The 144,179-nt window shown below is 41.9% G+C and overlaps 12 protein-coding genes across 18 annotated transcripts; 7 read left to right on the top strand and 5 right to left on the bottom strand.

The window, feature by feature from the left end:
• Positions 1–5,076: 5,076 nt before the first annotated feature.
• cep57l1 (centrosomal protein 57, like 1) lies at positions 5,077–9,492 on the top strand (the record flags this gene model as incomplete). Its single annotated transcript, XM_080744968.1, has 11 exons — positions 5,077–5,192; positions 5,595–5,766; positions 6,184–6,366; positions 6,599–6,720; positions 7,026–7,142; positions 7,230–7,307; positions 7,396–7,491; positions 7,591–7,674; positions 8,044–8,306; positions 8,433–8,577; positions 9,298–9,492. Exons 1-11 carry the CDS (start codon positions 5,172–5,174, stop codon positions 9,490–9,492), a joined length of 1,476 nt encoding a protein of 491 aa, XP_080601094.1. The 5' UTR covers positions 5,077–5,171.
• A 2,277-nt stretch (positions 9,493–11,769) lies between these two features.
• LOC308301069 (general transcription factor IIF subunit 2-like) lies at positions 11,770–12,483 on the bottom strand (the record flags this gene model as incomplete). The annotated part of the gene is made up of 1 exon (XM_080744967.1): positions 11,770–12,483. One exon carries the CDS (start codon positions 12,481–12,483, stop codon positions 11,770–11,772), a length of 714 nt encoding a protein of 237 aa, XP_080601093.1.
• Positions 12,484–16,368: 3,885 nt separating this feature from the next.
• Positions 16,369–33,413, bottom strand: cd164 (CD164 molecule, sialomucin). Its single transcript, XM_080745125.1, has 6 exons — positions 33,204–33,413; positions 32,413–32,484; positions 22,893–22,964; positions 22,096–22,263; positions 21,365–21,454; positions 16,369–19,944 (listed from the first exon to the last, which is right to left on the bottom strand). Exons 1-6 carry the CDS (start codon positions 33,271–33,273, stop codon positions 19,769–19,771), a joined length of 648 nt encoding a protein of 215 aa, XP_080601251.1. The 5' UTR covers positions 33,274–33,413; the 3' UTR covers positions 16,369–19,768.
• A 722-nt stretch (positions 33,414–34,135) lies between these two features.
• Positions 34,136–36,432, bottom strand: ppil6 (peptidylprolyl isomerase (cyclophilin)-like 6; the record flags this gene model as incomplete). Its single annotated transcript, XM_080745124.1, has 8 exons — positions 34,136–34,243; positions 34,361–34,500; positions 34,635–34,694; positions 34,812–34,959; positions 35,131–35,193; positions 35,619–35,807; positions 36,168–36,263; positions 36,355–36,432. The coding sequence occupies 8 exons, from the start codon at positions 36,430–36,432 to the stop codon at positions 34,136–34,138; spliced, it is 882 nt and encodes a 293-aa protein (XP_080601250.1).
• Positions 36,433–37,609: 1,177 nt separating this feature from the next.
• Positions 37,610–46,231, top strand: gen1 (GEN1 Holliday junction 5' flap endonuclease; the record flags this gene model as incomplete). The annotated part of the gene is made up of 14 exons (XM_080744966.1): positions 37,610–37,770; positions 37,898–38,099; positions 38,266–38,442; positions 39,095–39,205; positions 39,304–39,383; positions 39,766–39,854; positions 40,453–40,603; positions 40,694–40,730; positions 41,232–41,312; positions 41,396–41,526; positions 41,642–41,703; positions 43,341–43,493; positions 44,463–45,613; positions 45,758–46,231. 14 exons carry the CDS (start codon positions 37,610–37,612, stop codon positions 46,229–46,231), a joined length of 3,060 nt encoding a protein of 1,019 aa, XP_080601092.1.
• A 2,592-nt stretch (positions 46,232–48,823) lies between these two features.
• On the top strand, positions 48,824–49,336 carry msgn1 (mesogenin 1; the record flags this gene model as incomplete). Its single annotated transcript, XM_080744965.1, has 1 exon — positions 48,824–49,336. One exon carries the CDS (start codon positions 48,824–48,826, stop codon positions 49,334–49,336), a length of 513 nt encoding a protein of 170 aa, XP_080601091.1.
• Positions 49,337–51,436: 2,100 nt separating this feature from the next.
• LOC308301225 (uncharacterized protein) lies at positions 51,437–59,327 on the top strand. Of its 2 annotated transcripts, XM_080745126.1 has the most exons (6): positions 51,437–51,619; positions 53,730–53,818; positions 54,807–54,962; positions 55,316–55,462; positions 55,766–55,894; positions 59,032–59,327. In XM_080745126.1, exons 2-6 carry the CDS (start codon positions 53,730–53,732, stop codon positions 59,138–59,140), a joined length of 630 nt encoding a protein of 209 aa, XP_080601252.1. In that variant the 5' UTR covers positions 51,437–51,619; the 3' UTR covers positions 59,141–59,327. The 2 variants fall into 2 exon arrangements, with proteins under 2 accessions (XP_080601252.1, XP_080601253.1); XM_080745127.1 differs by lacking the exon at positions 59,032–59,327 and adding an exon at positions 56,486–58,400 and having other exon boundaries at positions 51,438–51,619; positions 53,730–54,962.
• Positions 59,328–59,722: 395 nt separating this feature from the next.
• mrps10 (mitochondrial ribosomal protein S10) lies at positions 59,723–68,738 on the bottom strand (the record flags this gene model as incomplete). The annotated part of the gene is made up of 7 exons (XM_080744964.1): positions 59,723–60,421; positions 60,961–61,050; positions 61,491–61,599; positions 61,719–61,858; positions 62,115–62,187; positions 68,420–68,472; positions 68,667–68,738. 7 exons carry the CDS (start codon positions 68,736–68,738, stop codon positions 60,332–60,334), a joined length of 627 nt encoding a protein of 208 aa, XP_080601090.1. The 3' UTR covers positions 59,723–60,331.
• An 834-nt stretch (positions 68,739–69,572) lies between these two features.
• tulp4a (TUB like protein 4a) lies at positions 69,573–116,011 on the top strand. 5 transcript variants are annotated; one of them, XM_080745116.1, is made up of 16 exons: positions 69,573–69,613; positions 71,739–72,520; positions 73,532–73,653; positions 74,891–75,032; positions 90,639–90,767; positions 91,813–91,974; positions 93,326–93,506; positions 104,717–104,824; positions 105,005–105,171; positions 106,027–106,251; positions 107,368–107,602; positions 109,808–109,952; positions 110,982–111,126; positions 111,269–111,362; positions 111,502–115,001; positions 115,137–116,011. In XM_080745116.1, the coding sequence occupies exons 3-16, from the start codon at positions 73,544–73,546 to the stop codon at positions 115,251–115,253; spliced, it is 5,460 nt and encodes a 1,819-aa protein (XP_080601242.1). In that variant the 5' UTR covers positions 69,573–69,613; positions 71,739–72,520; positions 73,532–73,543; the 3' UTR covers positions 115,254–116,011. The 5 variants fall into 5 exon arrangements, with proteins under 5 accessions (XP_080601242.1, XP_080601240.1, XP_080601241.1 ...); XM_080745114.1 differs by having other exon boundaries at positions 110,955–111,126; XM_080745115.1 differs by having other exon boundaries at positions 74,879–75,032.
• A 6,117-nt stretch (positions 116,012–122,128) lies between these two features.
• Positions 122,129–131,567, top strand: tmem181 (transmembrane protein 181). 2 transcript variants are annotated; one of them, XM_080745123.1, is made up of 17 exons: positions 122,129–122,239; positions 122,583–122,686; positions 123,331–123,398; positions 123,775–123,865; positions 124,035–124,165; positions 124,595–124,711; positions 124,881–124,961; positions 126,045–126,144; positions 126,811–126,941; positions 127,078–127,169; positions 127,529–127,586; positions 128,241–128,343; positions 128,435–128,486; positions 128,603–128,685; positions 128,840–128,929; positions 129,026–129,092; positions 129,613–131,567. In XM_080745123.1, exons 1-17 carry the CDS (start codon positions 122,232–122,234, stop codon positions 129,695–129,697), a joined length of 1,461 nt encoding a protein of 486 aa, XP_080601249.1. In that variant the 5' UTR covers positions 122,129–122,231; the 3' UTR covers positions 129,698–131,567. The 2 variants fall into 2 exon arrangements, with proteins under 2 accessions (XP_080601249.1, XP_080601248.1); XM_080745122.1 differs by having other exon boundaries at positions 124,035–124,171.
• A 102-nt stretch (positions 131,568–131,669) lies between these two features.
• On the bottom strand, positions 131,670–132,852 carry dynlt1b (dynein light chain Tctex-type 1b). Its single transcript, XM_080745129.1, has 5 exons — positions 132,792–132,852; positions 132,599–132,640; positions 132,204–132,327; positions 131,973–132,050; positions 131,670–131,835 (listed from the first exon to the last, which is right to left on the bottom strand). Exons 1-5 carry the CDS (start codon positions 132,816–132,818, stop codon positions 131,765–131,767), a joined length of 342 nt encoding a protein of 113 aa, XP_080601255.1. The 5' UTR covers positions 132,819–132,852; the 3' UTR covers positions 131,670–131,764.
• A 2,562-nt stretch (positions 132,853–135,414) lies between these two features.
• Positions 135,415–136,611, top strand: LOC308301065 (GPI mannosyltransferase 1-like; the record flags this gene model as incomplete). The annotated part of the gene is made up of 1 exon (XM_080744963.1): positions 135,415–136,611. One exon carries the CDS (start codon positions 135,415–135,417, stop codon positions 136,609–136,611), a length of 1,197 nt encoding a protein of 398 aa, XP_080601089.1.
• Positions 136,612–144,179: the final 7,568 nt, after the last annotated feature.

Genomic DNA, 144,179 nt, shown 5'->3' with positions numbered 1-144,179 from the left:
GTTCTAAAGCAGTGGTTCTCAACAGGGGTCCCCAAATTATTTTGGGGGGTCCAAAGATATTTAAATTAGTGTGCAACATTGTTTTCTCACTCAACAGTAAACCAACCAACATACAGTTTAAGGTCATAGACATAGAGAAAATAGCAGATCTACATGCTCACAACGTGAGCATGTGAATTTGCTATTAGATCATGTAGATCTGCTATTTTCACAATAGAACCGTGTTATACAAAATGTAATGCCTCAACTCTAAGTGCTCGTCAGGGTGGTGGGGGTCCCCAGTTAAAATATGATTATTTTGGGGGTTCCGGCCTGAACCCCTGTTCTAAAGGATGGCCTACCTGGACAGCTTGCAGAAGCCACACGAAGCGCTCCCTGACGTCCTCAAAGGGACACCGCTTGGAGAGCATGAGGAGGCGAGCCAAGATGTCATTCAGATCGCTGTTGGCGGGGCTTGACGCCGCAGGGGACGAGGGGGCCGAGGCTGGTATGGGACGGATGTCCTCCACTCTCCTCATCACGTCCTGGCGGATGTGCTCCATGGCTGCTTCTCTGGAGCTCGCATCACGGCTTCCCAGGCCGTCCCAACTCCCCAAGGGTTCCTGGTCCTGTGCATCCATCTCTGCTGTAGGCCTAATTCTTGTGATTTCTTGTGCTGGGCTAAAAAGTCAATAAATAAATAAATAAATAAATAAATAGCCAGAAATTAATGTTCCCAAACACATACATAGCCTGCAATGAATGTTCCCAAACAATTACATTCTACTCAAAACATTTCTCAATTATTAGAGCATCTTTCTTATTCTTACTATGTCGAATAATAGATTCTCAATACGATGTTCAGTGATGTTACTAGGTTTTCAATGTAATGGGTCCCGGGACCCACAGGTGGTCATTCAAATGGGTCCCAGAAAAGTTTTATGAGTCCTCACTATAAAGTTTCCGCGCGCAAAATGGCGTTGGACATCGGTGGAATCAAAACATTGACATTTCTATCGCCTGTTTAAGACTTTCTAAGTGGATTTTATTTGTGTTAACGTAGGGTAAAGTAGGATGCTTTCACCCATGAACAATGGTGGTGTCTGTGGACATTTTTTTTTTTCTTTTACCGCGACGCAGTAAATTATTTTAACATGGACTCCAATGGAGGCGCATCCCCGGGACCCCAGGACCATGACATGAATGAGTCCCTGGGTGACTTGAATGAGTTTTTGATGCGGGATGCGCACGTAATGACATCACTGGATGTTATATTGAGTGCGTGCGTGCGTGCGTGGCTGCGCGTGCGTGTGTCTCATGCATTTCAGCATGTCCTGACATGACACTGCAAGAATTTTGGGGATCTGATTTGGATATCTGGGCGAAAAATGATTGATTCTCAAAAAGATACAGTACGATTTTAGTTCACATTTTTGGTGTGCAATAAACAACTTGTAGAAGAAGGAAAAAAATCTAACAATTCATTTACCAGTGCAATTAAATTGAAGCTAATTATGACCTTTCTGCATTCTGCATGAGCATGCAATGCATTAAAGAGCATAAAATGGACTGGTGTACACTCCTTCAACGAGGCTATAAGCACAGCTGTGTGATTAAAAAATAAAAATACAAATGTGCTGCTAAGCCTGCCTGCACACTTAAACCCAAATGCTCCATTCAATCTCTCTCTCTCTCTCCTTGTTTCTCTCCCAGTCTCGTCTCAAGGCTTTCAGGCTGGTTGTGAAAGACACCGTAAAGAGAAGGGACCACTGCTGCGAATAAAATAATAAAAACCCCAAATAAAAACCTTTCACGACAGGTAAAAATCAAAGAGTGACATAATGAAATACTCACTTTAAACCACATTCTTTGCAGCAGGTCTTCGGGAATAGGACGTCTAGCCTCGGAACTCGTCCCTGGGCAGTGATGATAGGAGGCAACAACTTGTGGTAAAACATTTGATTGGCAGGACGAATACCCAATGACAATGTTCACGAGACATGGGGGGCGGTTCTATGCCGACATCGACGAATGGGTGTTCTTCGGGGCGTGGCAACGCGCCCAGTGGAAGGATTCATGGGATCTGGATTCTTCCGAAAATCCCTTCACAACATAAGTGGGCTTCATATCGAGCCCTTAAAAACTACACCTCCCGTCGCGCATTTCGCTGTTTGTCTGAAATCAGAGAGAGAGAGAGAGAGAGAGAGAGAGAGAGAGAGAGAGAGAGAGAGAGAGAGACACACACACACACACACACACACACACACACACACACACACACACACACACACACACACACACACACACACACACACACACACACACAATTCAATTCAATTCAAAGGAGCTTTATTGGCAGGAGAAAACATACGTTTACACACACACACACACACACACACACACACACACACACACACACACACAGAGGAGAGACAGTCAGAGACAGACAGACAGACAGACAGACAGACAGACAGACAGACAGACAGACAGAGAGAGATAGAGACATATCTACTGCATATACTGTGTTCTATTTGTCTGTCATTCAATGTTATATGAGATACTTCAATGGTTTCCAGTGGAAATAAGCTTAGTCTTCTCGTCTTTTCATGGATCTCCTTTTAGTAGACCTTGTACCAGTGAACTGTACCGTCATGAAACTGTACCTTTTCCTATGCAAACTTCTAATAAAGTCTTCAATCAATCAATCAAAGAGAGAGAGAGAGAGAGAGAGAGAGAGAGAGAGAGAGAGAGAGAGAGAGATGCAGTGCATGTAGGATATTATTATTAGGCTATTTTCTTTTTTCCATTCAGTACATGGTACAACATAGCTTGGCTGGTTGTTTTTATTGACAAACAACTTAATTGATAACGTTATTGGTCTCAATTAAATGGCTTCAATCAGGTTGGTTGGAATGGTTGCCAAAATGCCAAACCAGTAGATTCCACTGATTCTGACGTCTAGAGCAGGTGTGATGTATTATTCCATATTATTATACATACAGACAATGTTGGACAAAGAAGGCTACTAATACTCGACCCAGTAGGCCTACTTGAGTCAAATACTCCCAGTGAACTTCTACAAGTGAAAGTTTTAGTCTAATTTGTCTTTTAAAAGTACTTACTTTTAAAAGTAGCCTACTTACATTTCCTTTTATAATACATGTGCTTGGCTTTATTGAAACGTATAATTTTCAAAGACATCACAATAAGTGAGTGGTGCTATTTCTGAGTTCATTTCATTCCATTTCGTGCTTTGTGCCATCCCAAGATGTAGTAGGCCTGATGTTGCCTGACTGCGCCAGACATCTCACACCACACTACGTGGGGGGAGAGAGTCTGAAATTCCGGGCAGACAATCTATTTCGGCGGGGGGGGGGCTAAAGCCTATTGACGTCACACACACACACACACACACTGCACACACACACACACACACACGCGCGCGACGGCGACGTGGCGTGACATTGCAAAAATACGTTATTTCTCATAACATATTATATGTCTGCATGTTTACGTTAGTGCAAAATGGTATTAAAACGTGAAGAAACGGCACTATTTCATAGTTTATTAAAATAATACGAGTCAAGTCTGACTCCGCCATGACAGTTTTCACGGACCAATCAGAGTCCACTAGACTCTCACGTGGGCAGAGGACACCAATCAGAGTCCACGAGCGAGCTCTGTTTGGAGGGGGCTGGGACCGGAGCAGCCACACGTGCCCCAAGCATACAACCCTGATTGGCCCATTCAATGCGCCCGCTCTTTGGGCGCTTTCGAAATAGATTAAAATGTGTGCAGCTTCAGTCCACACTACAAACCACCCACCAGCAGGGGGGGGTGATGTGCGGACTGAAGTGTCAGGCTAGGCCTGATGTAGGCCAGGATTCAGAGCCCGGACAAAGCCAGATGTTGGAGCGAGCACTGCTCAGAAAATATCGAAATAGAGGATTTACAATCTCACAAAAAACAACACTATTGATTGATTGATTGATTGAATACTTTATTAGCAGTTTGCAACAACAACAGAAAAAAGCACAGGAAAAGTACAGTTCAATACAAGGTCAAGGTCTGCTAAGAGGATTTCAAACCCCAAAAAGCTTATACAGTCAATACAGTAGGTTGTTTCCATTGGGGTCCTTTGTAATGGGCTTGTAGATCTGCTATTTTCCACTATATTTGAAATGGGGCTTAAGTTATCCATCCATCCATCCATCTTCAACCACTTATCCGGAATCGGGTCGGGGGGGTAAATTCCAATTGGGATTTCCACAGTTCCCTATCCTGAGCAACTTCCTCCACTCCTTCCGGGAGTTTACCGAGGCATTCCCAGGCCAGTGCATAAGGCCAGTGTGGAGATATCCTTCCATCTGGTCTTTGGTCTGCCACGGGGTCTCCTCCCAGACAGTGGGACGTGCATCGAGGACCTTCCTAGGAAGGCGCTCGGGAGGCATCCGTATAGATGCCCGAACCACCTAAGCTGAATCCTTTCCAAGTGAAGGTGCAGAATTGAACTTCTCACCCTACCTGCCACCCTTCTGAGAAAACTCATTTTGGCCGTTTGTACCCGAGAGACCTTATACTTTCGATGGTGAGACCGTGACAGTAGGAACGAAGATTGCTCGGTTTTTAATTTATTATATATTGTTTTCCCTCCCTAGAAATGCTGTGGAGTAAAAAGTACAAATATATCTTTTCACTTTTTACATAGGCCTAGAGTAGGCCTTTACTTCAATAGCCTAATGCAAAGTCACATCAAGTATCTAAAACTACATAGTAAAGTAAAGTACAGATACTAAATATGTATTATACTTAATTACTGCGTAATTTTAAATACACAACATGTACCTAGTAGGTAGTAGCCTAACCAGTATCTACTGTAAACACAATATCACAAAACACTTCCAGACATAATTCATTTAGGCTCTTCACGCCCCCTGGTGGTGAGGACTGGAGGAGACGGTGCACAGGCGGAACCAGGAACCAGTGAGCGGTAAAGAACAAGAGGGAGAGGGAAATTCAAAGAGTGAGGACAAGGCAATGACGCGGCCAAGCAACAGAAAAATAAACTGTTGAAAATACGCTTGCAAGTGAAAACAAAAACAAACCAAAGACATCGTCGATCTTAACGAAACTCGGAGACTTGAGATATACTGTTTCGATCGTTTTGTTAAGTGTGCAGTCCGCTGTGCACTATGGAGACCTACCAAGATAAGGTAAAGCCGATAAGATCATGTTTAACCTCTGCTTCTCTCTCCTAATAGATTGTCATATGTTTTTGTTCCACTTTTCCATGTTAAACTGTTATGTGTTGTAAAATCATCCGTATTAAGAGACAAGAAGAATATGTTAGTTTGGCTTGTAGGCAGCTGGAATTTGGGGCCACCGTTTCTTGTTTTGAACGTTGCACTACAGACTACTGACTAGCTAGTGGCTAGTCTCCTAATTTAATGAAACCTGAGATTTTATTTCCTGTTGTAGAGACAGCCAGGGAGACCCGTACACTGTGGCTATGATTACTACCACAATATAAAACTTTAACCTTTTCTAACAAACAAAAAAGCTCAAAATCTCACTAACTGCACCTTCTGTTCTTCTTCTTCTAATTCTACTTGCAGATTTTAGACTCACCCTCTAAGGACAGTTACATTGGGAGTTACTACGATCCGCCCAACAGGATTACATTAACATCAAATGAAGAGGAAGCCCCTGTGTCCCCTTCCATCATCATGAGCCAACAGTGGCCCAGTCCAAGGGTCTCGCAAACTTCAACTGATCTTGACAGTAAAGGTATGGTTTATAGTTTATGTAAAACCTAGCCCTAGAATGGCTGATATTCTAAGTTGAAGCAAATAATTATTGAGCGAGTGAGTCACAGAGAGTGACTCACACACTCAATCATTGGCTAATGTAAAATCAAACTGGATCAGAAAAGAAACTTTGTTCATACCAATAGCTGACAACCTCCATGTTATATTGCTCTACACATGTCTAGCAGTGCAGGTTTGTTTGATTGATTTACCGTAATACTTTATTAACAGTTTGCAAAAAGTACACAGTTACAGTTATATAATGATGCTAAAAAAACACAAAAAGCCCCGAAGGCTTGTTTCCATTGTGGTCCTATAATTCCTAATACTCTCATACTAAATAGCTATTATAATGAGCAGGGTTGTCTTCATCTGGCGTTGTTTTACTCATCATCAGCCGTCATTGAGGCACTGAAGACGCTTCAAGAGAAGATTCGGCGATTGGAGTTGGAGAGGAAACAAGCAGAAATGAACGCCAATACGTTCTCGCTGGCTGCTCGTAATTATGAGCACGGCGCTGCCTCTACCACTACACAGAAGGAAGCTCCCTCGCCTGAGACGGACAACTCCGGCAAGAAAGGTAACATCCAGAATGTGGGTTATTTGATAGAATTGTATAAATTTATTTTTAGAGAGAGATTTTTGTCATTGTCTGGATGAATGTGTACAAAATGTATTCTCTGCAGATAAATATAATATTTTGAGTTTTTGCTTCTGAAGACATAATGCCAAATATGTCTTTAGATTCATGTGTTATGTGTAAACTGGTTGATTCTTTGATCTATATACTCTTTATGGGTGTGTGTGTTCAGAGCTAGACTCTCAGCTGCAGTCTGCAGAGGCTCGCTGTCAGGTCCTTGAGAAGCAGTTGGACTACATGAAGAAGATGGTGGAGAAGGCTGAAAAAGACAAGAATGCCCTAGCAGAGAAACAGGTGAATCATTGCACTGCAAAGCCAGAATTCACCACAAATCTTACTATAGACCTTTTTCTCCAGAGCGCTGCTGTGTTGCTGCGGTGTCGCTGTGCGAAGCGGTGCGGTATGACTGCTATGACTTGAGACTAAATTATTGATATCATATAAATGTTTTAAAATATTTATTAAGCAACATCTCCGTCACACACAACCTGCAATGTTATCAAGACATTGTTTTGAGTGTCGGTGAGCAACCAACCTTGTTAATAAGCCCTCTGTCTGTATATCTCTTCTTATTATGACCAACCCCATCCTCATGCAAGGCGTCACTTCAGAGGCAGCGACTGCTAACCAGCTCCGATATTCAAACACAAAGTGAGAAGCTGGAGAACCTCGAAAAGCAATGCCTGAGACTTAACGAAACTCAGGCTTCGGCAGAGGTAACATGAGAGCGCAGATGAGAATAACCCAAGCGTGTGATATATTTGGAGACATTGAAATCAAAAGTGAGTTCTGTTCTTTTTTAGAGGAAGATAGCTGTTCTGGAGGAGAGACTTCTGAAGGAAGAGCACGAGCGTAAGCTCCTGCAGGGGAAAGCAGATGAGGTTAGCGCATCTACACATACAGTATGAACACTCAGATCAGCACAAACGCTGAGGCTCTACTCTTGACACTAGTGTTGTGTGTTCTCAGCTGCAGAAGGAGTTGAACGTTAACCTTAACCTGCAACTGTGTCCGGATGATACTGAGCTCACGCCCAAGAAGAAAAAACCAACAGCGGCCTCAAGGGTATGTTAGTCCACCTCTGTTTTGAAAGAACAGATAATTAACAGTCCAAGATTATTGTTTGGGTGTAGCAGTGAAAATAACAGCCATCTCCTACCCCAGACTCCAAGTTCCACTAGAAGGCAAGGACCACCACCATCACCGAGTTACACCAAAGGGAACCGAATGCCCTTTGTCGCTGGAACGGTGAGCCAATACTACTTCTACTTGCAATACTATACTATAATACTTGCAATCTCTCGGGTGGCACAGTGGTAAAGTGCTTGCCCATCACCGCAGACTCTGTGGGTTTGAATCCCCTGCTATGTTTCCGGCTTTGTTGAAGCCAATACTACTTCTACTTGCAATACTATACTATAATACTTGCAATCTCTCGGGTGGCAGAGTGGTAAAGTGCCTCCCAATCACCGCAAACTCTGTGGGTTTGAAATCCCCTGCTGTGTTTCCGGCATTGTCGAGAGTCTATACGAATACAATTGGCTTGAGTTTGGCGGGGGGAGAGTGATATTTGTCACATTCTCTAAGCTTTCTCTTATCTTTCCACCGATCGTGTAGTCAACGAGTCCGAGCCATTCGGTCCACGCCAACCTGCAGAGCATCCTCCACATGATGAAGCACCACCAGCCCCAGTTGTGTGAGCAAGTGCAGTCTATGCGCAGGTCTGGCTTCGGAGCCAAGAAAAGCCTCCGCAAGGCCCTGTCTGCCTCCACCTCCGCCCCTCACGAACCTGCACCTGGGACTGAACAAGCAGCTCAGTCCCTGAGCTGTCTGTCCGACCTGCTCTTGGCCCTGCAAGACGAGCTAGGACAGATGAGCTTGTGAGTATGTCTTGTAGAAATAATTTGAAATAATTCATTTCTATGATGAGGTGGTTGTTTTTGCTGCTGGTCACATCCCTGTACAGACTATACTGTATGTGTGTGTGTGTGTGTGTGTGTGTGTAGCGAGCACCAGGAATTAGTGAGTCAGATAGACGTGACAGATCAACGCGTGCACAGAGAGGACCTGGAGAGAGAGCTGGAGGCTTTGGTCAAGAAGATGGAGGAGAAGTCTGCTCAGATCACAAAGCTCCGCAAACACCAGCAGACAGTATGCAGATTTCTATTCAGTGTTCCTCAGAAAACGTTCCTGCGATAAGTATTAGTGATGGCTTTAATTAGTTTATTGCATGAAGAGAATATAAGTTTTTAATTACAGCCAAGACATACAGTATGCCCAAACCTGTAGTGTATATCAGGCATTGACACTAAGGCTTGCCCACCTGCCCCCGCCCCAGCATGTAAATAAATAAAACTCTCGGGCAGGTTTGCTTTCAGGTTGCCCAACCGGGCAAATGCTCATTTGAGAGGGGACACAACTGTCTATAAACACAACACGACATATCTGTCTAAACACCTGAACGTGGCCACAGCACTCTGTCTTCTGGTCTGGGGAATGTAAAATAAGAGCATTGTTTAGCTATAATGTGCTGTTTTCACTGTTGCTACACTTAAAAATATAAAATAACAAGTGTGAACCCATGTCAATCATAGCTAATAGTTATCTAGGTGTTTGGATATAAATTGAGGTATGACATTTTTTATCGCACAGCCCCAGAAATTAAAAACGTGTTAAAAGGAACAGTAATTCAAATTTTACCTATCATTTTATAATGAATTATTTACTTTTCGATCAAGTGGGCTTGACCTTTGGGCAAGTAGAACATGACCTGTACTTGCCCGATGGGCACGTGTCAATGAGACCTTAGTGTTAACCCCTGTATATTTCCAAAAAATGTTTACCCCCTTTTCATCATCTATATTTTCGCAGGTCCAAAAACTGACGCAGAAAACCCAAGACGGTACCAAGAAGGCGAGTGACATCAGAGCACCTCTCCTGTCTCCTGTTAGGGCGAAGCGCCAGGAAAAGAGGGGCAGGGCGACACCCAGTAACCTGCAGCTTCTCAGAGAGACTCAGCAGTTCAACAGCAGGCTGAAACAGTATGACCTTTCCTGGGAGACGTAGGCGCTTTTGAAGGACCCCTCTGTGTGCGCAGGCTTTTATCCCAACACTGGTTGAAGCTACAAAAGACTCCCTATGTTCCCCCCATTCTGTTTCCTTTCCTCTCTCACTGAACAACAAAGGGTCTCAGGGAACAGGCAATTCTTCTTTTATATCTGAATACAGAGAGGCTTTGGGGATTAATCCCAAAGCCTTAATTGTGTGCCAAGGATGCAATCTGCTGACCAAGAGGATGAGTCATTAATTGAACACCTGCATGCACAAACAAACAGTCTTTTGTTACTGTAGGTATGGTGGTTAACCTTTGACTGTCTTGGCTGTGCAATGTTTTGAAAATGAATTTGCTTGCTGTATGGGACTCTGAAATGAGAATCGCTGGTTTGCTTGAATAATGGATTCTATTTTTAATATTTTTTGTGAAATATAAATGTTATTTTTACATGTTTTTGTTTCTTTGGCTCTACACAAAATTAAATTCATCGCATATGGCGATTGCCCATTTTTACTGCTGCTGAGTGAAATGTAAGACAAGAGCATGTCAATTGTCAAGAGTTTGTTTTATTATGTCAACCACTAGGTGGCAATAGAAGGTAATGAAGACAACCAGAGAACGCACATTTACTCATATCAGTGGGGAAGACACAGGCATAACTACAGGCTGCACAGCAAACACATGTATTCATGGATTAATTTTCTCCATTGACTTTATTACAAATTTAACTTTTCCAAAATATGGAGATTAGTGACATCATAGATGGCTGAACAGACCACACGAGACTGTCCATATATGGGCATTCCACGATATGGGCTTAATATTGATGATCAGGGATCTCTATATGGGCATGAAAGTGACAAGGACTGACAGATCTCCATATATGGCCATTCATTTATTGACTTGAATGGGGAAAATTGACGGAATTCATTTGCAAGTGTAACTCGCGTCAGGGTAACCTCACTTGCAATCTCCAACTGTATCGTTCTAATTTTTAAGCATTTTATCCATGTATGGGCATGTTACGTTTGTGACGTCTACCCACCAATTTTACAATGTTTTACAGCACTTTGGTTGTTTTTAAATGTACTTTGTAAATAATACCTTTGGGTGACTTTGACACTAGCCTTGTCTTGCCATTCCAATTTGGGGTTCATTGATGGATGTTGCATTTATGAAATGCGACCTACCACAAATATTTTAAGCCAATTATGAAAACAGTATGGAATGTTAAAACGACCCTGTTTGACGTTCTAATGTAATATTTTTCTGTGACAGTGACATTTGTTGTAGAGAACAAGAACAAACTAGAAAGATGCAATGGGAAATGGCAAGTGTGGTGGCCCTGATGCGAGTCACACTCGCAAATCTTACATTTGAATTTTCCCCATTCAAGTCAGTGGGGAAAATTAATTCACTAATAAATGAATGGCCATATATGGAGATCTTTGTCAGTCCATGTCCCTTTTATGCCCATATATGGAGATCCCTGACATCAATATCAAGCCATTATCTTTGAATGGCCATATATGGACATACTGTGTCAGTCTCATGTGGTCTGTCAGTCATCTCCATAATTGGGAAAATTAATTCAGCAAAACTGTGGGAAGAGTAGCACGGCAGAAAAAGGTTTATCTAGAAAGGTTATCTATGGAATAAAGACCTAGATAAGTACTTAGTCTGATTGCCCTGCAGGGGCAAAAAAATCAAACCTCGGTTCGAAGTGAATTTTTATTCTATGTGTTCTAGAGCTATGACATCTATGTTCTAGATCTATTCATTCTGTGTTCTAGATCTATACTTTCTATGTGCTTTCTTTAGTTCTATATTTTTATGGATTCTGAATGAATGATTGATTTTGTCTGGAGGGTCAAATTGCCATGTGAAGCTTGACCAATTCTCAATTCTGCATGCACGGGACATGTACGGGACAGACAAGGTCACTCCTTAGGAATCTATGGGAATCCTCAAAAAAACATGTACGGGACAGACAAAGCCACTCCTTGGAAGCGGCTTTCACCGCTTCAAAAATGATTTATCAGCTTCATTTTTATAGTGTCCCAGTTCCAACTTTCAACTGTCTGCTCCATTTCTCTCTCTCAGCACTTCTAACTTCACTTGTTTATTCTGTGTCCTGTATGAGTTCTCCTGATTGGATCAAATTGGTATCCCGACCTGAAGATCTATCTAGGGAATTTGACCCGTTACCCGAACAAACACTTTGTTGCCATGGGAATATAGAGCTATTTAACACTTAACAAAACAACAACCACAGCCTACAGCCCATTTTAATGTTTGTACTCTTGCCTGAGCTCCCATGTGTTTTTGTACGTTCCCTTCATATTGTAGATGCATATTTCATGGAGGATTTCCTTCAAGTAGTTCACAGGCTGCTTGGTGATGTCCACCAGGTCTTTGATGTTGTAGTATTGGTGCTTCTCAAAAGCAGAGAACAACATGTCCAACACCTGCTGCTTGTCAGCCCTGGCTCGTTTACCCTCTTCCTTTTTCTTCTTGTCATATTCACGATTGTAGGCGTGGTTGGCAACAGGTTTGTAGTTGTTGGTGACAGCTTTGTCCAACTGCAGAGATAGCCTCACAGGCCTAAAGTCCTCTTCAAGTTGTATCCTCATGTAGTTCTCATTGACGGCTGGTCTGCATTCTGCTCTCTGCAACACCACTCCCTCCAAAGCAATTCTATCGGAGGAAGTCTCAGTGAAGACAGCCAATGTCTGATCTCCCACCGACCGCATGGTGAATGGATGCTCACGAGGTGCAGACATTGAGGTGCTTCCTGTGCCATTAACTAGAGGCAGCTCGTCGGTCAAAGTGAAAGACATATCTGCTTTTCCTTGGTTCTTAACCATTCTGATCTTCCCGACCTCACCTCTCCCTGGCACCTTTGCCCATTGTTGAGCCAAATATTTTGGCACCTTTACAAGCCATACAACAGGTTTCCTTTTGGAAACAGCAGTTAAATCAACATCTAATTTCTCTGACATTTCTCAAATGTCCAGAGGTTAAGTCTCATTCTACAGAGGAGACAAGTCACACACACTTTAAAAGTAAAGTATCTATGATGTCAGTCTTAAGTCATCGATGACGCCAACTTGGGAGAGTTCGGAGATCTTCATATATGGTGTGTGTTTTGAACACACTTTGAAATGGGGAGAGAGCTGGAGAATGACACGTGGCAACGGTCGTCCGGATCGGGAATCGAACCAGCATGTAAAATTGCTACTCCAAAGGGACTGGTTTCTAGGGTTAGGACCCGCCGCAGTGGTGTCCGGTAAGAACTTAACCGAGATGCCTTGAATCGTATGAGAGGCTCTGAAGTCTTGCTGGGAGAACTAGCTGAGTATCTTGAGATGGTTGGAGGTGATGATAAGCTATATATAGGCTTCGGTGATCCTGGCCATAAGGGCTGAGTCGAGGAATGCTTCCCTCCCTGGTGAGAATTGCCCCTTTATATAGGGCTCGTTTGTGTATTGTATGACATCACGCCACATCATCAGCTGTGGACTCTGTGATGTCATCGTATCTCCATATATGGCCATCTCCGTATATGGAGATATAAGTCGTCCATGCCCAAGTATGGGCTGGTGAGGTCAGACTTTGTGTGATGCGTAGGTCATCTCCATATATGGAGATTCAACTTCAATGAGTAACCATAGCAAACTGTCAACTGCCCGTATGACGTGAGAGCAATTGAGAGCCTTCGCAACAGACGCCAATAGGCATCATAGCCTAGTATGTGGTATGCGCCTGGACAAGTAGTAGGCCAGCGGGCGCCCCTCCATCCACTTTCTTGATGCCAGTAGGAACTGCCCCTACTGGCATCTTGGCTCAGGGGTAGAGAACACGGAGGGTTCCCAGTTCGATCCCAGGCTCCCCCAGAGTGTCAGAGTCCTTGAGCAAGACTCTGAACCCCTAGTTGCTCCCGGTGAGGAGGTTTGTGCCTTGCGTGGTTTCCTCCGCCATCGGTGTATGAATGTGTGTGTCAATGGGTGAATGTAATCTCTGTAAAGCGCCTTGGATAAAGGCGCTATATAACTGCACAATTTACTATTTATCCCATCGTGTCACATTACAATATACAAGAAACCCTTGTGACACGACAGAAAATAAATAACGTGCAAAGTTAAGAGCTCTACAGCTGTGTGTGGTCAAATCATGTTGAACCAAAAGGGGAATGTAGAAGTATCGACTTGTATCTATGTATATCCACACCACACAACATTCTGCATCATGGGAGAAAACACCAGCTGAGTGTCATTATTACTCTGGACATACACTGTATCACTTTACTATCTGGCAAACATTGCTTGGCTCTGGTATTTTCACAGTGACTCACCTCTCACTGCATGGTCTAACACACAAGGTGAATGAACTAAGGTAGTGTATGAGAGACTGAATCCATTGCTTTGTCCCCCCTATATTAGATTACAGAGCGTGGCTGGACGCAGCAATCAGGTTAGCTCTGGTAAGTCAAGTAACCCCCCCCCCCCACACACACACATGCACTTCACCTTCACCCTCCTCCCACACACACGCCTCTTCTGTCCTGAACCACTCCATTCCCAACAACCCAGTCTGATTTCCAACATTGTCTCCAGCTCTCCCTGTGACAGTGAACAGCTGTGGTGTTCAGGGAGAAGCCTGGTCATTTCTGAGTGTATGCCAGGCATGTCACTCTGGGTCCCTTTTGTGCTGTGTGGGTATTGAATTGCATTGTAGGATTTCCTATTTCTACGAATAGTTTCACAAATTGATCAACTTATGTTCCGATTGTACTGTGTCATATTTGATTTATTTGAAAGGCAATGTAGATTATCAGTCAGGCTGACCGCAATATTTAGTTGAGGGCACATAAGACTAAAAATAGGACAACGATGCAGTCCATCAACAACTTTAACTGTCAACAGGACAGAGGCTAAATAGAGAGTGGTAGATTGTTTTTAATGGAAAGAGGGAAGGAGAGAGGGTGATTTTGTGGTTGTCTAAAAAGCCTTTTCTGAAATTCCCCTTTTCTGTTTCTGGGAAACCGTGCCCGTTGTGAACTCAAGGCCACTGACTGAACTGAAAGAAATAATAGTCAACACAAACACACACACACACCTCATTCAAGAATGTAGTATACATATACAGCCAACAGCATCATACTTGAGGGGAGTGTGTGTATACACACGCGCGCGCACACACACACACACACACACACACACACACACACACTTCCTCTGGAACCACTATTTTTTTTGCTACATAAGCAGGACTTGCTGTGACCTTGGGAACTTACCATGTATCCTGTTGGAGAGCAGCTTAGCGGGGACATTCTTCTGTATTGAGCCGACCGTCCATGTGCGCACAACACAGTAAAGAATGGTTGGTGGCCACATAACAATTCTTTATGCCATGGGTCTTCAACAGGGGGTCCGGGACCCCTAGGGGGTCCTCAGAGTTACTACAGGGGGTCCTCCATATCATTGAGTGATAGAAAGTTATTTTCTCCTTTTTAGGCTATATTAACCACTTGAACCCTAGTGTCCATATTCTAAGAACTTTAGACAAAAATAGCAGATCTACAAGCTCACACCGCCTCGTGAGCTTATAAATCGGCTATTTTCGTCAAGTTTAATAAGTACTGACGGTTCAACTGGTTAAATATCTGAAAACACAAATTGACATGAATCCAAAATACACTGATGATTGTGCTGTCAAACAATGAAACTATATGGAGGTTGTGGGGGTCCCAGCTTCATCTCTCTCTCAACTAAGGGGTCCTTGGCCTGAAAACGTTGAAGACCCCTGCTTTATGCTCTTTAATTATGACACTATTGCCAATATGATGACATTAAGATCAGGGTCCTGGATGTTTGCCTGTTGCCATGACAGATAATCTGGACTCTGTTTTCTCTTTAGTATCACTATCCTGTTGAGTGATAGTACTACATAGAAAAAAGGAAATGAGCCAAGTAAATCAGAAATGGATATCACCACAGCAGAACACAATAACAGAAGATGCTTTAAAAGTGAAATCCACATCACAATGCAGTGTATTTTTCCACTTGAAAATCTGTTATTTTCGGCAAAAGATTTATAATAAAGCTTCAAATTGACTTTTTCTGCAACTGAGAAAAAGATGATACAGCTTTGTAAATATGCATTATCTGCATACATGTGTGCAAGAAAACCAATCTACGTGTACTAAGAGGTTTTGGTCAAAAGGGCAGAAAATGAACTCCAACCATTGACTGTATTAATACTAAATTGGAACAATATCAGAAATACTTGCCTGGCAGTCTTAAAACATCCATGCCAAAATGCACACCAAAAGGAGATGCATGAGGATAATAACGTAAGTTACTAGGTCCTTTCAGAGGGTACAAAATATACAGAAAACAAAATTAAGTTTATGTTCAAGTTTACACCCATCACTGATGAGGAATCAATGCTCAAATAGCCTTTGATGAACACAAGCAATTACAGAATCATTGATTTAAACACTTAATCTGTGGCTTATTTATTTCCCACCGAGAATCAAACAGCATTAGTACATCAATAAATTAAAACCTATAGTACTGTAGAGGCATGACATGAATGTGATTTGATACCATGTTTGATTTAACACCGGGTAGATGTAAATTAAATAGTCAGCCAAAAGGCCTGTTGACCTGGCATTACACACAGCTACAGTGCAACACAAAGCAGGAATGGAACCCGATATCCTTTGTTGTCTGGGCAACTCATTGTTCAGCCGTAACCATGGGGATTAAGACAGGTGCTTACCTGCATATTATTACCCCAGTTGTGATTTCTCATGTAAATAACAAGCTTCCAGTCAACTATAAAAGTATATACTGAGATCCAGGGTCCAGGTTAATACAATGACTCGTTTAACAATATTCAAACTTTATTGATTCAACATTGTCAAACTAAAGGCAACAGAACACTAGAAAAAATAAGGCAGAAACAAGATTCCAGAGAGGGGAAAAAAAGGACACATAAAACAAGCATAAAACATACTGTAGGCATTGTGGCTTCTGCAAGTGTCTGCATATTACTCTGTGTGTGTGTGTGTGTGTGTGTGTGTGTGTGTGTGTGTGTGTGTGTGTGTGTGTGTGTGTGTGTGTGTGTGTGAGAGAATGTGGGATCAGAGCAGAGCTAAGGAATCATACCGACAAGACTCATGGCCACTAATGCAATAGCCAAAATGATGGCAATGTGTGCCTGTGGTAATACAGCAACAAGGCAAAGAATGGGAATTAAAACTTTTTTCAATTATCTTGGAATTTCATACTGTAAGATGGGAAGCTCCTGCGAGAATTATGGCAATACAAAAAAATACAAAAAACAAAGCAGACAAAACTGGATTGAAAATGTAGAATCCCACTTTGAAATTCACTTGGCTTGAAACAACTGACAAGATGTTTACAAACATAGTACAGGAAATTATAACCCAAGATAAGAGTTGAAGTCTTCATGAGACTGTGGGAGGAAGGAAATGTTGCAGAAGAGTACTACTCTGAGACTGTGGTTCTGGCTATGTCTTTCATCTGTGGTTTGTGAACGCGAGAAGACGGAAAATTAATCTTTAAGATGAAACTGAAAGTGGTGACTTGTCATATCTAATACATGAGAAAAATTGGACTTAAGGTGAACAATGCACCATACATTATTATGGATGTTTAACTGAATAAGGCACTTTTCCTAAAGAGGTGTGAGGAGGAACATGAAGAATAAACTCTGAAGACAGGGAGAAACAATGGCCATCTATCCGTATCTATGGATACCAGTGGTGTTTTGAGACACCGCTACTCCAACGCGTGATGCTGCTGAGTGCTGCAGGAATGCAGCTACCATGGCCAAAGCAGAGAGTCCTCAAACAGGATAGTGACCAACTGCTGAACAGCTCGCCACTCAGCAGTTTGGCAAAACTGAATTATTTCTCTGTCTGGGTGAATCAGAGGGCAATCATGCGCATACAGACACTGGACTAGTGGGTGTAGCTAAGGCGAAACTCTGTTGCCTAATATACCACTCGCCATGGCTGGGTCTTTGGGCTGTAGCCTAATGCCTCCAGATGACTGTAGGTTTAGTCTTAAAAAAGGCGTGATAATGGTATTCAAGAGCAAACACTAAATCCGAGGTCATAGGGGCCAAAATGTCACATGTGCACATATAAATTACATACTGTATGTATATAAAACAATAAGATGATTATTATCTGCTCAATATTAATATTTGACTTCTCATAAGCATTTGGCTGAACCACGAAAGGCAAAATAAGAAAAAAAGAAAAGAAAAACACCTTACAAAAGCTTTGTCAGTGCAATGCTCCATTTTCCATGCCAAAACTGACGACTTTGGCTTTAATGCACACTTTTTCAAGGCATTCTTTAGGCTAGCATACTGGTTAAAAATAATTAATTGAGTGGTTTGTCACGTGTCTAAATCCCGAAGAGTAAATGTTATGGGAAAAAAAATCACAACTCCAAGCATCTGACATGCAATAAGTCAAAACGATAAAGGATTCAACAGAATTCTCAACATCACCAAACTGCAGCAAGCGAAACTACTGAAAAACAGGAAATCCTTCATTTTGCCTCAAGTTGAAAGCTAGAAGGTCAATGAAAGATAGGATAGGTATATGTACAAGAGGGACAAACAAAAAACACACAATTAGCAGCAAGCTATTTAGAGAACTTGCCACACAAGAGCTAATGTGGCTACCACCAAGTTGTTGTTTTTTTCTCTGCATTTCAAATCACCAATTCTCATATCTGCTGCAAGGCTCACATGAGGCAAACAACACAATAACACTACAACGTACTTCAAAGGACTTTTTGACTGAATCTGATCTCTCCAATATTCACCAGGTGTTTCAAATGAAGCCTACTTAACACCATAACCTTCCCTCTTATATGTATTTAAACTAGAGAACCATAGATAGAACGAGACCAAACGTTTCATGCATCGAGGAGAAGAAAGAACACATCTGCCTTCTTGGAAAGCTTCAATCAGATGTAAATAATCAATAACACATCTCCATTCAGTGACCACTGTACTCAAAAAAGATTCAGTCCAGCTGGGATACTCGGGGTTCTCTCTGCTTACCAATATCAGCACCGCGATACCGCTTCTTCAATTAAGTATAACAACACACATTAATAACTACACTCAGGCCTCAGCCAGGAGGAAAATACTTTCCATCTTCCATATCCCCCACTCTGTAAGTCATATTAGACATTTAACATTAAAGGCACTTCACTGCTATCATTGTCCACGTCAAGAAGGTGCATACCATGTTCCTTATCTCCTTAGACTCCATTTTATTTACACTATTTAAAGTAAGGAATTATTTCTATTTCACGTATAAACTACAATCTTTCATCTTGACCCCTCGAGCCTCTGCCCATCATTTGGTATGTTTGTCAGAGAGTGGCCCGGAAGGAGGGGGGTTAATGATGATTTGTAAAAATCATGGGAGTCTGTGAAGATGAGAAAAAGAAATAACTGGGAGTTATTGGCATGGGGATGAAATGTATACATGTTTATTGCACTGAGTTTCTCTATTGGCAATCTGTGTGTGCCTCGAGTACTGGCACTGGGTTAGCCCATACCATAAAAGTAAACTACACAGAATTACTGCCAAGGGAGTTAAAGTCATCCAGGTGGACCTATACTTTTTAGATGCAGCCATCACTTTTATTCCCTTCTGAGATTTCACCAAATGTATTATGTAGTAATTAGATTAATAGGACATTGATGGCATGGGGGGGTGGGAGCTGTCTTCCCATGACTCGAAAAGAGAATAAAATCAATATTGCATCACTAAAGATATCACATTTTCAAGAGTGTGATGGAACTCAGACAGTGTTTCCAAAGCATGACCAATTTGGGAATAAGCGCCTTCTTAAACCGTAAATGATAATGAAAGTTCTTGTAAATGACACGGAGAACATTAAAAGCCATAAATTTAGAAGGTGAATTTACACAAGCAAGCACATACTGTAAACTGTTCTGCACAAGGCTAACAGCATGATGGGGGGACTGGTCTTCATACAGACAGTTGGTATAGCTGCAGCTCGACAATACACTTAACCAATGACGGAAACTGCAACACAGACAGAGGTCTGCTTGGAAACACTGTTTGAGGTGGTCAGTGTGTGAGTGTGTGCGTGCGGTGTGGGGACCCTGGGGGTCTGATCAGGAGGGTCTAGTTGGCACACGAATGGGGGGGGTGGGCAAATGCCATGGATCCAAAAGCTTAGAAACCAAAGGGCCAATTTAGAGAGTGTGGTAGTTGCGGTCCTTGGACTTGCAGAACTTATAGAGGAAGAAGATCACCGCTTGCAGGCCCAGAACCAGCACGATACCGCCGATGAAGCTTGCGGCGTCAAATGTTGAGTCCTTGTGCGGGCCAGGAGATGGTCCCACTGGTGTGGGGGTGGTGTTGGTTCCATCTGTGGATGGGGGCAACAGGAAGGGTCAGCTCACATCTGAAAACATTGTTATCTCATTCTACTGTAGTCTCAGCCAAGGGAAGGGCTGAGGCTGACTTTATAGGATTTATTTTACATAAAAGGTAAATTATGGTTACAAATACATATTCTTTGAAAATGTCATGGATAAAACAATAAATGTGTTAATTCCCAATGTGACCTCTTTCCATGAAAAAGACAAATATAGCCACAGATGACTAATGTGCATGGTACCTTCACAAAAGCAAACATTAAAAACAAATACAATATAAAAATATATATATATACATCCTTCAATATAAAACTACAACTAACAGTCTCCAAATGTATATGTGTACTACACGACCAGTCACTTCCCAAAGCACCTCCACGCCCCCCAAAAAGCTGCTAATCCTATTCTAGAGTATGGCCACTTTATTAGACACATGCAAAAAAAATATCCTCCTAGCACATACACCAAGCCATCACACATACCTACTAACTAGGGATGGGATGGGACGGTACGCGATATTATCGTTTATCGTGATAAAAAACACTCACGATAATCGTATTGTGAAGATTTAATTTATCGTGATATCGTCCTCCATCATGCACTGGGGTCAATTCACCTTTTATTTGCAGAGCTGCATATCCAGTACCACTTAAACCCTCTATAACTGGCAAAAGGTACTTATAATATACATACTTGATTATCTTTTTTCACTCTATATCAAATGTATTTGCCAAAGAATAGCCGATCTACAAGCTCACAACGTGTCACGTTGCGACGCGTTGTGAGCTTGTAGATCGGCTATTTTTTGGCATAATGTTCAGCCCCAGGATAATGGTTTTTGATCATTGCGATAATATTGTAAATCGCGATTTCTTTTGTCGCAATAATTGTGAGATTTTCATATCGTCCCATCCCTACTACTAACTCCTGTCCAAGTCATTCTATCACTCTCATTACGGTCAAATAGGCATTTCCACATGCACGTTTAAACCTATAGCAGGACTGAATTGATTAAATCTTGACTGGAAGTCCATTCACGCTGTCATATACTAAAAGGTATTTTGTGGCACGATGTCTGTGGCCCTGCCTCTATGCTGCCATGTGAGTTCCTAACAAAACTTAAATATAGCCTAAATAACCTAAACATAAACTAGAAGCAGTGCTCTTCCGAGCACAGGGCTCTGCCTGGTCAGGTAGGTTATTGTGGCCTCCTGATGGTGCTTTAATAGGCCAAAGTGAAAAGGGTGGAATTTGTTCCTTGACCTAGTGGGAATGTGGGTGTAAAGTTTAACAGAAATTGCACGCTGCATTGTGCAGATGTGTTTTACACTGGTCATTTCACCCACCCTTTTATAGCTGGTGTAAATGTGTGATGGGACAAGAAAACGATGTGAAATTGAGTTAACTCACTGGTGGTTGTGGCAGAGGCTGTGGAACCGCCTGGAACTGGAGTGGTACCGTTGACTGTAACAGGGCTGGAGGTGGGGTCCGTTCCGTTGGCTGCAGCAGGGAACACACTGGTTAGCCAGTGCACTGTTCAACCTTTAAACCTGAGTTAGATGTAATTGTGCGTGGGTGTTGCACGCAAGGAGCCTTTGTACAACAGTTTTGGGTAAAACGGGTCCCCCCCCAGGCGATGCAGAGAGGCGACGCGTTTTGGCGTAAATGCTGGAAAAAGTTCTAACAATAACAAATGATGTTATAATGAAGTTATTTACCAAAGATTTGTTTCAGTTTGTATTTACGCGCGACCGGCTGCGTGCTGTCTGCAGAGAGGGGCTTGACGGAAGATTTCTCCCTTCGCCTCCCTTCTACATCGCAAGCCTGCTGGTGAAGCAGTGACTGGGGGCGTGAACGTTTTACCCAAACCTGTTGTACAAAGGGCTCCTCGCGTATTCCTCACAAATAGCCAAATTATACACGTTGCATCATGTGTACAAGCACACAAGACGTGTTGCGAGCATTAGGAAATTAAGTATAACTTAGGTGTTACACTCCATCAGGAAGTCTAAAATGAGATCAGATGATTCAAAAGGCCATTTGTACATTTGCACCCCTCACCCTCCCCTACCATTCCCTCTGCACAGTGCATAACCGACTTAGACAGGGAGGCGTAGCGGGGGCATTTGGCGGCTAGTTACCTGTTGTAGTCGGCTCAAGGGTGGTGCCTTTGGTGGTGCCGGCGGAGGTGGTGGGGGGAAGAGGGGCCGTAGTAGGGGCCGTAGAAGGAGAGGCGGTGGGAGGGGGGGGTGTAGCTGTGGTATGGGGGACGGTTGTAGTAGGAGAGTCTGTTGCTAAGGTGTCATTAGCTAGAGGGAAAACCAACACCAGGACAGGGTGGGTAGGGAGGTACGGGGTAGGGGTAGGTTGGGGGGTGGTGGGGTAGGGGTCGAGGAGAAACACCAAGACAACCGTGTTAATGCCAAAGGTCACACACGCTTACGTCCTGTTGGGCGGGCGAGGGTTCAGACGTGCACCTGCCCAAAACCTCTCGGACACCCAAGTGGAAACATACATACAGAAAGACAAAGCAAACAAAAAGCCATTAAGCAACAGTGGCTAGCTACAGACAGGGGAGGAAGGCAGAAGAGGAAAGGACCAAACCAACTCTACAGAGACCCATGAGGTTACACGCTAGAACCACAAACAGACACATTTTTTTCTGTTGCACTTTCGGGCTGAAGATGGGTGTAAAAACGGACTTCTGCTTTTTGTTTCTAAATTGTACTGCCTCAGTTTACTTAGTTATAAAACATGGCCTTCTGTATACAAAATCCATGCCTTAGAACTCTACTACAGTACAGACCTCATTTGGACCTGAATAATCACTAATATTGAGCCTTTAATGGGGGGAATTCACAACAATAATACTAATAATAAAGAAGTGCTTCCATATTTGAGGATTCCTTTACAGGGGCCATGCTGTTATCATTCTTACCTGTGCAGCTAATGTTGGTGCACGTATCGTTGTCTGCCATCATAGAGAAATTGACACAGGAGGATGCATTTACTGTAGGGGGAGAAAAAAAGATGCATGAGATTTGAGACATTTTACACTCTAGTATAGGGGTGGGCGATATAGAAAAATACGATATCACAATATTTTTCCATGCTGTATCACGATACACGATCGTATCACAATTCTTTTTCATGTTGGTTTTTATGGTTATTTTTCAAGTTACTTAACAGTACAACCACCTACAAGGTAACAAAAACTAAAGGAAAAAGGAGTAACAGACCATTTAGACCAGTGGTACCAGTGGGGTCCGCAGGGACTCTCTGGGTTCCTTTTGGGAGGTCTAAATTGACCCTTAAAGTATGTACTGTAACTCTGACAGTATACAAATGAAACAAAATGGACCCTTGGTTTCATTTGTATACTGTCAGAGTTAAGGGACCAAAATGCAGGTTTAAATTAATTCTGCAATGAATCTCTGTTTTAACAATTCAACAGGATTTTTTATAAGGCTCCCTCATTATATCACGATATATATATACAATATCTCTGAAAAGGCATATCATGGAGACAATGTATCGTCTCGACGATATTTATCACCATATCTCCAATTCTTGAATAAGGTAATTAAATGCTTCCCTTTCCTTGTATGCCTTCTTGTCACCTACTTGATAGATGCTAGTTATACTATGCAGATATATGTTGGATACTTGTTTTGTGATTTAGATTTGTTTTTGCTTGCCCAAGAATGATGTTATTTAGACAGATGCTAGGTTTGAGGTATGCTAGCTATCAATTGTTCAACTTTGCACTACATAATAGACCGTTTTACTCTGTTTGTTGACTAGGGTTCATGGCATTTACTCTGATCTCCAGCTCTGGATATAAGAGCAGTGGTGTGTTCTAAACTTTTTTTGAGGGCATACTATAATCTATGATCCGCGGCTAGGGCATAGGCATACGCATTCGTGTGGCCAGGGCAGACGCCAGTGCATAATGCCTATCAAATACGCTACTTTGAAAGGTTCACGAGGGCAGGCGCTATTCATATTTGTATTTCCGACAGCAGACGCAGACGCCATATACGTGCGTTACAGGTAGAACACAGCACTGTATAAGAGCATCTGCCAAATGCCTAAATAGTAAACTGTAATTGCAGTGGTGTAAAGTAACCAAGTACATGTACTCAAGCACTGTACTTAGCTCTTTTTGCGCGACGTATCTGAGGTCCCAAAACCGAACAATTTCAGTTCCTTTAGTAAAATGAATTAAATAATCGGAGGCCTCGACGAAGCCTGACTCAATTTTTTCATCCAGGCTGCCTACAGCGATCTCTTTCCACGGGCCCGTAATCGGGTAACGGCGCCGCACCGCACCGCCGAATCCAATACATTGTCACATCTTTAGAGCAAATTTTCTCTGAACTGTGTTCCTAGGGCAGCGGAAACGTTTTTTTGCGGCTGAATAGCTTCAGATCGGTCTTCTAAAAAATAAAACAGCCGATTGCTAACTGTTAGCTAACTCCCTCCGGTTCACTCTCATAACACTCATTGCAGTGAAAAACAAAGCCAGTTCTGCCTGGATACCCGGATGTGATAGTGAAGGCTTATGGGAGAATGTCTGGCAGTAGCGGCACCTTGTGGCCCCTGGCAGTTATCCAGTTAAGTTAGGGTGACCATATTTCCACTTTTCCAGCCACTCAAACCGGGACACAAAACACTGTTGCCTAAAACTGGGACCCTAAAATCAATGTGGACGTTACCGCGCACGCACGTGCCCATTCTCTAACGTTCGTGCATGCGCACACACGCACCGCAGGGTTGCATACAGGCAGTGAGTGATTGACAAACAGCCTCAGCGTTGAATCTTGAATTCAGACACGCAATGAATTTGTTCCTGTTTTCTGATTGTTTAGGCGAGCATGTTTTCATGAAAAGAACATTACAAATGTCTATGCAACCACTGAAAACAGCTACTATTGTATTATTTTAATTCTGGCGAAAACCGGGACAATTTTGCAGTGAATGTTGAAAAGCAGGACATATCAGTGTTTTAAAGATATTTGTCAGGACACCGGGACACGCAGCTTGAAAACGGGACTGTCCCGGGTAAAACGGGACGTCTGGTCACCCTAAGTTAAGTACAATTTTGAGGTACTTTACTGGAGTATTTCAAAGTCTCAGTACTTCTACTCCACTACATCTCAGAGGCAAATAGTTGTACTTTTACTCCACTACATGCATTTGAAAACTTTAGTTACTTTGTAGAATTTGATTATTATTACAAAACATACATTAACCACTTCTGCCCTATATAGATTTTGGAAAATAGACGATCTACAAGCTCACAATGCATTGCAACGCAACACATTGTCAGCTTGTAGATGTGCTATTTTTTAAGGGTTTTTATACATTTCATACAATTGAAAACTTGTGAAATGGGACATTCTGCATAATGAGTACTTTTACTTTTAGTACATGTTTATACCAATACTTTTGTACTTTTACTCAAGTCGAGTACATTTTGAATTCTAGACTTTTACTTGTAACAGAGTATATCTACATTATGCAGTATTGAAACTGTACTTTTTCCACCACTGTAATTGCAATACGATCTGTACACTACACACACAGTCCAAGCACATTATAAAATCGTAAGTAGTGCAAATGTGAATGATATCTTTTATGTTTCATAATCATATCATTGTGAAACCAGAGCACAGTTCAGTTGCTTTGACAACAAGACTACAAGGGTTACTTAAGTGTAACAAACAACTTAGTGTTCATTTTCTATAGCAATACTGTACTGAATAGAAAACTGAAGCTGGAGCAGTCATAATGACTCTAATGTAGATTACCTACATTGAAACGTCAGTCATAGGGGGCGCCGATGAATGAATGGTTAAATGGTGCCTTTATCCAGAGCGGTTTACAATGTGCATTACATTCATTCATTCACACACCGATGGAACCGATGGCAGAGGAAACCCCGTTAGACACCAACCAACCTGCTCATCGGAAGCAGTTAAGATGTTCAGTGTCGGGGCGCTCGCTGGCCTGGTGGTCAAGGTGCATACCACATACTAGGCTATGATGCCTGCTGGCGTCGCCGGTTTGATTCCCGAACCTCATTTCCTGTCAGTCTACTGTCCTATCGAATAAAGGTATAAAAAAGCCCAAAAACAAATCTTTAAAAAAAAGGATGATCAGTGTCTTGCTCAAGGACACTTCGGCAGTTAACACAGGGGGTGCCTAGCCTAGTAAACGACCAACTTGCCGTTTACGAGGCTAGGGGGAGCCGGAGATTGAACCAGGAACCTTCAGATTCTGTACTGTACTTTTCATCACCTTGTTAATAAGGCATTTAAATAGTCTGAACTGCTCCAGTGCTTTCTTTCTAATGTTTGCTGGTGTGTCTCGCTCTTGTGATGCACTGGACCTGCCTATGACTGGCTGATGCACGGTGGAACTCCTATATTCATAGTTGAATAGAACTCATTGAGGATGTGTTTTTCTTTTTCCTTTATTTAACCAGGGAAAGTTGCTGAGCACAGATGCTCACTTTCAGCAACGCCATGCATGCAGACAGACAGACACACACACACACACAAAAACCTGGGAGCTGACCAGTACAACCACTTATTACCACTGAACAGCTCCACTGGAGCGGTCAGGGGTTTAGAGCCTTGCTCAAGGGCACTACAGCGGTGTTAGGGGGAGGGGTAAGTGGTGGCTATTCACATCAGAGGGTCCAAAAAATAAGACCCGTCCCGAAACGGAACAGAGGATATTTGGATCTGGGTCTGATTAACACCCAGGCCGGGTGCCTAAGCCTATCCCGACTAAAGTCGGTATTTCAAATCTGACCGTCGAGTGCTTTTCCCCGAATTGTGCCATTTTATCATGAACATTAGTGAGGACCAATTAAATGAAGATAGGTTGAAAACTGGTGAAGTTGTCCTTTAAGCTACCGCTGCCCCGGAAGCCTATGGCGGTGAGCATCTACAGGTTTTCCATCAACAACATGAAATAGTGTTGTTCTCTGGATCCTATCATTGCAAGTGACTTGTGCCAAGTTCATAAGATAGGATAAGCCTTTATTGATCCCCAGGGAGAAATGCAGGTGTCATGATTTTAAATTAAAACAACATCATCACTCAAACAACCCTGATGCAGAATCCCTACGTGCCAACTATTAAAAGGTACAGGAATTATTATTATTTTGTCAGGGGAATAATTCACTATAATTCTCAACAAACACATCCTGTGACACATCTGTGACACCGGTCCATTTTCCTGCCTGATGAGTAAACCATACATGTACACAGTTTGTTCCCACTCTAAGCCTGCAACGAAAACTACTGAGTCATGTCTGATCATCTAGGTGTAAGCTTTTACAGTGCATGATCTCTCAGATTACTTATTAACTATGTTAGACAAACTTTGACCATTCAGAGTCTCGCTCTCGCGTGTCTGAAAAACTGCGAATATAAGAATGAGACAAGACAGATTCTTCATAATTACTCCATTCAATAAAGTGACAAACTGTCTGAAATATAATTTTAATAGAATATAAATGACTTTTACCAGATTGGCATTCTAAAATTGCCATTACACTATAAATAGGTAAGCAAAAAAGGTTCTTAAACTCAACTGATGGCCATGCTTGAGGATTATTAGTCCAGACATCAGCAGGTGGTCTTTATGGACATTCTTCACATCCACACAGTGTCCATTTTTGCTTATAACGTGCTGGCGCACTTGTCTTAAATCCACAAATGTAGTTGGCTGACATTAAAAAAAGGCATATAAATCCACATACCCACAAAATATCAAAGAAAGTAGCACCAGTTTGCCTTTTTCCTATGGTTTCTATTCACCGAATTGACCTGGAAACATCATGGTGGATGATGGATAAGTAACAGGTGACGTCACTGTATTCAGAAGAATAATGAATTCAATCAACTGAGTGCATTTGTTAGAAGTTCTCCGTTGATTAATGCAACTTAACTAACATTAGGATATCATCGAGTGTGTAGCAAATCCTTTATTTATCGTGCCTCTCCAGAAAAACACTTTGACCTTTACCACTACCAAGCCTTGGAACATCTGGTCTGTGATAGCACACTCTGCTATCTATGTGCATGATGTCCGGGAAGTTATTTTTTTCCTGATGTCAGGAGGACACAGGGCTGTTATCTCACAAGCAGCTGTGAAAGGTGGAACCCGCTCACACATTCCAAAATGATGGAGACATCATCACCACAAGTCGACTGCTGAGCTACTGTAGCTACAGGTGACAGAGGAAGTTTCAAGAGCCTGGCTTAACAGAGCAAACTGCCTTCAGGTTACTAGGGCTCCAAGGGCTTTGTCACAGACCCGGAGCCTGTAGTTAGAGGTGCACGGAAGCTAGCGTGTGCACATGTGAAAGCTCTGAGGCATCTAAATGTGGTCTGCAGGGAAACGTGCTTCTGACGCCAAAAGCATGTTTACACAAAATCGCTAAACCAAAGATAAATCTGGTAATAACAGAGTGGTAGCTTAGGCGTTAGCTCACTGCAGCAATTCAGCTGCTATGTACTTTAGAGCAACCATCTTCCTCAGCAGCTGCTGCTGCTGACCTTTCTGCTTTGTTCATATCTAATAGGTGATCTGTTGTTGGGCTTGTGAGAAGCATTAGCTCCAGCCCATCTCTGTGTGCGTGTTCCGTGCGTGTGTGTTGAGCCGTTAGTGCTGGTGTTTCTGCCTGTGGCCTGTGACTTGTTAGATCTGGTGGGACGACTGCATCGAGGCAAGTCATTCTGAGCCGCTGTAATGGAAGAGCAGAGCGAATATGGACCACACTCACTGAAGAACACAATAAAATATTTTCCTTCTTGGAAACATATTCCTTCCTCCTTCCGTTGAAACTGCACCCATGTTCATGCTAGCCTTCAGTGACTCATAAGCTGTTTACAGCATTGTCAGTTTAACAAGGGGGAAGAATGGCTGATAAACCATCTAGCCCAAAATGTAAGCAAAGTCTGTACCGAAAACACTTATCATCAAGATGACTGCAATACAAATCCCAGCTCAGGACACACACGACCCACTTGTTTATCTTCTGCTTTTTATGAATTCTTGTTGTTTTTTTACGTAAGGTGCAACAGTAAAACCTTGTCTCAGGAGGAAAACAAATCATTTACACATCTATGACATCCTATAGGCCAGGGCTTTCATAGATAGAGATGAGGTATGGGAGTGCCGTGCAGCTTGTCCTGTTTAACCACCTCCCCTCTTCTGTTATTGTATCCAGCCAGTCCCATTTCAAACTGGGAGACAATAAAGCGAACAGGGTGTGGGATCACCTTTCTCTCACTCTCTGAATGTTTTTCTCGCTACAGGGCATTCTGGGGACAATCAAAGCTTCCTATGGCTGTTTCATGTGAGGTTAAGTATCAGGCCTTATGAAGATAGATAACCAACAGATACAATGGCTAAATGATGGATAATATTATGAATGATGGATAAAAATTATGTTTGACTTCCATTATGGAGCTAATCATTAGTGTAATCAATGGGCTAATTAAAGCTGTACATTTTCCCTTTCCTGACAAATATCCATGTTTCACCCTGTCCCTGATATTTCTGAAAAACAGTATGACGGGTGCAGTAACACTTTTCTAGCAAGATGGAGTCACAGCTCCCCTCTGCTGTGTTTTCTCACAGCCTCCACACACCTCCAGATCAAAACTAAGACATGGTGCACTCACTGCACACATGCAGCTCATCTTCTTCCGCTCAACTCACTTTGCTTTCACTTTACGCACCATTATCCGCCTCTACCTTCTGTTCTGCGTGAGGATATAGCTGACTTCCTGTCACACAACACAAGTGTCCCCTAGTTGTGGGCTCGCCTGGAAGGCGAGCACACGTATGTTATCTTCATTATTTATTTATAGCTATATGTGTATCTCCTCAAAACTTTGGCGCGCTTCATCTCTTAAACGCATACACCTTTCAACACCATTCAAATTTTTATGTGTTCAGCTTACTGAGGACACGTGTGCTTGTATTTTTCGTTTTGAAATGTTTTGTAGAATAATTATAAAAAAATAAAAATGTTTAACTTTAAGCACCCAATGCATTCCCAATGAGTGGAGAGAAGGATAATAGACCCATGTTTATGTTAAGGCGCTGTGGCTGCAGTGTTCACACTTCAGATATGCTATCTATATCATTGCGTTCACACAGGTCTGCTCTCTGATTTGATCCAAATGTCTAAGCTGTGTGATGTATAAAACTATAGTTATAGTTAAAACTATAAATAAATGTCCCTCTCCACTCTACTGATTACACAGCTGTGATCAAGAATCAAGTCCGGGCGATGGGATGTAAATCCCATAGCCATATATCCTAGAGCCCGCAGGGACAGTCAGCCATATTAGTGGTTGTTGTTGGTTGTCAGGGAGATATCAAAACCAATGCATTTCCAAGTCAGATCCACAAACACAATAAAAGCCATGCTCCACTCCTCAGTCTGGAGTGGCCACATAGAAGAACGCCTTGGTTATAGACATAGTGGAGGACAGATGTGATCTGGGATTGTTAGCCTACAGTATATGCACTCAATATACTCCACTACAGTTGGAGTCCATTTGACAGTTGCTGGTTCCCAAACACAGAATCAAAAATGTAGATCTAGAACACATAGAATATGTACAGTACAGTAAGGTTCAGTAGAGTACAGTAAAAGTACAGTAAGGTTCAGTAGAGTACAGTAAAGTACAGTAAGGTACAGAAAGGTACAGTACAGAAAGGTACAGTAGAGTACAGTACAGTAAGGTACAGTAAAGTACAATACAGTACAGTAAGGTACAGTAGAGTACAGTAAAGTACAATAAAGTACAGTAAAGTAGAATAAAGTACAGTAAGGTACAGTGGAGTACAGTAAAGTACAGTAGAGTACAGTAAAGTACAGTATAGTAAGGTACAGTAGAGTACAGTACAGTAAGGTACAGTACGGTACAGTAGAGTACAGTATAGTATAGTACAGTAAGGTACAGTACAGTACAGTAAGGTACAGTAGAGTACAGTACAGTAAGGTACAGTAGAGTACAGTAAAGTACAGTAAGTTACAGTACAGTACAGTACAGTACAGTACAGTACAGTACAGTAAGGTGCAGTACAGTATAGTAAGGTACAGTACAATACTGTAAGGTACTGTACCTTACAGTACCTTAAAGTATCCTATTTGTTGGGTTGGAATCGAGCCCACACTGTTTCGAAGGAACAGTATTTCTAGTTTCCTCTGATGTCCATCTTCATCATGCTAAAGCCAGCGGAGGCATGATGAAGATGGATTTTATTGGAAGAGTCATCGGGATCAAAGTAAACCTAGAGTATGGCCCTGAACGAGCAGTCATGTGATAACTCACAAACCACTGTCACACGCGTGACACACCTGGAACTAAGTACTGCAGGATAAAAACATTACTTCCAATCATCACTGCCTAGCCCATAAAAGCATATGAAGTTCTGTAACCTCAATTCCTGACACTGATAAGATCAACATGCAAACAACAAGCTTCTCCCTTCACAATCTGATAGAACGGTGACCTACTAAGGCTTAGTAACGACTAGTGGACAGCTTGGAAGTGCTTAAGAAACGAAACCGTTTCACTCATAAACGTTTGCTTCTCACTACGATTCTATGGGTGTCTTTGTTGAATTTTTACACCATAAGCAGAAGACTTTAAGTAAATTGAAAAACAATCATCGCTGGATTATTAAAATATGCCAATAAATTCTCACACGGAGTGCACTCATAATCTCATATTGGTATAGAGAGATATTTCATCACACAATTTCCATTATGAAATTGTGTGATGACTGTCCTGTTCTTGCTAAATGTCTAGGACACAATGCTCTATTAGTGGGTGTGAGTAGAAACACACACACAGCAGTAAAACAAAACAATTATGTTGATGTAAAAAATGATTGTGGGACTTTTAAATCAAATATGAGTGTCTTTTGGCCCAGGAAACACTCTTCAAAGGAAAAGGCTTGGTCAACTCGAGGACAGTCTGGAAAGGTTCATGAATATTCTGGGTGCAGATCCAGATAATACGTAAAAATCCTCTCTCTCTGTAGAGGTATTAGGCCGTAAGACCTCTACAGAGAGCGAGCATAGTATCTTCCTTTTTGCTAGGGAACAATCAGTCAGAACCGATTGTAACCCTCAACAAGTTTGCATTTCACTGCATCAACGGACAACCTGTCCAAATCCATCCATCCATACCATAGTACTGCCGAAACTTTCCAAAGATATGGGAACTGCTTTTGGGAAATCGGGACAATGATGTCATCAAATGGCTGCAAAAATACCATACATTCTCTCCATACATTCTCTCCATGGCCGAGAATCATGTCTCATCAGGTCAGCTGTGCAGAGAATTCACGCAACACAAAGACCAACCTATGGCAATTTCCACAACATGCCAAAGATTTAGGAAGATACTCACATGATGTGCAGTTCATCCACAGGCATTGGGAATTCCCTCCACAATGTTCACATGTTGGCAGTGAAGAACAGTCTGCAAAACAAAATTGAATTGTCACAAGTTACATATTTAGTTTGTAGAATTATTAACAACAAAGATAACCGGTTAGGCCAACTGTGGCTCAACAACCAACCATGAGGAGCACATAAGGATGTGATGTAAAAGGTCACATTTGAAAGACATTTTCCTTTTATGATAACACAGTAGTTTAAAGCATGACTGTCTGCCGGGCACATATGCCATATAGGTTATTACATAATAAGCTAGTCTGACCATCTGGATCTGACAACTAGCGTTAACACCAGAACTGTCCCTTGTGAATTCAATACACCGCGCTGACTGTTGCATCATGTCACCTTATTGTACACATAAATTATGTACATTGTCATCTTTAACATAACATCTTCATGGTTTACTTTCAACAAGGTTTCCTGATATGAGGCTAGTGTGCGTTAGCAGACTGGTTCACTGCACTGCCTCTGGCCAACGTGGAAATAAGTTGCCTGCGAGTTACAATATTTTGTATTTTTATATCATTTTTCTTTAAATTTTCAGTCAGTGACAGGCTGGTTGACAGCCCTCAAGCTAAGGAATGAAACTAGTAGGAAAACTAATGTGCTGTGTTGGAGAGTGCCAGACAGACACATTAAACATAATTTTCCCAGAGGAAGGTGGACACACAGACACAGCTAGCTGCTAGCTCAGCAATGACTATGAGCTGCCTGCGTTATTATGAGACGTCTCAAACTTACCTGCGTCTGCTGCTGACGATGCGCCAACCAACGCCAGGACTAACGTGACGAACGCTATTTTGCAGTACATGATGTTGGCAGTCTATTTATTGCTGTGTTCGTCCGATCAACAAAAAGGATAATCGTATATTATGAAACGAATCGTGACGAGATTGGAGATCCTCTGCTTCTTCGTCGTGCGCTGCTGCTGCTGACTAGCTTCTTCTTCCCACTTCCTACTTGACAGGTCACGTGGCACCTTTAACTGAGCTGTGAAAAAAACAGGGTGTCATATGGCTCAACAACATCCAGCTACTGCAGGCCAAACAAGAAATCACTGCTTAGCTTAGAAATAACAACCACACTAAATAATAATAATAAGGTCCTTTCCTGGCATATACTTTACTTTGATCGTGTCCTAGAATGGCTGTGATGTTACATACAGAGATTTAGATGTATGCATAGATGTATATAACATCACAGCCATATTCTAGGGCAACTTTGATCCTAGCCCTAGAATAACTTACTTACATACATTTCATGTGTATGTAATAACCCAGGCATTCTAGAGCTACTTTGATCCCAGGAAAAACAGATTTTTCCATCAACAATCCTCTATCTTATTCTTGGTCTTTCTGGTCATGTGTCCCACGAAAGACACCTTGAAACACACACACACACACACACACACACACACACACACACACACACACACACACACACACACACACACACACACACACACACACACACACACACACACACACACACACACACACACAGTACTCCAATGGCTGCTCATTCTTAACATCTTTGTAAAATAAATGAATAAAACAAATGCCAAACATAATTTCTCTGATTCACGCAGTTGATTTAATTTGATTTTTTCTAAATAACACATTTTTTATACAACATTTTATACGAGAGAGAGAATAAAACTATTCAGTGAAACATTATGGTGCAAATGCTCCACAGTCTGCAATTTTACACTCCTGTTTGGGTCTCTCATTGTAGGTTGGAACCTCTTCTAGTCTCTTCAGTACATCTGTGCCTTCTACCACCTGACTGAAAATAGAAAGAATATACATACACTATGTTTATATTATAAGAATTTACCGTAGTTTATAATACATTGACATTTGACATTAATCGTCACATTTCCTACAAATCACAGGCACAAACCCAAAGGCAACATATTTCGTGTCCATCCACAGAGCTGGCTGCAGAGTGATGTAGAACTGGGATCCGTTACTATGGCGACCCTGGTTGGCCATTCCTAGAATGCCACACTTACTGTGCGAAACAGCAAAGCTTTCATCTAAAGTAAGAGAAAACACAAATGCTTATAAACAATATACATACAGTAAACAATTATATTCATAGAACATAGTAGTACATTGAATTCACAGGGTTGGACAGTCGGACATTTCCAAGCTCTCTTTGCATCAGCACCTTCAAAGATCGGTCCAAAGATTGACTCCCCTCCATTGCCTTTTCCTTCTGCGGAAACATCTATTAAAAGAAAAGAACCAGGTGAACCTGCATATTGAACAAGGGTTCAATACCAAACATTATGTAAATGCAATAATGAAACTTTGTATTTATATGTTTTTGTATCAACACACATACCTCCACCTTGTGCCCATCCACTGGGTACCACACGATGGAACACAGAGCCCTTGTAGCATAGCTTGAGTCCACTCTGCGAGGGATTACACTCTCCTGTGCACAGGGCCTGGAAGTTCTTACATGTCTTTGGACACACATCTGAGAACAGCTGGGGAGAAGCATGGCAATGTGATGAGACACAATTATATTCTGTTATTGTCTAGTTGGTTTTACTTGTTAACATTAATTCACATCTTGATAGAACAGAATGATAGTAACACATTTCAGAATGTTGAATTCATGCAATGAGAAAATCAAAGTAGTATAAATCAGGCGTTACCTCAAACAGCAACCTTCCTACTGGCTCCCCTTGAATCTCAATGTCCATGAAGACAAACTGATGCTGTGATAAAAGAAATATAGTTAGCTGTGATGCTGTCAACTGGAATTTTACTTGATATAAATCTAATACTACAAATATGTGTACATGATATTATTCTGCAGTACATATTCCAAGTTCCAAGTAACTTCAACTAAGGTCAAACACTACTACAAAGATTTATGTTTAGCAATGACGGCTACACATGATTCCAAATATGACCCTTAACAGAGTTGCTTAATAAACATTGTTTGTTAATTGACCTCAAAATGATTAGTACTATTGTGTTTCAATAGCTAACTTGTTTTTACTGTAAATTCTAAATATAATTCATAATATAATATGACCAAACTGCGACAGGGTAAAGGCAGCTTGCCAGTTTTCTTCCAATGCATCTGACTTCCATTTTACTTATTTACGAATGTTGTGTGACAGTTGTGTTGACTTGCCTGTGTCTTGTGGAGATGTTTGACATAATAGTCTTCCGTGAGGGCTGCATAAAATGCATCTGGACGGATGAGAGTGAACTGCAACTCTTCCTCAGCCCAGCTGGCAATGTCCTTCTCATCACCAAGGAGTTGGCCATTCAGAAAGCACACCACTTTGCTGGAAAACTGCCACACTTCCCCCCGAAGCTCCTTGAATAAGAATTTTTAAAAGAAGTATTTGGTTTGGATCAGTATTTCACAAACAACGTCAAATTGCAACACACATCAGCGGAATCTCAAAACGGTATATGCTGCGATATATTTCCTTCTATTATAATCATGACATTAATCATGCATCAGAATGATGGTGTGATCTGAATATCAATCTGGAAAAATAAATTAAAATTAATATTTTTTCGTCTTGAGAGATTATCTGCACAGTAGACTAGAGTATAGAGTTAAGCTTGAGCTTGAATATAAAAAAAATAGAGCAGCTTTAATGTTTCATGCAGTCATGATGATAGTCCAACAATCTGCAGAAAATGCAAACACATAACTTACTGTACCTACCCTTTTCGTATTATACAAATAGACATGCCAATCACTTTCGAACAATGGTTGAATTTTTGGATCCAAAAAGGCATCGGGATATTTTTGTTTTAGTTCCTGTTATTGAGAATGAAGAGGTGAAAAGTTATTGTTTTCCAAGTTGGGTTTGCCAGCTCCTCGTAAATTACATTATGCTTAAGTGCCTTACCTCAGCAAAAGTCTTGGCAATATGAAAATGATGTTCTTTAATCAGGCCAACAATTTCTATTTGCACATTGGATAGCATAACTACTACATTTATGATGGCAACCTTGGGTTCCACATATTGTAAACAAGCATCCAGTATGCGTGATTATGGATCCAACTGGGAAAGATGGATGGAAACGGCAAAGAGCGCTCGTTTTCAGTTATTGTCCACGACATTGCAAGCGGCGCGAAGTCCAGCGGACCTTGGTCCTGCTCTTCGCCCCCGAGCGCCGCAGGCGCGAGTGGCCGCGAAGAGCGGGCCAGGGACAAGCGGCCGTCGGAGCGCCGCGCGAGTTACGAAGCCGTGGTGAATGCAATCGTTATATTTATGCCCAGCCCAGGCCGTAAGGCCTGGGCAAGCGCACGATAAACGCCATGATAATTGGGTTTTGGTGCACCTCGCGCGGTCCAAGTGACTACAACGGAGCGCTCCCTACGTCCGGTTCAGCCAATCACAAGCTTCAAAAATGAGTCCGGGGCGTGGTTATCCATCTTTCCCAGTTGGATCCATAATCACGCATCCAGCGTCCATAGCAACGGCGCACTCAGATGACGTTGCATATGGTTTCCGCTCATTTTAAATTATGTTAATAATATATATATATATATGTATTGTTTTTTGTCTTCTTTACACCGGTATTATACTTTTTTCTTTCTATCTTTAGTGTCAAAAGAAAGTATAACACAGAGAACTTGGGAAGATAATAAAATAACCTAGCCTACCAAGGATTCAACAGTGATGTAATAGCATCGCTATAAAGTAGCAAACAACTAATTATACAAAATCACAAAGCACACCAGGTTTTGTTCACTAAAATACCGTAGTTTTAACTCGCGTGTTGCGTCCACACCTTTTGCAGATGCACAATTCTTTATCCAAAGGGCGATTGTGTGGGCTATTGTTTATGACATCACTATCGTATCCTTGCCTTAGCTTCCCTGCCTCCGGAAGTGGTCATAGAATGTGAACGAACGGCGCTGCAGTTTGAAAATAAAATAGGCTATTGTGTTAGCGATATAGCTTTCGATCTTTATTTCCTTTCCTTGCAACATAACAATCATTAAAACACTCGAATTTAGTTCGTATAATCGTATGCAATTAGTATTAGTTCTGCATTCACGGCGTTGTTTCGCTAGTGTTGAAGAAGACTGACTCTGACTCAGACTGTCTCTGTCCTCCAGTACACTCACTGCTGCGTCGACACATCGGAGCCATAATGGGTGTGCATGATTTGTGGTCTATTCTGGGGCCAGTTTGTGAGTCAGTGCCCTTGTACAGCTTAAGTGGGAAAACTTTAGCTGTGGACCTTAGTTTATGGGTATGTGAGGCCCAACATGTACAAGCAATGATGGGGAAAGTCACAAAACCTCACCTAAGGTAATTGTTTTACAGTGCTGTAAATGTTACAGGCCTACCGAATAGTCTGGCTGTTGTTGATCCCCAGACAAATACAGTATGAGTTCACTTTTGGTCATTATGAACAATGTTCATTTGTGTGTTTCAGGAATTTGTTTTTCAGAGTATCATCGCTCACACTAATGGGAATAAAGCTAGTTTTTGTCATGGAAGGTGATGCCCCCAAACTTAAAGCAGAAACCATGAGCAAGAGGACAGAAGCAAGATTCGGAGGATTCAAAAAGGCTTCCTCCAAACCAGCAACCACAAAAAATACCAGCAGAGGGCGCTTTAAAGCAGTTCTGAGAGAGGTTGGTATTGTCAGCACTCATAAGGGGTCAGACACGGACCATAAGAATTTGACATCTAATAGCTAAGAAGAACTTCACAGACGGCCACTATATGTGACCTATGTTTGCAGGTTAGAAGTATGAGATAGCAAGTGTATCACACAGACCTTCTCACTCCTCCCTGCAGTGTGCAGATATGTTGGACTGTTTGGGGGTGCCCTGGGTGACCGCTGCAGGGGAGGCTGAGGCCATGTGTGCTTACCTGGATTCCAAGGGCCTGGTGGATGGCTGCATCACCAATGATGGAGATGCCTTCCTGTATGGAGCCCGGACTGTATACAGGAACTTCAACCTAAATACAAAGGTAGTAGGATTCTGCAAGGATGTGATTCCCCCCCCCCCCCCACCATTTTTTTTAATCAGGTTTAGTGACACAACATAAATGGCCATAGATGAGATGAGATTACTGTTGTCCTTCAGTCCTACCATATTTACTTGACTTCCCGGTTTCTGAGCACAACCATAACCTGAGATACTGGTAAGCTGGGTAAAACTGTTCAAATTGTCATAGATTCACAGATGCTCTTATCCAGAGCAAAGTGTTAGATCAGTATTTGAACCCAGGCCAGCTGCCGGGCACCCTACACTGTAAATGTACTGTAGGGCCTACAGAAACATAATTATGTTTTTCTATTCTATACATCTTTTTTTTATTCTATTGATATCCATCCACACAAGTCATCTTGAAGTTATTCTTTATTAGGATCCCCCCATTAGCTAATAGCTTCCACAAAGTGGTCGCTAGTCTTCCAGGAGTCCACACAAAAGTCCTGCTAAAAATCCTGCTGATGAAAACGAAAAAAGGCAAAACAGACAAAATATAGTAATGGGAGTATTCACAAAATATGTTGGCAACAAGTGTCACATTAAGGGTCAGAGAGATTTTGGGGAAGAGGGTGCGCTACTACCAAATTTAAACTCAAACCTTTATCATTGCCTTTTTATCTTCCCTCAAGGACCCTCAGGTGGACTGCTACAGCACTGCACGAGTGCAAGCAGAGCTACATCTGTCAAGAGAGAATCTTGTTGGTCTGGCCATCCTTCTCGGCTGTGACTACATTCCTAAGGTAAACAGTTTCAACCTTTATATTGTAAGGTTTGCCTGGCTGTGATGTTCACAATATGTTCAACTTTCTCCTCTATTCTTCTCTGTTACTTTGGTAAGGGTGTACCAGGTGTTGGTAAAGAGCAAGCACTCAGGCTTATCCAAACGGTGAAGGGACACGGACAGTCACTTTTACAGAGGTAGGAACATTCTCTTCCCTGGGAATTCCTGGAAGAGTTCTATACTTAAATGCATTTAACAATAATAATAATAATTTGGTCCCCTCTCCTTTGGGGTATTCTGTCACTATTTGAATATCCGTTGAAATGTGTCCTGCATTTAACCCATCCTAAGTAACAGGAGCAGTGTCAGTCTCGGGAGTTGCGGGGTATCTTTCTCAAGGACACCTCGACACATACTGTTTCCCAGGTTGCCTCTCTACCCATTCAGCTATGGTGTCCCATTTGCTCTCTTTGTCAAGAGTGCACGGTTCTTCAAGTGACTGCGTGTGCGTATGTGTGTGTGAGAGGGAGAGAGAGAGATGTCTTGGAACCTCTTATAACTTGTCTTTGGCCATTGCAGGTTCCACCAGTGGAGGCAGGAGAATGTTGCAGGCATGCCCGAGGCAGCTGTAAAGAAGGTTCCCCACTGCAAAGTATGCCGCCATCCTGGTAAGTTGAGCCTTGCCTGGTCCCGAACTCTGACCTGTTTTAAGAGATTTAAAGCAGTAGGGTGTGTCCCCACAAAACATGTCTCATACCAGCCTGATTCAAAACCTTGTCATGTTTGAGCAAATGTTCTCATTGTCTATAGCAGGGGTTTTCAAAGTGGGTGACGGGGCACCCTGGGGTGCCGTGACTGCAGTCCAGGGGTGCCGCGACGGCCCGCGAGATAATTTGATAATACTTGGAATTTATTTGGACACTTGGACAAAAAGATATTTAGTATAATTTTAAACTTGAAGTAAAAAGTTATTTTCAGTCAGTTCTAACAAAATGTCTATTATCTCAACGTTTTCCTCGCAACATAATCGCTAAAATATGCTATAAATATAAGGTGCTGGGAGTGAAAATTATGGATATGATGTAGGGGTTGCCTCGGATGAAAAACGTATTCATAGGGGTGCCCTGAGCCAAAAAAGTTTGGGAACCCCTGGTCTATAGCACATAAAAATCTAATGTGTATGGGTTTCGAAGGTTTAGGAATTCTATTTTGGGAACAAAGCACAAGATATTCATCATCAGGACCGTGTCTTTTCCTTCCTTTCAGGCTCAGCCAAGGCCCATGAGCGTGGTGGCTGTATGCTGTGTGACAGTAAAAAATTCTGTCAGCCTCAGGATTTTGACTACCAGTGTCCCTGTGACTGGCACCGAAATGAGCACACACGCCAGGCCTCCTCTGCCGAGGCCAGCATTCGGAAGTATGGCCCATATTTTAAATGCACTTTGCCTGATTGGACATTAGTTTGACATGTTTTTTGGTTTAAATGATTGGTTTCCCTTTTCCTCAGGAAAACGCTGATGAGTGAACAGTTCCCGTTTACAGAGGTACAGTTTAAAATCCAGCATGGTCGTATGTACTCTGAGTATTAGGGCTGGGCGATATTGACAAAATCATAACAAATCATAACATTGACCCGATACCCTAATATCTATGAGAGGATATTTTGTGCATGACTAAGATATTCTCACATAATTATGTATATTATGTATGTTCAATCATTGATGTAGATATTGTGACCACACAGGTATAGTAGATGCAGTAGAGGCTAGAACAGTTTAATAAGTAAAATATTGATATTTCATGTTTTTTCTTCTTCTTTTTGTCTTCTTTTTTTTTGCATCATTACAAAATCTGAGCAAAAAGTTCACGTGGAAACATACAATATCAGAAGGAAAAGAGAGAAAACATGCATACCTCTCCACAGAGAACAAAAAAAATACTTTGATTTCATGCAGTCCAGTGAGCTTTTCTCAATATTACGATAACCAAAATCCACTACATAGTGCTATTTCACCTTTTGAACATGTATGATGCATATATTGCAGATCATCAAAGAGTTTCTGGTCTCCAAGGATAAGCACGTGGAACATTTCAGAAAGAGGAAACCAAATATGTTGTTGATGCAGGTAAACTACTTTATTCAAATCCTGTTCATTTTAAAAGAAGCAAGGAGTCTCGTGGATTCACAAGGTGCATTGTGTTTTTCCAGAACTTTGCCCATGATAAAATGGAGTGGCCCAAGAATTACACTTGTGAAAAGGTTCTAGTGTTGATGACGTACACAGAGTTGATGAACAGGAAATGTGGAAGAGAGACGACTTCGCAAATTAAACCCCTGCGGTAGTGTTCCATTTATAGTTACAATAACAGTGCTTGAGATATTATGATCATTTTATTACATAACAGTATACAGTATCATGTATTATTATGTATTATTATATCTTTTTGGAAACAGAATATTGAAACCAAGAGTGAGAAATGCAGTTGCCTGCTTCGAAGTCGTCTGGAGAACACCAGGTCAGTTTTGTCTGAACGATGCTGAAGTAGTGTCCGTAGTGTCCAATGCTTTTACTGTAGCAAGTGTAAACTGAAAATTACAAGTGAACACAATTCATAGTATCTTAGAAACCATAGGTTGGGGTGCGGGGTGCTCGTCACCGTCTCGTCTGTTAGTGACTGACTGTGAGGTGGGGTTCACAGCGGCCAGAGGTGACAGATCAGTCACAACAGTCACTAGGTGCTAAACTGGCTTCCTCCCCAAGCTGGGAAAACTGTCATATCAAAGTCTGCTTCCCTAACAACCAGGTTTGACATGGCATTGTTTTGGGATAGTCTCTCAATCCACTATTTTGAGAGCAGAATATATATTATACAAAAAATAATAATTTAAACTCATATGATGAAGTATACGTATATCCCATTTATTATTACAGAAACTTCAAACTGAAGCAAACCTTATGTAAGGGATTCATAGTTTTACATGGCATCCTCCATCCTTGTTGTAAATATGTTTAACAATTTGGAAATAGTGTTACTGTACCGTGTGGGAAAATCAGGCAAGCACCATCAATAGATCCACCTGCTACCTGGTTTAGAATCAGTTCATAAGGTTATAGTCATTTAAAAATAACTGAGTATTCTATCATGCGTAGAGGAGTCAAGTTTAATTTGCAAATTAAATACATGGTCTCATTGCAAAGAGTATACTTAAATGTGTCCTTGTGGGTACTTTTAACAATGTAGTGCATTGTCTATACAAACAATATCTGCAGCATAATTAGGCCTTGAGCTTATGACACATTGATATCTGTATTTAAATGTCTGTGCAATAGATTTACATAACTTACTCTGACATACTCCTAAATTTAAAGTTTCCTTAATTTGTCTGAGAGCAATGCACAAAGACAAGTCAATTTATTCAAACATACATGATATTCAGATTCAGATTTTCAGACCATAAGGCATTTAAAGAGATTACTGTACACAGAAAAGATAAGTGAAGAAGATACAAAATATGATTTTAATTTATTTATGTAAAAAAAAAACGTCAATTTCACATATAGTAAACAGTCAATAACACAAGTTGTACACATGCATATCTAGGAACAATCCTCCCAAGAGACTCAGACTGCTCATTCGTGTAAGATAAGACTTAATATCGATCCCTGGGGGGATTCAGGTGTCATAACGGCATGAAACACAGGAAGAGGTAACAGTCAAGAACAGCCAATCAAAAATAAAAGGAAGATAAAATAAATTGATTAGACCAGACATGAATGGGGTCTTTGAATGGAACAGACAGTGTATGTAAATATTATGTCTACCAATACATATAAAACAGTCTATAAGAGTGAATATGACAATTAAAATATGTACACTGTCAACAGGCTTGAACAGTATATGATATATACACTTGTACAGTCTGTCTATCGTCAGTGAAATGAGTGAATATATGAATAGACTGGTCTACTACAGCATGTATACAGACTACCAACACCCAAGAATATGAGTGAATATTATAGTGTGTGAGAGAGAAGCTGAAAGGGCTGAGATTTATGTAATTCACAGTACAATCCTCAGTATGCTGAGAGTGTAAAAATGGTTCCATAGGGGTAGTGTTCTGACACTGTGGATGTGATGCACTGTGACGGCAGATCATTACGTGTTTCCTGAGGATCACCCGGCTGTAGAGACTGTGGATGAGGTGAGGACGGTGGAGGAGGAGGCTCTGTTCAGCCTGGCCTACCCAGAGATAGTGGAAACCTACCTGAGAAACAAAGCTCTGGCCGAAGAGAACAAAACCAAGAGTAAGACCATACTTAACTATAACATCTCCATATCCATGTCATGTGCACAAATGTAACAGGTCAATTTGGTTACATTTGTACACACTCAGACTTAAATGAACACTGATTACGTTATTATGCAGTTTGGCAGATGTACATTTATTTTAAAGATTCTTTAACTCTTGGTTTAGTACAAGCACATTCATTTAGCTGTATTTGTCCTAAGAATTGGGGCCTCACCTAAACTTGACAAAGCTCAAAGACTTCCCACACAATCCTAACAGGAGCGTCCTTCATCAAAGGCACCTGGGGCTTTGCGATGTTTTCTAGGCCGTCTCTTACGGCAGCCCTGACACCTGAAAATGCAGAGATTAGCAGTTCCTCTCGCTCACCAAAGGCTTTGATGCACCAGAGGTGTCTCTCTCACAGCACTGGCTGTCATTTTCTACAAGTTGTGTTTTGCTCAACACCATGCTCCTCCGTGTTCCGAGCGCCACTTCCTGATTCCATGCAATCAGGTTGCTAATTGGACGTCGTTTAGTCTGTTAAGCATAGCTCAAATTCATTAAAGGGACACTGTCACAGCCCTATCTATTATTTGTAGAGCTAATGTTCCATTAGAAGCCATAAAACACAGTCTTCTGTGTGTCTCTGAAACACAGACAAAGTTGTGCTGAAAAGCTTACCCCACGCCACTTGGGTAAAATCTGTGAAAGTGAAAATTATAACCCTTTACTCAATGGTTTTTAGCTGCTATCAGACATTATCCTTGTTTGCAGCAAAATAGGGTTTGGGTTACTTCAAAAAGTATGAATCATCTATCTAATGGTGGCCACCGAATATATCGGAGGGTCAGGTGATTACATGTCTGTAAAATGCATCATGAAGGAACGCTTAGAAAAGCAGAAACAGACAGGGGAATTTTGTACCAGTAAGATCTGTGCTGAAAATGTATTCACTTTTAAACACTGACACTCTTCTTTTATTTCTTTTTATCAGAAAGGAAACCAAGGAATAAAAAGGCAACATCACCAGACCCCTGTGATGGTGTTTCTGACCTTCTGGCTCAAATGACCCTCAAGGGTTCCACTTCTGCTGCCGACAACATCCAACCACAGGCACTGCTGCCCAGTATTACAAACCCAGGTGAAAGGAAACTAAGGAATAAAAAGGCAACATCACCAGACCCTAGTGATGGTGTTTCTGACCTTCTGGCTCAAATGAACCTCAATGGTTCCACTTCTGCTGCTGACAGCATCCAACCACAGGCACCGCTGCCCAGTATTACAAACCCAGGTGACCCAGAAGTTGCTGTTCTGAAAACTCCAGTGTCCAATAAGCACTATCTGAATCCCATAAGGGACCAACATGTTCTGGGCGATCGCCCCGTATCTCAGGTCCACGATGTGCTGTCCACCCTGTCTCCCACTGCCTGTGGGACAATGACGGGTTCAGAAGGTGGCGTTTCACCCTGTGTGTCAGCTGTTATAGATGCACTACACCTGAGTGACATAGACTGGGAGTCTTTCACGGCCTCCCCGCCCCCTCAAGCAGCTATACTGTCCATAACAATGCGTACTGCAGAGCTAAAGCCAAGAGACGCAGCGGGTGATTGTGCAAAAGTAGCTGAGGCCGAAGGCCCAAAGCATCAGCCTACTACAACTGAGGGCATAGAAGATGCACTGCACCTGAGTGACATAGACTGGGACACTTTGTCTTTCACATCTTCCCCGCCCCCTCAAGCAGCTACACTGCGTACTGCAGAGCTAAAGGCGAGAGACGCTGCGGGTGATCTTGCAAAGGTAGCAGAAGCGGAAGGCCCAAAGCATCAGCCTACCACAACTGAGGGCCGAGAAGCAGAGTCCAAACCTGCTCCTAAGCTGTGTTATACTGAGTGTCCTCTGAGAGACAGAGTTCTTATGAGGAACATACTCAACGAGGCACGCGACGACGTTGCCACTCAACGATCACATGTTATGGCCTCAATGGAGCCTGTCTCTTTTCATGACAAAGACCCCAAGTCGCGCACAAAGATTGATGGTGTATGTAGTAATGACACAAAACCATCAGGGAAGCATGGCGCCTTCAACGGAAAAGTATCTCTCAATGATAAAATCCAGAGCGTGACCAGTAAGATAAAGGTAGACCCCCCCTATCAAAAATCTAAATGTCTGGAGCCTTTAGCACAAAATCACTGTAGAGCAAATACTAATAATGCTATCCAAAAGCCGCCCCAGAATTATACATTTGTGAAGGGAGTCACTTCTTCATCTGTCCCAACACAGAGGTGCCACTCTGACAGGAAGGTGTCTCAGACCACCAAGAAGAAGAGTGTGTGTTTGAGTGTGGCCTCATCAAGTGAGGACAGCGATGCAGAAAACAAGCGAGTACCAAATCACAGGAAAGCTAAAGTGAAACCCAAAAGCAAGCTATTGACCTGCGGGAACAAAAGATTTCCATTGAAACCTACCAGAGTTCCTTCAACTTCAACCAAACAAACATTGGACACCCATGCTCAATCATCAGAGTCTGCCACACTGACTACTACGGGAGTAGATGTTGATGTATATGGCAGCACTGGTGAATGCAGCTTCTTATCCAACAAGAGAATGGGCCAAGACATTCCACCAGTTACTGTAGACGATAATGTGTTCACCCTCACTTCACCTGTGTCTGTTTTAGATAGTGACGACTCAGTAAATTGTGGCGATAGTCCATTGCCACTGGCAGAGAGGCTGAGGCTGAGATTCCTCAAATGAATGCAATGGCTAAAGAGTGAGATGAACAGTTGAAGTATGCTCTGGGGTGGTGTACATAATGCCATTATTGTTTACTGCATTTTTAAAAAGCCCCAAAACTTGTTTTAATGTTGAAGTGCTCTTAACATCATTTTGTTTACATACAGTACATGTATACCTGCTGTGATTTTATTGTAAAGGACATAAAATATGCATCATTGTGAAAATGTGATGAATAATTTAAATAAATATAAATGCTGTTCTGTTGGATTACTACTGACTGGTACATGGTTTACTACTGATGGGAGACTTGGTTAATATTTACGAATATATTAAATGATGATTATAGATATACCGATATATTCATTCACATAACTGTATTCCCTGTTGATAGACTGTACATACCTGTCCCAGATACTGTTGAAGCCTGTTAGTTAAAGATAGATAGTTGGAAGAAAGAAAATTGATCCTGATAGAACTTCAGTTGTCATAATGGCACTGTTGCACCGCAGCAAGAATGAAACAAGGTTACATGTACTGTACACACTTACTTCAGTGTACAATATTAATGCTGTCAGGGTTGTGTGTTCATTCTCTGCTACTAAGACTACTAGTTATTAGTAACAAATTAGACATTTTTTGATAGCCTGTACAGAGTAATTCAGAGACGGAATGCAGATAAGCCAGTCTTTCAAGTCTATTAAATATATTTACATTTGATATATTTATATATTATAATACATAGATATATTTCTTTCCATCAAACAAACGAATATACAGTACTAATGAACGTTTCACAGAGAATAACTGTTCCTATGTTTCACTGTTAATGTTAATACTGCGAGCCCCCTGGGAATCAATAAAGCTTTGCCTAAATAATTCTGCTCTTAAATTTCGGATAACCCACTTCTCTGTTGGCCAAGGTCAAGCTATATTTAAAGTCATCTGTCAGGCTGGCTGAAAGTCAATATATCTTTAGAACATAAATAATCCTGGGACATGACTGATTGGGCTATATGGTCCAAAACTGATTTATAGTTATCATTATATAGTAATAGTGGAAAGTAATTACACACATTTACATTTACTTTATATTTCTTCACTCAATTTCTGAGGTATAAAGACTGCACATTTTACTCTAATTACTTGACACCTTAAATTACTCTGCAGATTTAGAATACAATAAAACATCAATTAACTGATGAATTATGTGTTATGCTACCCAACAGCACATACAGTAATAAAAGCATCCCCACCTTTAAAGTGATGAACACAATCAATGATATGATTGTGAAATTGGACACTTTGCATAATGAGTAGCTTCTTACTTCCCCATGTTGGTGCCTGACTGCCTATATAGGGTAAAATGCACTTTAACTCTCACCGAGTATTTCTGCATTATGGTAGCCTACTGATTCTTTTATTTCACTTTCTATGCTTCTGGCTTTTGTTCTGTGCTGAGGCATTACATGAGTCATCAGCTGGTGGCCTCAGGTTTACAACTCATCACTGCTGGTCCCCCTTGATCATTAGTGACGCGTTGCACACCTTTTTGAGACATGAAAGAGCTGGCAGCTCGGTGCGTCTAGCACTGTCCCGCTGACAGCTGCATCCTCAGCGCTGCTGTGTATAATGAGTCCATTGCAGGTTGCCACGCCACCTTCAAAAAGTCGGCTGCTACTTTGTCATATAACTTAATCACTGAGGAGATTGTAAAGGAAGTCTTGTTAAACAGGCGTATAGTCTTTTTTGTTGTTGTTATATCTTTAAAAGATGAAATAAGTTTCATCATTCAAGCCCAGTGATGGAAAGTAAGTAGACCTACATCTAGCCTACTTGAGAAGGCTACTGTAGTTTTGAGGTATAGGTCTATGTAGTCTACTTTACTTGAGCATTTCCAATACTTTTACTTCTACTCCAGATCCAAATATTGTAGGCCTACTTTTACTCCACTACATTTAGGCCTATTTGCAAACTTTACTTAGGCCTACTTTCTAGATTGTGATCATTATTAGGCTACAAAACATAGCCTGCATAAACACTTCAGCCCTATATAGGCTATACATAGATAGGCTATTATTTCTACATTTGAAAACTTTACATGGGACATTCTACATGACTACTTTTTCCACCACTGTTCAGACATCATCATTATTACCCTCCTCATGTTTACCTTCCAGACAGAAGACACACGCACGCCTGACTTACCAGAGAGGTGTCAAAATCCCAGGTGTAACTGCATCCTTTCACTCCTTTAGGCAGATCACATCAATAGGCAGATCACATCAAACTGATAATTGTTGTCATGCCGTCTTAAAGACCCATTTCACACCGAGGACAATCTAATTATTTTTCTTTCTATTACACATTATCAGTCTATTTGACCTTATTCGCACCGCAGTGACAACCAACGACGTCCTTCTAGAAGGTCACATTTTGGCACTTGAGTTCTTCTTTGAACTTTCATTTCGCCCAAGCTGTGAACTCATAAACTCCCGGGGATCTTCTTCCTTATAAAAACGGACGGGCAACCAGTCCGTCGATCAGAATTTGCTGCCATCCACCCCGAATACCGTCCTTGCTGCATGAGAACCTGACAGGATTATTTCTAACATGGATTGTGCCATAGATGTCGATTCCGCTTCAGCCAAAATATTGGAGGAGTGGGACTGGAAAACCCAATCAAGTGTGTTCGGAGATGACCAAGACTCACTCCTTGAGCCCGGTGGGTTTAGAGATGACTCACTTCACTCCAACTCGCCACAATCCTCCTTCGACTCGATGTGCTCTTCGCCCGAGACGTCCTCCAACAACTCGTGCGGGCTTCAGAACGCCATGGATTTCTCATTTGGTTTCCCGGGAGGACACCACAGCAGCGCGGCTCTCCGTGCGGCGAGAAGACACCAGAGTCAGGCCAAGCAACAGAAGATGTCGGTCAAAACGCGCGTGAAGGCCAGCGAGAGGGAGAAGATGAGGATGAGGAGTCTCGCAGAAGCGCTGCACCAGCTCCGCGACTACCTGCCGCCGCACTACAGCAAGAAGGGACAACCGCTGACCAAAATACAGACCCTGAAATACACCATTGACTACATCAACACACTTTCGGACATTTTGGACCGCGCGTAATGTGCGTAAAATCGGACCACACAGTGACATTTTACGCATAAGCCGACGCTCGGCATTTGGTGATTTGGTGTGATGATCTTTTGTTTAATATTTGGTTTGTTTCGTTTTGTGATGATGTAACTGTTCAAGGTTAATATTATATTTGTGTTATGTTATGTCGTTATTATGTTTTTCTTATATTTGCCCCTCGTGTAAATATTCTACAGTGGGCACTTGACAATTGTTTTGTAGACTATATGGGACTTTTGATATGGGACATCAAATTGTAGGCCTAGGCCTATATGAACTGATAATTAAATCTATATGCTGGAAATCTCTTCGTTCGTGTTTTATATTGTCAGTCCTAAACACTGTGACCATAATATTTCAGATTGTTGCCAATTCATAGGCTATCCTATAGGCTAGATTCATTGGTTCTCAAAGTGGGGTTCGGGGACCACCAGGGGTCCTTGAGGGAGTTCCAGGGGGTCCCCAGCTAAATGATAGTGAGGAACCAAATGGACACTTATGGGTCTGTAACTCAGAGAGTGCATAGCCTAATGGAATTCATTTGGTTCCATTTGTACACTCTGTCACTCTCAAGAGATAAATTAATTGACATTAATTAAGCAATAAATTGGGGTCCCAGTCTCCCAGAGATAGAAATGCCATTAAATGGGATTCCATAGCCTAGGCCTGTTATGCATGTCAAACTGGGAGTCCCTGAAATTAAAATGGTTAAAAATCACTGCTGGAGCTGTAAAAGTATTCTGTTATGGGTCCCTGGCATATCTTTTCAAATGAACCACTGGGCTAGTAGGCCTGCCTACTCATTAACGATAAACGCGTGAAATGATTTGAACTTGGGCCTTGGGGGTTTATCAATGAACCACTTTAGTCCGGGAAAAAAAGGGTGATTTTTGGCTGAACGTGGATTAGCCTGTAAAAGTTTTTTTCTCAACTGATTCTTGTAGCTTGGGGTCACCTCTTAAGGATTCAAGAGGATGACCAGTGATATCCATTGAGCATTTTTTATTATTAACCCCTTAATGCCTGAAACATGGGCTCCCATTGACTTTCTATACAGGAGGAAAATACCCAGAAAAAGATTATTTTTTGGGGTATTTAAGGAGGATCTGAGGGGTCTAACTAGGGGTTTGTCATGATGCTGAATCCATTGCAGGCATTTGTTTTGCACAAAAAACATTCCGTGGGCTAGAAATAGCCTCAGAAAACAATACACGTATGGGTGAGTATTCATGTTAGTCGGAGGCCTTAGGGTTTTTTTTCTCGTGCTAATCAGTCTAAAAGTGCAAAATTTTGCACAGATGTAGCTCAGGGCATGCTCTAATGATTTAGCTAGGTCGGCGACCTTCAGGGTCACCACAACACCCACAAAACTCTGAAAAGTGATGACTCATCACTTTTCATCACTAAAGTCGATGGGAGCCCAACTTGATTTGGCCGCTGTGGCGACCCCGAATGTCGCAGACTCGGGCGCCCTAGCTAAATCATTAGAGCAAGCCCTGAGCTACATCTGTGCAAAATTTTGCACTTTCAGACTGATTAGCACGAGAAAAAAAACCCCTAAGGCCTCCGACTAACATGAATACTCACCCATACGTGTATTGTTTTCTGAGGCTATTTCTAGCCCACGGAATGTTTTTTGTGCAAAACAAATGCCTGCAATGGATTCAGCATCATGACAAACCCCTAGTTAGACCCCTCAGATCCTCCTTAAATACCCCGAAAAATAATCTTTTTCTGGGTATTTTCCTCCTGTATAGAAAGTCAATGGGAGCCCATGTTTCAGGCATTAAGGGGTTAATAATAAAAAATGCTCAATGGATATCACTGGTCATCCTCTTGAATCCTTAAGAGGTGACCCCAAGCTACAAGAATCAGTTGAGAAAAGAACTTTTACAGGCGAATCCACGTTCACCCCCATTTTTCCCGGACTACTTCAGCAGCCACGTAAAACGGGCAGCCAAGCATCTCGATCAGATGTCGATCTATCCTCCACCAATGGGAATACAGCGAGAGAAATGAGCAGCCAATCAGATTCCGGTGTTTTCCCCGTAGGCGGGACTCTGGTACAATGTATTCCCCACAAAGACATCCCAACCCTGGATGGATTGGGTCTGCAGAAGCCGCCATTTCAAAGCGTGGGAGGAACTAGGAGCTAAGAAGACTATTTTGTACATGAAAAAATACAAAAAATAAAAATCTAAGAATTATTTTTGTTATCACAGAGTGGCTCCGTAGAGTATATTTTTCCGGAACTACCTCGAATCCGCCACGATTGTAAGTAACGACATTCCTGCTGCACAGCAAAGCTTTGTAAATCAAAGAAACGCCCCTTCTTGTATAAGATCAACAGATTTTAGATACTTCTTAGGCTTTTAATGTGCAAGCCTTGTTTTCTTTTTTATTTTCTTTCTCGAAACACGGTGATCGTGTTGTATATAATTAGCGAGTCGCGACCGATTTTGATGCCTCGCAATGGAAAGATGTAATTTCTTTTTTTGCAGGCCTAAAAGGTGATTTGCATTGTAGTTGATTGAGCAAGATGCTTTTAGCCTACCAAGATTGTAGTTGAGCAATAAATAGGATGCTTTTAGCCTACCAAGAGCTCACAATGTTATAAATAGAATACATCCGCTCACATTGTTATAGATAGTGGTGGTAACTGGTAACACACGAAGAAAGGTAACATTTTTACCATCATAGCAGCTCTAAATATGGTTCAGTGAGCTTTTCCTCGGGGAATATTCGCATGGTAGTCCCCAAATCTAAGTGCTCTGTGAATGCTAAAGTGCCCAAATCTAAGTGCTCTGAATGCTAAATTAATAATAATATCTGTGTTACATTAATCTTGGAGTAATTTGGGGGAATATGATCTCACTGTTTTCTTGCTTGTTGTAAATATATAGTATAGCCTATATTATATTAACAGCTGTCACAGGCCTATATTAGTTTGTTTAAACGAGGCTAAGTGCAATCCACATCATATTCCTAAACACAAAGTGACAACAACCAGTTTGACAACCTCTAATACAATGCAACCTCTTAATACAGAATTAACCCAATTATCCTGGAGGTTATCAACACATTCTTCTATGTAGGACGCATGTCCTTGAGGCAAATTCTAAGTCATTACCAAATGCATGTCAGAATGAGCAAGTTGAGACAGTCAGTTGTGTGCCCTAGATAAGTAATAGGTGTTTGTGTCACTCATACTGTTTCCTCCCTGTGTGCAGAAACGATCAAGGTACAAGTCATAATAATAATAGGCTAATAATAACAGTAATTTATGTATGTCTCTTTTAAAAACCCAAAGTTACATGCCATTCCACAAAGAATCAAATAATACTAAAAAGTAGGCTACATCACCCAGTTGAATTCCATCTAAAAATAATTCTATTTGTATTGGATGCAGTTAGTCCTTGTGTCTCCCTGTTCCAGTTCAGCTGTGTTGCAGGTGTTACCGTGTTAGATTTTATAGTATTGACTGACTGGCATGTGATCTATTAATAATCTCCCCACTATCAGCTTTGGACTGCTGCAGTCTCAAAGCTGCCACTGGCTTTATGGAAGGTATGCCTAGTCTTAAAGCCCAACTATAGACTTGATACTAGCCAAATACATTGCTATAATGCAATGTTTCAAATATCTGTTGAGTGCAGCTTTCTCTCCCATTGTTAAAATACGTCACCATATAGTTCAACAATAAACCTGTGAAGTGTGTGTACTTGCATTTACGGTAAACAGAGTGAACATTTGTTGCTGTATTTTGTAACGTTGTACAATTTTAGAGAGAAGTGTAAAAGGTGAAAGTGTGGTGGAGGAACACTTTCTGGGTCAGAACTGATTGGTAATACCATGATATTAAAGATATTTTTGTGATTCCTCTCACTGAACATAGACCAAGATGCAAACACAAAAATACTATTACTATATACAAAGCACACATGAAAACATCATACTACACAGGAAAAGGTTCATACCACACAGGAAATTACATTACAAAACAAAAACAAGGCATGTTTGTGTTAGCCTCGCAACAGCCAGACTCTCCCAGAAGCACATTGGTGATGATGTAGCTCGGGATGGCCTGTGAGGCTATGTTTGTGTATACTGGTGTTTAAAGTATGGTGTGCTCACACAAATATAAACCTATTGAACATAGGCTGTATGAGTTTCCTACACACTTGGTTTTGTTTTTCCCCTTTTTTAATGTGGTAAAGGCCTTGTGAAGTGACTCAGGACAGATTAGAAACAATACAGCTAAAAAGACAAATTATGTAATAGAGTAGGCATAAAGTACTTTGCAACATCAATCTTATGATAATTTTATATTGTTAACATGGCAATCAAATCATTTATTATTAGTTGACTTTGTGATCTCTTCCAGATGGATGCAGACACAGAAGAGCAAGTACCAGAAACCATGGAATCATCTAAGGATACGTCTGAGGAACCAGTAACAGGAAACAAAGCTCGGTTGGTCATTTGCTGACATGAGATACGTTCCATATAGACTTTCACCCAAGCATTTGTCTTTGCCCAAGGTTAGATGCTTAGGGAAAAAATGGATACCGGGCGATAAGTGGTTTATCATAGCCCTATTTATTTATCAAGACAATAAGAAAATTGCTTTTGATTAACCTAACTGTCAGAAAGTCACTGTGCCGGCAAATTAAATGGTCGTCTCATTTGGATTTCCTATAGTGCAGTGTTTCTACTATGTTTTGTAGCACAAACTCAATAGCTAACTCCCACATGTAACATAATTTCTTTCATAAATATCAGATCGAAGTTTATAACGCCTCGCATTACTTTAGGCTTAAGTGGTTTGTTAGCATGTCTGAAAAACAAGCGCTTGTGCACACATATATGGGGTGTCACAGTTTTATCAGATGCAAGAATGGGAGCCTCCAAGAAAGAAAAAAGGTTGGGAGCTGTGGGTGAGGAGGGAGTTGGCTGAGAACATAACAGGTGCTGTGGACGAAGGTTGCCAGCTGTTTTCTGCTCGGTTTTGTTCCTTTGCACCTGGATAACCTCATATGTTAATTATACCAAACCATCTGCAGGGCCGTGTTTGATGACTGCTTTTATTGAATTTGACATGCTGAGTTAATCACTGAAAGTTCAGTGCGCTGTAATTGGTCAGATAGCTATATTAACCCAAGTGCTGATAACAGTTATCTGACCGCTAGGGCTGATATCACCCTCTTAGTCCTCTTATCACTCACCTCACCCAGGGCAAATAAAGGATGGAGGAGGGACACAATAAAATGTTATAACAACAGTAATATGAATTAAAAAGTGGTTACCTAGACAACACAGCTTTAGTTTGCTTCTTTTTTTTTCGGTGGCTGAAGAAAGTGGCTATGGTAGATGCAGGTTCCAATATGGTACGCCTCATCTTGCGATTGCAATTTCTATCTGTAATGGCTTGTTTGTTTTTTGTTGCTTCTCATCTCTCCAGGGGACGTGGCTTTAAGCCTCGTGGTCGAGGGGGTCGGATGGGCCGAGGAAGCATGCGTGGTGGACGGGGCATGATGATGATGAAAGGGTTTGGCCCACCTCTACGTGGAAGGGGTAGAGGGAGGGACGCTGTCACAAACGGCCTTATGCCTATGAGGTATTGTACTGGAGCTGGTTAATTAATGTCTTATCAAATGTGTAAAATATTTTGTTAACAGGGTTGTCTCAGGGTTATGGCACTTTTTAGTACAATGTAATCACTAACAAGATGTGGTGAAATAAGATTGATTTGGTGGGAGGAAATGGAGTACTGGTCTTGTTCTTCAATTTGTGTCACACCATTGCAAAGAGCATGTACATGACAGCGATAAAAATAGTATTTGTGCAAGGAAACACAGTTTTAATGCTTTTGCCATGTAATGTTATTCCTGGTTATCCATGGATTTAAACAACTCATTGATGATTGGATAACTCTTTCCCCCATATGTGATTCCTGGCTTTCCATTGCAGGCGAGGGATGGGCAGGATGCGGCCATATCCAGACTTTAGAGGCCATCGAGGAGGTAGGGGTGGACCCATGGGCATGGGCATGGGCCCGCCGCCCCCTCCACCGTTACCCATGCATCTCAGAGGGCCACCTTTCCCACCGATGCACAGGTGACGGCTCCCTTCACAGTAGCGTAGACTTTTTTTTTATTCCATTTTTATTTCATCCTTATTTATCAAGGAAAAACTATTTTAGAACAAATTCTTATTTACAACTGTGGCCTGGCAAAAGTCAAGGCCTCTTGAGGGAGAGGGGAAAGGGAACATACATGTATTGTCCCTTCTGCGACATACATCTGTAGTCTAAGGGTCTTGATGAAAAGTGCGGGGAATATTTGATGAGCTTGTCTTAAAATGCAATCTCTGTGTCTTTAAGTTTCACTGAAATACTGCACCTCACCTCTTCCCCTGCAGGCGCGGCCTCCCTCCTCCACCTCTTCCTCTTGGCCACCCTGGTTTCAGGGGCCGCCCCCCGCACCCAAGAGGGCGAGGAATGCCACCCCCTGGGCCCCCACGCCACTTCCACCCCAGAGGCCCAAGAGGGTAAGTTTGTCTACATTATTTGAACTTTAGTTAGGTCATACTTCTCTTCACTATTTCCTGACGTGCACACCGTTAGACTGCCTCTGTCGATTTAAATCTAGCAGGTTGGCATGTGAGCCCTCGCTTAGAGCTCCATTTCGGTCTTGTTACTCAATGCCATCCACTTCTTTCCCTCCCTCTTTTCTACATCCTTGGTGTCACATGTTCAACTTGATTTCCTTCATGATTACTTGCCTCCTAATTTTCTAATTTATTCCTCTTCTAAGATTGTAATTAATAAGTACAAATTAAACATACCATTTTGCCCCAGTTGTAAAGTTAATACTATCAGTATTTAATAAAAGTACATTAATGCAGTTGTAAATTAAAGCAGTACATCCTGTACAACCAGACCTGTACAACCAGACTTTTAAATAGTGCATGGAACAATATAGAAAACATTTTTTATCCTGCCTCTCAAAAGCACACTGCAGTTATAGATGTGAGAGTATCCTTCAGAATAAAATATCAGGGCTTGCCGCTCTTATCAGAGTGTGCCCCATATTGGCCTAAAGCCTAGAATCCAATGTGTGATTTTATCCTTTTACACAGCTACCACAATGGACCAGTCTCTCCTCCACCTCCACCCCCACATGGCAGAGGCCAGAGGTGGCCAGGGCCCCCTGGTGGCCGACGATTTTAACACATCCTGCCCTAAATTTATAATCAAGCGCTTGTTCTGTAGTAGTGGGCCTACAGAGGTGTATTGAGTAAAAAAGAAAAAGAAAGAAAGAAAAAGAAAAAAAGAATTGCCCCTGAACTGTGTATCATAAAAAATATTTTGAATATCTTAACAAAACACTCTGTAGCCAAATGTTTGCTTATTGATATTGTTTACTGGCAAAGAAAGAGCCAAATGTAAAAATGAACACAAGACACTTATGATGCCTCATACCATAACAGTGTAAAGTGCATTCTCACTTTCTGTTACTGTTAAAGACATGGTCTTGGTACTGTGAAATAGTTGAGTTGAGGTTGCCACAGAATCCGTTGTCCTCCAAATTCTTGTCATTGAAGTTCCTTATTATGTTCTGTGGTTATTGTAGTGGTCACCTTGTGAGCCTTAAGATATTCATCTGACCCTAAATGAACAGAAAATGGGGTGACACTGTTTGTGAGAGTGAGAGAATACAAGTGAAAGATAAGGAGAGAACAGCCCTCAAGCACCAGTGTTGACTAGTTTTTACACTTGGACCTCCCTAATGTTTCCTTTGTTACATGGAGATAGTTTTGTATTATAACCTCACCAGGCAGTACAGCATCTAAAAAAATGCTATTTTAGATGCACTATTTTCAGGTGATAACACAAGTTACATGTCAAGTATACATGATTATTTAATGTTATATCTCTCATATCATTAATGTGCAGCTAGTTTAAGTCATGAGTATTGCTGTTTGGGAGATACATGTTTGTGTTCAGCAATCTATAGCGTTAATGGGTCAAAGACAACATTATGAATGGATACTATCCTGAATGATATATCTACAAGCATTTATACATGAAAGCAAACTCCATATTTGCTTCACTTAAGTATAAGGAATTTTGATTTACTGTACCTAGTTTTTTGAAGTGTTATATACTCTTTATTTACTGTAATTAACATAACCTTTGTGAATTTGTGAATGTGTTTTTGAACCCTTTCAAGAGGTATGCCTAGTCATGAAGAAAAAAATAAAAGTAAAAATAAACTCAACTTCTCTTTTTATTATTCATTCACAGTCAAGTCTGACAGTTCCTATTACAAGTTTGCAACATATCTGCAATTTATCAAAGAATGGATGACATCCAAATATTACTATTACTTATATAAATACTCATTGGTCTGATTTTGTATACGTCTATATACGTTATTGTGATATTTGAAACCACCTGAACATTTGATAGCGATACCATTTAAGGACTGTTGCAAACATCCTGATTATTAATATTTAAAATATTTTTTTTGCTATAGTTTGGAGGACCAAGAGCTCTTATTGGAAATATTAAATCATAATAAAATGAACGGTATGCTAAATGAGACTTATCAGTATAGATATAGATTTGCTGAGGGCTGAATTCTGTTATCACTGCAGACCAGAAAGGTCTTGGAAATTCATTGTATCGTTTAGTAGAACAGTATTGTTTCTTCGGAAAAGGAATCTCACTCAAAGAAGGGACACTACCACATAACCACCTACCAAGCATTGTTTGACTGGAGGACATGCAACTATTCCACTTGAAAGCACTGAAATGCTTTTTCACAGAACTATATATCTTAAAGCTTAAATCCCAGTGGTAGCATGTTTAAAAGGAGAGCGTCTTCCCCAAAGGAGCACCAACAAAGAACACTCTGATATGACCTGTATGTTTAATCATTAAAGGAGAGCCTTATGTCAGCAGTTTTAGCTATATTTCAAATCAGGTCAAGAACATTTAGCAAATACTGTAGCTGGAAAACTATTTTGGTCAGTGTCATGCATTATTCTTCCCCCAAACCTCTAGTCTTTCATGCTTTTTTTGCATGAAAGGGCTATACTTAACATAGAATAGCATGATTACTAATAAAAGTTAAACATTTAATTAAATATATTTTAGTTTTTTACTACAGTAGGAATGCTTTTTGTATCCAATGTGCTTTGGCATATAATGGATAATGGATTATATAGTCTTTACAATTGTTTAGCTCTTCCTAAGTTCTGCAAGTCTTTGAATAAAAGTTTTGAATAAAAGTTAATTCATGCATTGCCTATTAATCTGAGGTATTTAATAAAATCGCAAAAGAACAATGAGTATGGTGCATAAGCACAATCCTATGAGTAGGCATTTATTTAGATGTGATACAACACTGACACAAACAAGGACACGCCATTATCTCTGGATGGGACACTGAGTTTAACCACCAAGCCACTCAGAGACTGCAAGTTACTCAAACATGGCCGTAGAACATCGACAGGGGGTTCACAGGGACCTGTCCATCTCAGGGTGTTGCACCTTTCCCTTCCTCTGTCTGCCTTTCCCCTCTCTAGCACTTCAGTGTATTTCTCTGCTACCCTTTCAATCCCTTCTGTTGCTCCCTGTGGCTGATTGTTAACAGACTGACTGTTGTTGTCTCCTGAAGGGGGGCACACAGTACAGTAATCCTACCAGGCCCAAGGACCCCGGCTCCCATATCTCCCCCTCCTTCAAAATGTGACATCACAGCTGAGGTCCAGCTCTTCTCTCAATAAAGGTGAGCTTCATCTTGTGTCTGAATCCCTATATCCCTCCCTCCCTGCCTGGAGATTCTCTTTTTCAGGATGGAAGCAGAGAAAACTACTGAAACATAAGATACGTGGAATCAGGTGAGATACAAATTAGTATTAGTTTGATTAAAATATAACAACATTTTCTTAAACAATTCTAATTGTTATAGTCTTTAACTGCATATCAATAGAATTAGGGGTTATGTAGACATGTTTAAGTGTTTCATTTTCATTCAAACATAAAGACAAACACTTCATTTCAGAAGCAAACTTTTACATTCATAATTATTGGTAAAACTGCAGTTATGCAGACAACAGCTCTATCTACCAATACGATTATACACAGATTCTAGGATTTAATATTGCATTACTTATTGTTATATGAAAATGCCAGATGTTGGTAGTCCACACATTTCGCTTTGCTTTCATATTAAGATTAGCCTAGCCACCAAGCTGACCCAACAAAATGTTCAACCTTTTGTATATTAAACTGTTTCTTCTTTGTTTAATAAAAATATGCCAGTGATTTTAATCTTGTGAGTCAGTCTGGATCAACTGATAAGACAATAGAATCACATCAGGCCAAATATATGTACAGTATATAGTATGAGGGCTTATGGCTTAAGAGCCAAATAAATGAGAACCCCTGAATAATGTTTGAACTAGTACAGTAGTTCAAATAACTGGAAAGAAAGCCCAGTCAAGCAGGATTAACCCAAAATGGTGTATAAATAAAGTGAGGAAGCAGCAAACAACTGTGAGGAATTTATTTTTGTGGGAAAACAATTTTGAATTGCATAGCCTCCCAGGTTCTTTAGCTATAATGTGGCTAATTAAAATGAAAAACCTGGATAAACAGAGTGGAGAAACATGAATACATCTGATCCATTTAGGTGGAATGCACAGTATAATTAATCTATTATTATTCCATAACTCCACAAGTGGGCGAGAAACCACTTTGCTTTAATCTATTGTTTGTGTATCCAGATTATTCAATAAACAAACATTTATAATGATTTGTGTGTGCTGGTCGTTTTTCTACATTCAGAGTAACCACATTTATGTAGCAATGTTGATATAACAAACAACAGAAACACTTTTAAACATTGAAATATCTTTTGCTGAGGCCTCTTCCCAACACACTGTTTGCTGCAGAGCTAATAAAAATGCAGCTGTTCATGACACTGATTGACCGGAGTTCTTGTCAGTGGGCTGGTCCTTCCACATGGGTTCCAGAATGTGTTCAGGAATCTGCTCCATAGCCATCTGAAAACATTGACAATAATGTTGGAGTCATCAAAACAAAAATATCTCAATATACAAAGTACTGTAAAATCCTTAATGTTAATTTAATTTGGCGAGTGTTCATGGATCCTTATAAGTAAAAAAAAAAGAAGAAAAAGAGAGAGGAAACAAAGCGTTTTACTGTTTACAAAGAATGATGCAAACAGAATAACATTGGAATTTTGAGGTCTTTGCACACTGCTGTGTTTTTTCGGCCAAATATCTGTGCGAATTTCAGAGCTCATAAATAAAAGAATTGACCTCATGTTATGTCAATCACGTTTTCACTGTCGTGTGCGTATTATTATTTTTTTAGTTTTGTTTTTTCAATTTTTCGCAGCTGTCGACACTGGGTCCGCGCTTTCTCTCTCGTTCCTCTCTCTCTCTCTCCCTGAAAAACGTTTTTTTTTTTGCGGATTTCGGATTTTGAAAAAATAAATTAAAAAAACAAACAAAAAACAAACAATGTGCATTCTCTCTAGAGTGCCTTTCTGGTGTAGAGCTAATTCATAGATGCTCACCTTCGAGACCTCCATGGCAACACCTTCTGGTAGATTCCTCTGGATGTATTCGAGGTACACTTGGGCTGTGGAGCCTGTAATATGGGACAGCTAGAGAAAGGAGAGGTACAGTACATTGAGTCTCAATTCAACAGATCTACACATTGAGCGAGAGAGGGAGTGAGTGAGTGAGTGAGTGAGTGAGTGTGTGTTGCCACAGCAAAATTTAACTTGAATCTAAATGGGTTTTGGTTATGTTAAACATAGTCTCTCAAGAACAGACTGAGAAAAGGAACAAAACAGAGAGGGCGCTGTTTCTCCCTTTTATTTGATGATGGTTAGTCAGATTGTGTTAAACATGATGACTCCATAACACAAATGAAGTGAGTGGACCAGTTTTACTTTGTTCGTGCCGTGTCATGTATCGAAAATAACGATCTACAAGCAACTATGACGCGTGGTGAGCTTATAGATATGCTATTTTCGGTGCGTGATACAGAATGTAAACAAGTATAACAAGTATAAATCAGGTGTAAGTTCAAGATCCTTACCTCGATGCACCTGTAATGTGTCCTCATCTCATACTGCACCCTGTGTTTTTTAAAAATGTGGACAGACTTCAAAAGTGTAAGCCTCTCAATGTCCTTTGGAGGTTCAAATCTAAGGTAGACGGAAAAAACATAGAATTTAAAATAGGCCATGGCATGGTGAATTAATATTGCTGTTAGTATATTTGTCTTCATGTGTGAAAACCATGACAATTTCTTCTTGAGACTCACACTTTGCTGAGCGTAATACCAAGCTCCTTGGCTGCCAGAGTAGCAAAGAACTCGTAGCTGTCCAAGACAGCCTTGTCATGGCCTTTTACCAACACAGACACTTTCTGGAAGAGTGTGTCTGGCTCTTCTGTGACTGTAATCTGAGAAAGAGACAAAATAAAAAATAAAGTCCTTGATGAGAAAGAAGACTATCACTGACTGCTGCTGAGGAATAACTCCTCAAAAGCAGTGAGAACAGTGTGCATGCCTCCAGTGTGTCCTGTATAGAAATATACTTCTACATACATGAATGTAAGTGTATTATGCTAAAACTAAATGTTCAGTACAATGTGGTTTTAAATGTAATTGCCTCCAAGTTTGCAAAAAGACTGTGGTGAGAAAAGATTAATGCCTCACTGATGATGACGGAGTCGACCAAGATGATATTCCGGCATGAAAGGAAGCCGTCGGTGCCAGCGGGAGATGTGGTCTGAAGCCAAGAAAGGAACGGTTTATAACATCAGCTGTCAATATAGTTTTAAGTACAAGTAAATGTAATGTACTTGAGGAAATGGACTGCAATTTTGTTTTAGTATAAGTAGCCTTCTTGGTGATAAATTGAAGTGTTGGTGCCTTAATTCCAATCATATAACACCAACTGATAATGCACCAGTTAAGATGTATTGCCTACATTTTGCTGTAGCTGCAAATTGCACTAGAACACTAGATTTTTGTATTGTTGAACGGCAAAGGAGACGGACGGACGGTGTGGAGCTCCGTGTGAGCAGGTTGAGGCAGAACAGCAGGACAGTTAACGGCTTGTGGAGCCGGATAACCGTGTAGCCTCTGAGCAAATGAAACTGAACAGTAAATGAACTCTTATCTGAACCTAAACTAGAACTCTACAGTACAGCGATTCCAGATCGTGATCGGGGTGTCCAGGAGCGCAGTGGGGTCAGCCAGTGCCCTCGGGACCAAGCGGTGCCAGCAGAGGAGGTCCAGGCGAGCGAACCAGACGAGAGGGGTCCGCAGTGGCTTTTGGTAGTGTCGTGCGATTTACTCGCAACGGCAGGCCCATAAAGCCTGCCTCGTTGTGAGTATTTGTTTCCTGTACACTACTATTGTTATAGCCACCGACCTAGTATTGAGCAGTATATTGGAAGCGACAGAGATACTGGCGTCTTCTCTGTGTTCGCAGAACGAGGACCAGAAGAAGCAGACGGGCCGGAGAGTGACTGTGTCCCACTGTGTGCATCCATACCTGCTGTAGACGTTCTCCACTATATCCGTTATTATCTATATCTGCTTAATTGTTCTGCTTATTATATATAGATATCCTATTAGTCTCCTTGCCATATTCACTATTATTATCGATATTCCCCCTATAAGTCAAGGCTGTCACAGGCCAGGGAGGGCTAGCTATAAGTAAAAGCACTTTAACTGCTCGAGCGAATGTTATAAAGGGGGGTGGTTGGAAAGCTTTTATTATTATTATTTTTAGGTTTTTTAACTTAGTGGTACCATCAGGATAAGTAGGGTTTATTGTTTCTTTTTCTTTTAAACATTGTTTTAAGGCGTGATAGAGGCCGCTGTAATTTTAGAAATAAAGATTTGTTCATACTTTCTAACTTGGTGTCCGGGTCCATTCTCTCGATATTATATTGCTCTGGTACTCCGAAATTACGAACCTGTGTGTCCTACGAGGTGTCGCTACTTTAGTGCACCTCTTTCCTTTTTTTTCCCTCTTAACAGAGGTGGCGTTGTCGGAAGTCTTGTAATTATAACATGCTAATGGTAATACTTAAATAATACACTTAATGCAAAAAGGGTGTAAATACAATTATTTATTAGCAAGTGAAGTAATAAGGTGTTGACAAGGGTACCAGTTTTAACACTGGCTGTTAATGTGCGTGGGCCAGCGTCACACTAGTCTCGCGTGGCCAGACGGTTGCCTCCGTGATTTGGTCAAATGCTCCCAGCATACAGTCTGGCAAACCGGGGAAGAAACGATGAGTGCGAGATAAAGCGGATATGACCATTTATATACATTTGTAAATGCTTACTAAATCATTTATAACCAATGCTAAAATTCACATAACGTCACGTCACACTTTTGGCCCTACTCTTATCTCCGGCACCGTTTCCCCTATCCATGCCAAACTTGCCAAACTGCTAAACATGAACAAACATGGAGACCACATTAACAGACAGTTGTAAATAATGAATAGTCTTCACTTTACATTAGGGCTCTTGATAACATCTACTAATGATTTATAGATATTTAAGGAATGTTTTACAAAGCATAACCATGAACAAACAAGGAGGCCACATTAACAGACAGATATAAATAACCAGTAAGGAGATAATCAACCTCATGGTGGCGCTAGAAGAGGGGCATGTGAGAAATCAGGGGTGGAGGTTGTGGTTTGGCAGCCAAGGAGTGTGTGCAAAGTTTGGCATGGATAGGGGCAACGGTGCCAGAGATAAGAGTAGGGCCAAAAGTGTGGCGTGGCGTGGCGTGACGTGACGTGACATGACGTGACGGACATCCGGTGGAGGTTTGTATAGTAACTTGCGACCTCACGGTCGCAATGAATAGCCTTCACTTTGGGGCTCTTGATAACATCTACAAAGCGTATATTAAACATGCACAACACATGGAGGTCACCTTAACAGACATTTGTAAATGCATTCCTACCTACACATTATGTGAATTTTAGCATTGGTTATAAATGATTTAGTAAGCATTTACAAATGTATATAAATGGTTTATTCATGATTAGTTTACTACTTACTAATACCTTACTAATATCATGTAAATGATGTTTAAAACAGTTATAAATGTTTAGTTAAACATTTACAAATGTCAATAAACAGTTTGTTCATGTTTATTACTCATCTATAAACTGCTTATAAATGTTTATAAATCATTTATAACAGGTCATTATTGTAAAGTGCTACCCATATGGGTATTAACCAATTAAATTTCATCTGAGAGATGACGTTATTGTGATGTCACAAAAATGTTATATAATAGGTTAATCTATGGAAAATAATTAGTATAATATTATTGTACAAGAAAACAGAAGATAAGACCAGGACTTGTTTGTTAAATTCTGTGACCGTTTCTCGTTTCACCCAAGAGGACAAGACTTGACAGAAGATCAGAGGTATGTTTCGTTGCTTCATTTTAATCCCAATGAAGTTGCTGCCAATAGCGAAATGCGTTGGCGGTCAGCAAGAAGACATTCGCTGTACCGATAGTGTCGAGGCCCTGAATGCGCTTCCATTTGGGAGCAAACATCCAATGAACGGACGTCTTTTGCTCAAGTTTCTTGCCGATAAAATCAGCTTCAACCATGACGGTAAGATCAGGGTTGTCAACATTGGACTGTCAGAATCCAGGAGATTTATTTTTTTGGGGGTGCGCGGAAACTCCCCAACCAGGGTCTGGGGGGTGCTCTCCCCAAAACGTATTAATAGATATATTTTCCTGTGTTCTGTTGAATTTTGTGCATGTTTGATACATTTATCAGGATTACTTTACTAGCATGTGTACAATTTCAGCCTAAAATGCCAAATGTAGCTGTACAGATTTGATGACTGCAGCAAAGTAAGACATCTTTAATAATGATGTCTCATCTGTAAGTCATTACTTAAGTGAATATCTGTATGATCTTGCATGCATTGCCCCCACCCCTAAAGCGGGGGGTCTGGGGGTCCTCCCCCAGAAAACTTTTAACATAGTAGATTTAATCTCCTGTATTGTGGTGAATTTTGTGCATGTTTGATACTTTTATCAGGCTTGCTTTACTAGCATGGGTCAAATTTCAGCCTAAAATGCCAAATGTAGGTGTACAGATTTGATGACTGAAGCAAAGGACATCTTTAATAATGACTTCTCATCTTTAAGTCATTACTTAAGTGAATATCTGTATGATGTTTCTTGCATGCATTGCCCCCACCCCTAAAGCGGGGGGTCTGGGGGTCCTCCCCCAGAAAAAAATTAACATAGTAGATGTAATTTCCTGTGTTCTGGTGAATTTTGGGAGTTTGATACAAAATCCAGGAGAAATCCAGGAGTTTTGCCAATCCAGGAGCATGCCAGGAGATGGGGTCAAAATCCAGGAGACTCCTGGGAAATCCAGGAGAGTTGACAAGCCTGGGTAAGATCCTGTGGAGATTCAAGCTGGGAGATTATGGGATTCACCAATATTTTGACAGCGACCAAATTCTGCCAGCGAATGAAAAAAAAGAAGTTGAGTACCTTAATTTCCTCTTCGGAAATACCAACCCGATGAAATACCCTTTGGTGGTTTCAATGTTACCAGAAAAAATCTACAGGTACAGCAAGTTGCTTAACGGCAATATGGATCGGTTGGTTCTAGTCACGGTCAAGGATGCATTTCCTCTTGACCCAAGTAAGAGGCTAATTGCCGCGGTGTATTTAACTCGTCACCCTGTCAAAAAAACCTGGGGCCAGAAGTGTAACACTTTTAGTAGGGCTGAGACCAGCCTCATCACGCCAGAAGTGTTACAACAACTTAAGGCTTGCACATTAAAAGAAAACCTGAAGTTCAAATGTCCGCCAAAAAAACGCTCACCCCCGCCAAAAGGACCACATGTTCTAGACGACATGTTCTGGAACGAAGACGATCCATGTGAAAGTTGTGGACCCTTTGAAATGATCAAGTCGATGATGGGACGTCTTCTCACCTGGTCTTCTCACCTGGTTCTCAGGAACCAGGTGAGTCCGGAAACCGGACTTGGGCGAATGAATGACACCCCAGTATCGTCCCCAGAACACGGGAACTAACCGTCCTGTGCGAGGAGTGACGATTTAAGAATCCACAGGCCCCACTAAGTTCAAGAGCTTTGATAGCTCATTCCAGCCCGACACCCATTCAATCGAGCTGGCGGATGGGACCAAGATGTGCAAAACTTACTGGGTGTGGTAAAAGAGGCATAGCTTTCTCGACTCCATCGATCTGAGCGGGGTTGGCCTTAATTCAGCAGGTGGGGAAATAACTAAAAATGAGGTGAGGGAAGCTATCTCACAGTTAAATAAGGGCAAAGAGATGGCCTGTCTAGTGAGATTTATCTCTCTTGTGTAGAAGATTTGGTGGACCTGCTGACCTCGGCTTTTAATGATGGTGTCAAGTTGGGCAAAATGCATGATTCTTTTTATCATGGTGTTATATCCCTATTATATAAAAAAGGGTCCGCGAATAATTTAGATAATTGGAGGCAAGTCACTCTGATGAACATCGATTATAAAATACTTGCTAAGATAATTGTAAATAGACTAAATAACGATTTGGAAAAACTAATTGAAAAAGAACAAACATGTGCCATTAAGGGTAGATTTATGTGGGATAACCTGGGGATTCTAAGAGAAATTACTGGTGGTGAAGTGAAAGAGGAATTTTATGTTATAAGTTTAAATCAAAAGAAGGCGTTTGATTACATTTCAAGGGAGTATTTGTGGGAGGTTTTAAAAGCTTATGGTTTTAAAAAGGAATTTATCAATTTGATTGCTGTATTCAAAGTCCACAGTTCAGGTAAATGTTAATGGTGTCTTGACTGAAACTTTTGACATTAAAAGAGGAGTAAAACAGGGTTGTCCGCTTTCGGGAGCTCTCTATATTCTGGCAATTAACCCTTTATTAAAAAAGATAAAAAACGATAAAAGACTAACAGGTATTAAAACTAGTGGGGGTGAGCGCTTGGTCGTCCTGGCCTATGCCGACGACGTAATTGTAATAGACGCAGGGGCATAGCCTGTTGCGCTATGAGGAGTGTTGTTGTACGTGTAGCCCCCACAGTTAGTACCAGCCATGAACCAGCGACAACAGCCCTGCTAATCGGGCTCAGCCCTATTAGCACGACTGGTTGTGCGTTGGACTGGCGAGTGGGAGTCCCGGGTTCAATCCCCGCTTCCGCGTATCACTACAATCTGGCGTTGTCGGCAGGATGAGGAGCGTGGTATCCTCGCGTGAGGGACAGGTCCACGTCGTGTGCGGCGGTCCGCGGCGTGAAGTGTGAAGCGCGAGGGCGCGCTCCAAAGATCAGGGGGGTGATTGTAGCCCCCACAGTTAGTACCAGCCATGAACCAGCGACAACAGCCCTGCTAATCGGGCTCAGCCCTATTAGCACGACTGGTTGTGCGTTGGACTGGCGAGTGGGAGTCCCGGGTTCAATCCCCGCTTCCGCGTATCACTAGTTCACTACATACGCATGGATTAACTCAGGCAGGTGCTCAGGCCAACGGACATGCTAATGGTAATACTTAAATAATACACTTAATGCAAAAAGGGTGTAAATACAATTATTTATTAGCAAGTGAAGTAATAAGGTCTAGTGTTGCAATTTGCGGCTAATTTTGCTGTACCAAAACACATTAATATGAATTATGGATTATTTTCTCAATTTAAGAAAAACACAATAGTAATATAGTAATTCATAATAATAACAGCAATTTTGAGATAAAGTTACCTACCCCTATAGATAGAAGTTTACATTCTTATTAAATTAAGCTGCAATCCTCACTGGCTGGATTAGGATGTAACAGCAGGTCGATGCAATATATGAGTTATTAATCTATATATAAACTCTAAGTATTGTAAGTATAATATGCATTAATTTATTATTATGTATTGTACAATATGGCTGTATTTTAAACACTTGACTACTTAAGACAACACTAGCCGTGGTGTACCTACCGCCGGGTTATCCACCTCCGATGATCTCCACAGTTGCGCAGGCCTCTTGTTCCCTTAAAATAATAATAAATGCCACATTAGAAAACTTTAAAAAAGATTAAACAGCTGAGGGGTCCCTTAAGACGGGGAGAATCCACAATTAAGCAATGTATTTAAATATTCCTATTCCTAACATGCAACTTTGTCCTGCAAAACACTTTAGTGTGACAGTGTGGAGCAGAATAAAAATATAACACCACAACGTTACCAGTGTAGATATTCCAGCAAAGATTCTTGATAGAGAGCAAATCTGCCGACCGACAGGCTTGGAGGCCGCCATGATTGTTTGAAAGGAGAGAAGAGAAGAACGCGATGACTTGCCAATGCTGCCACCATGTGGATTGGAAGATATATTGCTAGAGCTGAGCTGTTATCTTTTTGTATGCAACATTTTATAGAGTTATGTGTAAGTAACTGTGGTTGGAGCAAGGTGGCCATGCTCACCATTACTGGGCAGATGTATCAGAACTGAATAATGCCATATATAATCCTCATCCAAGGATTAATGGAAACACCATGCCTTAGTGGATGAGTAATTGGATGTGTCAACCTTTACATTGTAGGTTGTTTATGGCAAACACTGCACTTTTTACTTTAAAATAAAATATGTATTATAATTAATTTGTCAAATAAAATAAATCAATCGCCACAACGGAATCAATAACTGAATCAAATATTTCCCCCATTTAATCTGGAAACAAGAAACTAGTGTTATTGAAAAAGAAAAGAAAAAAAGGGATATATATATATATATATATATATATATATATATATATATATATATATATATATATATTATGTTTGTTTCTATCTTGATTTAAGCTGTTTGTACTGCCACTTACATACATGAGTGGCAGCCACATTTATGTATTTGTTTAAATAAAAACTACACATTCTTTAAAAAGGTACACACACATCCTTTATTTGTCTCACAATAAAATCAGAATAGAGCACAGATCAGAAATCACAGTGACTGTTTCCCAGATCTCTCTCTCCTCCATCATCATCATCCTCATCATCATGTGTCACTCAGTCACGTGACAGACAGGGTGGTGGGGTCGGGCCCTGCCAGTTCCAGTGGCAGCAGCACACACAGAGAGAGAGAGAGAGCGAGAGAAAGAGAGAGCAGAGCACTGAAGCAGCAGACAAGACGAGGTAAGGACAGCAGCTCTTCACTGGACCATTGATCATTGATCAGCCTTTATTGACCGCATGCCTCTCATCATTCCAACACTTTGACGCCTTGCACGATGCCCCGCGCTGCTGTTAGATGCTGTATGTTTTGAAATGAATCAACAGCGACCTCTTTTTAAGACCCAACAACATCCATTGAAGCTAACCTGCTAGCCACACACACAGAGAGAAAGAGAGAGAGCAGGCTAGCTGAATGCCAGTGATGATGATGATGATGATGGTGGTGGTTCAGGTTCAGCTAATAGTTGCTAGTCGGTTAGCATTCTTTGTGGGTTGGCTAGCCCGACGGTTGTCAATGTAACTCTCTCTGAGGCTGTACGAATGGAACCAAATCCATTTGGTTCCACACAGATCATGGCAAACACTGAGGATTGTGCTGTGTATTGTTGCTTGTTTGTTGTTGTTGTCTACCCCTCCTCCCTCCCTGGCTAGCCTGCTAAAGAGGTAGCCAGTGATGGTTGATGCTTTTATTTATTTAGCTTTACTCAGCTAGTCAATGCTCAGCAAATACTGAGTGTTAAATTGAACTGTTAAGTTAAATGAAGACTGCATTTTGCAGGCAGTGGAAGCAGCATCGCCCTGCCCCCTCCTCCGCTGCGCAACAATAACATGATATATTATTGTCTTCATTTTAGGAAAGATTTAGAGGTTTTCCCTGTTGATGTCTTAATCCGATAAATGTTGTGTTTATGAGGGGGTGCTCTCTCCATTCCGACATGTCTCCATTCCGACATGGACTGCTTATTGTCGGAGTGGCAACACTTCTCTGATACATAACTAACGTTGTATCGACCAGCTGTAGATAAAGTCCACTGTGTCTAGGGCTTTTATTATTGTCTAATGACGTATCACTGCTTGGGTCTTTTAGGGATCATTCGCCGATGCATATTCTGTCTGCCTCTCAATCTGCATCCCTATGTCTGTCTGTCTGTCTGTCTGTCTGTCTGTCTGTCTGTCTGTCTGTCTGTCTGTCTGTCTGTCTGTCTCTCAATCTGCATCCCTGTCTGTCTGTCTGTCTGTCTGTCTGTCTGTCTGTCTGTCTGTCTGTCTCTCAATCTGCATCCCTGTCTGTCTGTCTCTCAATCTGCATCCCTGTCTGTCTGTCTGTCTGTCTGTCTGTCTGTCTGTCTGTCTGTCTGTCTGTCTGTCTGTCTGTCTGTCTGTCTGTCTGTCTGTCTGTCCCTCAATCTGCATCCTTATGTCTGTCTGGATTTCAATCTGCATCTTTATGTCTGTCTGCATCCTTATGTCTGTCTGTCTTTCAGTCTTTCATCCTTCTATCTGTTTGTCTGCATGTCTGTTTCTAATCTTGTCTGTCAATCTCCATCCTAGATAGATATTGCCTATCTATCTGTCTGTCAGTAGCCTGTCTTTCAATCTGCATCCTCCTTATGTCTGTGTCTGTCTCTCTGTGTGTGTCTATCTCCTGGTCTGTCTAGTGTCTTTTTGTCAATCGATCTGCATCCTTGTAGGCCTATCTGCCTGCCACTTTCTTCCCTTAACCCAGGGGTCTTCAACGTTTTCAGACCAAGGACCCCTTAGTTGAGAGATGATATGAAGCTGGGAGGGACCCCACAACCTTTTTCATAGTTTCCATATAGTTTAATTGTTTGACAGCACAATCATCAGTGTATTTTGGATTCATGTGATGTCAATTTGTGCTTTCAGATATTTAACAACTTGAACCGTCAATACTCTGCTCTTTTTTTCCCTCTACACCAAACCTCTTTGCCGAAGTGGTTAATATAAATTAGTAAATATAATATAAAGGAGTAAATATAAAGTTTCTATCGCACAAAGATTTGGAGGACCACCTGTAGTAGCTCTGAGGACCCCCTGTTTAAGACCCTTCCCTTAATCCCTCTCTGCCACGGTGCCACCCACTCCTTCTTGCTCCCGTTTTCACGACACTCGCTCCCGAATCGCCCTTTCTTCTTCAGCCTTATTTAAACAGCAACGCTGTTCACAGTCAATAAGTTGCATTATATTCTATTCTACATGAATATTGTGTTTGGTTTGACAGCGGTTGTTCACACGGAGTGTTCTGAATCTGTTGTTGGTCTGTTATTATTATTGCCTCCATCAGCGCTCCATCCATGGGATCCCATCATCCGGCGTCCAGCAGGTTGACGTAATGACGCTGCCGGGCTGTGCGGCGCTGCTGTGGGTTGACAGCTGACGAGGAGTCCCTGCTCCTCCTCTCACCCAACAGCCCTGTCTGGACACAAAATCACATCACAGGAACAAATGGATCATAACGCAACTTAATTGGAAGCATCGGGGAGTTTTCGGACTAACAGTGGCTGAATTTACGCATCTAAAAAGTGGACGCGGATATATATATATATTTTTTTGTCTAGTGTTTTTTTCGACGTGTACACTCGGGTGAGCTCTTTGTTTTTGTTCCATGGCTGTGCGGTGCGTGGTGGAGACAAAGTGCTTCGGTGATCTGACTGTTTATCTTGTACTGTAATGTGTCGCCTTGTCATCGATCATGGACCACGACGGCAGCTCATCATCACAATGACTTGAACGCGTGCCTTTCCCCCTCCTTCCTTTTTATGCAATGTGGACTACATTGTTGTTATCATCTTTTACTCGCGGTTCAGTAGTATTATAACCCCGACTTGCAAGCAAAGCATCACTTTGAGTTGCTTGAGCGTATGTTTTTTTAGAACGTCATCGATAAACAAGTGTATTCTAAACCGGACAGTCCGATCGAGGGGACAATCTCAAGTCCCTGGCTGCTATGCACCGTTGCCGCTGTGTGATCATCTCCGACAGGGAGGAGAAGCGCACATAAAGCCTCGCTGTCCTGGATAGTTGTGGTCCTGGTCCTGTCGGAGAAGAGTTGCGGTCTTCTCTCAGGTACGTATGACTGGCACAGTCTGTCAGTGTCACGATCATGACATTTACTTGACGACTAATTGTCATAGCAAATGATTACAATTAACTATCTATAATTGTGTTTTGTGTCTGATTAGTCTGTTTCGGCTTTGTAAACAATAGTTGCACATAGGGCAGATATGACAAATAACTTAAAGGAGTAGTTCACCCCCCAAAATAAAATGTCTTTCCTAATGATTACTCACGCCATGGAGACTTGGGTTCAATAATATTTTTTTGTTTTTTTGTCGGATTCCTAAGACAATAATTTGATTAGACTACATTTATTATAAACAAATTATTGTCTTATGTCATGTGACAAACACAAAACAATATTATTGAACTCAAGAAAAAAAATCATTTTGGGGTTAAACTACTTTAATAATGCAAATAATGTTCATAATATAAAAAAGAATAATTGTGGAAATAGCAGATCTACAAGCGCACAATGGCTAATTTGGGAAAATGTTTGAAAAATAAAAACGTAAATGTTTGGGGGGAAAAAGTAAAAAATGGAAAGTATGAATATTATCCCAAATAATTGAAATTATCTCAAATACCGTAATTGTTATTGGGCATGCATGTACAGTATGTGATGCAGTGGTTTTCAACCAGTGGTCCCCAGCTAAATGATGGGAGAGTTGGTAGCCAAATGGACCTTGAGAGCGCATGGGTCCATTTGTTTTCATTTTACGCTCTCAATAGTTAAATTATTGTTAAACATCTGCATTACTTAATTTACAAAAAGTCTACACAATCACAGAATGTAGAAGAAATTGTTATTTTGATTGACCTGTTATCAGTCCTATCTGACTGGTACCACAAAATCCTATGCAGCGATAACAAAATATTCAAAAGTTTGGGTCTGAGAGGCTTAGATCTCATCGAATGGTGGTCCGTGGCTCAAATTCCCAATACATAACGGACCTTGAAAGGAAAAAGGTTGAAAACTACTGTGGTAACGTAATAATTGTGACAGTTCTACACTTCCAGGCGGCAGGGAGGATGTTTGCGGCGGTGGAACATGGACCGGTCCTCTGCAGTGACTCCAACATCCTCTGCCTGTCGTGGAAGGGCCGTGTGCCCAAGAGCCAGAAGGAGAAGCCGGTGTGCAGGTAGGGCTGCCACCATCGTGACATTTTGCTTGATTCATTGTCCCACAAATAATTGCAATTAACGACTTAATCGTGTTTTTGGTATTGAACATAGGGACATAATAAACAACTAGAAAGGTGCCATTCTGGGAAATTGTAAGTGTGGTTGCACTGACGTGAGTCGCGAGGATTCGGCTGGGAAAAAGATGTGTACTGTTACATAATTTGTGATGTATCGTGAAGCTTGTCTGATTGGACATTATATTGTCCAATCAGAAAAGGGACAGAAAAAGTCCTTTGAACTCAATGGACCTTTGGGGTTACAGAAAAGGTTACAGAAAAAGTCCATTGAACCCAATGGACTTTTGGGGTTTACAGAGAAAAGGGTTACACTAGGTGAAATAAAAACACTTTTGTGGTTTAAGGACTAGTTAAGGCTTCGCAAACAGATATGACACATTACTGAACTACACAAAGAAATTATTGTCATATTTAATAACATTGTACTGTACTTTGTAAAAATGGTTACAAATAGTGGAAATAATTGCATCAAGCTCACAATGGGATTTATTCTTTTCTTTATTTTTTGAAAATGTATGAACGAACTAGGGGTGTAATGATATAGTAACTGTATCGAAATATCGTTTATAACTTAAAAAATCGAAGTATATCGAAATGAAAACAGCTAAAATCGAATCGTATCGTTTTATTTTGTATCGTATCGAATCGGCAGTGCAATGAATCGATTGTATCGATACTACCTACTTGTGCATTGTATTTGGCATTTTTAAGAAGAAAAAATTAAAGGGAGGGGTTTAATTACTTTTCCTTTCCATAGCTACACTGGTCTATCGATGAATGTGTGTAATCTCTGGGTTCATGTCAAGGTACAGGTTTGTCAATATACAATGTGCATGTATTTGGCAAATAATCACTGTGTCTACTTATTTATATCCATACATGTTTCCCTTAAAAACCTGCACTATCCACACCTTTCACACAGATTTAATTTATTTGCTAAATAGTTACTATATCGATTTTAAATCATTGAATCGTATCGTATCGCCATGAATGAACCAATATCGTCCATGTATCGTATCGTCAATCATGTATCGTGAATGCGTATCGAATTGCTGTTAAGATGTATCGTTACACCCCTAGAACGAACATTTTCCAACATGGAAACGATTATGACGTTTCATGCAAAAATAATTGCGATTAGGTGATTATGTAATAATAGTGACAGGCCTGTGTGCAGGAAACGATACTACGAGGAGGGCTGGCTGGCCACCGGCAACGGGAGAGGAGTGGTCGGCGTTACCTTCACATCCAGCCACTGCAGGAGGGACCGCACCACCCCGCAGAGGATCAACTTTAACCTCAGAGGACACAATAGTGAGGTAAGCAACGGTTGTTTGGGAAAGAGGGTCAGATGTGTGGCCTGTTTCTGTAGACTTGACGGTACACAAAATGAAATGAAAATGAAAATATAAGTTACTTTAATTAAAATCCTTTGCGTTGTGCTTTGTGTAGCAGCCTATAGGTTACACCAGGGACTTTGTGGGTTCCTTGTGTGGGTCTAAATTGACCCTTGCAAAATATGTAACTCTAACAGCATACATATGGAACCATTTGGTTCCATTTGTACACTGTCAGAGTTAAAGGGAGACCTCGAAATGTAAACGTTTGAGAAACACTGCGTTACACGACATTGAAATGCTGTCAAAGTTTCCTTATGCTCCCAAGATCATGTTCTGATTGTAAAGATCTGCTGAGTTGCGTTTAGGCCTTTTCACTGTCACAGTCGTGATCAAAGTGGGGTCTAGGGACCATCAGGGTTAAAATGGTAACAAATGGATCCTTGCGGGTCCATTTGGTTCCATTTGTACACTCAGAGTTATGTGGTCCTTCAAATTAAAAGGTTTGAGAACTGCACTATCATACAGTATGTAGGCTATACGCATTCAGTGCTGGCTGTGAGCAAGGCTCTCTCACACACACACATACAGCCCCAGTGTTTTAACTGCGAGTGGATGTATTACTGTGGGTCAGATGGACCAAGGTGCTGTGTCAGCATTCCATAAGGCAGCTGACTGGAGAGTGGATGGAACCCCGCAGAGAGGGAGTGAAGCGCAGCAGATATGTTGTGGGACTGTGCCCACTTGAACAGGCTCCAAATGCTGATATGCCTGTTGTTTTGTTCACAGTGATGCAGGGGAGAACAGATCCACCTTTCGCTTATGATTATTTATATCTTTTGTGCGTGCGTGCATGCGTGTAATGTATGTACTACACACGCACGCACGCACATCACACACATATATATATATATATATATATATATATATATATATATATATATATATATATATATATATATATATATATATATATATATATATACTGGCAATAACTACAATTATATAACTAGCTTTGTCTCAGATCTGTCCTCAACACTTCTATGTTTGGTTGTTTAGCATGATAATGTGGCCTTTGTAGCTTTTTTCTTTTCTTTCTTTCTTGATCGTGGCTAAGAATTCTCCCTTATATCCGCCTCCCTTACACTAACTTCAGTACTGAAATTGATGATGTCTTTTCCACTCTCCACTCTATATTTGATATAAAGCAATAAATAAGCGCTTTGGGAAATGTGAAATCCATCATTTGTCCGCCCTGTGCATAATTCGGTGTCCCTGACAGTCTGGAAATTACACCGCCTAATGAATTCTGTCAGGTTATGACATATCAGCTCACTCACATCGATATCCCAGTTCTGATGACCCAAGGAGCCCAATCGGCTTGGGAATTGGTGGGGTGGCTGTGGTTGTAGAAAGGAGTTTTGCGTAGAAAAGGGGAGGCGAGGTCCCTTGTGGTATTGAGGTGAGCTCAGTGTTGATGTGAAAATACTAGATGGTACTGGTGCACCTGTGTGAATTTGCTCTTGAAAACCTTTAGACCATCCGTAACCCTTGTTGAAAATAGGGGATCTTTCAAGCTGCAATGCATCTCTACTGTAAGAGATTGTAGATTTGCTATTTGTGAGAATGTAATTTTCTTATTTACGATTTTTGAAAAATATAGATTAGAAAATGTCCCCGCCTATGATGACATCCACAAAATGGTATAGTCAGGGTCAGTGTGGTTAAAGACTATAAGATAAAAATAGCAGATTTATAAAAAAGTCTGTTTACTCATTATCTTATATATTAATGTTGGATTTATGTTATTGTGTATATAAAACTAGACCAGGTCAACCTGGTTGTGCCAGACCCCGGTTCTGCCAACCCTCTGTCTGTCATCATCATTTATGACATCATGCCTTTTGTAGGCATGTCATCATCATGTCATCATCATATATACCCTTTATATAGAAAACCCGGACAGACCGACATTTGCTTATGTAGGCCTACCCATTTCATGGGTCTGGCAAAAAACATTGACACAACACTGATGATATTGCTGTCAAATAAGTTTATGAAGCTATCTATGAAATCTATAGGAAAGGTTTCATCCGCAAGACAATTTTATTCATTATGTTGAGGGGGACCCTGCTTCATCTCTCTCTCAGCTAAGGGGTCCTTGAACTGAGAAAAAAGAAAAGAAAACATGTTTTAAGATCCCTGGTCCAGAGAGAGAATAACGTGGAATGTAACCTGTTAGTTACAAACTGAAACATGTTTACAAACCGCAACCAACAAATCCCACTCATTATAACTTATAACGCTGATCCTTCAGCAGTAAATGTAGAGGTGTCAACATGTTCTTCTAAAGTATCGTCATATTCAGCATTGTCATTGTGTTTGACAAGTGTCCTTTTCACACAAATCAACCTCGCTCACATTATGAAAGAGCACACTAAAATGCAACATGAGCTCATCCAGTAGGAGTCAAGTCCTGCCAAGGTCAGTGTTGCCAGCAGCATACAAAAAAAAATGTTTTCATAACTGATAGTCTAAACCTGAGTGTCCTGGGATCACTTTAAAATTAGTGAATATCTGAATGGATGCGTTTCCTGGACTTTGGCCAATATGGGCTTTGTAGGAAAGACAAGCTTTTAAGTTGGCTGTCTTTTATTGGATGATACAGAATAGATGGTGGTCCTGTAGAACAAACGGGGGCACAACCACGTTGTGGGATTGAACAGTTTCCAAAGATGACACTCATGACAAGTCCTTTGAGGACACCCATCTATCCTCAAAGGAACCTTTCTCCCCAAGTCTTCCTCAGAGGAACATGCACCAAATGGCTTAATAGAAACCTATCATTGCTCTCTGGCAGAAACCTTGTATATCCATATTTCAAAGAATGATTGAATTTCTCTTGCAGATTAATGTCCTACAGTATTTTATCATCTATCAAGTGCTGTGTTTGTTTCCCCTCAACAGCCCTGAAAAGTCATTATAAGCTAGTAGCTTCAAAGTGTGTAAGGTGTATACTAAGCTTTACCTGCATTTATGTTTCTTCAGTGCCTCATCTATGTCGTTTCCACAACAATCTTTATTTCGTTTTCTTTTTTAAACACATTGACTGCCATTGACGACTATAATTGTCAATTCAAATCCAACACTTCACCTCCAAATACGAATATATTCTTCAATTTGTGTTTTCAATGATCGCGCTAGTGTAGGCTCTGGACTACTGTAAGTTGCTAGGAGACCGATCCGACCCTAAATGCAGGGTTGTCAACATTGGACTGTCAGAATCCAGGAGATTTATTTTTGGTGGGTGCGCGGAACTCCCCAACCGGGGTCTGGGGGGTCCTCTCCCCAAAACTTATGAATATATATATTTTCCTGTGTTCTGTTGAATTTTGTGCATGTTTGATACATTTATCAGGCTTACTTTACTAGCATGTGTACAATTTCAGCCTAATATGCCAAATGTAGGAGTACAGATCTGATGACAGAAGCAAAAGGACATCTTTAATAATGATTTCTCATCTTTAAGTCATTACTTAAGTGAATATCTGTATGATCTTTCTTGCATGCATTGCCCCCACCCCTAAAGCGGGGGGTCTGGGGGTCCTCCCCCAGAAAATTTTTAACATAGTAGATGTAATTTCCTGTGTTCTGGTGAATTTTGGGAGTTTGATACAAAATCCAGGAGAAATCCAGGAGATTTGCCAATCCAGGAGACTCCCAGGAGAGGGGTTCAAAATCCAGGAGACTCCTGGGAGATCCAGGAGAGTTGACAAGGCTGCCTAAATGACATAATCCAGATTTCTTCTCTACATGCGCTCCAATGATATCTGATTCAGAAAAATTAATTTATCTCGGATTCTTTTCCCAGATTGTGTTTTTGGTCAAATCAAGCTATATCCAACGGACCATGATCGTGGATACAATTTTTCTTTTCTGGGTGAAATAAGAAAAGCTTGTCGGACCTTACAGACAGCCTCTGTTTACATCCTGTTCACATGGTGCGTTCCGTGTGTCAACTAAATGAGGTAAAAACACTGAGGAAAAAGAAAAAAAAGTTACATTAATTAATGAATACCTGACAATCAACGTGTTAAAGTGAAAAGCAGGTGTGTATTCCCCAGGACAGGAATTCCATGGAAGCCATTTTAGGCCTTGGCCACCAGTTTGGCCCTATTCCGAGAGAGGGCGAGATCATTTAGCGACCTACAACCGGGTCGCGACGTGGTCGGTAGTTTTCAGCGACCGGGTCGCTAAATCGACCGACTGGGACGGCAAAACCACCGACCGGGACGCTAGAACCACCGACCGGGACGCTAAAACCACCGACCGGGACGCTAAAACACCGACTGGGTCGCTAAATCGACCGACCGGGTCGCTAAATCGACCGACTGGGGCGGTATAACCACCCACCGGGACGCTAGAACCACCGACCGGGACGCTAAAACCACCGACCGGGACGCTAAAACACCGACCGGGTAGGTAAATCCACCGACCGGTGGTCGCTTCCACCGACCACCGGGCTACTAACCCTAACCCTAAACCTAAACCTAACCTCAGTAACCTTACCTCAGTTAGGCTAACCTGCCACGCAACCTCCCGACCGGGTCGCTAAATCACCGACCGCGTCGCTAAATCACCGACCGCGCCGCTAAAGCGAGCGACCGGGTCGCTAAATCGACCGACTGGGGCGCAAAATCTTCCGACCGGGTCACTAGATGTACCAACCGGGTCGCTAAATCTACCGACCTAAAACTGCAGGCAGGTCGGTAGATTTAGCGACCGGGTTGGTCGATTTAGCGGCGCGGTCGGTGATTTTGCGACCCGGTCGCTCGATTTAGCGACCCGGTTGCTGAAAACTACCGACCACGTCGCAACCCGGTTGTAGGTCGCTAAATGATCTCGCTCCTACTGCCTATTCCCTTCAAAAACCGATATGCCCTGAGGTTAAAGAGACCTTGATGCCCTGCCCACACTGCCTCAGCTCATTATTTGGGAAATAACTAACATTTATTTATCTCACTGATATTTGTTTTAAAATAGAATCTTCCTTGTTAACCCTTATTTCTGTGGCCCTAAAATGATTATCACAGTATAATTGAATAAAGAGTTAGGACATGACCCCATGAATGATGAATCTGTTAAAAAAAATTGTAATTATTAGTATTAAATACAAATATTTGTATAAATAATCCATGAAGCACTATATTTACACATTTATATTTTTTGGGGTGCTTCTACATATTATGACATGATGATTATGATAAATACAATACATGCTTGTATTGTGCACTCACACCTCAACCCCCCCAACAGCTTTGTCTGCAAAAGCACTTGGCAGTTTCATTAAGCCATCTAGAATGCCAGCAAGACTTTTTGGTCTATAAATATGTCTTCCAGAGACAGACCAAAAAGGGATATTGGAAAGGAAATTGGCCATAGATGCTTTGATACTATTTTTAAACCCTAATTTAAGCAATGCCTTTGGGGAGGGTGTGTGTGTGTGTCAGTAGTGTCACACTAAAATAAAGATGAAAAGTGACGTAGGCTATTTCTGATGCTGCAGAAAAACCTCATCAGAGCATACCTTATACTGTGCAGCCTTCCTAAAGTCTATACATCCTCCTTCCTCCTATATATTAAAATCGCCCCTGTAAATGGTATCAAACACGACACACATGCATATCTCCTTGTATGGGCCATTCTGTACGTGACATCAGTTATCTCCATAAATGGAGACCTGTGCTCATACATACATACATACACACACACACACACACACACACAAAGCCTGACATAGGAGCGGTTAGCACCGCTCAAAATCGCCTAATGGGAATGTGGGCCTCTTTAGAGTGCCTCTTACTCAGACATAGAGTAAATATAAACAAACCTGATGTGCCCAAATACTGTATAGGCAGGACCATGTCTACTTCACTCTGACATAACCATAAAGAACCCTGATACGCCCATATATAGTTATATCACTATGACTCAGCCTGCCACTGAGGCTTGGATATGCGGTTGTCCAGAACTGCCCATCCAATCGATATGTCACCGCCTATCCGACCAACTAGACGCTGTGCACTGCACCAAGTCAGTTGGTTGAACTGTTATAAAGATAAGTGAATTACAGACGTACATACGTAGATATACTAACTTGCTGTGAAGCTCTATTGCTATTTAAATGTCCGTTCTATACATACATTGCAGGCGTGGCAATACCACTTATTTGCTGGTTGTCTGACTCTGAATGGCCATTTGGACTTTTATTTCTGTTGCACAATGTGAGAGAAAGTAGAGCACTAAGTGACAATGAATCTCAAGGGGAGAATTCTTCTTCTTCTTTTTTTTTTTACCTTTGCTGCTAAAAATATGAAAGGCATTGTGCCTCAGCAGAATGTCAGTATGTGTGTTGAGACTGCAAAAGCTGAGAGCCGAGATGAGAGGAAGCATTGTTTGAGTCAACGACGCATATCCACCGTTAACGGTGTGCGACTTTTGTTTAGTTCTGTAGGTCCAACATATACAAACACACTCACTCTCTTTCCTAGACTTTTCGAATTGCTGAATTGCCTTTTTTACAATGTCATTGTAGAGGCTGATGAAATACAAATATGTGGTGTCTAAAGCCCTTATCCACAAAAGATAATTGACTTCTTCAAGGCTTTTGCTCGTATTTGCCACTTTACTGTCATGTACAAAACACATGCCTTCTCTTGGTTTTTGTGGCCTTACTGGCCTATATATATACTGATCTGCACCATGTCATAACTCGTACCTCTCCCTGTACTTTTTAATTAATGGCAGTAACTCCATCAGTATTAATGTGAATGTAATGTATGTTGTACAAGTACCTCTGTCGGCCTTATTTAACCCCCACCTTCCTCTCTCTATACTCCCAGGTGAGTCCTATGACGTTTCCATGCATTTAAAAAGCCATTTCCTGGCGGAACCCCATGAATAAATCAGTGTACATCTCCAGTAGAGAAGGCACACAGGGACAGCCACTGATCAGGGACCTTTATGGCGTTGTTAAAAATGGGTTTGGTGGAGAGGAGACTGTGGGGCGCTGGAATGACTGCAGTGATGCTGCCCATCTGGCCTCATCAGTCAAATCTGGACGGTACACTGGTCAGTCATGACTGATTGTTACCAGGATTGCAACAGTTCATTGATGAAAAAGATAAAAAAAATAAAATAAAAATAAAAGATTATTTGAATTTGAAATACTGTCTTTTCTTCAACATTAGCCGATCTACAAGCTGAGCGTGCTATTTTTGTGTGACACTGTTCTACAACAAAGTATTAAATAAGGCTTGATTGGTTAATCTAATTGATTAGTCTAATCAATTAGAACTAATTGATTTACAAATGATAAAATAAGTAATTGAGTGAAAGTAATTGATTGAATAATTGCTAAGAAAATAATTGAGAGTTGCAGCCCTAATTGTAACATACATACTACATACGATGGTAATATTTTGCTGATCCTGATGAGCAAGGAACTGATTTTGTCCAGCATCTCTGTACTCTCATCACTGTACTCCCATCACCCAACGCGTTGTGAGCTCATAGATGCGCTATTTTCACTATTATTTGATGAAGGTGAAAGTGATTCTGTCTGTGGGTTTAAAACTATTGAAACAATGGAACTTATTGACAAGAGCTTGTGACTAAATATGAACTACATTGGATTAATTGGAACAAATTATTTTCTCTTTTTTTTGTATATCACCTTTGGATGTACAAGGTTTCTGCCCAACAGCAACACTATAGCTTGATCCTCCAACCGTCTGTCTGTATGTCTGTCTGTCTGTCTGTCTGTATGTCTGTCTGTATGTCGTACTACCCTTGCTTTCTTCGTGCCACGTTTCATCCCTTCTGCTCCTCGTGTTCTTAAGTCACTGTCTCCTGCTTTCTCCACTACTCGAACTCTTGACCTTAGAATCTCGTCTCTGGCCAGAAGACAAATGTGTGAACTTGTGCTGTGTGCCACTGGCTCTGGCCGAAGTGCTTAGCGGTTACAGCATTAGCAGCACCGTGGCATGCTAATCCATCCCTGAAGAGGACGTGTTGCATAACATGCACAAACATGTCCTCCCCCAGGTGCAGGTGTATCTGTGTTTGCTGGAAAAGTTTCTGAGAGAGGGAGCGGTTGGCCTGTAGAGATAGCTGCTGCTTTGTTTCAAGTTTTGGCCCACTTTCATTCAACTTTATGAAGTTCTTCAAAGTTTTTTTCCCCCCCAAAATGCCTTGCTTCCCTTAATAAAGTTGCTTTCCTTTTATGACCTAGACTAGTCCCGGAATATTCTGCAACTTCTTTTTTGTTGCATTGATGTGATATAAAAAAGGATTTGTGTAGCTTTCTCGACGAAAACTAAAATTGAGCTACATACCCAACGATTATTTAAGTTTGGTGGTGAGGCTCACCTGTGCACCGTGGTTGCACCCATGACTAGGGATAAAAAAACACTCACAATAATCGTATCGCGAAGATATAATTTATCGCGAAGTTGCCCTCCGTCATGCACTGGGATCAATTCACCTTTTATTTGCCGAGCTGCATATCCGGGTACCACTTTAACCGAACCTGGAAATAACGTACTTGACACAGTCTTTTTTTCACTCTCTACCAAATCTCGATCTACGATCTACAAGCTCACAAGTTGCGAGCTTGTAGATCCGCAATTTTTTGGCAAATGTTTTGCCCCAGGATAATGGATGTTGGGGATATTTTGATTATCGCGATAATACCGTAAATCGCGATTTCTTTGGTCACAATAACTGTGATATGACATTTTCATATCGTCCCATCCCTACCCATGACATGTTGCTGATGCCCTAACTGTGTCCTCCTTACACTCCTGCTGACTCAAGTGAAACATGCAGCTGTCCCTTCCCCTGATTTGATTTTTGTACTCTCTGTGCAGTTGCTTGGGTCAGTGGCCGCCTCAGTCAGAGAACGGGCCTACACTGACAGCTGGGGCTGAAGATTTCAATGTTTGTTCTTTTATTGGCGTTTGGATCTCAATTACAAGGTTCGAACCTTCGGTTAGTTGAGTTATTTATTCATAGATTTTTTTTTTATTCCTCTCTTTCGGGGCTGATTACTCCGTACTTTGCAAATGATCCGGTTTTGACAGGATACGGAAACGGTCTGTGTGTGTGCATTCATGTACAGTAGTAGGTGGGCTCTAGACCACTGATTCCCAAACATTGGGTCGGGAGTCTCGGGACCCATTTGTGGGTGGCCGACACATTTTTCTGGGTCCCTTAAGTTTTGGTTTCCTACATTTTGTTTTTAATTATTATTTCAAAACATTTTCAAAAAACATTCCCCAAAAAGCATTTTTTCCCCCTCGTAATTAACTCAGTTAGCGCCGGGCGACTTTACGAGCGACTAGTTCACTATGGCGTTTGGTGCCGAGCGACTCGGAGCGACTTTTATATAAAAGCATTGTTTAAGCTTTTAATATGTGTTTATAGACGGAGCGAAATGGTTAGCTTACCTCAGCACTGTATGAGTTAACTCATACAGGGCCAGATTTCCAAAATATGAATATGAATGTGCGCTTATAACGCCAGGAAATAGCTATTTTGTATCCCCCCAGACCACCTTAACCAGACCACCTTAACGAATGCACGTTCATCATACCATACCACCAGATGACCACTAGAGACCACCATACACCATACACTGACATGGTCCCATGTTAAGCCTGTTTAAATCCACATAACAGGATGAGACGCTGACTTGGTCCTCATTGACTTAACATGGACGGGCCGCCGGTCACCATTTCAGCTCAATACTGTTCAATTCGTGCTTGATCGTCTCAAACCACCATTGGTATGGGCATCGGGACGTATATAGATGCCACACAGAAAGTTTCAGAATCAAAATCCGACCTAGTGAAGCTACGTGAGGGTCGGATGGTTGCATTGAGGCTAACGCTAGCAGAGGCCTGTTGTCAACAGGAAGCCCTGGTTTAAAGGTGACGTCATAATCGTATCCTTTTTTTTCACGGTTTACGTGTGGACATTAGCTGAGGTAAGCTAACCATTTCGCTCCGTCTATAAACACATATTAAAATCTTAAACAATGCTTTTATATAAAAGTCGCTCCGAGTCGCTCGGCACCAAACGCCATAGTGAACTAGTCGCTCGTAAAGTCGCCCGGCGCTAACTGAGTTAAAAACAAAATTCAATTATTCTTTTTTTGTAATTTCATGAAGAAATGAAAGAAAATCAAAGAAATTCCATAAATTAGAACACAAATGTGAAGAAGTAGTGAAAATAGCCAATCTACCGCGTTGTGAGCTTGTATATCTGCTATTTTCACTAGTTTTGGTCCCAAATGTCTCTTTTGGGTCACAAGCTACAAGGTTTGGGAACCACTGCTCTAGACCACATGAGCACAGAGCAGTAAATAAATAGAAACCAGGGTTTCCACATGTACTGCAGGAAGACTAACGACGCGAGTATAAGATTCAGTCGAAGGAGTTCAGAGGTGGACGTCATACTATCGAGAGGGAACCCTCGATAGTACAGACCCAGTAGCCACAGTTGCTATTGGAGAAGTAACGAACAATGATTGCAATCACTCAACTATTTCCATTATCAAGAAACATGGACTTCTCGGTCAACCACAACCTATGCAAGTATCTATACAAGCATCCAGCGTCTTTTTGCGGAGTGCCAAGAGCTTTTTAAGTAGAAAATGGTTCAACTTTAGGAGAGAGTGTCCCTCATCAGACCGATCAAATCAAAACCAAGGAGAAGGGGGGACTAAATAGATAAGTGTCATGCAACCACCTTCCCTTCCCCAAAGTGGAAGATCAACAAACGTGACTTTGAGTCTCCCGGCTGTGTCTTACAACCCGCTCATTTACAACCAAACTTTGAATCGTTAGCACAACCACGAGGAGTCCATGTTACCATTATTTCAGCAAGACTGTTTATGCTAATAACGCAGATGTCAAGATGTTCAAGCACAGCAACAGATAATAGGTTTGAATGTTGCAGGACAGTTGTCAATGAATGTTCTGTCTGTGCCCTTAGTAAGAAACCTTGGTCTCAGAACCTGCAGCCTCTGTCTCTTATTTGTCATGGAAGGGCTGTAGATGATGATGATGCGTCTGTGCACGCACCGTGCTTGTAGCGGACCTGTTACAGCTTGTCATTCACTCTAATTTTGTAGATGTCTAGCTATTAATAATCAATTTTAGTTGACCCTCATTTAAAAGACTTGCAACATGAAAAGTATGTAGATGGGTGGGATATTAACACCACATTTTGTCAGTTCCACCAGCCCCATGGAACTGATCATTTGAAAGTCTGGTGGATTTAGACACCCAATTCAGATGAGTGCTGTCTGTGGCAGGTACAACATAAGTTATTTCCCCACCCTGCTGTTCAGTGTTTGTGTTTGTCTCTCATTACTGGCTGGCCAGCCAGCCTCTGTGTCCTGTGAGTGCCCAGTCTCATCCTGTCTGTCTCCATGTGACGTCTGATCCCCTAAATCGCAGCGTCACAGTTAGGCTGTCAGCTGTCCCCCCTACGGGCTGACTGACCAGCTCGCACTAAGCCCCACGCTGGGCTAAATTTACACACACACACACACACACACACACACACACGCACACGCGCACACACAAGCATGCATACACACGTGCACAGTGCACACGTGCGCGCTCGCGCACACGGATAGGGATTACAGTATGCCATGAGGGGCAGAGTGGGCACATGCACTCTTTCATGGCTAAAGTATTCCTAAACTACTGAGCTAAGTTGTTTGTTTGGTGACATCAATGTTATGTTTGTGTGAATGAGCAGCATTAGTACTATTGCACACACACACACACACACACACACACACACACACACACACACACACACACACACACACACACACACAAACGATTGGGTCTGGGTCAGAAAAAAACTTCCGGAATCAGCCTAAATTTGGTTTAAACAGGATTCCTGCGTGCTCATTAATTACCATTGACAATGTTGCCGAAGCTTGTAAAGTTTAGATTTTTAGTTTGGGCCCATAGTTTGCAATGTAAACTATGGGCCCAAGCTAGGCAGCGTTACTGTGTGTTTACTGCAGCCATCATCAGGTGACTGCTGCAGCTGAATGATGGATAACCAGGCTTTTCTGTGGTGTGTGGTGATATGGTCAGCCCATTCAAATTAACATGGGGACCAGTGCTGCAGACCTAGTCGCATTGTGTTGGCTCCCTGGTGGCTTGGATAGCATTAGGATTTATGTCACTGGGAGTAAAAGTGAGAGCACTGTAAATCTACCACACAGATCACCTTACCGCACACACCTCTGACCGAGGGCCCAGTGCCAGGAGATCGATGAATGTTATTGTAGCCGGTCACTTTTTGAGCCCTGTGGGGCAAAAAGAATGTGTCTTGAGGGGAGTTGGTGAGGTTTCGGGTTGTCTGTATTAAACATAAGAGCTGTTGTCTGCATTCAGTGAATGCATGCATAGTGTGTGGTGTGCCCATGTTGGTGAGAGACAGATTGCATTCACCGACAAACATTGGAGTGGATATAGTCAGGGACCCAGTCCCTGATAATGGGAGAGGACCTGTGATGTTCTGCCGTACTTTTTATTTCTGTTTTATCTATTAGTTTGGTCATTAAGGTCCACAGAATGAGAGGCCTGCTCTGCCGGAAACATCGCGAAAAAAAGTTATGGCCATTTGTATATTCACTGTCCCATCGACTTCAATATACAGGAAAAGAATACAAAAAATAAATATGCTTTAAGTAGCATGTGAGGGGTCAAACTAGGGGTTCTTCATGATTCTGAATCCATTGCAAGCATTTGTTTTGCATGAAAAACATTCCTTGGGCTAAATTTTGGCCCCCCAAAATTGTAAAAAGTGATGAGTCATCAAAGAATCTTCACTTTTCACAGTTTTTGTCGGTTAGTTAGTTACAGTACCTGAATAGTTGACTGTATCATTACTCATTACAAATATTGTTGCCCCACTGCCTCAAATTAGAGGATACATTTTTGCCCCTTGACTGTATTTCTGACACTGGTTTGATTTTTGACCCTCATTCTGACTTTGTCTGTTGCTGGTAGCCTCAAGTAGCCAGACTATAATACTGCATGGATAGGAGTGTGGTGCTTCTATATGGAAGGGTTTTTTCCAAGGGGTTGGTTAAAACCCCTTAGACACAATTGGTTAGACCAGACCAATACTGGGCCCTGATTGGTCACCCAACTCTTTGGGGTGAGAAAATGGATTCCCAATTGAACGGGCCCAGACTCAAATCCACACCGGTGGATTTGTCTGATTCCAGGGGCCTGGGGCCATCTCCAATACTTGGGACTCTCCAAAGCTTCAGCATTCCCCCTCAGTATTCTATGATCCACTAACTTGAATGCAAAAGTACTGTAAGCCTGCTAAGTATTGCCTCAGGTGGTTATGTAATTTACTATGTAATTTACTATGCACATACAGTCATCATGACATTGCTGCTGGCATAACTGTTAACCGTTAATGCTTTCTGCAGTGCAATGCGGTAGCACAATATCAGCATGGTACATCTAGCTAGTAACAAATCAAATGGTCAGATTAAGTGACGTATCACTCAGAGTTATATCTTCTTCTCTCGTTGGGGTCTTATGAAGCTCTGATTCAGAGAAGTGAAGTCACGTTTAATGACGGCTGTTCTGGCCTTTGGATAGTAGGTGTGGTGGGTTGGGTTAGGGAAAGTGAGACCTGACCGGGCTGTTGGCTAATCCAACTCTGAAGCACTGATCTGCCCGGCGTGCACTCAGTCAGCATAAGCCTTGGTGAAAGCCTGTTCTGGGTGTCTGTGAGTGTGCTTAACCCACGTGCTGCTCCCAGGGAAAGGAGAGCGGCTCCTACTAGGATTATTCCTCAGGGAACAGGCTGAGTCACGCTACAGAGGAAGGTGGCTCTGGATTGGGGGTGGGGGATATTGGACGTGGTGCTAGCAACAAAGGTGTGAGAGATTTTAAAGCAATGGTTCCCCAACAGTGGGTATGCATCTTTGGGTCACAAACCAATTCTTATGGTTTGCGAGTAAATATCCCCCTTTTTCCTTTTCCTACATAAAAAAGCTATTTTTCTAAAGATTTAAACAAAACAAAATCACACCTTTTCATCAATTAAAAACAATACCAACATGTTTCAAAAGTATTTGAAAAATGAAATGGAAAAATCTAATCTAATGTCTATTTCTGTTTTGCTGCTTTTGCCTGCATATTGACTGGCAGCCTTCGCCTTGACACACAAGTTCCAGTCTAAAAGTGTGCATCTTACACAGACTCTCTGAGGTTCCATTCCATCTCTTTGTTAGTTGACCTCGGGGGCCAGTACAGAAACCCATACATCTGTGAGACGCAGATGCCACAGTGGGGCGGGTAGTCTGATCATTAAACCGCTGTGCTTTCACCCCTCTGTTGATCTCTCTGGTACTGCCCTCTGTTTCGTATTCTCAGTCTCTTTCAATTACATTAGATTTGAAGTTAAGAGTTCTTTGTGCTTGGAAGGATTCCAAAATAATGTGTTAACATGATTCTTGTTCCGTCTGTCTGTCTGTCTCTCTTTCTCCCTGTCGCCTCTCTGTCTCTACATTTCTCGCTTGTGTTCTCTCTGGGCAAGCGATTGTGGGTACTACCAGATAAAGTAGCCAGGCATGAACCTCTAAGTCAGCAACCCTCCACTCTTACTGTATCAGACTGATTGGTGTTTGGCTGTCAGCCTGTCACTTGCACTGCTGCAGTTATGAACGAGAGCATTGAGAGTTTGTGTTTGTGTCGGTGTGACGCAACTAGTGCAACACTATTGAGAGTTGTTCGTTGTGAGGATGTACGGTGGGTGGGAATGGAGCAATAGAGACTCATTATCTAAGACTTCCAGGATATCATAGCACCTCTTTTGCGTCACGCTGAAAATGAGGCTAACCCACTTTCTGATTGACTTTCTTCCGGTCCACAGCTAAATTTAGATGGGGCTGAAATGTGTGTAGCAGAGCGCATAACATCTTACATTTTAGGCATTTTTCAGACACTCTTAACCAGAGCGATTTACATGAATGAGCAGGCAGGGTTTCAGTGTCCTGCTCAAGGGCACTTGCGGCAGCACACACGGCCGTTGATGAACATGCATGAGCTGTGGTCGTGGGGGATTTCTTTGGACTATTTCTTTGACCATTAGGGAACCCAGTCACCATATTGCATAGACTGTAATTAGTCATTTGTTTCTTAACATTAAGCTGCTCATCCACATCCATACGTCACCAGAACAAGGGTCTGAGTTAGGGCTGGGCGATATATTCATGTTATATCGATATCCTGATAAGGGACTAGATATTGTCTGGTATTCGTAAATATTATGTTGTCTTTTCTTATACTATCAAACAACGCTGCAGGGGGACCTAAGAACAGGTCAAGACCAGTTTGGTTTTATTCAAAAGCGGCACACCAGTGATAGAGACTTTTTCTTTGAAATAGAATGGTCCCTGAAGACCAGAATTACCATGAGAATGGCTGCTTAATGTTTCCTCATTTGTCTTCCTGTATGTGTGTTACCAAGGTGGTCCTGGTGCGTTGGAACGAGCCCTTCCAGAAGCTGGCCACATGTGACACTGATGGGGGGATCTTTGTGTGGATCCAGTATGAAGGACGCTGGTCTGTGGAGCTCGTCAACGACCGTGGGGCTCAGGTAAGTCATGAGGCTAGTAGGCCTGTCGCAGTTTTTTTGACATAATCACAATTATTTTGTTATAATCATTTCCATATTATAAAATGTTCATATATTTTCAACCATTTTCAAAAATAGTGGAAATAGCAGATCGACAAGTTGTCAAATACGTCACTCATTTCTTTGTATATTTAGGTTATGTGTCATATCTGCCATATGCAACTTTAAAGCCTAAAAGCCAAACAGAAATGTAATTGTCAATGACAAAAACACAATTAAATTGCAATTATTTGAGTTTATAATAATCATAATCGTGACAACCCTAGAGGCTAGCATGCGTTTGGTGCTTCAAAACATATTTGTGCGTTATTGCTGCCTGTTTCAGATGAAGTATACACTTGATGGTGATGTTGTGAATTTGTGGAATTCTCTTTGAGCCGTGCATCCGCTAAAAGACTGTTTTGTTTAGTTTTTTGTGACAAGTGCTCGCATTTCCTTTGCTAGACATGAGCTCACTCACTCACATTCACAGGAAGCAAGGCTGGGAAAGATATCAAATTCCTGTGTGATGGATATACTTTTTATTTTTCTCACAGTGATTCTCAACCTTTATTTATTTCAAGGACCCCTACTGTAATACAAGGCAACAGACCCCCATTTGATACACATTTCTATATCTCTGTGATCCAAATCTACACTGTATAATTCTCCGTATTCATTTATCTCAAAGTGTACACATGAAATTAGTTGGTTGGGTCGTAACTATCAGTAATTTAGCTGGGGACTCCCTGGTACCACCTCTCAAGGATGACACAAATCAGTGTTTTAAAGCAAGATACATACAAATACATTGTTACTATCATCGCTGTGCTAATTATGCTATGGTTTCTTATTATAATAAGGACAAACACAAAAGACAAACAGTACCGTCTGTTCACAGTATTATGTATTGTATTAAATGTAGTATCAAATGTAGTGTTAATTATGTTCCATGTCCCAACTGCTAAGCTGTCTTTCTGACCCAACTTCATCTGCCGACTCGTTAAAAAAAGTTCTACCTTCCTAGGTGAGCGACTTCACCTGGTCCCACGACGGGACACAGGCACTCATCTCCTACCGGGATGGCTTTGTCCTGGTGGGCTCAGTCAGCGGCCAGAGGCACTGGTCCTCCGAGATCAACCTGGAGAGTCAGATCACCTGTGGTATCTGGACACCTGACGACCAGCAGGTAATGCACAGACACTACTAGGGACGGGACGATAATTGTTATTATCGTTAATCGTGATAAAAAAACACTCACAATAATCGTGTCATGGAGATTTAAATGTATTGTGAAAAAAGCTGAGCTTTTGTTTGTCTTTGGCATTTGTCACTTTTAGTAATCTGCGATGGTGTAAAGTAACTAAGAACATTTACTCATGTACTGTAAGTACTTAAGTACACTTTTGAGGAATTTTTACTTTGCTTGAGCAATTCCAATTTTCTATACTTTTACTCCACTACATCACAGAGGCAAATATTTTACTTTTAATCCACTACAATTATTTGAAAACCTTAGTTACTACTTACTTTGATTATTATTATTATTACAAAACATACATTAACCACTTATGCCCTATATACATTTCAGCCATTTGAAAATAGCTGATCTACAAAGTCACAATGTGTCGCGATGCAGTTTGTAGATCGGCTATTTTCAAAAACAAATTTATACTTTTTATACATTTGAAAACTTGTGAATTGGGACATTCTGCATAATGAGCACTTTCTACTTTTGATACTTTAAGTACATTTTGATACCAATACTTAACCAATACCAAAGTCAATTTTGAATTCCGGGCTTTTACTTGTAACAGAATATTTGTACATTGCCGTATTGATACTTTTACTTAAGTAAAAAATGTAGTACTTTTTCCACCACTGGTAATCCGTCTCATTCATTGATGGCCACTGGAGCTTTGTCGTGAGTGACAGCCAGCACCAGCTCTCTTGTCTACACAGTGGTTTTATTTGGCAGCCTTTCCGCTTACGTGCTGCAGTCCTGTCGGCTTTGGTTGGATGTCACGGAGCTTTCACTTTCTGTATGTTTCCCTGTCGTTCCTCATTGCCTCCGCAATGTTTTTCTGGAGCCCTTTCCTTCAGCTTGGATCTTTGCACATACACCGTACACTCACTCACGTTCACAATCTATCGTCTGTTTCTTTCTAGCGCCTCTCTCGTTCTCTTTCCTTACTCTATTTTTATTCCAACCCTCTATAATTGGTAAAAGGTACTTATAATATACGTACTTGATACGGTAGTTTTTTTACTCTCTATCAAATGTCTTTGCCAAAAAATAGCCGATCTACAAGCTTGTAGGTCTGCTATTTTTTGGCAAATGTTCCACCCCAGGATAATGGATTTTGATTATCGCGATAATATCGTAAATCGCGAGTTCTTTTGTCACAATAATCGTGATATGAAACTTTCATATCGTCCCATCCCTAATCCCATCTCTGTTCTGTCCTGTCCTGTAGTGTTTTTTTATCATGAGAGGATGCGTGACGATGATGAGTTGTTCTGTGGTGCTTCTGCTGTAGGTGTTGTTTGGTACGGCGGACGGACAGGTGATAGTGATGGACTGCCACGGGCGCATGCTGGCTCACATTCTGCTGCACGAGTCAGACGGCATCGTCAGCATGTCCTGGAACTACCCCAGCTTCCTGGTGGAGGACAGCAGCGAGAGTGACACAGACTCCGACGACTACTCCCCGCCCAAAGGTATGTTGCAAACATTCTAAGAAGGCTCTGTCACTGGACTGCTGTAGTAATGGGCCCTTTGTCAGCTGAGGTTTTGTTAGTCGAGTCATCACTTTTTAATTTCTGCTCCACTAGAGCAGATGCTCTATGGGTGGCGATGCTGTCGTAAAAAGGCAAATAAAACGGCTACTGCTCTAGTTTCTGCGAATCCTCAATGCGCATTGCAAGCTTGACAACGCTGGGATGATGTCCTGCGGTCTCACAAGATCCTGAACATAATTCCAGTTCTTCATAATTGCTGTCCATTCTGGATATTAAAACTTATATCAGCAATGTTTATAACACCAGTCAATCAATGCGATTTGAAATGTAAGTTTGCTTCCCCACACGCATTGTGAGTGCCGTTAGTTAGGAGGGAGGGGGGGCGCCCGCTGGCCTGGTGGTCGAGGCGCATACCACATACTAGGCTGCCTGCTGGCGTCACCGGTTCGATTCCGGATCCGGATGACCTTTGCCGCATGTCATTCCCCATCTCTCTCCCCATTTCCTGTCAGACTACTATCCTATCCAAACCAGTAAGACTCCCTAATCGGGAGATAAGCGACCGTTGGTCGCTTATCTCCGCTTATCTCCACAAATAGGCCAAAAGTTTGTTTTACCAATTATCAAGACATACGGGCAGTTGACAGTTTGCCATGGTTACTCATTGAAGTTGAATCTCTATATATGGAGACATAAGTTGCTCATACCATAGCAACCATGTTTTTACAGGGCCTGGGATTGATGACATCAGAAATCTCCATATATGGGCATGAAAGGGATTTTGTTTCTGGAAATATGTCTGTGGGGTGCCACATTTGGAATAAAACACTTACATCACACATCTGGATATCCATACAGCCCATCTAGTTTGCCTGTGTCCATTTATGCCCATATATCTGATGACATTGGGACAATGATCTCCATATATGGGCATAAAACTTATGTTAATTAGTAAAGCCTGGGGATCTCCATATATGGGCATGAGGGGTACCCTAAAAGGGCATCATCTGGGAATAGCAAATATAGTTATCCTAGAAAGTGAAAATCTTACATCAAAGGCCATAACTACCTACCTACCACCATACTGCATTCCTCATTAAACTACCTACCAGTAAGATGCCTATAGGGAGAAAAGCAAAGGGCGAGGTTGCACCATTTCTTGGTCTTCTGGCCAGTGATGTATATCGGACCATTTAACCATATATGGAGACATCTGGTACCCAAAGATATTCACAGATATGGGCTTAATATTGATGACATAAGGGATCTCCATATATGGGCGTAAAAGGGATTTGGTTCCCCTGGCATCACAGGGATCTCCATATATGGGCATAAAAGGGATTTGGTTACCCTGGCAACACGGGGATCTCCATATCTCCATATATGGGCATAAAAGGGATTTGGTTCCCCTGGCATCACAGGGATCTCCATATATGGGCATAAAAGGGATTTGGTTCCCCTGACATTACAGTGATGTCAGTGGCTGGTTCTACAGAGGGGATCTCCATTTATGGGCATAAAAGGGAATGTATGTATGATGATGTCAGATATCATAGACGTCATAGGACTTTCACATAACGAATAACTGAGTAAGCATGTAAACCCGTAAAATCTATATTTGGTCATGGCTGATTTATGACCTCATCATGATGACACGAGCAAACACAGCTGAATTGTATAAATGATCAGTGCAGAAACCAACAGAAGTATTTGACCAAGACTCTTCGATTTAAACATCAACAAAGGTGTGACGTTTGTTGATGGTCACAAAGGTGTGACGGACGGACGGACGGACGGCCGGTGGAGGTTTTCATAGTAAACTGCTCCCTGACGGTCGCAATAAAGGCAGAAAAAGCCCAAAAAAACAAATCTTTAAAGTTAGGAGGGAGGGAAGGAAGGAGGGGATGGCGGCCATGTGGCATGATTTATTATTTGGTCCATCTTATTAAAAAGGCAGTGTCTGTAGAAAAGGAAAGTTGGATGATATCGTTGCTGTCAATGGTGCTAACTGGGGTAGGCCACTCTCATTGACAGCGCGCCGCCAAGTTACTATAGTAAACTGGCCAACACTGGCACTGCAGATGTTACAGCCGAATGTATACTTTGTTGTACTCCGGTGTCCTGTGCTGAAAATTGCAGATCTACAAGCTCACAATGGGTTGCATCTGCGACTTGTTGTGAGGTTTTAGATCTGCTATTTTTGAGCCGCTGTACGCTGAAGTATAAATCAAACTTTAGTAGCCTACATCTATGTATGTATGTACTACTGGTTGCAGTCATAAATCTGCATTACGATTCAAACGGACTGTAACATTCAAGTAAATCATTGGTTCTTGAGTTATTTTGCGTTTCAGTACTATGTGTATGGTATGTTGCTGTTATGATATCTGCATTACTGTTCAAGCAGAATATACTGTAACAAATATGTAAAAAGTAAAAAGTTGATTCTGGACTTATTTTGAGTTTCAATGTGTAGCACTGGCGGCTGTTATACATCTGCATCAAGCAGACTATAACAACCAAATATTTAAGAAAAAGGTGGTTGGTCCTCAACTTATATGTGCAATGTTGTGGCCCTCGGCTTGGTACCCAAGACATAATTTGTCCCTTGGGGAAAGCGAATTGAGGATCACTGCGTAGTGCGATACTACGCAAGTTTTCAAGCTGTATTTGTTGGTCATGTGCAGTACAGTACTTACTCTGTGATTTAAATCTGCTTTTAGTCCATGTCATGTATAACATTAGATTGACCCGGAGAGGGTTCAGGTCTTTGGTGTGTGCAACAAGATGCTACGAATGTTGTATCAGTCTGTAATGTAATGGCTAGACATTATTAGTTGGGGAAAAGCTTACACTAGAGTCAGATCATTAGGAACTATCCTATCGTGCCGTGTTGTGAGTTTGTAGATCGGCTATCTTCACTACTTCTTAAACATCTTGTTTTTTAATTTATGGAATTTCTTAGATTTATCTTATTTATGAATGTAATTACTTGGACAAATCATGAAAATCTTAGCTTTTTGGGGAACATTTTTTGAAAATGTTTTGAAATAATTAAAAACAAAATAAAGGAAACCAAAAAATCAAGTGACCCATTAAAATGTGTCCGCAACCCACAATTGAATCCTGACCCACTGTTTGGGAAACATTTATATGCAATTGGACACATAAGCGGTACAACGGTGTGGTACCGTAAGCATAACCATAAAACTGCAGGGGTCATCTGTAATGGTTTAGCCGGTAAGGCATTGTGTCTATTGGGAGCTATCCACCGGGGCAGAGTTGACCAGCTGTTCCATCCCACGGTGGCTCAGCACAGATGAAAGCAGATGTGAAACCATCTGTCTGGTTTCCCGCTCCTCCCTCGGTTGCGTCATCTCCTCGTCCTACCGTTCACTGCTCCATCACCTTCTTCTCTTGCACACTATTAACTCTTGCACACTGTTGGTTGGTGGTGAAGGGTATGATGTCTGACTCAGAAGACAATGCACGGGGAACGCTAGATTAGGGCTGACCCAAAAAAATCGAATATTCGAAGCTTCGTTCGAAGGCACGGTATTCAAATTTGAAAAATAAATTCGAATAATCGGCCGCGGCCGTTTGTCCTTTGGGGGGGCCGCGTGCCTTAGCTTGCATGCGCCTCGCTCCTCTAGCGTGATAGCGTCACCCCCTTCTCACACACGTGTTAACATTAATAACAAGCCAACAACAACAAGAGCATGCATGAAGCCATCAGAATGGTCGCCGATGAAGAAAAGAAAAGACAGCGCGCTGTCACATATGTGACACCAATGTCTGAGTAACATCACCCAATGCAACTATGCGATGCAGTGACACATTTCTTTGCCAAACCAATGTCGGTGTAACATCCATGCATGCAGTTGCTGTCTTCCACACGCTGACAGACACACAACTCAACGCAAGGAAACAAACAGCGAAAATTGGATTTTACAAAACGGACCCCGTCAGCGTCAATCCCGTTTTAAAGAGGAAAAAAGAGCTTAAAACCAACTTGCTAGGGTTACGTTGTCGTGGTGTTGATGATGACAAGTTTGTATCGGATCTGCAAGCCCACAGTCACTAGTCGCTCCCGCATAGAGTAAACCTACGTTGTCTGAGCCTGACCGTCAGCTTTCGGTTGATGAGTGTGGAACGTTAAATCAGACACACTGCAGCAGTGCAGTGCAATTATTTACTAAAATCTACTATTACATTTGCGTGTACACTACACCTTGGGACTTGGGAGTTAATCTGTTTGTTATATAGGGCTCTTGAGTCGCGCTGCAGTGTTTGCTCTTGCAGCCGCGATGTGTTACATTACAGAAGTGATGTGATTATGTCAATCCTACTGTACTGCAAAAACACTTTTCTTTAACACATCTGGTGCCAACCCAGAGTTTCCCGAGTTTGTATTGATACCAATGCTGTGCCAACCCCGAGTTTCCCGAGTTTGGGCCGTTTTTGAATTTTTTTTTTTTTTTTTTTGATTTTTTTTTTTTTTTTTTTTTGATTTTTTTTTTTGGACCTCCAGAAATGTATTAGGCATGATCGCGATCGCGAAATTGCATGTTTAACCCCCATACCAACTCATTCTTTCAAACATGGCAGCCATGTTTGTTTACATCTGAAGAAAACATAATGGCCCATAAATCATGAATGCCTGAACGGATTTCCAAGCAGATTTTTTTGTTTGAAAGCTGTGAACAGCATCTACACACGTGGTGCATCATCTAGGCATGGGCGTGCACTTTTTACACAATTGCACAATTACATGGAAGTCTATGGTAACCATGGCAACGCAAGACATTGAAGAGAAAAAATCATTGCAACATAAGTGTTAATATAGAAAAAACGGGTGTGTTTTCCCTTTTAAAATTGGGTAAATCGCGCATTTTTAAACACATTTCCTTAACGGTTATCACTTATGTAACCGATAAACTTTTGCCCCCCCCGGCCCCGTCACCGAAGCTTCGAAGTTCGCCCGATTTAATCGGACGAGCTTCGATTTTGAAAAATGTAATCGAAGGTCAGCCCTACGCTAGATGGTCTAATTAGTCTCCTTGGTGTTGCCACTTAACTTAGACCAGCGGTTCCCAAACTTTTAAGCTCGGCGCCCAAAAGAGAGACTAGACGTTTGCCCCGGGCCCAAACTACTAGTGATAATAGCAGATCTCCAAGCTCACAAAGCATTGCTTCGCATTTGTTTTCTAATTTAGGGAATTTTAATGTTATTAAATTATTTTTGAAAAATTTTGTTTTCAGCTCATGAAAATGGGTGAATTTGAGTGGAATCGCTTTTGGAGTGGAAAATCTTTTACTCGCGACCCATATACAGTAAATGGGTCCGCGACCCAGACATGGATCCTGACTCACTGTTTGGGAAACTGTGACTTTGATGCAGGAGGGCAGATGTGCAAGTTGACGTACAGAAGATGTACTGTTTTTTTCTGGTGCGAGTGCGACCGTGCTAATATAAATATGCATGATCTTTGCTTGTCTTGTTTTGCCCTGCGGAAGGATGAATCACAATTGATAGCTGATGCCAGGTGGTCCAGTGCTGCGGAAATGCTGTAATGTTGCCAATATACTGAGACTAACCTTGTAAAGGATTGAACCATTTGAGATGATCTGTTTGTTTTCTGGCATAAACTCGGTCATAATAACATGATGTCAGCCTGTGATTGTGACCTATTAATTTTCACTGATGATTTCATTCATGATTCAGCTCTTCTAGGAGTTTGGTTGGCACCGCTCGAATAGGGACAAGGACTGACATAGATATTTGCTTGTGTGACTCGGCTCAAGTTGCATCTTTCAGTATTGTTTGCACCTGCACGGGCGGCAGTGGCTCAGGAGGTAGAACGAACGCTTGGGAATCGGAAGGTTCCCACTTTGATTTGCGACTACTACTGTGACTGAACCCCAATCTGCTCCCGATGAGTACAGTAGGTCTGAGAGTGAATGTGATGTCACAGTTCATGTATCCGTAATCCGTATTTCTGTCAGTAAAAACGTCAATCAATCAATCAGTCAATCAATCACACAAGTAAGCCATACATCCAGAGCAAATCAGCCAGTTGAAAATAGGAAGGTGACCAGTGACCTGCACTCCACTTCTGCTGCAGTTCGGGAGAGGGGCGGAGTGTCTCTGAGAGGGCCAATAAAACAAACCACTGTGACCAAGTGTGTGGTTGTGTGTGGGAGACAGGCTATAGGGCAGGAGGGGCAGTCAAGATGGAGAGCGATGGAGAAAGGGAAAGCAGAATGCAATGGTAGAGAGGACACCAGGATGACCGTGGCGTGTGTGTGTGTGTGTGTGTGTGTGTGTGTGTGTGTGTGTGACATTGGGCTGACTTTGCTACAGGAAGTCCTAATTGCTGACTTGGGTGCTTGGGACAATGGCGGACGGCAGGCAGTGTTGTAACAACAGCAGCTGTCACAGTGTAAAGTATGCGTCACCAGAACCCTGATGTGCGTCACTCACTGACCCTCAAGTGACGATCAGAGGTGTGTGTGGACACAGACTGGAAATCGTGTTAAATTAAAAACAATGTTTTTACATTAGCCCAGGTGGACAGTGTGCTATTATTGGAAAGCTCACAGCTCTTAGCGAAGTCCCCAGGGAGCACCGCAATGTGGCCTGTACTGTAACGGCACAATACATGCATATCCTCATTGTGAATAGTCAATTTCTCAATTACTGTCTGTGCTACTGGTACATACAGTACAGGTTTCTTCAACCCTGCCCTGCTGATATGGAAAGCAAGGTCAAGTCTGGTGAATCTGAATGCCTACGCCTAGGCCTTTAAAAGTGTTACTTTACATTAGAAGGCATGCCCTTGTCAGAAGTGTTAACATGAACAATATATAATTTACCAGTGCTGTTTTGCTAAGTCTTGACACAGTCATGTAGAGGGGCCAAGCAGAACAAAATAGGAGAATATTCTAGCATGATAAAAGTGTGTTTCCTGCTTCAAACCAAACCCCAATATCACCCATGATGGGAGTGGGACCCATGTGACAGTTTCTATCTGGTATTTTTGAACTTTGCACTTCTTTAATATGTTACCTTGGCAATCTCCACTGTCAGCATTCAGGAAAGTGTGAAATAGTGTAAAGCAGTGGTTCTCAACCTTTTCAAGCCGCGACCCCCAAAAGAATCATATTTTAACTGGGGACCCCCCACCCTACGACCACTACTGGGGACCCCCCACCCTACGACCACTAAGAGTTGAGGCATAACATTTTGTATAACACGGTTCTATTGTGAAAATAGCAGATCTACATGCTCACAATGCCTCGCATTGCCAGGCATTGTGAGCATGTAGATCGTCTATTTTCACAATTTCTGCCTTTAATATTTGCCATTTTGGCCAATGTTTAATTTGTCATTTTAGAGATATTAAGTCCTTAACCCCATTTAGGCCTAACCTATAGTAAGGCCTAAATCAGAATTTAGCCTACAAAAACAAACATGTTGCAACAAACTGTACATGTACTGTAAGCCCCTCCCATACACCCGGCCTGAATGGGTTAAATTGTCACTTTAGAAGTGTGCAGATGCCCTCTATACACTTAAACGTTATGTTAGTTTGTTTACTGTTGAGAGAGAAAACAATGCTGCACTTTAAGTTAATCATCTGGGGACCCCCCAAAATAATTTGGCGACCCTCCCCCAGGGGTCCCGACCCACAGGTTGAGAACCACTGGTATAAAGAACTAATAATAAGAGAGCAGTTGGTGAGGTCATGCCTATCTAGAAGGAAGTCATGATGATGATGATGAGACTGGACTGCATCCACACCACTCACGGATGCATGTTTCGTCTATCATGTGCAGCAGCTCATGCAACAACTTTGTTTGCTTATCGGTTTCCTTTGTCTTTTCTACCTACTCCCCACTCAGCTTAACTACTCGCCTGCCCCCAGCTGTGCTGTTTTTTTTTATAGCGTCGCCGCATCGAATTGTAAAGCTGAAAAGTGCTTGCCATAGCTGGACCGCTGATTATACTCTAATTCACTAATTAAAGCAGCCAATACTAATTGATTGGCCCCGATAGAAATGGTCTCTCTAGACGACAGCCTGCCTGAGACACCAACCTTTCTTATTCCTCCGCCTGCCAAAGCCGTTGGTCATGATATATGATGATGACCCATTATCACTGCAGTGCACACCGCATCATACTAGTATATGGTAGCATCGTCCAAGCTAAGAGTATTTCACAATGCAAAGCAGAAGATTATAACAGAACACTAAATCAGTGCGAGGAAATCTAAAGGATAGAAAGTTATAGAGGTTAGTGTTGTTGGTAATTGGGTCACTTCACTTGCAGGAGAATCTGAAAGGACAGATGCAAGGTTGATGATATGACAAAGTGTAGGTGGTTGCAGTAAGGTGTGTTATTTATAGCACTATACCTTTTTAATATCACTTGTGATAGAATGAAATACAACGAGTGTGACTATGTGTCAGGGCAAACGTATTATTCTGATTAAAATGCAGTAGATTCTTTCTGAAAATGAATTACTTAGATTATTTGCTACAGATATAGAACTGGCCTTGTGCCCCTCATAACACCGCCTACTACCTCCATAGTATACATACACAGACACACAGGCATACAAAGGCACTGTTTCCCTGACGTGCAATCTATTTTTATGGCCCACTTTGGAAATGCATATTGATCAGCTGGTCCTCTGACGTAGTGTGCAAAGACATTAGCGATGTAATACCACTAGTATTGAGGAGGAAAATGTTTAGACACTGCACCGCTCTCATTGAGCTGCATTATAAGAACTATTAATACTTTTGGGGGCAGTGGTGGCCTAAAGGTTAGATTACGACATTTTTGACCAAAAGGTTCCCGGTTTGATTCCCTGTACTGGGGAAGTGAGTGGCCACCACTCGCCCCTCCCCAACTCCGCTGAAGTGCCCTTGAGCATTGCTGTAAAAGAGCAATGCTGTTTTTTTCTTCTTCTTCTTTTTCTTCACTGGTTTAATTCAAAGGATCTCTCTGTGTATTTGATGGTGAAATGTTCACTTAACTCACCCACTGCCATATGACAAGTTTGACAAGTTTTGGAGGCTGTCCAATACGCCAATGACGAGTTTGACAACCATTTAATTAAATCAATTCTGATAATCCATTTCCGGATCCGGGTAGGCTGCATGGATTTCGTTCTGTTTTATTTATTTATTTTGTAACGGCGAATGCCATGCACACGTGTGATTTTTCATTTCCGTGCGAAAGTAAACACCCCGGTCTACATCCGGATTTAGTGAATTTCCACAACATGTGGCTTCCAGGGCTTGGCAAGAGACTATTTCAACAGGAGTTTAAAGTTTCACTATATTAACAACAACAATGGTGGTGCTCTGGTCATGTTATCGCTCTGATGGGATACTACTAGTATTTGAGGCTGATTTTTTCGTGAAACAAATGACCCTGTCTGAAGCCCTGACTTGAGACAAAAATGGATTGTATTGCATCTTTTGAAAAACGAACACCTCAACCAATGTTTGGGGGACGAAATAAGTACTTTTAAAGTACTTGGGCCGAAACTCTCCTTTAACTCATTTTTACATTCTCTGCGTTGCATTAACACTCAGGACTTTACGGGGTAGCCTGAAGTTTAGAGATATTGGCTCCAGTTGCTTCAATGACAATGCTCAGTGGCCAGAGTATACACTAAGTGCGGGTGTATCAGGCTCTCCAGTGTCTCGTAACTATATGAATATGACATTGTTGGAAAAAGTCCATGTGTGCTCAGCAAAATTCCAATTCAAACAAAATTGTAGTTGCAGAAAGTAGCCTCTTCGTATATGTGTTGATCTTAATCCTCCCATCTATTTATTTGAATGTAGGGCACTCATTTGTGTTTTTGGTTTGTTGCATTATCTGTCTCGTCGTTTCTTGTTAAATGTCTTTTGCCATCCAATTAGCCATATTCACACTGTGGCTATCTTGGATCACATGACCACATAGGGTGGCAAGCAGCCAATCAGAAGCTTCCATGGGCTGGTCTTGCCTTAACTAGCCTCGGAAACCCAGGCTTTTATTTTGCTGATAGGAAGAAAAATAAAAGCCTGGGGTAACCTGCTGCAATTTCTGGCATAGGAAGTGGGAGGCGGGCCATGGCACAGATCGTGAACCAATAGGATCCACCGGCAGTTTTCAGTCTGTGAATCCGCCCCCTCTAGACCAAAATCAGCCTGTGTAACCCCCCGGCTCCACCGAGCGCGTCGAGCGCCGCGTCAACGTTGGGAACGCTCCCGTTTTAATCAATGAAGGGAGCTCCACTGCCGACGGTAACGTCAACGTCGGACGCTCCGGTGCCGGCGTCCAAACTCAAAAATTGCCCCGGTTCATTTTTTGACGGCGTCCACAACGTCCAGTCATGTATAAATTATGATTAAATGTAATTGCATTGCATATTAAATGTATATACCGTACATGCCTTTCTGCTGTTGGATATCCATTCACTTCATTCACAAGGGTGACTAGATGTCCCAAAATTCCTCGCATATTTTTTTATGTAATTACAGTGGTCTTCCCACTTGATATAGGCTAATCACAAGTTCACAACAGGCAACAACTTTCTCAATTCTTCCTCCTAAAAACAGGCCAGCAGTGAGTGACTGAGTCTGAACACAGATTTTTAGGCTATACATTATCGTGGCTGCGCTGGACTGGTGTACCGAAAATAGCCAATCTACAAGCTCAGACACAGTCACAACAGCATGATGACAGATTCATGCACTCGACATGTTGTGAGCTTGTATATCTGCTATTTTTTTCCGGCACTTTACACAGCATAAATTATTATAATTAGGCATATATAACACTACAGTTGATAATGCGAATATCCTATGATCTTTGATTGAAATATCAACACATTCACGTTCAGTGGAGCCAGTCGGACGGCAACGTGTCTGCGTCAATGACGCCGTCAAGACGCAGAGCAACGCGACGCAGCCAGTGGAGCCCTGGGGTTAGGGAAGGCTATGCCTTAACCAATATGCTGTTTTGAGCTTCTGATTGGCTGCTTGCTACCCTATGTGGTCATGTGATCCAAGATGGCCATGGTGTGAATATGGTCAATATATATATATATGTATATACAGTATTTGTACTGAATTGTCTGACTTCCTGTTCCATGGTGGATTGACCTAGCATTGTCTCCTCACAGTGCACAGCCTGAAACCACTGCTGACTGTAAGCTTCACCTCTGGGGACATCAGCCTGATGAACAACTACGACGACCTCTCTCCCACCCTCGTACGCACATGTCTTAAAGGTAAGTGTGTAGACACACCTGTGCACCTCGGTGTGGGCACATGTGCAGTTGTGCATTCATGCATGTTCGCAGGCATATGTGCCTTTATTTGTCTATGTTTGTCTGTCTTGCGTACACATATCGTAAGGGTTTCATTGAAACACATCTATGTGTCTGTTTGGACGTCCTGCTGCTTTCTAGATGTGGTGGTCCAGTGGTGCTCTCAGGGGGACCTGCTGGCAGTGGCAGGGATGGAGAGGACCTTCCTCCCCCAAGACCCCTCCTGTCCTCCCCTAACCAGGAACGCCATTGTCAAGTTCTACAACATCCGCGGAGAACACATATATACACTGGACACACCGGCACAGGTGACCAGCTATACAAAATAACATAGCTTTCATCTCTTTTAGCCCAGTCAGAGTACACGAGGCATCCAATATCATGTAGCATACCCTCTCCAATGTGGTCCTCCAAGAAGGCTAAATCAAAGCGGTTGTTTACTAATGCCATCTGACTCATGTCTGGGTAACAATCTGCCAAGCAACTGCTCAATTACGTGCCATCAAAGCTTTAAACATCAAACCAAATAATTACCATAATGAGAATTAATAAGTTGCCCATTCTGGTCTCCTGATGCTGCTGATTTCTAAAGTATCTTATATTTATTTTTCTTCTTTAAAAAAAAGTAGTAGCAGTTATTTGCTTTTGTTTTTAGACATATTTTATTGGGCTACTACACTGTTTCTGTATGTACAGTATGTTTGTACTTCAGTCTTCAGAACAGATATGTTGAGAAGTACCAAGACGTACCAAGAAATGTTGTTGGCATGGCAATAAAGATCTTGATCTTTATACTGCGATAACCCCTTTTTACCCGGTGAAAACCTGTCATAATATATGGAATGAATATATCGTCACTGTCGGGCAGAAACCTTGCATCTCCAATTTTCAAATTGTTATGTTTCTTTTGTAAATTAAAGCCCTGCTTCACTATACAAGACTGTCGCACAAAACTAGTGAAAATAGCCGATCTACAAGCACACAACACCTCACGGCGGGAGGCGCTGTGTGCTTGTAGATCGGCTATTTTCACTATTTTTAAATCATTTTTTTAAATGATAAATACAAAACAAACGGTTTTGGACATGCAAGATTTCCACCCGACAGCAACGATGTATGAATTATTTTTCCTGGGTATCATTGTCGCCCTCCTGTCCCTGCAGCGCCCTATCACTACGCTGTGCTGGGGTCACCGGGACTCTCGTCTGTTCCTGGCGTGTGGCCCGGCGCTCTACGTGGTGCGCGTGGAGCACCGCGTGGCCAGCCTGCAGCTGCTGTGCCAGCAGGGCATCGCCACGGCACTGAAGGAGGAGAAAGATGTGGCCAAGCTCACCATGCCCTCCCGCCTCTGTTCCTACGTCACTGCTGCCTTTGTCCCCACCATCAAGGTAACATACAGGGACGTGCAGAGAATGACATTTTTAAAAGGGCCTTTTAGGCGCGTTGTGAGCTTGGAGGTCGGCTATTTTCGATGCTTGATTTTTACACGTTTCTTGATTTCAAAATAAGATGCTGCATTCTAGTTCAGGAGAGTTTGGACAGGGTAATTCTCTTGAATGCTGCCTTCAGGTATGGCATGGAAAGAGGGCGTTTGCATTTCTTTCACCATAGTAAAAACTGCATTCATGGTCTGGAGAGGGCACTTTTTACAGATGGATAAAAGGGCAGGGGCTCGAGCCCCCTTTGATGTCTACAGTATGTGTGCACGTGCCTGGTAACATAACATGGCTGGGAGTCCGATGAGCTCATAGCATGGGTGCATCACCACCTTGGCTAACAAAACTGATTAAAGATTGTTTTCTCTTTTTTTTTCTTTTTTTTCAACATGATGTCTTTGTAATGTGAGTCGTGAATGGGATTTATGGCTGCGAGTTCGCCTCGTGTTTCCAATATTAGCTTTACAAAGTTCCAGAGTACTGTAGGCGAGTGAAGTCATACAAGCCAAACTACAGAGCTCGAGTTCTTTGACTCCATACATATGATTATGAGGAAATATGACCAGATCATTTTCAAGTTCCTTTCAACCTAAGTTTTACTCTTATGTACCTGTACAAAAGACCTAACAATAAAGTACAACCTTGAACTTTGAACCTGGCGTCCCTATATTAGGCATGTAATTATAAGAAATGGTATTATTTAATTTTTCATTGATATCACAAATGTATGCTCTACAAGCTCACAACGTGTCCCATTGCAACACGTTGTGAGCTTGTACTGTAGTAGATTGGATATTTCGCTGTTCGTTAGCGGGATATAAATATAGCGGTGGTTAGCTTACTCTACTTGCATGCTTGGGCCAACTGCTGACTCCTGCACAATGCATTTCCACCTACGTTGGTTTTCTGTACATGAGTTGTGGGTGAGGTTTCTTTGTAGCACACTTACAATAGATCCATTCATGTACAAGTCCCTTTATAGGAATAAAGCAATCTAAATAATATGATCATAGCTTTAAGGAAAGTCTTCTAAATCCTGTTTTCTTCTGTTCTGCTACTGTCCTCTAGCCCCCCATCCCAGACCCCAACAACATGCGTGACTTTGTCAGCTACCCGACCGCTGGCAATGAGCGTCTGCACTGCACCATGAAGCGCACAGAGGACAACCCCGAGGTGGGGGGTCCCTGTTACACCCTCTACCTGGAGTACCTGGGTGGTCTGGTGCCCATTCTCAAGGGCCGACGAATCAGCAAACTGCGGCCTGAGTTTGTCATTATGGACCCCAAGACCGATGGGAAAGCAGGTGAGACTTTGCTCTAACTTTGATCTACGCAGGGTTACCAAAGTCATCGAAAAGCTGGAAGAGTCACAGAATTGAAGAGAGATGTAGTGATAGAATGACATTGCGTTGGACACAGTTGATGTGTGCTAGTGTTGTGACGTTCATGAACGATTTGTTTGAAGTGATTCGCTCTTTTGTGTTTGGGTCGTTCCTTTTCCTCCTTGTGCGGAAAGCCTGGTGATGCGAGGTTCAGTGGCGAAAGGCCACTCACTGACAGTGCGTCACTCGGTGCCGTGCTGCGGGCTTGTACATGTGCTATTTAAACCTTTTTTTTTCTTGAAAGTGTGAGAACTACTGATTTAGAAGGCATTTGTAGAATCGGCCTCAGGTCTCATTGAGGTAAATGATGGAATTGCTGTTATGTCACGGAATTTGATCAACAAGCACTAACCAAAAGGAATCCTGCATGTAAATGTCATGTATTTTTTGAAGTGTCTATTATGTTATTTACTTGCCATGCCCATTTAGTTGGACAATGTTATTAGATTTAATGCTAATAAAATCCATGAGAATCTCCCTGCCCACTGACATACTCGGTGTTTAATGGTGCCCTCATTGTGAGCTGTTACTCCCCCGTTTGACTGACTTTCATTTAGCTGAGTGTCCTTGATGCAATAAACATATTCTGTTCTATTTGGTAATTGCAATAGGATTGTAATGTAATCATAGATAGTAATCAACATGATATATTATTTTTGTTCTACAGATTGTCTATTTCATTCCCTAGTATTCAAGCAGTTGAATGTATTCACCCCAGATAATAATTGTCTGCTCCAGTACTTTTCCAGCTGTCTGAGTTTGGGATGAAGTTTCTTGTGCTGGCATTGAGAGAGTGAGTGTGTTTTAGTCACATAGGGCAGGCCGGTCCATGTTAATTAAAATCTGCTTAATGGGGGGCTCTGATTGCCCCTGGGTTCCTCATAAATCAACCCACTCCCTCCCCACACAGTGATAAATGAAGCCAGCCATGAAATGTATGCAGCCCATTCACACGTTAATGCCCATCAAATGAATTAGCTTGACCTCGGAGTGGAGTAACAGTGGTTCACAGAATCCATATGAATGAGAAACAGAGGAAAAAGGTTACTCCTAAAAGGTAGTATGGATCAGATAGTTAGTATAGTATGAAATGAGGAAAATGCTGCACAGTACCTTATACCTCCCTGAGATGTATTGTTTACACCTTTGGTTTCAAGGGTGAATTGTGCCCCCTGCAGGTTGTTGATGTAGCTGGAAATCTGTTGATAACAAAACCCATATTGTACATTGAGACATAAAAACGTTCCACATTAAAATCAAAACAACTGTTATTTAAATCTCTTGGGTGGCTCTGCAACCAAATAAACCGTTTTGTGATGGTGTATTATAAGCCTAGGCTTCTACCCAGTTTAGGACCATTTCATTTCAATGTTCATTTGCCAGAGGGCCAAACCTATTTGTCTGTGAAAATCTAGAGAGATAACACCAGTGTTTGTGTTGGTTTGCGTCACAGTAATCCAGGGCAGTGGTCAAATTTCAGGTTTAAGGGTGTGGTGGCACCCAGCACCAGGTAGCACCTCAGGGTTTAGCTATTGTACACAAATGTAACAAAGAGAGCTGAGCACAGGGGAGACAAGGCAACAGACCAGAGAAGAATGATGTCTGTTTGTAACAGTAGATTAAACACTCTTTGTAATGTTAAAACCTTTATGTCAATTTTGAAAATTAGAATGGGTTGTTTTATCAAGCTATTCAATGCTTCACTATTAATATTGACTATTATAATGATAAACTGAGGTTCAGGGTTTCTCAAATGGGGTACTCCAAATCAAAAGGGAAATCACACCCAGTGTGAAATGAGCGGTGCTTTTTATGAGTTCATTTCAGTAGCACAGCTAAAAAAGCGCTGCTAAAAAATAGGTTAATGAACAATTTAGCGGTGCTTTGTCTATTGGCAGTGATGTTGTTTTGGTTCTTTATGCTGTGTGCAATAACATACTTCTACATTCTTACATCTAAGGTTCAATATTTATCTGCCTTCCTTACATAGAGAGTGTAAATGGTGTCCTTATTGCATGAATTGTAATCAATATCGATAATGGGTTGTTTTCTCAGTCCACCACCACCTTTTACTGTCATATATACTTAACTCTCAAAATCCTCCTCCTTCCTGTTTTCTCCCTTCAGATGAGGTGTATGGCAACAGTCTGATATCCTCAATGATTGACAGCTGTAACTGCTCAGACTCCAGTGACATTGAACTGAGTGATGACTGGGTGGGAAAGAAATCTCCCAAGATATCCAGAGGCAGCAAATCCCCCAAGCTGCCCAGGTAAACCTGCACCATGTCTGTCTGTTTAGCAGACATAGTTACCTCTCTTCTGTTAACCACTTTAGTACTATTTTTAAAAATAGGAAAAATAGCCAACCTTCAAGCAAAATCTTCTCGACAATTCAAAAGAAAATATTGGAAAAGATTTGAAAGTTTAAGACATGCCCAAAATAGCAATGCCACATTATAATTGGTTAACAGTCAGCTACGACACATTACCTAAATATACAAGGAAATCACTGACATATTTGACAACTTTATACTTAAAAGAAAGAACATTGAGAGTGGAAATAGCCGATCTACAATCTCACAACAGTTGTGAGCTTGTAGATCTGCTATTTCAACTGTTTTTGAAAATGTATGAATATTTTAGACGATTAGACGATTATGTAATAATTGTGACAGGCCTAGCTGTAACAAGTGAACTTGGAGTACTTGTTTCTCTCTGATCACATTTAAACATTTTCAAATTCAGCATAAATCAACTAGAATCGTAAAAACACGTTGATTCAAGTCAGTTAAGGATTTTTTTAGTTGTTTTTCATCCTTCATTAGGTATCTGCAGAGGTTATATTTTTGATTAATGTTTTACAGAGAATCAAGCTATGCATTATCTTTCACCTGTTTGTCTCTTAAGAGCTATGGGGCTGATTGTATGGGGAAAAAAGGCATTATCCTTAAATTTATAATAATTGTGCATGTTTCATTATACTTTTGCATTGATTCTATATTTGTATTGATTGTGTTTATTGTATTGATACTTGCTCTAAAAAAAAAAAAAAAAAAGAGAACTTTTTAGTGTATTGTAATTGTAATTTGTTGAGCTAACCCAACTAATACTGAAATATTCACTTTCATGCTTTTGTCTATCTTAAACCAACTCTTTGCATGAATTACAGCCTATATTCTATTCAGTGGAATGTCCTACACTAATGTAATGTTTGCTTTTGCTTCACTGCATGCCTAAACCTTTTTTTCTCCCGTTTGCTACCTTCTCTGTAGAGACTTAGTCTGTCCCTTTACCAACAGGATCAACATTGATCCCAGAAAGTCCCCCAAACTGTCCCGAGCCACACAGGAAATCTCCAGGTCACCACGGCTGCCCATGCGGAAGCCGTCTATTGGATCACCTAGTCTCACACGGAGGGAGTTCCCCTTAGATGACATCACTCAGGTAAAGGTCCTGTTGTGTCAACTTGTGGAAGCTGGTCAACGTTTATGACCAGCTTCCACTGTGTATTTAGAAAATGAATTTATTATGCTGAATTGTATTGCCTTAAGAATAATAATTAAGTTTGTTCTTTCTTCTGTTGTAGCATAATTACCTTGCTCAGGTTACATCCAATATTTGGGGAACAAAATTCAAGATTGTGGGGCTTGCGACATTTTTGCCAACAAATCTCGGTGCAGGTAATGATTCAAAAGCTTTCTTTACTCTGTGAATTTGAATGACATTTATACACATACCAGTCTTAGATGGAAAAATCTAATTACCGGTACATTCCTTTAATTCTGTTTTTGTTGCTCTTGACCCTTCCTTACTTCCAAGTTATCTACAAGACAAGCCTCCTCCATCTACAGCCCAGACAAATGACCATCTACCTGCCAGAGGTGCGTAAGATCTCCATGGACTACATCAACCTACCTGTGTTCAGCCCCAATGTCTTCAGTGAGGACGAGGACGATCTGCCTGTCACTGGTCCCTCTGGCGTTGCTGATGACAACCCGCCGTGCACTGTCAACATCCCCATTGCTCCCATCCACAGCCCCGCCCAGGCCATGTCCCCCACCCAAAGCATTGGTCTGGTCCAGTCGCTACTCGCCAATCAGAATGTTCAGCTGGATGTCTTGTCAAATCCCCCAGCTGCCACACCTGCTGGTGCTGCTGCCAGCGGGTCAGAACAAAGTCAGGACACCGTCTTGACGGCACAGTACACAGTTCCCAACAGGTACTCTAGCCCTGGGCAGGTCATCTTTGGGGGGCTGGATATGAGTCGCCTGATGGTGGGCCCTCCAACCGCTCATCACCCACAGCAGCAACATCCAACGCAACAAACAAGTCACCATCAACAGCAGCTCCAACACCATCAACAGCAAATGCAGCACCACCAGCAACAGCTTCAGCAACAACAGCACCAGCTGCAACAGCAGCAGATGCTGCAGCAGCAGCAGTTGCAGCAGCAGCAGCTTCAGCAGCAGCACATTCAACAGCAGATCCACCACATGCAGCAGCAGCATCAACATCAACTTCAGCACCAACATCATCTGCAGCAGCAGATACAGCAACAGCAGCTGCAACAGCAGCAACATCAACAAATTCAACACCAACTGCAACAGCAACAGCACCAACAAATCCTTCAGCAGCAAGCGCAGCAGCAAGCACAGCAGCAAGCGCAGGCGCAGCAGCAGGCACAGCAGCAGGCACAGCAGCAACATCATCAAATGCAACATCAGCACCACCATCAACTTCAGCAGCAGCAACTCCAGATCCAAATCCCTGTTCCCTCTATGTCATCAGGCCAGCCTTCAGGTGCAGCCATGCACCAGCTTCAACCAGGGACACTGCAGATCCAAATCCCTCACCCTGATTTGGTGGTCGAGAGAGCGGCGGGAGGCGATCACGAGCACCTGCTGAAAATCAAGCCCACGCGTCCAGCTCCTCAGCTGGCTGAAGGAGACACTGTGGTGTTCAGTGCCCCTCTGGAGCTTAGCAAGATGAACCCCCCGCCTCCCTACCCCGGGACAGTGGCGGCTGCTGTAGCTGCAGCAGCGGCCATTGCCTCAGGGTCTGCCTCAGTCTCGGTGTCTGCAGCCTCCGCTGTTGCGTCTGTAACAGCGGGGGGCGGCAATGGCACTCCTCCACCAGCTGACCTGTGTATAAAGAAAGCAGAGTTTCCTCTGTATCCTGCAGGGCAGCAGTCGGCACAGTACCCGACGCCGCTGGGTTATGAGCGGATAACCACCTTCGACAGCAGCGGCAACGTGGAGGAAGTATGCCGTCCTCGGACGCGCCTTGTGTGCAATCAGAACATCTACGCGCTCCAGGGTCCTGGCAGCTCTGCCACACTCCGGGTCACCTCCTCTTCGTCGTCTTCTCCGTCAGCAGACGGAAAGAAGATCCAGCTGCCCTATGCCTCTGCAACTCTCAACAGACTCACTGTGCCCCGCTACTCCATACCCAGTGGAGACCCGCCCCCGTACCCAGACCCAGCAAATCAGAACAATGCCACTGGCAGGAACCCTGGACAGAGGCTTGACAGCAATCTGATTCACGCCACTCTCAGGAGGAACAGCCGAGAGGCTGCTCTTAAGGTCTCCCAGATGCTGGACCCAGGTCCCAGACCCCTGCCACCCAAGGCCAAAAACAGTACTGCACTAGCAGCCTCGTATCAACAGAGGGTGCCAACAGCCCTGTACACGTGCAGTCAGTGTAGTAGTGGGTCCAGTATTGGGAGTACTGCCCCAGGCAGCACTAACGGCATAGCAGGGGGGACCATCATCAGGCAGGATTTCCCACCAGGGAATGGAGCACCACACAGCACTGTGATCGTTCACTCCAACAGTGCTTCTCCTCTGGCCTCCCAATCCTCGTACAACCTGCTGAGTGCCCTTGATGGAGGTGGTAGTGGCGGGGGAGGTGGTGGAGGAGGCAACAGAGACCGGGCAGAGTATGTGAACTCTGCGTTTACTGAGGACGAGACACTGAATCAGTCGTTGAGGCATCTGGCTCTGGGGGGCACTGATGTGTCCGGGCTGATTGTCAAACGCCCCCCTCCCTATCAGTGGGACCCGGCAGCCACAGAGGAGGTGTGGGTTCCTCAGGAACGGACAGCAACTCTGACTCCCTCTGGTCCCTCGGGACCTCACAAACCACCTCCACTCATCCTCGGCCCGGCTCAGCACTTGGATGTGTCCAGGCTTCCGTTTGTCCTCTCTCCAAAGTCCCCTACCAGCCCTAGCGCTGCATCATTCCAAGCTGCAGCAGCAGCCGCAGGCTACCAAATCTCTCTACAGTACCCTCCTAGCACTGCCTATTCTGGTCCACAGATGCAGCCCGTTCCAGGATCCCCACGACCCTGCTCCTCCCCCAAGGAGATGGTGGCACCAGTACCCTTCTCACAGCAGGAGGCAACTCTGGTCCTGCCACCTGGTTATTCTGCAAACCTGGCAAACCTAACCTGCTGCCCTCTCCCGCCCATGTATCCGGGAGGAAGCTCCTGTGCTGGACTCTCTATCCCACCAATCGCCTTGCACACTCCCTGGGGCACCTATAACTCGTGCCCGCCCATGCCCAGCCCTGCGGTGCCACTGCCTCCCAAAGCCTCCCACATGGCAGTGGACAAAAACACTTTGTCGCCCCCGCCAGCTCCTCCTCCACCTCCTCCCCCTCCTCCACCACCAGCAGAGCTGCAGGGAAACAGCGGCTCACCAGAGGCCATGGCGGATGCCGGGGAGGGGTTTCAAGAGGTACTGTCCCTCACAGAGAGCCCTGTGCCACAGCGCTCTGATAAATTTGTCAAAAAGAACCGGAAACGGGCGGATGGCCGGGCAGAGGAGGCAAATGTGCCGCCCCTGGCAGAGGGAGGCAAGTCCAAGAAGGAGGGCAGGGCTCTGGGTGACTTCAACTCGCTCATATCCAGCCCACGGCTGGGAGGCAGGGACAAGAAGAAACTGAAGGGACAGAAAGAGCAGCAGATGAAGGCCAAGAAGCTGAGCAAGGCCCCGGCCACCAGCGAGTTCCAGGACAGCTCAGAGAGTGAACCGGAGCTCTTCATCAGCGGGGACGAGCTGCTCAATCAGTGTCAGAGTGGCAAGAAGGGCTGGAAGAACAAGAGGAGCCTTCGTGCTGCCAGCGAACTGGATGAAATCAAGTGTCGCAAGGCCAACGAGAAAGAGGACCGCGGGCTGGGCAGCCAGGGCTTTGTCTATATCATGGCCAACAAGCAGCCACTGTGGAACGAGGCTACGCAGGTGTACCAGCTGGACTTTGGCGGGCGTGTCACGCAAGAGTCGGCCAAGAACTTCCAGATTGAACTGGATGGAAGACAGGTAAGTCCTTACTGTTATTTTCATGTTTTGTCCTCCACAGGGGAAATATTATCAGAAGACGTTTAATTACCGCTTAAATTTGTCTGAAAATACTGTAACTTTGTTTTTTTATTTTATTGTTTTGATGATTCATAGGTGATGCAGTTTGGCAGGATTGATGGCAACGCCTACATTCTGGACTTCCAGTATCCCTTCTCTGCTGTGCAAGCCTTTGCAGTGGCTTTGGCCAATGTCACTCAACGCCTAAAATAAGATGTCGCACTCACCCTCACCCGGAATTATCTGGGATCGGAACGCAATCAGCTGAAGTGACACAGTTGTTTCATTTGAAGTTGCATAACTTTAATTTCGGAACAGTAACTGAAGTCAGCCCTGGTCTGCATAAACAGAAAGATTCAATCACTCTGCACTACGCAACGCTGCCACTAGAGTTGGTGCAATAAGCAGGCTGCAGTTGCTAAGTATGTTCCTAGATTTGCTCTTGTTTGGCAGTCAGCAGTGCCCCGCGAAGTCTGCTGGGCCAAAGAGCTGAGTTTTCAGTCACTGACATGCAAATAAAAGCTGCTTTAGCTAGAAGAAGAAGCTATTGGACGTGATAACATGGTGGTTAGATTTCCTCAACAGAGCGGTGCTGCAAGAGAAATGGTCTCTGTGCAGTTTAAAAAAGGAGCAGCAACAGTAATACTTGAAAATCCCACTCTTTGGAGATTGAAGATGTTTCTATTTTTTCTGCACAGGTACTACTGGGCACTGAAATCCATTGCTGTACAAAACTTCAGTGAAACAGTTACCACTTTTAGTAGACTGCTTTTGCTTTTAGGAGTTTCTTAAAGGTCAATCTTTGTGGAGGGTTGAGTTTTCTTTTTTTTTTCTTTTTTGCGCTCCGATTAATTTTGCGACGCTCCAACTGTTTCTTGGCTGGAATTGAAGCTTAAATATATTAATTGTTTAGGAGCACTATTAGAAACTAGAAATACTGTTCCTTCGAAACAGTGTGGGCTCGGTTCCAACCCAACAAATAGGATACTTTAAGGTACTGTAAGGTACAGTACCTTACAGTATTGTACTGTACCTTACTATACTGTACTGCACCTTACTGTACTGTACTGTACTGTAACTTACTGTACTTTACTGTACTCTACTGTACTGTACTTTACTGTATTCTACTGTAACTTACTGTACTTTACTGTACTCTACTGTACCTTACTGTACTGTACTCTACTGTACCTTACTGTACTGTACTGTACCTTACTGTACTATACTATACTGTACTCTACTGTACCGTACTGTACCTTACTGTACTGTACTCTACTGTACCTTACTATACTGTACTTTACTGTACTCTACTGTACTTTACTGTACTCCACTGTACCTTACTGTACTTTATTCTACTTTACTGTACTTTATTGTACTTTACTGTACTCTACTGTACCTTACTGTACTGTATTGTACTTTACTGTACCTTACTGTACTGTACTCTACTGTACCTTTCTGTACTGTACCTTTCTGTACCTTACTGTACTTTACTGTACTCTACTGAACCTTACTGTACTTTTACTGTACTCTACTGAACCTTACTGTACTGTACATATTATGTGTTCTAGATCTACATTTTTGATTCTGTGTTTGGGAACCAGCAACTGTCAAATGGACTCCAACTGTAGTGGAGTATATTGAGTGCATATACTGTAGGCTAACAATCCCAGATCACATATGTCCTCCACTATGTCTATAACCAAGGCGTTCTTCTATGTGGCCACTCCAGACTGAGGAGTGGAGCATGGCTTTTATTGTGTTTGTGGATCTGACTTGGAAATGCATTGGTTTTGATATCTCCCTGACAACCAACAACAACCACTAATATGGCTGACTGTCCCTGCGGGCTCTAGGATATATGGCTATGGGATTTACATCCCATCGCCCGGACTTGATTCTTGATCACAGCTGTGTAATCAGTAGAGTGGAGAGGGACATTTATTTATAGTTTTAACTATAACTATAGTTTTATACATCACACAGCTTAGACATTTGGATCAAATCAGAGAGCAGACCTGTGTGAACGCAATGATATAGATAGCATATCTGAAGTGTGAACACTGCAGCCACAGCGCCTTAACATAAACATGGGTCTATTATCCTTCTCTCCACTCTGGGGACCCATTGGAAATGCATTGGGTGCTTAAAGTTAAACATTTTTATTTTTTTATATTTATACTACAAAACATTTCAAAACCAAAAATACAAGCACACTTGTCCTCAGTAAGCTGAACACATAAAAATTTGAATGGTGTTGAAAGGTGTAAGCGTTTAAGAGATGAAGCGCGCCAAAGTTTTGAGATACTGACTAGTATAGAAATAAATAATGAAGATAACATACGTGTGCTCGCCTTTAGGCGAGCCCACAATTACTCACAAGTATTCCCTCTTGTTACAAATTTGGGAAAGTAAGGGAATAAATAGAACTAAGTTGAACTGCAGTCTTTTCTATGAGGTTTCCTGGGATTTTGAAGGAAAGAAAACATGTCACTCTCCTACATGGATTAATTTATCTGTATGTTCCTTTGTTTATCTTTTCACTATTTGGATGAAGTTTAAACAATGTAATCATCCTTCATGTAATGTCATGTCATACAACCTCAGTAAGTTGTTGACCCTGTTTTACAACTTGTCTTGTTTTATTTAGGAGACCGGCAGCCGAGAAGCATATTGCTGTATAGTTTGACGAATTCAGGTTGGAGTGGTGTACAGAATAGTTTTGACTGATGTGTCCTGTACTTACTGATGTATCTCCCCTTTCTCCATTATGGTGACAGGGGTACAAAAAGGTCAGGTTTCAACAACTTAATCTCTGGCATGAAGTGATTTGTCACCTGCTGTCACTTCTGTGAAGTGAGTGTGTAGTTTGGGCCTGTCCCTACTCCTAAAGACAACGCTTAACATGTAAAGCCTAAATTATTCTTTGTCATGTGACCACGTTGCTTGTTGAAAATAAAGCAAATCCACAAGCGATGCGGTTCTGTGGCAAAGTATAAATTGGGCTTAAGCAAAGGTACAGGAAATATTTTTGTATATTTCACCAATGTCATTTCATACTTTTTTCAGAAGTAATGTAAATACATGCATACCATTCATATTGTACATGTTGAAATGAGACGTATAGGTGAGTTTGACAGACATCTGTTCAGTCTCCATTGTGTTTTCAATGTCAAGTCAGCTGTGGAGGGAAGCTAAGTACTGTTGTACTGTTTAATGGAAATGCTCAAAACAGTAAAGCTGAGATGATTCCCTTTGCTGAATCTTTGAAGTGAGAACCCCAATGAAGTATGAAGCTATTTGAACTTGTTCATTTAGCAAGCTGACACTGAAATATTTTGAAGCTGACACCATGTTTTTTCTCTTTCAGGCTGTCAGACTTGTGTTCATTTTGACCTAAGGACAGAATGCTATACTTAGTAGGTGCTTGAATAATGGGTTTATTGCAAATACCTGCTTGGTTTGACATATATTAACCAAAATCCCAAGTGTATTAGAATATAATGTTTAGTAAAGATTTAGGTCCAATTAGGTCATCTAAAAATGTTGTGCCAAAACATAGCTTAATCTTAAAGATGAAGAAAATGAACAGGTTAGAAATAGAACTATAGCCTATGCTTGACGTCAAATAAAAAGATTATCCATAAAATACAATCTCATGTTCAACAAAGCCCATGTTCTGGTCTTTGAATGAATGATATTACATTTCTTTGATTTGCTTTTTTCCATCGCACTGGTCAGGTGTGATTGTAGGGAGGAGCTCAGAAAAACTATGGATTGAAGTGTCTACCAAGGGATAAGCTTGAGTTAGGCTTAGTTTTATGTGGGTCATATTCTAACCTGGCTTGAGAACAACAAGACCATGGTTGTGGCCTAAACAAGCTATCTTTTCAATATACATTTTGTTAGTTGTGCAATATTTTCATAGGGAAAATACAAAACGAAATTTCCTTTTCCATCATTTTTTTTAACCACAGTTTCACACTGTTGGAAGAAAACAAGTTGTGCAGCATCTCTAATGCTGGTCTGTACATTTTTATTTATGAGATTATTTCCTAAAGGCTGTATATTACTTGTGGAGTTATCTGAACATTTCTTTGTGTTGACAAGTTTGTAGCCCAAATTGTGAGGGGTTGGGGGAGAGACAAAGAAGGGTGAATTTTCAGTGTTTTTGTGAAGTTTGCATTGGATGGAAAAGATGTGAATGAGTTATGCTTAATTGATCCTCCGTTGTATGATGGTGCCGCTTGTCACGGTCATACAATGAAGTATAAATTAGGCTTAAGTGCCCAGTTGTATAGTGTAGTTGGTATACTAGTCTTGTAGGATGTATCTGTCAAGTCAAGGTGTGTCTGTATTCAATTGTATGGTCTACCAAATTGCCATCAGTGTTGTATCTATTTTCTTCAATCCGTGTGTGTGCGTGCGTGCGTGCGTGTGTGTGTGTTCTCCCTGAAAAAAAACTACTGTTTTTTCACCCCATTAAAGCATCATCATGCTCCTTGTTCTCATTAGATTTTGGTTATGATTTCTTTACACACATATTCATGAGTCTGCCTGTGTGTGTGTAAGCCACTGAGTTCATGATTCAGAATTGCCTATGGACTTGGGTTTAAGGAATCACCTTTTAAATGATTTGATGACATGACCTACTGTAGATATTGTAGGATTTTGATTTTTTTCTAAGACGTGTGCTTTGTACTTCTAGATGTAGATGTAAAGGACAAAAAAAAAGAAAATAAATCTGAGTCTGATTTGGTGACTGAATGTTTATAGTGAATAATAGTAAGGCATGCCATGTAAATTATTTTACAATTGTATATGTCACGCATCTTTTGAATAAAATGTCATTGTTTCAGAGAATATTTGTCCTCACAATTAAATGCATATAGTAATACTGTAGTACCATGCAAGGGCAAATTGCCTATAGTTACTCACAGTAAAATCCTTTATCATCAATCCATGAGTACACACTCTTGCAAAGTGGGAAACGTTTTAAAAGTTGTTTTATTGAATACAGAATGTTTCAGTCCAACTTCCTTGAATATCAAAAGGCCTACATGATGAAGTTCACTTTCAAAACAACTTTTTTATAGAAGATAGTGTTGGAGACCTCTTCCTAGTTGATTTGTAGGTGTGCAAGAGAACTCTTTCTATTTGTAAATGAGTTCAATTAGATCATTTTGTTTGATTTGTAAACCACTGCATTACATAATATACTGTGTAATGTTTTTTTAAGCGTAATAAAAACAACTGCAACAGATTGCCATCTCATCTGGGCCAGCGGTTCTCAAAGTTGAGTCTGGGTGGCTCCTAAGGTTCCTTGAGGGGGTTTCAGGGGGTCCACAGCCAAATTAATTAATATAACTATAAAATCAGTTTAACCACTTTAACCTTATATGTTGGCTATTTGAAAACAAGCAGATCTACAAGCTGGGGATGTGACATGTTGTGAGGATGTAGATCTGCTACCAGGGATCCCTGGAACTAAATATTGTCATATTGGTTTGGATGTCCTTGACATGAAAAGGTTTGAGGACCTCTGTATTACACTATTACACTGGGTGTATTACCGTGTATAGCAGTGGTTCCCAAACGTTTTATCCCGTGAGTGACCCAAAAGAGAAATTAAACATTCACCCGGGACCCAAATCCAAACTAATGAAAAGAGCAGATCTACATGGAATGTATCAGATGTCTTTGCTTGTGTGTTTGAAAATGAATAGAATTCTTAAATATTTTTGTTTCTAAAACATAAAATTATATATTTCAAAAGGTTTTCCATCTTTTGAAATATAATGTTGTTTTTATATAAAATTGGTCCGTGACCCACAAATATTTGGGAACCAGTGGTGCTAGTGTAATTAAAAACCAATGGCAACAGATTGCCATCTGATTCTATGGGCGTTCTCCACTGTGTCTCTGTCCTTGGTGCTGGAGTGTGGTCATGTGACGCTCCTACTCGCCTGTGATGTCCTCCTCCTCCCCCGCCTCGTTTTTGATGCCTTTTTCTTTGAAAAGCGACACAAACAAAACGGCTTCGGCTGCACTTTCATTTGAACCAGGTAACAATCAAGAGAGAACGTTTTGTAAAGGGCTGCGGATTATTGCCCGGCCGCGGATCGCCATTTTTCAGTCACCACCTGATCTGACACTCGGTAGGCTATAATAATGGATACCGACTACTCTGGTTTGGAAAATCCGCTCTACGGCGAATTTAAATATTTTTGTAAGAAGATACAGGAAGCCTATAGGGAACTGAAGGAGGACTTGACACCATACCGCGATGATCGGTTTTACAGGTAGGTCTGTTACTGTACTGTACGTTGTGTATTGTGTATGTTATTGTGTGCTAAACAAGGGCCTATATCTATATCATGCAAATGGTAAAATGACTTCAACCGAAATTCGGTGAACAGAAAATGCTGCTAAATATAACATTGTGTTGCCAATGATGCTATTACACACATAACAGTGAGGACTGGTCTGGAGGTCATTGGAACATGAAGCCTATCAGTGGCAGTGCACCTTTTTTCTACACGAGTCAAGACGTTTTGTTTCAGAATGTATTCTACTGCATGATGTGGCCTTCAAGAATGGCAGGGAGGGGAAAAGAAAATACATGACAGAGTAGCTAATTGCCAATAACAATGCTACAATGCAGATAGATTTGTGCAGGTTCTCAATCATTGCCACTTAAAATGTGGACACGGCCACTCATCTTATGTTTAATGAGCCGAATCCATTCTTTAGGCCTATTTATTGATTCACATCGAAGGCAACAAGTGTTGCTCTTTTTAATCGGCAGAGCGAAATAAATGAACGAAAGTAAACGTCTAATCTTGGTTACGTTTGATTTGTTTGACAGTAGCGCCACGTTACATACTACATTGTAATCTTTTTTTGAGTGGCAATTCAACGATCATGTATTGGGTAAAATATTGAACATTGGTTTTTGTATTATGTGAGTTGTAGATCGGCTATTTGCGGCGCTCGACACCGTCGTACGGTGAAGTAGCGGTCCAGCCCCCTCCCCCTCTCCCCTAGTTACCACGTGACTGTAGCCCCACCCCACTTGATGACGTTGCATTCCAGTTGTCGCAGCAGGGCTGATGTACGCGGATGTGGATGGAACTCATCGCTGTGTATTTATTTATCTGCGTCTTCTCTCGCTGTAACGAGTGAGAATCTACCGGAATGGAGTTGTAAGTGTTTACATGATGAGTGCTTTAAGTTTGGCCACACTGGCGATCTGATAGGAGTGGAAACGGTGCGTTGCTTTACTTGGCATCGGCTTCCATCTGCTGGTGCTTGCTAACATTGCCATTATAAACATGGCAGCTATCAGTGTTGCAGATGCTCATCCTGGCTTTAGGCAGGTGGTTAGGTACTTGTATACTAAATAAATAACATGTATCTACTGTTGGCAACAGTAGATAACAGTCTGTTGCCTTGTGTTGGGTGTCTGCCCTGCTGGGTGGGTGTTTTCTGGTGTGGTGGGTGTTTGTTTATCAACAATCTTTTGTCTATGAATTCTGTCTCCCACAGATTGGCCCCCATGCGGCTTTACACACTCTCCAAAAGACATTTTGTCTTGGTCTTTGTCGTTTTCCTGATCTGCTTTGGCCTCACAGTCTTCATTGGTATTGCTGGTAAGTGAGAAAAACATGATCAATACCAACAGGGCAAAGGTATACGTCCAAAGACATAAATGAGTCATTCGGCCTGATTCCAAATGCTGTTTTAAGGACTGGTAACAGGCTATAGCTATGGACTTCTCTGGACATCTTGTCTTTGCTTTCCATATCACCCTATTAAGATTATTATTAATAATAATATTTTCAGTAAGTTTGTATTACTCACTGATTTAATTTTTCATCAAGCATTCAACAAAAAAGGGGGAAAAAGTAGAATAACTGTATACCTTTGCACTGTCAGTCTGACTGCTGATAATAAGACTAGTAGGACTGTTAAGCCTAGTGTTAAGGCTTTAAGTTTCACTGTAATGTACTGTTGACCAGCAACTTTCATGAGCTTTGATTTGATATGTGTTGCTTTGATATGACACTTGCTCCCATTTTCTTCGCGGACTGCTTGCCCCCAGTGTTTTACTGAGGTTACGGTTAGGAATAAGTTGAAGGTACGGCATAGTTACGTTTTACTGTGGTTACGTTTAGGAATGAGGTTAGGTTTTGGCTTAGTTTTAGTGAGGTTACGGGCGAGTATGTTTTGGGGCGAGTGTTCTTGTATTCCAAATGCTTACACATATTGCCTTTTTGTATGCCCCTTGATGCAGGTCCTCAGATCATTTCTGAGCAAGAGCACAGTGGTGATAAACTGCTTGTAAAGAATCACTCGATCAAGGTAAGATTATAAAATGGAAAAAATGCTTGCATTGCCACAGAAATCTAAAATAATTTCCATTGACTAGAAATTAATACTGAAATATTCTCCTCATTTACTTGCAATGTATGGCAAAACCGCTCTGCAGGAGTTCTTTTTAGCCCGTAAAAGAACGCAAACAAAGCTGATTCTGACAGTATAGAACATCACAAAACCCAGTAGTTTCTTTTTTATAAAAATCGTCTCCAGTAGCGTGGTAAACCGCCCCTCCGGAAATTACATTTTACCAGGCTACTCCTCCAGAGCCTGTTCACTGTGCAATATAAGTCAGTGAGGGTCATATCATATATTAATTTAAACCATTTATCTAATTAATTTATTGTATTATTATTTTCAGACTGGGCCCTTTGAGCTAAAGTCTCCTCCCCTTACCACCTACAATCAACAGCTATGGCTTACATGTCTAATGCAGGTTGAACACAGCAATGGTAAGACCACCAAGTACATAACGGATTTAAACCACTGACCATAGTTGTGGGTTATGCATGGGGTTCCCTGAATTTGATTTGATTTCTTTGTAAATTACTTCATCATAACCATGTAATACTAGCACATTGATCAGTTGTTGGTGCCATCTTGTGGTCCTGTTTTGGTTAGTGGTGGACTTCCAGCAGCACTTTGAGATCAATGTTGCGCTGAATGGAGTGTTGCAGGATGCCAGTCATGTGCCAGTCATGCCCATCAGCAACGACATCCACCAGAAGTCAAGAATGCTGCATTGTGACACTGTAAGTGTGAGTGTTGAGGCCATTACACAACAGGAGTGATGCGAATAAACCATTTGTAAATGTAATTTTTGGGGGGGAGGAAATAAAAATAATTAAACAATTATTACAAATAAATGAAAAGGGTAATTGAAAAAGCACGGCCCGCTCACGCATTGGAAATACAATATCAGTCATCAATGTATGACGAATATAAATAGCTCAGAAAATAGCTGATCTGCAAGTTCACAACGCATCACCTGCTATTTTTTCAAAAATATTTATATGTTAACTCAAAATATGGACTCCTGTTTTGTGTTTAAGCATGCAGTTGTTGCAGATTTGTGCTTAAATATACATCCATTTCAGATGGACACTTGACAACAATGTTTTAAACTTTACAAACTACCTGTAATCTCCAAAACATTTTGCTATGTTTCTCCCTCCACACAGAAATGTGATGAGATCATTGTGCTCCATCTGGGCTACCTGAACTACACCCAGTACCAGATCATGGTCAGCTTCAAAGGTCTAGAAAACATCACGTATGACATCAAAGTTAACTTTGCGGTAAGCAACTTCCACACACTTGCAGGAGACAACTTATATCGAAACTAGCTCAAGTTATCTGAGATTCTGCTTCTCCATGGAACAGCTCTAGAGATAGCATGAACTCGCATTTTCACACATTCACTTGTTTTCCTTTCTCCTGCTCTCTACCTATATTCTCACTTCACAGTGGAAAATGTACAATCCTACCTTCTCTCAAGTTGAGATCTGGTTCCGGTTTGTCTTTGTGGTTTTAACCTTCATGGTGACGGTAAGAGAACAGATGGCATTTTAAATCTTAATGATGTCCACATTATCAGCAAGTGCTTTTATTGACTCAGTGTCTAAAATACATACACAAGGAAAAGTGTTTGCACTTATTTGTCAGGCCAGCTATTCACAGTTTTTCATTTCAATCAAATGAAAAATACAAATTATTATGGTGGCATTACTTTAATGAACTCCTCGATCATTAAAACAACTTCTTATTGATCAGTGTTAAGGTCGTTGGGTGAAAGATGGAGGGTTAGGTAAGCCTACAATTAAGCACAATACTGGGCTAATCTAGCTAATGCATAGTGTTAGTGTAAGTGTATATGAGAATGGTTCTCTGATCATTGTTGACAGCAGGTGTGGAAGGGGGGTACTTCTGAACAGACCCTTGAAGGTGTTGTTTGCTTCATCACATTGACATAGTCAGAAATATTGCACTCTCACCAGCCTACAATTTCCTCCATTATTAAAGGCAGGTAATGATGTCTCACAGTCTTCATATGTGCTCATGCAAAGTAGCACTTTGGCAGTTGAGGAGTATGTGCACATACACAATTTGAAGCCAGTCAGGATGTTGCCTAGTTGTTGGCTGTTGCATTAGATTTTTAGTCCACACAGATTCTGTTAAGCCTCAAAGTAAACATTCAACCAAGAATGAACAGTTTGTGATGATGAGACTGAAATTAGTTAGTGTATTTCATCTTGTGTGGATTCATATATTGGTGAACTCTGTTTATCCAAATCTCACTCACCTACACTTACCAGTCATCTGAGATGTTTTATTTGTATCTTGAAATTCTACCCACTTACACACAGTAGCTTACAGTTAGGAAGTTGAAAATGAGGAACACTCTTGGAGAAAAGTTACAGATTTGAATGCACAGATTTGAATGCACAGACTATATTTATTATGTATTGGAACAGTGTTGGATACTATTTGTTTCTGTGTTGTATCTAATCTATATAGCTCTATCTAAGTACATTATGTTCCTGAAAGTTCAATTCATTTTTATTGTGTGTGTTTCTGTGTGCATATACATGTATGTACATATAAATGTTTTGATTTGCCTGTATGTTGCAGTGTTTGTTTGCTCATTCACTGAGGAAGTTTTCCATGAGGGATTGGGGGATAGAGCAGAAGTGGATGTCTGTCTTGCTGCCTTTGCTTCTGCTTTACAATGGTGAGTTTGAGTATGACACTATCCAAGACTCACTCTTTCTATCCATTGGGTCATGTAAAGTACATTTTGATATTCTTTTTTATATAGATTATAGAGCACTAATTACTTTTTCAAATGTATCTCTTAAACTGAAAAGAAGACAGAAAAAAGTCGGGGCTATATGGGGAGGTGGGTCATGACTCATGGCCCAATGAATTATTGTTCACCTATGGTTCAAGACACACAATAGTCTCTCAGGGAATGTTCTTTCACGTTGAGACATGAAGTAGATCAAATGACACCTGGGAGTTTGTACAGGAGTAATTTCTTGTGAAATCTGAAATGCAGAAGCAAGTTTGACTTATTGGTAAATATGATGGGAAGTTCTAGGAACCCTAGGCTGCAATGCCAGCCTGACAGCGTGTCGCGAGTTCCCATTCCCACCTTTGCTGTGTGTCACTCACCATTTCATGTCAGTCTACTGTCCTATTCAATAAAGGCATAACCCCCCAAATAAATAAATAAAAGTATATTATTGGACCTAAAGAAATATCATTAGTTAGAGGTATCAAATTATCGTTTATGTTCTAAAGATGATTACATTTGTCCTAGTAAAATATTGTTTTTAATTTCTTTTGGTTCCTTGAACCTGTTCAAAGCCCTAATTCTGTTCCTTTTCATGTGCAGATCCATTTTTCCCGCTGTCATTCCTGGTGAACAGCTGGTTTCCTGGAACATTGGATGCTTTCTTCCAGGCTCTCTTTCTGTGTGCCCTGCTCCTGTTTTGGCTCTGTGTTTACCACGGCATCAGGGTCCAGGTGGGTCCATTACTATCCCCACACCAGAACCTTACTCCATTCCTCTTACTGTTGTAATGATGAAGACGCTTTTCACCCTCCAGTCATTCAAAGTAAAAGTCAATTACAGCCCATATGATTTTTTATCTTTGCACAGGGTGAGAGGAAATGCCTGACGTTCTACTTGCCTAAGCTGGTCATTGTTGGTCTGCTGTGGCTGTCGGCTGTCACACTGGGAATATGGCAAACGTAAGTCTGATGGAAGGATTATTGATTAGAACTTTGATTATATTGTCTGATGGAAGGATTATTGATTAGAACTTTGATTATATTGTGTTTTCTCTAGATAGATATCCATTTACATTGTTATATTGCTGTTAATGTACTGACATATTATCTTGTTTATTATTGTGATGTTTTTATCTGCTTATTGTAAGTCGCTTTGGATTAAAAGCGTCTGCTAAATGCCTAAACTGTAAACTGTCAACATTGAAGACTATATTGTCACAATCTGTCCATGTGTTATGTTGTTGTTGGGAACTACTGATGAAATCCTTGCTATTTGTGGTGTATTTGTGAAATGATTTTCTTTTATTCTGGATTCACAGAGTCAATGAACTCCAAGATCCAACCTACCAATACAAAGTGGATATAGCCAATTTTCAGGTGAGTCACTTAACGATGCAGATCAAAATCGATCCTTGAAAGATGAACAAGCGTTTTAGACATTTAAAAGTTTGTCCTGTCAAATGGAGTGACCGGGCGACCCCAGCTGAAAGCTAAGCCCCTTTTCACACTCATTAAATCCATTTCGGTCACGAACAGGAGGCGAGTTTCTAAATTCTAGGAGAGCTAAGGCAAGGAGCACTCGTTTTCTCCAGCGTCGGCAGGTTAGCTACTCAGAGCTTTAGTTTCAGTGAGGTTGGGTTTAGGGTTAGGGTTAGAGTTAGGCATAGTTTTACTGAGGTTAGGGTTAGGGTTAGGGTTAGGGTTAGGTTTAGGCATAGTTTTACTGAGGTTAAGGTTAGGGTTAGAGTTTGGGTTAGGTTTAAGTGGTCGCACCTCCGCGCGGTCCAAGCGAACAAAAAGGAGCGCTCCCTAGCTCCAGTTCAGCCAATCACAAGCTTCAAAAATGAGTCTGGGCGTGGTTTTGCCTTAGCTCTCCTAGAATTTAGAAACTCGCGAACAGGAGGTGTAGAAAAACACCAGTACAAACACCATACATGTGGTTAATTTAACAGATAGATTATATATTCTTCATATTTTGTATGGTCAGTGTATGCTTCTTCACCTAGTCAAATCCCCATGTTTTCTCTAAAGGGCATGAAGATCTTCTTCCTGATTGTAGTGACCCTCTACATTCTCTACCTGATCTTCCTGATTGTTAGAGCTTGTTCTGAGCTCAAGAACATGCCGTACTCAGGTAACCCTGTGTGACACACACTTCCATGTTGATCAGGCTTTTCTCCCATCATTATAAAAAGCTCATCGTGTGCTGTTCTTTGTGCCGCCAGATCTCCGCCTGAAGTTTTTGACGGCGCTGACATTTGTGGTCCTCGTAATAAGGTGCATTTCGAAGTTCTTGGAACTAACAAGCGACAGAAGTCAATGTTATATCACTATTGATGAGCTGTTTGTCAGGTCAAATTGGTGCTATAATGCCTATCCCATTCTCTCCCTAGCATGGTCATCCTTTACCTGAGGTTTGGTGCCAAGGCCCTGCAAGATAATTTTGTGTCTGAATTGTCTACCCATTACCAGAACTATATCCTTTTACCCAGTGTTTCCCAAAGTGGGATCCAGGGACCCAAGGGGTCCTTGAGGGGTACCCATTTCTATTTCCTTTGCTGTGAAGATGTTCATTTATTTCTCTTTACCTGTTTCAGTTTGTAATGATTGCTCCTTAACTCTTGACATACCAGCTGAATTCTTATCATTCTATGGCCTGCTCAACTTTTATTTGTACACATTAGCATTTGTGTATTCCCCCTCTAAAAATGCCCTATATGGTAAGTAATACAGCTTTATTCTTTGTTGTTGGAAGAGAAATGTTTTCTGCCACAATAGATAAAAACTTGTGTGACATTTTGTGTTGTGTGTCCCAGATTCCCAGTTGAAGGACAATCCTGCTTTCTCCATGCTGAATGACTCAGACGATGAAGTTATATACGGGTGAGTGTTTGTGACAGTAGTTTAAAGGTGCTTTTATATAGGTTAATTGTCTCTATATTCTCATATTGCTATACAGTGTTTGTTCAGTAACATGGGTCTCTCCATCTAGTAAAAGTAAACAGAAATACATTTTCAGGTTTGATTCAATCCAACTTTGTTTTAACCAAAACATATCACTTACATCTGGTCGGTTGAGTGGCATATGGAAGCTCACACTTGGGCTGTGATAATTGTATATTTTAATTTAAAGCTGCAATCCATAATGATTTATCTCCTATCTAGAATTCGAACCTAGATCTTACTATCAAGCACTGAAGAAAGAAAGCCTGTTTGGGCAGGGAAGATATTACCTGTAATGGTTCCTTCTAGCTCCCCCCCATCAACGCACAACAATACCATGTTTAAATATGGACATCAGCACCCAAGCATCCGTATTGTGTGTTGATATATTTTGTGCATCCCTATTGCATACGGTTTTGCATGTCGAACAAACCTTAAACCATTTTATTTCTCTTTGAAGGAGTGATTACGAAGAAATGCCTTTACAAAATGGCCGTGCTATCAAAGCAACTGCCAAGTACCAGGACGAGAGTGACAGTGACTGATCTGAGCTAATCCCAGAGTGCCTGGCATGTCCCGTCTCTTCTCCCGTTTCTCCACTGGAATCTTAAAGGTGTGGAAGAGTACAACAAACTGTCATGTGTAAATAGGGAGTATTTGCATTGGTAATGCAATGTAAAATACAGTAACTGTACATAGATATATTTTTTAAGAATAAATTCAACATCTACTGAATGTAATTTCACTGAAATTCAAGCAGATATATTTGTTTGTCACTAAATGTAAGCAAACTGTGTCATCAAACTTTCAATACTTTCAATAGTCCCCCCCCCCCTCCCCATAACCAGCATTACAAAATTACAAAATGATGGGTACAGAAACTGTTTGAAAGGGAAAAAGTGCCATTCATCATGGGATTTCATTACATTATAAGAATAATCTAAGTTGTTTTTAATGCTTCATTTGTATTGAAACACTACTGTCTGTGCTTGCACTGTTTGTCATTGCCTCATAGGCTCACTGTCATTCTGAGAATTTTGAATATTGGTGTTGCAGCTTAAAATATAGTTTATATTGATAGCACATTGAATGGTGCGAAAAGAAATGGTTTATGCAGACCATGTGTATTGCGGTCGGCAAGCATTATTTTTATTCATTAATAATGGAGTGCCATAGCATTGATGGCTTCCCACAGCAAATCATTGTTCTCAGATGAGTTCTGCAACTAGGGAGAGCCTTGAGCCTAATTTATACTTTGTCATACAACCGTGTTATGCAACTGTTATGGTTGTTACTAGATATTTGAAAGGTCCTTCCCCATGCAGGCCTTTTCATATTGTTGGAACACTGATCGGTTGTTGATGCAATGTTGCGGTACTGTCTTGGTTCGACTTCCAGCAGTAGCCTACTGTTTAAAAGACCATGTTGAGCTGAAGGGACTGTTGCATGATGCCAGTCATGTTATGCACAAGTCAAGAATGCTACATTGTAGCACTGTGAGTGAGTGTCAGATAGATGTCCCCCTAGAAAGGACTAAAACCCGGCAGAATGCCCTCCCTCAAAACTTGACTATCCAACCATGACCACTCAATGCCTAAAACGTAAAGTACCATATCAGTGTAAAGAAGGACCATACCAAATCTCTTGATGGTCGTCGTCCAAGGCACTAGTCTTATTCATATGGTAAGCGGTAAGCGCTATTACCATTATTTTTTTTACTTTAAAATCATTTAGCAGTACAGTTGTGCAGGGGAAAAAATAATTAATGGAGTGGGTACCACTGACCTCTTGCCACTTTGTTTTCTTTATTTCCAATTCATTCCTTGAGAAGCAGCTTTATGATTGCACTCCTTGAGTCTAAATATTAACTTATTTTGCCTGAAATTGATGGCATTTGATATATCATTAACAAATATTAAGGACCACTTATGTGTCATGTTATTTGTGTCTTATTGTAACCCTGCTGATTTAGTTGCACCTTTGGACAACCAATTCTGAATTATTTTTGCCTTATCTTTATTTGTCCTTTCTCATTGTGTGAAATTCCATGTAGGAAATTATATTACTGTATTGTGTTACCTACATATCTGTTGCCATGCCTCTATCATTTGTTTTCAAATTTGAGCTTGTGGGTCTTTTACAGCTTTCCTGAATCAGAAGTCAACTGTTACTTAATCACACTATCTGAGAATGTTTTATTTAAGAATGGTGCCTTGTTTTCACTGCAAACCAAGGTTTTCTGCTGAATACTGTTTCAGTCTTAAATGTTGTGGAAAAAAGCTTTGATGTTTATGTACATGATGAGTATGAATGGACTATATTGACTTTAAGTTTGAATTATGTGATCTCTGCTGTTGGAGCATGGAGACGATATTTGTTGCTTTAAGAAATCATGTACATGTACCATTATGTAATGTCACATGTAAATAAAACTGTTGCTATAAACAAACAAATATATGTAACATTTTTTTTAATTTTTGTGGTATTTTAAGTTCTACACACTGCAATGAGACAATACAAATGAATACAAACATTTTATTCAAGTATTGGACATGGGAAATTGGTCTTACACTACAGAATGCATCATCCACACAAGGCTGGAGGTAAGTTGTTCAGATGGCGAGTCCAAATACACTGACGATGCAGTACATGGACTTGTTCTCCCATCTTACTGTACAGCTACCTGTTGAGTGTAACACGCATTATGTCCCAGAGGCAGCGAAAGAATCTCAGTGTTATTTACTTTGGAGCACAGATAATGTTCTACTGATAGGCCTATATAATGTGAGACTGGGAAATGATAGATGTGCATTATCATACCATCTGTGGAGTTGTCCCAGAAGCATGAGCTGGCTGTTTGTAGACCTGCACCGTTTTTCTGCATGATGATACAGGTTACTGTGAAGAATACATTAAACAATCAGATATTAATAGTCATATTGACTACAGGTTACAGTGAAGGATACACAAACACATTCATATCCTGTAGTGATGACTACAGATCACAAAAGCCATCATGTATTTAATTCAGTCAGGATCCAACTAACATACCAACATATTTGAATGGCTTTCCAAGTTTGCTGAGTTGACTGAGGCACTGCTCCACAACATTGGACGTCCACTGATTGACTCTGCTGTGTTGATAAGCATTTCCTCCGATGGCTCCTTCTACTGCCTTTAGGAATAATTCAACAAAAGAGTAATTCATCCTTGTCCAAACAAGTACACGTGACTCATTAACGCAGACCAAATTATGTAATTTATTTATGTCCAGAAATAATGAATACGAGTCTGAGATATGGTATTAGCCACGGTTGCTATAGCAACCGGTGTATATAAACAATTGTGTTAGCCACTAGCTAATAAGACAACATCATGAGAGATGCATGCAATTCATACAATTCTACAGCAGATAAACCAGAATACAATAAAACTGGTATTTATACCTCTTTTATTACTGCGCTCACTTCGTCCACCACAAACGCAGTCTGTAAATAAAGAGTTCAGATCAGAATCAGATTGTTTTCTAAGCAATGCAGTAGCCTACACTGCGCGTTCTCGCCCTCAACGTTGAATTCATCAGAGATAACAATTATGCTGCGGATACACAAATAGTTTAAAAATAGTGTGCTCGCCTACCTCTTCTGCGGTCTGAAACTCGTCCATAATATTATAAACACTAACACGGGTAACGTTCACAGCGAAACTGCATGTCAGAGTCAACTGAAAATGCGCATGCGCGCTGGTGGCAGCCTGGCCCCTGATTGAAACGCAAAGTGCAATTATCATGAAATCGCGCACACACGTTCCCACTAGGCCCAGGAAGAAATGCCACTTAATTTTTTTTAAATCAGCCTCATGGTGGCGCTATAACAGCCCGATTTGTGGTTTTACCTATAACTCCACCGATCAGTTTCAAACTTTGTAATCGCACTCCTAGAGGCTAAGGATAAACCTTTGCCCTGCATTTTTCACATCAGCCTTTTATAGCGCCACCTTTGGGCCGACTTATGTAAAACACATTTTTGGATATTTCTTGAGATTTTATCCAAAAATCATGCAAATCGGTACACAGTATCTCTATAGTCATGTGATCAAGTCCGATCCGTCTGATATTTCATATTCCATCCTGATTGGCTAATATTAGCTTCCAAAGTTTGCAGGATTGCTCCGTTTTTGAACAAAATGCCTCAAATCATCAACGCAGCTTGCGATTACCGTGACATTTGCCACACATATTCCCACTAGGTCAAGGAACAAATGCTACCTTTTTAACATTGTCCTGTTATAGCACCACCAGCAGGTAGACTTTAGCAAAACACATTTTTGGAACACAATGCTTGAAATCATGCATGCAGCGTCCGATTGCCATGAAAGATCTAAGGTGAAGAACATATGCCACCCTTTTTACATTGGCCTATTATACAGTAGCACCACCAGGACGCACAGCCTGGTGGAGACCTGTGCTCGGAAGAGCACTGCTTCTACCACTTTTTCGAGTCACGTGTTCAAATACTGGATTCTGATTGGCTAAATTCCGGAGGTTATGAGAGAACTACTGCCGCAAAGTTTTGTGAGGACTTGTCCGAGATCAATGCGCCTCAGTGTACATCCGGGGACTTCAGGAGGTCCTTTCCCCCAACCAACAAATGACGGTGGCAACGGTCCTATGTTCACTAACGTGCATGCTATAGTCGCCGATTTATTTGGATCCAATGCAATCCGCCAACTTTAAAGCCCCTTTTCTCTGAACCTATGCCTTTCTGGAAGCGAACAGCCTCTATTTACGGCCGGAACGGTACTTCTAACTGACGTTAGCTTAGCTGTAAGCTAGACGCATGGATTAGTATGGAGTTGGCGCCATCTGTTGGTGAGTAGAAGATGTTGTTGGTGGAACTATCTGCTGTCTCGCGGAAGTTTTATAGGCAATAATGATTGTAACTTAAGATCCTTGCAAGTTACAACTATGTGTTTTCTTTCATGTATAAGGGAAAAAGTGGTAGAAAAGCTATTTACCACTCGGGTCGGACATTATGCTCTGATAATGTCCTGTGTTAGGGTGTTATCGGACTCGGCCTTCGGCCTCGTCCGATAACACCCTAACACAGGACATTATCAGAGCATAATGTCCTCTCACTCGGGGTAAATTGCTTACTTCTAGTTATTAGTGTGGTTGCCCAACAAGGCAAGCAGACTATAGTAATTGATCAGCTTTAATGAGGGGCTAACCGCTCCTACATCTGGCTTTGTCTGTTTGTCCCGTGTCTGTCTGTATGTATCTCTCTCCATCGGAGTCTCCAATCTTTCCGGTTCCCGGCCAGCTCCGAAGAGCTTTCAGCTCCCGCATCCTTCTTCAGGACGTCCACATAAGTTAACGCGGAACGTCCTCGCGATCGATACCCGCGCGTTGGTATCGCCTGCTGGCCGGGAGCTCCCGATGTCTGTGGCAGTGGCCGGCCAGCTTCATTCTCCTAGCTTCTACCTTCTTGCTGAGCCTCGGCAGTTGCCTGTACAGGTCCTTGTTGGTAATATGGATGTTCTGGTCCACATGTATTGTCATTGGTCAATCAGTCACATTGGCCAAGCTTTGCGGGACGCTTAAAAATTAACTCATAAATAATGGATTTGAGGATTGGTCTAGCTTTGTCACAATATAAATAGGCAACACACTTTCCCAGAATTGCACATGTGTGGTTGCCTGAAGGGGTACACACTTTAGGGAGTAACATTTAGCCAATGAGGAACCAGCATTCTTGTGACGCCTTTATGCGGCTTCCTCATTGGCTAAAAGCAGTTTTTGCTGCTTCCTCATTGGCTAAATGTTACACTATAAACTCTGTGACATATGCCAACATGCAAAAACAGCATCCTCATTAGATACATGTTACTCTAAAGTAACACCATTGACTTGAATGGGGAAAATGCAAAAATCACCAACCACACTTGCAATTTCACAGAATTGCATCTTTCTAGTTATTTGCGTTAGCAGAGAGCGTTCGGTGCTGTCTGTTTCCGGCAGTCATACGTCATCGATGATGGATGTTATAGATTACTGATGTCACAGGCTGGTCACATGAAACCTGAGATCCACATTAGAGCCACAGTATTTCTATGCGGAGTGGATCTCGAGATCTATTTAATTTGTTATTTCCTCAACCGTTCTTTTTGACTATGAATGTTAAAGCTTAACATAACATCTCATTGATGACTTGTAAACCCTCACTGTGTAATGGAGAGACTGATGCATAAACGTGTTATTTTAATGTCTTCACTGGTTGTGAGGCTCGGTCTGGTGTTTTATGGAGACTTTCAGGACAGAACCATGGCTGTGAAATACACAGATATTGACTACCATGTGTTCACTGATGCTGCCATATTCATTACTGAGGGCAAGTCGCCCTACAACAGATCAACATACCGCTACACCCCTCTTCTTGCCTGGTTACTGACTCCCAACATCTACCTCAGCCCCGTATTTGGCAAGATCCTCTTTGTCCTCTGTGATGTACTGTCAGGCCTCCTAATCTTCCAGCTCCTCTGTCTGCGAGGCGTGGACTCCCAGCAGGCATGTTGTATCTGTTCTCTATGGCTCTTCAACCCACTGCCCATGGGAGTGTCCAGTCGAGGGAACGCAGAGTCCATCCTGTCTGCTCTGGTACTGGGTACACTACTCTCTATGGAACGGAAGAGCCTGACGTCTGCGGCGCTACTCTACGGCCTCTCGGTCCATATGAAGATTTACCCCGTTACATATGCCCTGCCCATCGCTCTGGCCTTGCGAACGCCAGCGCCCAGAGCAGAGGAGAGGACGGAGGCGAGGTGGAAGAGCGCACTGGCGTTCATTGGAAGCTTCCTCAACCAAGAGTTGTGCTTGTTCATCGCAGTGTCAGGAGGAGTGTTCTGTGGCTTTACTGCGCTCTTCTACCACATATACGGTTGGGAGTTCATCCATGAGACCTACCTGTACCACCTGACAAGACGGGACACCAGACACAACTTCTCCCCCTACTTCTACATGCTTTACCTCACAGCGGACAGTGGTTGGAGTGTGTGGCTGGGCCTTGCAGCTTTCCTGCCTCAGCTGGGTCTTGTGTTGCTGGTGTCCTGGCCGTACCACACTGACCTGGCTCTCTGCTGCTTCCTGCACACGGCCATGTTCGTCTCCTTCAACAAAGTCTGCACGTCACAGTACTTCCTCTGGTACCTGTGCCTGCTTCCTCTTCTCATACCTCAGCTGAATCTGTCACCAAAGCAGGGAATTGCATTGTTAGTTCTGTGGTTCACTGGCCAGGGTGTGTGGTTAGGGCCGGCTTACCTGCTGGAGTTTGAAGGCTACAACACGTTGCTGTTGATCTGGCTGGCTGGTCTGCTGTTCCCGATCATCAACTGCTTCATCTTGCTGCAGATTCTTGCCCATTATAAACCAACACAGACCTCACAGAGACTAAAGGTTCACTGACAAAGGTTTTGAAGGACTTCGATCCTTCCTTGGATTAAAAATCATACCAATTTGAAGTGAGCGGTGCTGATGATGGTAGACCCACATGACGTGGCTTTGTGTTTTTTCAAGGGGTAGCCCATGGTATCAAATCAATACTGATGTTGTACGTTTTCACAGATTCCCATAGGGAAAATGAATTTCAGTGTTTGTGAGATGTGTTACTAGACACCTTTACAAAAACATTGGTGAAGAAACTTATTGGTAAAGAATTTATTTATTTAAACTAGAAAAAAGCCCCCTGCGGGGGCCTGGCCCCTTTCCTATGCGAAAGTCCCCTGCACCCAGAGATGGATACAGTCCAGTGGGCAGCTAAGCAATACAAATTTAGGATAGCTCAACATTAAATATGCAGTTTTTTGCAAAATAGTGTAAATGGCAATCCATCCATCCATCCACATCCATCCATCCACATCCATCCATCCATCCATCCATCCATCCACATCCATCCACATCCATCCATCCATCCACATCCATCCATCCATCCATCCATCCACATCCATCCATCCATCCATCCATCCATCCATCCATCCATCCACATCCATCCATCCATCCATCCATCCACATCCATCCATCCATCCATCCATCCATCCATCCATCCATCCATCCACCCACATCCATCCATCCACATCCATCCATCCACATCCATTCATCCATCCATCCATCCATCCACATCCATCCATTCATCCACATCCATCCATCCATCATCCACATCCATCCATCCATCCACATCCATCTATCCACATCCATCCATCCATCCACATCCATCCATCCATCCACATCCATCCATCCATCCATCCACATCCATCCATCCATCCATCCATCCACATCCATCCATCCACATCCATCCATCCATCCATCCATCCATCCACATCCATCCATCCACATCCATCCATCCATCTATCCATCCATCCATCCATCCACATCCATCCATCCATCCACATCCATCCACATCCATCCATCCACACATCCACATCCATCCATCCATCCATCCATCCATCCACATCCATCCATCCATCCATCCATCCATCCATCCATCCATCCATCCACATCCAGCTTATATTCGCCAGCACAGAACCTGTTTGTTTGAGGTATGTTACCAAATGCCTGACACTGTAGATTATGCATCTTTTGTTGGTTTTATGAGGAGTTTTACAAGTACTCAATACTCATTGATGTTACTGAACTTCTAGATTCTCTGGTGGTCCTGGACAGGACTTGCTGTGTTTGGTGGGATAACCAGAAACCAAACACACATGCACTAGCAGAGTCTTGAGGTAGGCAGTAAATTATGTTCATTGTACTTTAGCAACAAGGTCCATGTGCATATATTGTTACTGTACGAGGTTTATGGTGTTCAACCATTGTTTACGGGAGTTAAACCTTTATACCGTTTTTGGTGTTTAACTAATATTATGTTCTGTATTGTATTATAGAGGGCCATACCCAGATGTTCCTGGTCAGCTCATGTTCCTACCTGTTGGGTGCCCAAGCGCTTCGGGCCGAGAGGTATAAAGCTGAGCTTTCCAGTATAGTATGCATTATGTTGCAGGCTGTACTGGTGACACATGGCTGTGGTCAGCAGGCAGCCATTGCTCTTTTCCTCATGTTAGTTTTAGAATAGTTGCTATGCTCAAGTGCCTCCTCCTCCTTTTGTTCAGTTTTATGAGTCTCCATTTATTGTACCACTTAGTTAGTGACCGTGCTTGCCCCTTCCCCATGTTAAGTGTGCAGTGTTTTAAGTCAGTTTTACTAACAGTGTGCAGTGTTATTTAGCTGTATTATTCTTAACCCTTTTGCAGTGGTGTGATTCTATCAAGTGTTATTGTCCCCCGGTCCATTGAAGTGGTACACACAGTGTCATTTGTGGAGCCTTTTAATACTGCTATGTGAATAAAGATGTTAATGGTTTTGTACACACAAAAGCCTCTGTCTGTCATGTCATCCTGAGTGGGGATTATTTATTTATTTGGTCATAACGATAACAGAGTAAATGCATAAGATAGGCGGGTCTCCCACCCTGTACTGGAGTGGCGTTGTCACTTTAATCCATTCAACAATACTATTCGTGTCCATCTGGTCACACATAGGCCAAACATCCCGAAAGCTGAAAATAAGGCTGAATGAACACAGAAGCAACATTAAAAGAGCTGACGTCACATCACCTGTGGCACGCCACTTCTGTGAACTGAACCACAAAGTGGATGATCTCAAGTGCATTGGTATCGAAAAGGTATGGCTTAACCGTAGAGGTGGTAATCATGAGAAACTGCTCCTACAAAGGGAATGTTATTGGATTCACCATTTAAAAACACTATTTCCCCTGGCCATGAATGAAGAATGTAACATGTCTCCTTTTCTGTGATGGCTTGGACACAATCTGAGTTCCCAGAGGTTCTTTTTTTAGCTTGGACATAATGACACCGCCCACGATCCGATATTAAAAGATAACGTGGCTTTTTAGCCCTTGATACAATACTTTGGTTCAAAAAATGTGGCACAATGGATATATACATTTTAGTCTCAAAAGAGAATTGGGCATCGCCATTATCTCCTTCCTGCCGTTCACATGGTTATAGTTGCTGTTTGTTGCAAGTGTATATAATATATTTGTTATCCTAATGGTTGAAGCTGATTTATGAAAGGCAATCTGCTGCCCGATGTCCTCAGCGACAAATATTAGTTTAATATGAGATGGTTTGATTATGTATTTGTGGATATTGTTAAAGAAAAATGCATGTATTTTTACTGTTTGTTTAATGAAAAGCAGAGTTGACTTATTACTAAGGCTGGGACTTTAACTGATTAATTGCGATTAATTAATTACAGAAAATTAACGTGATTAAAAAAATTAACTCATTTTAATCACACTTAGTTTTTTCCCCACAGAACCTTCAGTTTCGGGCATACCGATCATAGCGATGCAGAGACAACAAACGCAAAGGGGGAAGTAGCCGATCAGAGCGCTTTGCTTGGCCCAGTGGATGCGAAATTTAATTTTTAAAAACTCACTTGTTGATTTACTTGTACAACAAAATGTGTTTTACTTGAAAAAAATGCTTCTCGGGTCAAATATCGATGTGCGATTAAAATGCGATTAATTGCGATTAATTAATCACAGAGCTTGTAATTAATTAGATTAACATTTTTAATCGCATCCCAGCCCTACTTATTACACATTAACCAGTGATAGCAATCACCATTCAGGTGTGAGGTGTCATCCTCCTCACAGGGTGATCAGCAATGATGGTGTCCACCTGGGCACCTGTCATAGTTTCTATCCACAAGTTTCCGCGGGAGTTTACTGGAGACTATCCGGACCAAACTTCCGGGTTTAACAGCAGACATACAAGCTCACGTCGCGTCGCAGATGCAACCCGTTGAGAGCTTGTAAATCGGCGCAAGAAGATCGATGCAAACGTTTGCGCGATGCACTATGGGGCGTAGGAAACTCGTGGATAAATAGACCACAGACACCCTGCAGTATCAGATACACTGAAGAAGGCTTATAGGCGAAACGTTTGTTTCTCATCCATGCAAATGCAATAAAGAAAAGACAACTCTTGCCACTGTGTGCGATCCATCCTCCTCCATGTTGAGTCCATATTTAGGCAGTGATGCTACAACCCCATTTGGTAGCCTGTAGCTTCTGTCTCCCATTGAAAATGAATGGGAGGCTGTAGCTTTGTAGCGGCCAGCGTGAACGCAAGTACCCCTCGGGGTCCCCGGACCGCACTTTGAGATCCAACTTTTTTTATCATTGGTTCAGCGGCTTTTCAGGCCGCGACCCCCTTTGAACTGGGGACCTGGGGATTTGAAATACAGACACCAAGGCAGAGTGAAGCATGTAAGTCGCATCAGTAGTCGCTGACACCTCACTGGCACCGTATCTAAGTCCTTACAGTTTATCAGGGGCACCAGTGGCTTGTGGTCTGTGATGAGTCAGAAACTGTCCATGCCAACCAGGCCCACACTCCTGCTAAGCATTCCTTCTCAATCTGCACGTATCGAGTCTCTGCATCCGACAGTCTCCTGGAGCAGTACGCGACCGGTTTTCAGCTTTCACCGCCGTGCAGCTGTAGAAGGACAGCCCCTATCCCATAGCTGCTCGCGTCTGCTGAGACAGCTGTCTTTCTGGGTCATAGGGGCGAAAGGTGAGGTGATAAGGTCTTCCTTCAGTCTCTAGAATGCTTGCTGTTGTGGCTGATCCCATGTCCACACGTTTCTCTCTTTCAGCAGTTCATACAGAGGACCTGCTGCTGATCCCAGGTCTGGGATATATTTGCTCATGCAGACCTAGTTAATCATGCCTAACGCACGTTTTAACTGATGCACATTTGTGGGTGCCACAGTAGCTCACTCCAACAGTTCATTCATTTTCCGCTGGAAAATCTCTGGTGCAATATTTATCCCAAGCGGCAGCCGCTTGAAACAGTACCTCCCAAAAGGTATAATGAAGGTTGTTAGGAGGCTACTGTCTCCGTGCAGCAGTATCTGCCAGAAGCCGGATGCTGCATCCAGAGAGGTGAAGACTGTGGAACCTGACAGCTTGGCCAGAGTCTCCTCTGTCGGTGGCAGTTGATATATCTCTCTTCTGAGGTTCTCATTGAGCCTTTGGAGTGGAACGCAGATCCTCACTGCTCCTGTTGGTTTCATGACTGGCACCATGGGTGAGCACCAGTCAGTAGGTTGCGTGACTTTCACTATCACACCCTGCTCCTCCATTCTCTGTAGCTCTGTCTGTACTTTAGGAAGGAGTGGTAGGAGCTCTGTCCTTCCGGTGGATCCTAACGGGGTCTGTTTTCATTGTCCCCTGAAGAAATGCTACTGCTCTGACCTGCTGTACTCTTTCAACCAGCAGCATCTCCCGCTGTCTCTCTGCCTAGTAGGTTGCTGACCGTAAATATTGAAAATGTACTTTCTGCGCTTGTGAAGTGTAGGCCTACTGTTTATTTATTTATTTTTATTTTCTAAGTGTTAAGTGCTCTGACTGTCTCTTGGTTCATTACAGTAATGTTTGCACCAGTGTGTATGTACAAGAGGGTCATGCTAGGGATGTCCCACCAGCAGCCAACCCTCCCCCTGGCTAATCATGGACAGCTCCACCCACCTCACCTGCTCCCACTTCACCACACCTGCACCCACTCATTCATCACCGGCTGGGCTATATAAATGACTGTTTGAGTGTCAGGCCTTCAGTTCTCCTTTAACAGCAGCAGTAACCTTACCACTGGAGAGTGCCCTGCTATGGAGTCTCAGAGTCCTTGTTATGCATGGATGAAGTGAGTTAGCTTGGAGTTTAGTGATTACTTATTATGCTTGTATGGTGTTATTGTAATTGAGCTTACCTGTTTGCTGTATGCAGCCACCAAAATAACCCTGAAGAATATTACATATTGTATATGTTTACTGGTTATTGTCTGCCTTGATAACATGCATTGTTTGTGATGCCAAGTGCATAGTAGTAGGCATTGTAGACTTCTGAAGCTGAATGTATTATGTATAATGTTGAATACCTTAAAGACTGTTGTTTATTGATGTTGAAATGTATTGATGTAATGTATTATGATTTTATAGAATAAAATCAAACCTCGGTTCTATAAGCGGTGAATCTTAGTATAGAATTGTCTGGAGAGCCGGTATGACAGCCGGTATAATAGGTTTTAAAAATATATATAAAAAATCCTGCTTGCTGGTCTCTTAGTTGTTTGTCAACTGCATCCCTCCCTGCATCCCCCTATAATTATTTCTGTTATCTTTGTGGCCTACTACATTTTTCAACTTCTGCTAGATGTTCAATGTATTTACTCTTGTCTGCCTTAATGCTCCTTTTTACCATTCTGTTAGCATCTGTATATTCTTATTGTGCCTTTGCTTTTGCTCTTATGCGGCTATTTGTCATTGCTGCAATAGGTGAGACCTATTGCATGTACAAGACAGATAAAACCTGAAGGCCAAATTATCATGTGAAGCTTGACCAATCCTCAAAGTATCCATTCATCTGACCGGGAGTGACACCGCACACATATTCTGGACGTACAGGACAGATAAAGCCTATTCATTCTGAACTGAAATGACCACATATGGACATGGGACACACATTTTGCTTTTTGAAAAAGCCTATTCATTCTGGACTGATATTCTGCACGTACGGGACAGAAAAAACCTGTTCATTCTGGCCTGGAGTGACCATATATGGACATGAGGTGACATACATTGTGTTTTTGAAAAACCCTGTTCATTCTGGACTGAGATCACCATATATGGTAATTAAACGGACATTCTGTTTTTGAAAAAGCCTGTTCATTCTGGACTAAAATGACCATATATGGGCGTGGGACACACAAAGCCACTCATAGGAAGCGGTTTTCACCGCTTCAAAAACCATAACAATGGATCCCATCTTCTGGCGAACAGGGGAAATGTCCCCTACCGTAGCGATCTGGCGAAAGAAAAAGGGGAAAAAAAACCTTCTGCATATTTTTCGTCTTTTTCGTTTAATCCTTCTGGACAGGGCGTTTATCGTGCGCTTGCCCAGGCCGTAAGGCCGTTATATAAATATAACGATTGCATTCACCACGGCTTCGTAACTCGTGCGGCGCTCCGCCGGCCGCGCGGCCCTGGCCCGCTCTTCGTGGCCACTCGCGCCTGCGGCGCTCGGGGGCGAAGAGCAGGACCAAGGTCCGCTGGCCTTCGCGCCGCTTGCAGTGTCATGGACAATCGAGCGGCTCCGCCTGGAGCTGCGGCGTCATTTACAATAACGCCACGGGCAACAGGCGAGACCAATGCGCAAGCACTCAATAACTACGAAAAATGCCTTAAAACAGAGCCATGTTTAAGACAATAAAACGATTCGCCAGACCGCTACGGTAGGGGACATTTCCCCTGTTCGCCAGTTCGGGCTTCGCCAGATCAGGACTTTCCCCTCTTCAATGGCATTCTTGCCGATGAACCCATGGTGAAGCAAAACTCCCTTACTAGCCCTGAACCCTAGTGAACAACCCTATACCCCATCCTATAGTGTATCTGTTCTAACCAGTGGTCTGCACTGCCCTGGTTTATTTAGCTCACCTTTTTACTCTCACTGACGCTCACTGACTTAGAAAAACACTGTTTTTCCAGTGGCCTTTTCTCCCACATTTCCTACATCCTGTGTCTAATGCAGACATTTGGCTTTTGGCTTGGGCATTATGCTTTTCTTTACCGACGACATTTGTCGTCAGCCCGCCGAGGCTTGCTCCCCCCTGCCACTCATTTCCTTAGCAGGCTGCCTCTCGCCTCTCCTTCACGGCCACCGGTGTGTCACCTCCTGGACGTTGAGCAACGCTTGTTGCAGCTGTTGGCTCATCTGCTCCTCGACGTCCTCCGCTTGCCTCATCTGTATAGCCGTCATATATAGAGATCTTCATATATGGGTATATCAGTGAGATTGGCGGTGCGACATAGGTGCGAGGGCCAGGTAGCGGACCGTAACTCTCAATGGCTCTGGACTTATCAATGGCGTACACCTCCAAAAGGTGATAACCCAT

This window comes from Nannobrachium achirus, assembly GCF_963921795.1.
Source record: "Nannobrachium achirus genome assembly, chromosome: 16".
Taxonomy (NCBI): domain Eukaryota; kingdom Metazoa; phylum Chordata; class Actinopteri; order Myctophiformes; family Myctophidae; genus Nannobrachium; species Nannobrachium achirus.
Note: the sequence above shows the minus strand (reverse complement) of the source record. Positions and strands in the feature narration are given on the sequence as shown.

What these genes read in the sequence shown, in the direction of transcription:
- cd164 (XM_080745125.1), bottom strand. Translation starts at nt 33,273, where the DNA reads ATGTACTGCAAAATAGCGTTCGTCACGTTAGTCCTGGCGTTGGTTGGC. An exon ending in ATCGTCAGCAGCAGACGCAG is followed by an intron (nt 32,485 to 33,203) that starts GTAAGTTTGAGA and finishes TTTGTTTTGCAG; the next exon opens with ACTGTTCTTCACTGCCAACA. An exon ending in GTGGATGAACTGCACATCAT is followed by an intron (nt 22,965 to 32,412) that starts GTGAGTATCTTC and finishes CTCCCCCTACAG; the next exon opens with TAAATGCATCCTCCTGTGTC.
- LOC308301225 (XM_080745126.1), top strand. Translation starts at nt 53,730, where the DNA reads ATGGATGCAGACACAGAAGAGCAAGTACCAGAAACCATGGAATCATCT. An exon ending in CCTTTCCCACCGATGCACAG is followed by an intron (nt 55,463 to 55,765) that starts GTGACGGCTCCC and finishes CTTCCCCTGCAG; the next exon opens with GCGCGGCCTCCCTCCTCCAC. An exon ending in CACCCCAGAGGCCCAAGAGG is followed by an intron (nt 55,895 to 59,031) that starts GTAAGTTTGTCT and finishes TGTCTCCTGAAG; the next exon opens with GGGGGCACACAGTACAGTAA.
- tulp4a (XM_080745112.1), top strand. Translation starts at nt 73,544, where the DNA reads ATGTTTGCGGCGGTGGAACATGGACCGGTCCTCTGCAGTGACTCCAAC. An exon ending in TCAACGACCGTGGGGCTCAG is followed by an intron (nt 90,768 to 91,812) that starts GTAAGTCATGAG and finishes CTACCTTCCTAG; the next exon opens with GTGAGCGACTTCACCTGGTC. An exon ending in AAATCCCCCAAGCTGCCCAG is followed by an intron (nt 109,953 to 110,954) that starts GTAAACCTGCAC and finishes CCTTCTCTGTAG; the next exon opens with AGACTTAGTCTGTCCCTTTA.
- tmem181 (XM_080745122.1), top strand. An exon ending in TTTGCTTCTGCTTTACAATG is followed by an intron (nt 126,145 to 126,810) that starts GTGAGTTTGAGT and finishes TTTCATGTGCAG; the next exon opens with ATCCATTTTTCCCGCTGTCA. An exon ending in TGGATATAGCCAATTTTCAG is followed by an intron (nt 127,587 to 128,240) that starts GTGAGTCACTTA and finishes TTTTCTCTAAAG; the next exon opens with GGCATGAAGATCTTCTTCCT.
- dynlt1b (XM_080745129.1), bottom strand. Translation starts at nt 132,818, where the DNA reads ATGGACGAGTTTCAGACCGCAGAAGAG. An exon ending in AAAGCCATTCAAATATGTTG is followed by an intron (nt 132,051 to 132,203) that starts GTATGTTAGTTG and finishes TATTCTTCACAG; the next exon opens with TAACCTGTATCATCATGCAG. An exon ending in CTGGGACAACTCCACAGATG is followed by an intron (nt 131,836 to 131,972) that starts GTATGATAATGC and finishes TACACTCAACAG; the next exon opens with GTAGCTGTACAGTAAGATGG.